Source organism: Ambystoma mexicanum, chromosome 9, assembly GCF_040938575.1.
Source record: "Ambystoma mexicanum isolate Mex_15411 chromosome 9, UKY_AmexF1_1, whole genome shotgun sequence".
NCBI lineage: Eukaryota > Metazoa > Chordata > Amphibia > Caudata > Ambystomatidae > Ambystoma > Ambystoma mexicanum.
The window spans coordinates 591394386-591516281 of NC_090931.1; the positions used below are offsets into that span (position 1 = coordinate 591394386).

At 46.4% G+C, this 121896-nt stretch overlaps 1 protein-coding gene across 1 annotated transcript; it reads left to right on the plus strand.

The window, feature by feature from the left end:
• The first annotated feature begins 55805 nt into the window (after positions 1 to 55805).
• On the plus strand, positions 55806 to 120436 carry CENPV (centromere protein V). The gene is made up of 5 exons (XM_069615213.1): positions 55806 to 57572; positions 79430 to 79528; positions 80506 to 80575; positions 97447 to 97561; positions 118986 to 120436. Exons 1-5 carry the CDS (start codon positions 55945 to 55947, stop codon positions 119108 to 119110), a joined length of 2037 nt encoding a protein of 678 aa, XP_069471314.1. The 5' UTR covers positions 55806 to 55944; the 3' UTR covers positions 119111 to 120436.
• The last annotated feature ends 1460 nt before the right edge of the window (positions 120437 to 121896 follow it).

A 121896-nucleotide genomic window follows, 5' to 3' on the forward strand; every position in this document is an offset into this window, starting at 1 on the left:
AATCTTTGCCTATCTGAATCCAATAACTACATTTGCAAGGATCAGGAGAATGTAAGTATGCAGTCTCCGCAGGTGTCCACGAGAAAGCAAAACAATTGGCACTGTGAGCAGGGTCCTTGTGTTGCTATTAATGCCAAGGTTCCCTGCCAATTTCTTTTGAAGATATGCGATATTGGATTCAGTTAGGCAAATATTTTGGAAAGTGAGTAGTGTGTGGTGAGGTATTGATGGTTGGGGATGTGTAATATCCAGTTGTTAACATGAGCTCCCTATTTAGGAAAAAGGAAGCTCTGCACGCGGAGGCTGTCCTGAGGTAACTATTCCGGTGTGGACCAAGTCTGTATGACAAAGTTGCCCAGACCTGGGCAGGTTTGAGATAGGAATAGGACACCAGTATAGGAGAGGCAAGTCCGGAAGAATTGATGAGTTGTCTACAAAAAGTGCTGGTGGAAAAAGGGAAGGAGTGTTCAGCCCTAGATAGGAGGGGCTGGATCTTGTTACATGCCTTCCGAAAGCTACATCAGCAGAATGTGGAATTACAGGCGAATGTCCTGAAATTAGAAAAATAGCTGGCAGCTGAAAAACAACTGGCATTAATGCAATAGCTCCAGATGAAATTACATCATGATAAAGCAGATAAATATCAGGTGGTAGCTGAGCGTGCTGCTGTGAGAGTGGCTCATTATAAATACAAGAAGAGAAGAGGGAGAGTGAATTCTCGCAAGGTGGCAACTGTGATTGCCACTGCAGGGGTGGACTGGGATCCAGATCACTGGGACAGGGATGTATTCGATAGTACTAGCACTGAGAGTGGTTCAGAACCCGAATCCACACCCAAATTGGAACCTGATCTTGAAGAGGTAGTGGTTAACCCGTTGATACGACGGAGAATGGGTCGTAATCCCAATAATCCCGGAGGAGGGCTAGTAGACATGACCGCACTAGAGGATAATTCACAGTAGGAAATTGGGGAAATCGTCAGCCGGTTAAAGCAAAGGGCAGGAGAACCTTTGTTAACCTGGATGGTCAGGTTACTTGATGGAGGGGCGGCGGGTCTTCACGTAGATGCGACGGACTCTGCTCGGTTTTTACCGTTGACGCAGGAAGTCCAAATTTAAGAAATACTATGGGTAGGCCCCGTGTGGGAGGCTGACGGAGGAGAGTCTCAAATGTCCTTATTGCAAATGGCAGAATGTCTTTATTGCAAATGGCGGCCCAAGGCTGCAATCTCAAGTATCCTATTGCATCAGATTGGCCGACTGAGGAAAATAAATGGTATACGCTGAAAGAGGCTATTCAAAGGGTGAGAGAACATGCTATGAAAGAGGCAATCCATTTTGATGATCCCGAACATATGGGGTTAGTAGCATTCTCTGTTTCAGCTACAAACACTTTTATTCACACCGCCCCTCCGGCATATAAGAATGTTACCATGACTCTACTGGTGGGAATGACAGGTAAAATAACGGATGAGGTGGTAGACGCTATCAGACAACTGGCGGATTTAGAAGAATGGGAAAAGGCTGAGGAAAGACCCCGAGAACGGGAGAGGGAGGGGCGCAGTGAAAGGCGCACTCCTGGCAAGAGGTTTGACAGTCGCGATACGCGCGTGTCTAGAAAGGATATGTTCCTAGTGCTACTGAAAGATGGGGTACCGCAGGGGGATATCGATGGGATTGAGACACGAGAAATGTACCAATTGTACAAAAAGCAAGGTTTAGAAGGAAAGGAGCGCTATAAACAGGTGAAATGACAAGAAGTGCATAAACAAGAGAAAGGGGGAGGATCCGTTTCCATCGCCCCCTGAGAAGGTAGATGATGTGTCTTTGGATACGTCGAAGCAATCTCAGCTGGCGTATGCCGATTTGGGGAAAATGGTGAGTGCAATGGTGGAGATGGAATCCATAAACCTGCACTCAAAATATGAATAGGATGAGGGCAAACTCTGGTAACAAATGCCCAAATTAATATAGACAGACGACCTCATGTAAAAGTAAAACTATTTTGGCAATCAGGAAGCAAACAAGAGGTAAATTCTTTAATTGATACCGGGGCGGAGGCCTCATTGATACATGGGAATCCTTTGAGATTCAAAGGGTAACATTTTACAATAACTGGATTGGAGGGCAAAGAGACCCCTGCTGTACAAACCAACATAGATATGAAAATTGGAAGTTTCAAAAGGGATAGCTATCAAGTATTGGTGGTCCTGATTCCCGAATACATTATTGGATTTGATATTCTGGAAGGATTGACCCTCGGATTAGGAGGTACATTTTATCAGTTTGGGGTCAGTGCGTTCACTTGTACCCCCGTGATTGTGGGTAAATTGAAGATGTCCCCGGTGCAGTTCCAGTAGCCACTAAAACAGTGTCCATGAAACAATATCGGATTCCCGGGGGTCAAAAGGAGATTACAGAAACCATTAAAGGATATGTACAAGCCTGTGGGTTATGACCGGTGACCGCTGCATGGAACAATCGGATTTGGCCTGTCAAAAAAACGGATGGAATCTACAGGATGACAGTTGATTATTGCGAATTGAATAAACATACGCCTCCGCTGATACTGGCAGTTCCGGATGCGGTAACGCTAATTAAAAATGTACAGAAATTTGAGGGAACATGGTACTCGGTGTTAGACTTGGCTAATGCCTTCTTTACCATTCCAATTGCTGAAGAATGTCAGGAGCAGTTTGCATTTTCCAGAATGGAAGGCAGTATACGTTCAAACGTCTTCCAATGGGATATATGCATAGTCCAACCATCTGCCACCGGCTGGTGGCCGAACATTTGGACAAAATTCTGTGCAAACCTGATGTGCAGATCGTACATTATATTGACAATATACTAATCCAGGGGAATGATGAGCATAGCGTCTGAGTACACTTAAATCTTATTATGGATGGTTTAAGGAAGGAAGGATGGCAAATAAATGAGACTAAAACAAAAGGTCCGGCAGAGACTGCAATTTTTCTGGGAAATCAGTGGCACAATGGACATCGCGAGATGGTTCCTAAAGCCAAACAAAAAATCCTTGAGTTTTCCACTCTGAGAACTTAACAAGCCCAGCAGTTTATGGGTTGTTTGGATTTTGGAGACAACACATACCCCATCTGGGGCAAATCCTGTCACCCCTTTACAAAGTAACACGTAAGAAATTCAATTTTGAATGGGGTGAGGAACAGGACAGAGCATTCTAATTAGCTAAGGGCACCATTCAAAAAATGCTACATTTATGGCCAGTGAGGGAAGGTGAGGTTCAGTTAAATGTGTCTGTCTAGAATGCATATGCCAACTGGAGTTTGTGGCAGAAACAGGACAGAAAACGAGTACCTTTAGGGTTTTGGAGTCGCAAGTTACCTGAAGCTGGTGACAGATATATGTTAGGGAGAATTCTCTGTTTAGGCTGAATTTCCTAACCTAGTGAGTCCCCCAGCAGCTTTGCTGGATTTTTGGGGTTTATTTTTTTCTCCTGCCAAGAGTGAGACCCTTTTACCCTCAATCATGGGCATGATTTGAGTGTTTTTCTTTGACTCTAGATGTGTTTAATGGGCTATGGGGTCTTTTGCTCCATAGGGCTTCATGTGTTTTTGTGATGTGTGTTACACAGCACCCTCAGTGCAGTAACACAGGGGTGTCATAGTGACCCCCCAGTATAGACTCCATACCCTGGGACTGACTACTGTCTCCCAGGGCATGTAAAGTCACCATTGACTTTACTAGTCTCAAATTCTGAACAGGACCAGTACAAACCATCATATTGTGGACGTACAGGCCGGGGCAATTCGATTGCCCTGGGGTCTGTTAGTCGAGGGGGCACGTCTCCGTCCCCCCGGATCGAGTTTTGGCTGGTGGCAATGGATACTACTTTTTATATTCGACCGCGAATATATCTCTATGGGATTTCCCATTGTTCGAGGCTACCAACTTTAATTATTTAAATTCCTATAGCCTCGAACATACCGCCGGTTTATTTATTTAATATTAATTCTTCGGTTGGTATTTTTTGCCAGAACTCAGTTCTAAAATGGCGTTTGTGTTCGCTTCTGTGACTCCAACCCAAGGTGAGCCCTTTGTTCCACTTTTTTGGCGGGCTTCTCCACAGAAGCCCTCCAAAGTGGTGCCACTCTGTCTGGGGTACTTAGGATGGGTGGAGGGGGATTTAGGCACCCTGGACTGAGTTGCCTAGGCAACTCAAGTCGCACTCCGTCCTGATTGGCGGCCGGCTCACCACTTAGCATGTTTGAGTGACAGCTAGGCTGAGTGAATGGGGGTTTTCTGCATAAAAGCAGCAGGGCTTTGGGGACTGGAACTTTAGAAGTCGCCACAGGACCTAAGAATCCGACGAGGGAGAAGCTGAGCCGACCTGCTATGGCGACACCACCGGTGGAGCCCTGCTGAACCGTCTCACCACTTTTCCCAACGACAGAGGAGATTTCCAGCCCGGAGAGTCTTCTTCCTTCGACTGGTGGGGATAACCAGTCTGCTTCCTTTTTCGCTTCCTGGAGCATCTCGTGGCCGCCTTGCCTGTGCCAAGCACCCCGGCAACCGGGATACCACGGTTTACCACTACTGCGAATCAAAGGGTAGTACCTTTAACCGGAAAACTCTGCAGCTGGTTTCTTCGCTTTCAGTGCAACGACCTTCATCTTCCCTCCACGTTGAGATCTTCTCTTCTTCTGGACGAAGCCGCGACTTGCACCCGCTGCCAGGAACAACTGCCCCCGCTGGAGGATCCTTTCCACATAAGGTACCGTGTTCCGCCTGGCTTCCCTTGCAACCGACTGTACGGGGTAGATTTAGCCCCTGGCTTTCGACCCTGGGTTAGCCTGGGACACCCTGGCTAAACTTTTCTGAGCCTAACTAAAACCTTTCTGAACTCCCTGCAAGACTTTTTAAGCCGGTTGTCACTGTGTGATCTTGGGTGCATTTGTGTCCTGCCCTCTCCAAGAGTGGGCCCAGCCGATGGACTTTGGCTCACAAGTAACTTTTGACTTTCCTGCCTTGCTTAAGAGTTCCTAAGTATTAGTGTGGTGTATTTTCCTACATTTTGCCTTTTTCCCTCCCTTTTTCGTTAACTTATTGGAGTGCCATCTATAGTTAAGCACTCACCTGTGTCTGGTGTTAACTAAGACTTGTCTCATAAGGAATAAGGGATGTATATATAATAATAGTAACTGTGTTTAAAGTGATTTACAATAATAGTGCTGGAGTGTTTCAATAAGTGTGTTTTTAAATAAATAATTATATACCTTGATACCAAAGCTCTGGTCAGTGTTTGCTTGTGCTATTGTTTCTGAGTGCCTATTGTGTATACTTTACATACTGCCTAACTCTTCTTGAGGGAAGTCTGACTGCTCAGCCACAGCTACCAGGTAAATCTGGGTGGTGCAGACTGCTACCAAGTGGGTTTACTGCCAAAACCTGTAGTCCTAAATCTTTTGCAGTGGTCCCCAAGGGAACTGCACAGGTTTCTGCCTAACAATATACTCCATTTGAAAAGCAACTGTTGGCTTGTAATTGGGCACTAGTGAACACCGAACAAATGACGGTGGGTCATAATGTATTGATCCAGCCAGAAATACCTATTATGCAATGAGTGCTGAGTTCACCTAAAACCCATCGAACATGCTCAAGAGGCAAGGATTATCAAATGGAAATGGTTCATACAAGATCGTGCCAAGACAGGAAAGGGTGGTGTGGCCAAATTACATGAACAAGTGGCAGGTGTTCCGTTAGCTGACTTGGAACCAAGTGAGGAAGAGATAATTGGCGATTCTCCTGTAAAATGGGGAATCCCTTATGGAGAGCTGTCCAGTGAGCAAGTTGAACGTGCCTGGTTCACAGATGGCTCAGCCAAATATCTGGGTGTTGAATGACATTGGAAAGCAGTAGCCTACAATCCAAAATTGAAAAAGGTGATAACCACCTCGGGAAAAGGGAAGAGTAGCCAATTCGCCAAATTATATGCAGTATATCAGGCCTTAAAACAAGAGACTTGGGGCACATATGGAAGAAGCCATAGGGAACTATTTCCCTGAAAATGACAATGGAGAGGTGGACTGGAGGGTGGTGTGGGATGCGGGGAAAGCAGTAATTAGGGGGGAATTCATAGCACAAGCAACGCAATACTATAGGGAGCGAGTCCTTATAACGCGCAAATTGGAAGAAGAGGTTAAAAACGCTGAAAAGCTCCATAAGACCCGTCAGACGCCCAGAGCTTGGCGAGACCTTAAAAAGGCCAGAGCCAAACTAGAAAACCATACCGCAGATAGAACGGCGCAAATACTGCTAAACACGAAACAATCATATTACATACACGGGGGAAAGCGAGCAAATTCTTGGCAGCCAAACTACGCAAACAGAAGGCGCGTAATTATATCACCCGGCTAAGAAATAGTAGAGGGGAACTGCAGACGGGAGAAGAGGATAAACTAGAAACGATGGTCCATTTTCATAAAAAATTGCTGATTAGCGAGAACCTGAATGCAGCAGAACAAGAGTCATATTTGTCAGCCGTAAAATTGCCACAGATATCGGAACAACAAAAAGAAAAATTGGGGGACCCCATCACAATACAGGAAGTGTGTGATGCGATAGCAGCACTACCCAGGGGAAAGGCACCAGGCCCCGACGGACTAGGGAATGGGTTTTACAAAATATTCCAGACACAATTGGCAACCCCCCTCACTTGCCTCTTCAATCTAATCAGGGATAGGGGAGCAGTTTCAAAGGATATGGGACACTCGACCACAATATGACCCCTAAAACCTGGGAAAGACCCAGTAGAATGCACCAGTTACCGCCCCATAGCTCTCCTCAACACAAATGCAAAACTGTATGTGACGATACTGGCGAATCAATTGGCAGCAGTACTGCCCGAGATAATACACGCAGACCAGGCAGGTTTTGTAAGGGGGAGACATACTCAGGATAATGTCCGGCGCGTAATTGACATAATAGACTGGGGGCCAAAAATTCTCGATCGCCGCATTAGATGCCACACGAGCATTCGACAGCATAGACTGGAGGTACCTAAAACTGATATTGGAGGGTTTTGGCTGTGGACCGATATTCACCAAGATGGTTCTAGCAAATTACCAGCATCCATCTACGCAACTAATGGTGAATGGCTACACCTCAGAAAGAATCAATATCCGGAGAGATACTTGGCAGGGGTGCCCTCTATCCCCGCTCATACTTGCCGTGGCAATGGAACCATTTGCCTGCAGAATTAGGGAAGACCCGGGAATTAGAGGGGTGCGCACCGGGGAGATTCAAAACAAGATAGCCCTCTACGCAGATGATATCATGCTTTATATGGCAGACTCAAGACACACATTACCCAGAATAATCAGAGAACTGCAGAAGTTTGAAAAGACATCAGGGTTCACAATAAACTATTCAAAATCCAAAGCGTTGAATATAACCGAAGGTAGTGAGGACATAGCTCTCCTGAAGGAACATTATCCCCTGAAATGGGAAAAACAGTCCCTCGAATACCTAGGAATCCATATTACTAGAACCGTCAAGAATCTGCTCAAGGCAAACATTACACCTCTATGGAAGCGCCTGCAGGAAGACCTGCAGAGATGGGATGCCCAGGAATTGTTCTGGTTTGCTAGAATAGCGGCGATAAAAATGACCTTGCTACCCAAAGTACTGTATGTAGTGAGCTCAACCCCAGTGGACATCCCCCCAAAACAGATCCTAGAACTCCAAAAGGCAGTGTTTAAATTCATCTGGGGAAATAAGAAGCCGAGGATCCAAAAAAGGATCCTGATGCGGCCCACACTACTTGGGGGGCTGGGAGTCCCGGATATGGGGAGATACGTGTTAGCAGCTCAATTAGCACCAGCATTGAAATGGGCGGGTAAAGACCCTCTTCCAGGTTGGGGGAAAATAGAACAGACTGCGACAGATATCCCTTTGAGTAAACTACCATTCCTAAAAACAAAAGCAAGAGACACGAGAGGTATCCTATTAGCAGCCACTAAAACGACCCTACACAGCTGGGATAAGGCTATCCGTAGCAGGGGGGTCAAACTAGGTCTGGGCCCACTATCCCCTATCACGCATAATCCAGATTTCTCACCTGGCTTTCACAAAAGATTCTGGGAAGGCTGGAACGAAGCAGACACATTGTCCCTACAAGATATGTATCAGGACGACGCCCCACTCACATTCGAAGGATGTAAACATAGATTTGGCCTCGTCGAAAACCACAGATTCAAATATATTCAATTGCGTCACTGGATCTCACACCCAGAGGTAAAAAGAGCAGGGTTACGACCCCCGTAGGCCTAGAACTAACAATACGGGAGGGGACACATGAAAAAGGGATCACTAGACTATACAAGCTACTGGATAAGGCGCAAAAAGACGACTCCCTCCAGTACATGAAAGATTGGGAGCGGGACATAGGAGAGGAGATTACGCAGGAAGAATGGAGTCAAATCTGGAGGAGGGCGCACAAATTATCCAAATCCACGGCAATTAAAGAATCGGCATACAAACTATGTTACCGCTGGTACTTACCCCCAAGTAGAATACACAGAATGATCCCCTCGTACCCCCCAGAATGCTGGCGCAGTGTGGAGAAAGAGGAGACATGTTCCATATGTGGTGGTCGTGCCCAAGGAGAAAAATATTCTGGAAAGAAATACTGAGCCTGATCAGGGACATAACGGGCGCAGACCTACCATGGTCCCCGAAAGTCATTCTGCTGGGGGCAGTGGCAGAAGGGAACTATGCAGCCTCAGGAAACAGAGTGGCCCTCATAACCCACCTTCTGGCTGCAGCAAGGAAGACAGTGGCCCAACGATGGAAGACAGTGGAGGGCCCTACAACTCCATGGTGGTGGGTGAAAGTGTGGGGAGTTATGGCAATGGAAAACATCTGCGCCACAGAACCAGGGTCATATCTGAAATTCTTGGCCATATGGGACCCACTCCAGGACTATGTGGGGGAGCGGGAGAATCAATACTTTAAACCCTGGGCTCTTAGAAACATCCATATCAGATAAAGGCAGCAGAAGATATGGCGAGGGGTTGCCTCTTGGAATTGTTCTGGTTACAAACACGGTTTTCATTGGTTCAATTAATAAAAGGAAAAGGGGGGGCTTGTGGGGGGTAGAGGAGGGGAGGGGTGGGGAAAAGTATGAAGACAATACTAGACTCTACAAGAAAGTTCAAGGGGGTTGAATAAAAGGTTCATGTTGATAACAATGTTCTTAACACATGTTGTAACGAAAGCTCAACCATTGTCTTAAGTTAAAAATGAAAATAAAGTTGGTTAAAAAAAAAAACAAGAGATGCCTGGGAGTTGTTACATTTAAAATGACTCATGGTCCATTGCTAATGGCTTGGTGATGTGGTTGCCTATGTGGCAGAAGAATGGTTGGAAAATCCATGCTAAAGAAGTGTGGGGGAAGGAAGTGTGCAAGACATTGTTGAAATGCTAATGCATATCATGTAGATGCACATTGTGCAACGGACCACATAAATATATGAGTGCAATGAGTGGAGTATGAATGAAAATTAGTTATAAAAATGTTTTGTTTTTCTTGAGGCTAGGCCTCAAGGTTTGTAAAAGTCTGCAGGGCTGCAGTGTGTTTATGTAAGGTTACAATATGTTAAGTAGTATGGACTGACACAAATCGCTGATGATGAAGAAATGAAGACTGGAACATCCCTTGTATGGAAAAAGGACATTGTGGGATGGAGCCATGCCCATATTCAGTGACCAAGCCAAGAGTATAAAAGCTCCTGCCTGGCACCAGTTTGGCAGGGGAAAGGAATGGTTGAGGGACAGAAGAGATCGTTCAGGGAGCAGAGTTATTTTCCCCATCCTCATTTCTGTAAAGATTACATTTATTATCCTTGCAAGATAGACTCTTGGCCTTACTTCCTTAGAGGGGTGCATTTATTGTGGAGTGAGTGTGATTTAGGGGCACCCTTATAATTAGGGATACCCCTGTAAATTGGGCTATCCTTGCAGTGGTGACCCTGATGTGATCTCAGTTTTTTGCCCCCGTGCTTTGCAAAGCTCAGGCCAGTCAGCAGGAGTCACGCCCATCTACAGAGACCGGTCCCCCAAATTTAAAAAAAACATGTGTATCCTGAGCGGTTTTAGTAGCAGCCATTTTAAAAGAAATCCTCTCCGCTCACCGTAGCAGGGCATGGCTCCAGAGAGAAAGACGGGCAAGCTGTAACACTCACCTGGTATCCACGGGGACACCACTCGGCCTGTCTGGACCTCTCACGACCTCAAATCCTTCCCCAGAATCTGTTTGGCTGCAGACTGGGCCTGAACCACAGGATTTCCGGATTTAAACTCTGTTGTCTCTGGATGCTTAACCCCCTCTTCCCTCGGGGACCTAACCTTCCCCTATGTCCTCTCCTCACCTTCTTTTCTGGTGTTGTGTGCTCTCCATCCTGCCCTTCGGTGCAGGGGTGCGTTGGTTGATGTGGGCGCTATACAACCTAGTTGCTTCACTGGTGCGGGCCCAATCGGGTCTGACAAGGTAGGTTTGTTGATTCTTATTGAATCGTCCTTTTCTTAGCTCTTGCCCCCTTTATAACGTTCCTCTTCTCCCTTAGGTGTTGGCGAGGCCAGAGATGGTGTACTGCTGCTTAAGGGAGCCGACAACTAAGCGGTGAGTGAAAGCACGATGCGCTGCGCTGTTCGCTTTTTCTTGTGCTGATCAATGTCTCTCTCTCTGTCCCCTACAGGCGCTGCAATCTCCCAGCGTGGCTGCCGGCTGAGAGAATAAGGTGCAGAGAGTAAGCATGATATGCGGCGCCTTCTTGTCCTTTATGTGCTAACCTGTTTTGTCTTTTCCCTTTGCAGGTCGATGGCGTGCTCCGGAGCTGAAGTTACCCCGAGCAGCTTGAGTCCAGGTAAGCGTTTGACTCTTCTTGCTGTTTTCGAGCGAACAGGGATACGAGTATGCTTCCTAAATGTCTTTTCCTTTCGTTCATTTCTTCCAGGATGCGGCGTGCCGAGACGGAGAAGACACTGCCGAAATGCTGCCCACAGAACTGGAGGAGCGATGGATGGAACCAGGATACTCCCCAAGGTAAGTATTCTATTAACGCTGTTCTTGTTCTTGCAGGTGCGCGGATGCGGAGGAAAAGGCGAAGGCCTACAGGAGACCGATTCGAACACAGTGAGTGTCTCGCTGCAAGTGCAGAGTAACGCTAAGCGTGTTCCTCTGCCCAGGCGTGGTTTAAATAGCCTCCAGACATCCCAGGTATCCCTGGGTTGAACCACACCCAAAAAGCTAGACCGCATTGCTCAGTTCATAGAACTGAGTTATGTGGGGGCATCCATATTGCCCACAGTATATTACAGAGTCCAATGCCAAGTTGTCCTCGGAGTTCTGTATCAACCTGGCGCCACAGGCGCCAGGTCTGACTCCAAGTGAGTCTCAGATAAGACGGTGCGGTCCTTAAGGGCCATGTAGGTGATCGAGGCCTGGCTCCAGTATGTTGTCTCAGGGGTTTGGGGGCAGGGATCATGACACCAGCTTCATAACGAAGGGAACTCGAGTGAAACGCGCCCATGTATACTCTTGCAAGTGATAACAACAAGGTGACATGTATGTATGAATGTATGATAGTATGGTGATGTGAATGAACTACAAGGTCAATGGAATAGATTGATTAGGACTTTTGGTGATTTATTAAGGAATAGAATGAATAGGAATTTTTGTTTTTGGTGATGTGTTATGGTAGAAATGGGATAGGATTTCAGGTGATCTGTTAAGGAGTAGATTGGATAGGAGGTGGGTTATGTATTGAAATTGGCCCATATTTCTTTTTTTCGACTTTTTATAATGCAAAAAGGAAGCCTCAGTGTATAAAGACTGAGAGGAAAGGGAGCCCCAGCATATAAAGACTGGGAATTAAGGGTTGCTCAGCCATAACAGGTTGAGAAGGTAGTATCACGCATTATTCTTTTATGACGATAAAAGCAATGGGATCCTCAGCATATTACAAAAGCTGGGAAGGTGGTTTTATAACGATATAAGGGGAAAGAGTAGTGGCTCGGTATAAGGAATGGACCTGGATTTTAGTCAATTATATTTGTATATATTCTCTTGCTGTCTTTTGTGGTAAAAAAGGAAGGAAGGTGAATGAGTCTGGGTGTGGGTGTGTGTGTGGGTGAAGGGTGGAAAAAGTGGGTTGATCTGTATTTTTGTGTAATCAGCAGCGTGTGCAGCATAGCAGCAGGGTCTAAGTGAAGCATTAGGGACGCGGGCAACATTATGGAGGAAGAAGCCCCAATAGAACACATGCATAGGGTCCTGCCACTCTATTGTGACAGAATAAATAAGTACCACAAACAATGGATAGTAGAAACAAAGGAAGGGGGGATGCCCTGCTCCTGGCCAGAGCAGGGCTCTGATAACAGAAAGATACTAGAAAAAATGTCCATCTTTTTAGCAGCAAAATATAAAGGGAAACAAATCCCAAAAAGAAGAGATTCTAGATCTCTGGCGATTATTAGAGGATATGGAAGATCAGCAAGGTGAAGAAAAGATCCATATCTCATAACGCCTAAACCCGCAGTAGGGTATACAAACCCAGTCTATAAGCCTCCAGTGGTAGAGAGAGTGTCAACAGGACTTATCAGGATTAGCAACTAGGGGGGGAACTCAAAAGCTTTTGCACCTCCACCTCCATATAACCCATCCACAAGTGCTGATATGCCTGTATCATCAGTGTATCCAGAGGGTCCACAAGCAGTTATAAACAATGAGTTAAGAGCATTGCGTTAAAGGTTTGTCAGGTTACAAGAACCTGAAGAAGTATCACCAGAAATAAGGTTAACGGTGCAGAAAATAGGGGATTGGAAGTTAGGAGATCTTTTAGATTCAACCCTGGGGCAATAAGAAATGTTTTTGTTGAAAAAGATGATGGGCAGAGGGTAGAACAAACAAGAGAAAATGAAGGGGAAGATCAAGGTGGTAGAAATAATGAAGAGGCAGGGCAAGAAAGAGATCAAGGAGAGGAAGCAGCGAGAAACCCGCCAGATCAGAAGAGTATGAAAAAAGGGGTAGAAAACTAAATAGATATGCAGATGCCAGTTATACATAAAGGAGTAGGGATAACGCAGTATGTGCCATGGCCTCAAATGGACAAAAATATTGTAATTAAAGCCCTCCCCCAGCTTACAGCCGGCACCAGTAAATGGATCTATGAATTTGAAAAACAAACAGCACTGTAGCCATACCACTAGGACACCTTAAGAGTTTACTAGTCGCCATAGGTTGGGATCATGCTGAAGACATATCGGCAAGGCCTGGTTACCCTGGGATATGTCTTGCAGATCATGAACATGATGGAGCAGCCTTTAATGAAGTAAGGGCAAGGGTATGGGATGCCCTACGAAGGATGTACCCAGATACCCCTGACTTACATCATTTAATATAATGTACAATGGGTGATGATGAGGACCCAGTTAGATTTATTCTTAAGTTACAAGAAATGTGGAGAGTTGAGACAGGAAGGCAATGGGTACCATTTTTCTATTTTATCTTAAAGAGGGGATTACTAAAAGAGGTCCGGAAGGCAGTAGATAAAATTGTAGGGATTGAAGCCAAAGGGTGGACGGAGATACAAAGTATAATAGTCTACCATTATAAGAGAAATCAAGGAGCGGGACAGGGGGACAGCCCAGAAGCGGCAAACGGATGAGGCAAAACTAGTGGGAAAGAAACTAAATAAGGTTGTCTTCTAAGCACCAGTGATGGCACCGGTTCAGGGGAAAGGACAGGAGACACTCAACAAATTGTGAATGCCACAATTGCGGCACAATGGGGTAAAGGAGGACAGGCACAATGGGCTGGTGGGACAGTACCCCAACCCACAGTGGCATTATGAAGGAGCTCCAAGGGGAAGAGGAGGATTTCGAGGAGCAAGAGCAGGAGGCTTTGGTGGGATAGGGCCTCGGAGAGGAGGATTGGGAACATCACATTGCTGGTATGGGCCATTTTGCAAGGGAATGCAGGAATAGGCCTGGGATGGGATTTCATTATGGGCCATCACCTCCAGGGCAGGTATTCCAAGGGCCTCAAGGAATGGGACAACAGCAATTTCGGTGAGGGGGTCAAAATTAGTTCCCTTATGGGGCTGACCGGCAAGGGCAAAGTGGGCAACAACTACAGTAGGGTGAAGGAACACAGTTCAACAGGATGACATGGGGAACAGGCGCCCCATTGCAAGGAGTTACAATGGCGGGGGCGGCCCTCTTTTTTCCCCGGGACAAATACATATTCTGATTAGGACAGCCCACAGAGAGCACTCGCGTGTCAAATCCTATATACAACCGCCCACCCTGAAGAGGAGCCCTTGGTGGAGGCGGAAATAGGAAACAGGCAATTTATATGTATGGCAGATTCAGGTGCAACTAAATCATGCATTATGGGGGGAACATTCCATTATCAGGTAAAACTCTTGACACGCAGGGATTCTCTGGGGCTATTTCTACGGTTCCATACACTGAGGAGCTGGATATAAAAGTGGGAGGGAAGGTAGAACGAGCCCCCTTGTTATAGTCAGAGAGTTTCCCCTGTTAACTTGTTGGGTAGGGATCTGCCCAGTAAATTAAATATAACTATATCATTCACAGATGAAGGGGTAGTGTGTTCCACTCCAGGGATGTGTGTAGCTCGAGCAATGGTAGTAATCAATACAATGGCAAGGGAGTCAGTAGTCCGTGGGGTTCCTGTGGTCCCAGACATATTTGTCTATGGTATCAAGGTATTAGCAAAAGCAGTGCCTCAAATTGCAACAAAGTGTTGGCGAGTGCCCACAGATTTTATTTTCCGACCCATGGTGCCACCCGAGATGGTGGCAGGGACAATATTGTCATTAGATTTGCAAGGACTAGTAGAGTAGTGTCAGACAAAAGAGTAGTCCTGGTTGGAACAGACCAGCATGGGTGCGAGTGGCGCACAGTACTACGTGTAGCCCCGACAGTACAATTGAAGGAAATGACTGATGAGGAGTTATTTGAGGACAGTGTGCAAAATGGGGAGATTATTTTCGAAATCTACATCCCCTGTGATAGCATGGTGCATTATAGGAAGGTACAGTGCCCCCTGATGGCAGTGCTGACCCTGTCTTTCTTTTTTGAGGAGGACATGTGATAAGTGTCAGCACAATTATGGACTGTTAATCCACATGATGTTGGGTTACTGAGAGATGTGACCATAGTACAGATTACATTGAAGTCAGGAGCAGAACTCCAGAGGGTGCTGCAGTACCCGTTGTCAAGGGATGCAGAGGAAGGGATAAAAGTCACTATTCAGGCTCTATTAGAGCAATGGATCATTGTGCCATCCACGTCCCTGTGTAATACAGCCATATATCCAGACAAGAAAGAAACGGGGTAGTTGGAGGATGATCCAGGATCTATGTCCTCTTAATGACGTGGTGCAGAAGGAGTTTCAGGTAGTTCCAAATCCAGCGACAATCCTATGTAGCATTCCCAAGACAGCAACATATTTCACAGTAGTGGATTTGAAGAATGCGTTCTTCTCAATCCCACTTCACCCTGGTTCATGGATCTCATTGCATGTATGTATGGTCAATGGCACTTTGAGCACACGAGATTGCCTCAATGGTACTGTGAAAGTCCAAGTATTTTCAATAGAGTACTGCATGCTGACTTGGGAAATATTCAGGGGCTTAGCACAATTATCCAGTATGTGGATGATCTGTTGGTATGTAGTGAAAATAAACAACAGTGTAGAAGGGATTATGTTGCATTATTGCAATTGCTGGCTCACAAAGGGTACAAGGCAGATAAAAAAAGCTTCAATACTGCCAACAGGAGGTACTATACTTGGGACAACTTATTTCTGCAAATGGGGAAAAAATGTTTCCAGATAGGGCGGAGACAGTACGCGCCACCCCTAGGCCCAGTAGTGTCAAGGAAATGCAGCAGTTTTTGGGCTTTTGTAATTATTGTAGGGCATGGATCCTAGACTATGCAGTCTACACAAGGCCCCTGTTACAAAGTCTCTGGGAAGGACAGAGGTCTTAAAAGTAAATTGGAATGGAAGGACAAAATGAATAGACAATTTGAGGACTTAAGATAAACTATTTGCACGGCCCCTGTTTTAGCTACTCCGGATTATGCACAGGAGTTTTATTTATTTTCACACTCTGATGAACGACTCATGCATTGACGGAAGGAGACCTACTATATGTTGATGGGTCATCAATAATTGACCAGAAGACGGGACAGAGGCACACATGGGCGGCAGTGGTGTGCAGTAATGGGGGGAGAAATAGTGACCATCCCTATAGAAAGCGAGACCACAGTTCCATACACAGCATTGCCCATGTTACAACTGGACGAGTATTACCTGGGGAACTGATCAGCCCCACGTTTCAAGGTCCTTATGAGGTGGTGTTCTGTACTCCTGTCGCCGTCCGTGTGAAGGAGTTAAGAGATTGGGTGCATTTCTTGGATGTCCGAAGAGCACTTGAGACAAGGCAAAGCTCAATCAACGTAGTAATAAGTAAATAAAGGATCCATGCCAGGGTGGTGTGCAGTGGCACATGCCTGATTTTTTTTTTCTTTCATTTCTCTTTTCATTTTTTATTGTTCTTTTATTTTTTATCTTTTTTCAATTTTCTGAAGGTCTAGAACCCAGTCGGCCCTCGTAGGAACAGGGTCTCGCTCCCCCTCTCTCTCTCCCTCCCTCCCTTTCTCTCTCTCTTTCTCCCTCTTTCTCTCTTTCTTTCTCTTTCTTGATAGCCTTTTTTCTCCTCTCCAGGAATAAGAAGGATGCGTGAATGACGTGCTCAAACCTCTCTGTTATGTAGGGATAAAGTTAAGATAAATGTTATTTGTTCTAGGAATTATGCAGTATATCTTTTTAGTATTCTATTGTTTTGTATGACACTGGTTGTGGTTGTTGGAGTGGATGAAGGTATGTCTGTTATATGGGGTGGCCATATAAAGGGGGGGAAGGACAGTTGGAAAATAATGCTAGTATGAATATGTCTATAAAAAAGAATTACAAAATGTCTCACTTTTTGCCGGCCACCGCTACAAGTTTTCTTAGGCGAATGAAACAGGAAGTACGAAGGACGCATGATCCATATAAGGGGTTGGGCTTTGATGTCATTTCTGATCCTCCAATAGCTGGTACTCTGATATGCACACTGCAGGAAGGAATGTAATCAATGAAAGCTGTTACATGTGTGCACTTATCCTGCACGCATCAGGGGCTCCTAAGTTTTTAGTTCCATATCCAGTCCCAATTACAGAGGCACAATGCCTGCTACAACTTGCACTATGCAGAATAAAGGACACATTCTAGGCACGCGGCATGCAGTTGAGCATTGATCTAGACCCAGCGTTGTGCAATGTCAACACGAAATCCCGCCAGTGTCTACAAGTACCATATTTTTCCTTTTACTTGGGAGGTTACTCATATGTCAATGACAAATGGCAGGGCACCACATTGACGTGCCTGGAAGATGGACTGATCGAGTACAGCAAAGAGACAATAGCCTGAGTAGAGACAAAGTGTGCACAAATATAGTCCCAATACATCAGACGGCTGACATGGATTGCAACAATGGAGAAGCCAGTGTGAATACATAGAGACATAGACTATGAACTTTGTTTTAGCAATGAAGGAACAGTTCATGTTGGTGCAAACACACAGTGCAAGCACACTCTTGTGATCCCTGATATGATGAAAGGTAAGGCAGCAGTGATGGATTACTACTGGTTTTGTGGCCGACAAGCCTACTTGCACCTCCCACCCTCTTGGGAGGGGCAAGTGTTCACTGGCCACCCTGCACTCAGTGCTACTAGTAATCCCGGAAGAACACCTGAAGGGAGAAGACATGCCTGTCGAGGTGCTAACAGCTACTCCAGGACCTAAAGAAGCAGAAAGAAACTTGCAGATCACACATGAATTTGGTATGCTGCCAGAAAACGGACGATTTTAACAGCGGGGAAGAAACAAGAGATCAAACTGTCTCAAAGTACTCCTCCACACGGCTCAGAGGAATACCCGACGGTGATGAGTATCGACTTTTTAGCTCAGCAAAGACTTTTTTTTCATCTTTTTTGGCTCCTGGGGTACAAGCAGCTGCTATAGCTAAGTGGGTTCAGATCGTCCGATGGGAGCTATTCCAGTTGGCCAATGACACTGAGAATGGGTTAAACGCCATCAAAGTAGAGCTCCGTGCATTGAGATTCATGACAATGCACAACCGCTATATGCTGGATTTGCTAGCAGCCACAGAAGGAGGAGTGTGCAAAAAGTTGGGAAGCAGCTGCTGCACTTTTATATCCCCCGAGTATGCTGAGAATGGGTCACTATCCCACGTCATCCAGGCTGTGCACAATCTAGTTGTTCAAATGAAGAAAGAAGGTTCAGAACACGGATTGGCTATTGCTTGCCTTTGATTGGGTCCCGTCATAGCTGGGGGTAGCAGTAAAAATACTGGTGCCTGTTATCTTATTTATTCATTTAATGTGATTTAGTTTACATAATAAACTTTACACATAAAATATAAAAAGAAAAAAAATAACAATATCCATAAAACAAGAAAAAAGTGAAACATGAGAAAAGAGAACACAATAATTTCATTGTGTTCATAGTGTAACAATAAATAAGGTAAAAATAAAAACTCATATTTCCCAGATTCCACAATACCTATCTAAACCAAGTAGACAAGCAAACAATTAAAAATTCAAAATAGCAATTACAGTCTCTAGTAACATACGAGGATTCCCTTTGGTTCCTTTACTAATGCAGATCGCACTTTGTCCTATTCAGTGGAATTAGATATTTTTCAATTAGTTCTGCTAAGATAAATATACTTATATGGGGTATTTTTGAACGGCTCCTATCCGGCATAGCGCAAGCGCTTACTATTAGTTAAAATACCAATTTCTGATAATGATATGCCCAACTTTGCTTCTATCTGCAACCAAATGTTGTATAAGGCAGTCAACAAATGGATACTGCTAGTGTTAGTACAGTAAAGCCAGAATTACATCTCCCCAATGGTTTCCCAATTATGCACATACATATCAACATAATATTTAATTATATTGGACATTGTGTGACACCTGGTCAACAGATGCTTAGCTGTCTCTGGGATTTCCTGCTCTTTACACAGGCGCCAGAACCGTTGTTCTAAGGGGTTCTTTTCTACAATACCTGTCACAGTCTAAGTGGGGAGCTGCTCCGTTCTAAATAGAAGAATGAAGCGTCTAAGCCTTTTAGAGGGACATATGTTCAAGTATTCCTGTGGCTTCTTAAAATAATAGAGTCTATGTTTTACAAATTGATATTTTTTTTACTTATTGAGATGGTCAAAGTTCTCCAACCAGTCCCATAGGTCAATACGCTTCCCCAATGCATTTTGCATTTGGTCTGAGAAGCTCCCTCCCCTACCTGACCAGCATATATCCACAATCATTTTTTCCTTGGAACCTTTCAGGAAGCAGGTACTATTTATTTTAGACATTTCCTGATACACCGCTGTTAATAATGGATTTTTTATTCCACAGCTCTTCTTAAGGTAGAGACCTGCCTTCTTCTTCAGAACTATGGCTTTTAGGGATATCAGCCCTAGCTCCAGCCTTATGAGGGTCATCGGTATACAGGCCAGTAAACATACGATCCTCCACCAGAATTTCCCATCGACCTGAAGCCATTTCAGATCTGATTGCAATAGGGCTTCTAGGCCATAAGTTATCATAGGGAAAAATACAAGGAGTTCCCCACCTTGTAAAACCTCCCTGCTTGATGGTAAAGTTATGGATTCTGTTATCATATTTTTAATTGGGTCTCCAATGTTGTGTCACTGTAATTTCTAATAGTGCAAAGATGATGCTATCATTTGGGGAATCTAAAACACCTTGCCATACAATAAACAGCGAAACTCAAACTCATATTTCTGAGGTTGTAGATAGGGTGGAGATGGGTTTGTTACTGTAGAAGTAACGAAAGGGGGAATGTTGGGACGAAGCTAGCAACTTCCTTAATTCCCAAGTGCTTTAGAATTAGGCAAGACTTCTTTTTACTGTTTCTAGGCACTACAAGAGACCAGGGTGGAGGAGAAGCACTGAGAAAGCTTTTTTCATGCAAATATAATCACACACACACAGACATGGGCGGGCACTAAAAGAAGGCAGTTATTATTTAAATATAAGGTGCAAATAACTATTATTGAATACATTTGTAAATGTTAACTCCTATTTAGTTTTTCTCAAAGCATGATAGAACCAGGCTTTCTGCCAAAAGGAATGTGGCCTGCGCTAAAAATGGATCGCAGGGCTCATGCAGTGTTGCATCACTGAGGCTAGCTCTAGCAGAGCAGCACGTAACTTAGCAGCTGTCTGCTGTCTATCAAAAGCCCATGCATGCTAAAAGGAGATTTTAACATACTCAATGCACACAACGCAGAATTATGAAAAACCAGGTTTAAAAGAAAGTACGTGCCCACAGAAAAATATGAGTACAATGAGTGGAGTAAGAATGAAAATTAGTTATAGAAATGTTTCGTTTTTCTTGGTGCTAGGTCTCAAGGTTTGTAAAGGTCTGCATGGCTGCAGTGTGGTGTGTCTATGTAAGGTGACAATATGTTAAGTAGTCTGGCCTGACAGAAATCTCTCATGATGAAGAAAGTAAGACTGGAGTATCCCTTGTATGGAAGGACGGACAGTGTGGGATGGAGCCATGCCCATATCCAGTGACCAAGCCAAGAGGATAAAAGCTCCTGCCTGGCACCAGTTTGGCAGGAGAAAGGAAAGGTTTAAGGACAGAAGAGATCGTTCAGGGAGCAGAGTTATTTGCCCCATCCTATTTTCTGTAAAAATTAAATTTGTTATCCTTGCAAGATGGACTCTTGGCCTTACCTCCCTAGCTGGGTGCATTCATTCTGGTGTGAGCGTGATTTAGCGGCACCCTTATAATTGGGGATACCCCTGTAAGTTGGGCTACCCTTACAATGGGCCGCATAATAGATCTAATTGGAGTGCTGGCTATAAGTCAGAGCACTGCACAAAGTTTAATACGATGGACACCCTTGCAAATAATTGTTTTTGAATTACTAATGTTGCCAAACTAACAAAAGGAGCAAGAGAGCCCAAGATCTCGAACCAATAAAGTGACCCACTGGCTTCGCCATAAGAGAGCCTGTCTGTCAGCTATTCAAGAAGATGTTGATAGAGTGTGTAGACTACAAGATCTGTCAAACCCAGCAACAGATATGATCTAACAAGCAAAGAGCTGGTTAATGGTCTCCTTGTCATGGATCCAAGGCGTTTCCCTCCAGAAGAACTGCAGGTGACCACCCTCAGATACATTGCAGCTTTACAGTCTCAGATACTAATTGACTATGAAAAGAATCTCAAGGCTCCCATTCATGTGTCCTGCAGCATCAGACTGACACTTTGGAATACATGCCGACTCTGTTTTACCTGGCACGGAAACTCTGCTCACTAGTACAGCCTTTTCAACATTTTTCATAGTATCTTGGAACATAGTCGATATCCAAAACAAATTGGAAGGAAAAGACTGGCACTCTTATCTAGAACAATATCAGATTATCTATTTCCAAGAGACATGGACAGTTGAACGTTTCCATAAAATGGGTTATGCCAGTTTCTTTGTACCTGCTAAACAAAGTCGCAAAGTCGTCCTAGCAGTGGCTTTCTGGCATGGATTGACATCAAGTTAAATGCTCATATAGATACAAACCTAAATGATCTGATGTGTTTTATGATTAGTTTTCATACTGGTAAAAGTATACTCTAGTTTAATATTTAATATTTATGTACAGACTAATGGTACGGCAGAGCAATCTCTTGTATTAAAGCTTGAAGCACTTATGAATAGTTGCACCATTGATCAGGCATTTTGCCTCTTCCTGATTATAAGTAAATATGGGATTTGTAAAAAGTTACTTTTTGACTTTCATAGGTTTCAAAACTGTATTTGACTCCATTCATCCTATCCAAAGACTTTATGAGGGAAATAAAACAGTTGTCAGATTCGGGGCAGGGTGGTGTTATGAATCTAGTGAGATCATCACTGAATCCCTGGTGTTGGCCTCCTCTCATGCTGCCAGGGAAATGCAGATCCTGACCCTGGGGGTGGTATTACGAGGGAGGACCACATGGGAGGGGGACTCATATCCGGGACAATTGGTGCCCTCTTTTACTGAAGACTCCCCTGTTCTCCCTAAAACATTGATGGCATATTGTCAAACAGAACCTGTTATGCAACCCATTGGGGACTTCAAGATCCAGCATTCTTGTGTTACTGGGCTGCGGAAGATGTGATCAGAGTTGGGATGGATACAAAGTGCCAATGGCCAGATTGAGCGGTCTAGTTGTAAAGGAAAACACCTGAATGGGACATTTAAATTGAGAAATGAACTGCAGCTGAAGAGAGGTGTGAACGGTGTAGCTGAAGCAGACTGGAGTGTTGGGTTCGCTGTGAAAGCAGCAGGAAGCCCAGCAGATGCTGATGCGAGAAGGGAAGCCGTATGCAGTGCAGAGTGTACGCAGCTGGAAGCGGTATTGGAGAGCAAAGGCCAGCTGAAGGCGAGACGTGCTCCCAGTTCAGCGAGCGATGCTGCAGTGTGGGAGGAGAAGCAGAGACTCACCGTAGCGGTTGGAGCATCTGAGAAGGAAGAGGCAGTTTGCTTAAATTACGTGGATGTAGTCAGCAGAGCAGACAGGACATGGTTGGTCTGCGCCTCAGCTAACTAAGAAGCAGAGACGCCAAACTAAACCGGTGGGTTAGCCTAAACCCAAAGATGACTGTATTCAAGGGAAGATCATATTGGGAAGAAATGACTTTTGTGTTGAAATAAATAGGATTTTGTTGAATCAGAACATTTTCACAAGTGTTCCTGTATTGAGCCAGGGGAAGGGAACGCAACCCTGGTCACAAGGAGTACTCTTCAAAGCTTATAGGTTTTTGCACGGTGGTGTTGAATTGAAGACATCCAAACCTTCCTTGTATAATTTTGTTGTTAGGTTCAGAGACTTTTTGGACACTAGGTGTGAGGGTCAGAGACTTATTGTGACACTAGTTTATTTTTTGTTTAGTTTTAGTTTGCTAGGCAGGGACATCCTTGTTAGATTAGGGAAAGATAGGCGTTTGCCTCACCCCTTTTTATTTAATAAAATGGCAACTTTTGAGAAAACTATACTTTTGTGTCCATCTCGCATCTCTGACCCCTCACAGTGGGGAAAGAACACGTGCTTTCCCGGTGTCTGGTGGGTACATCTACTTTTTCTGATTTCTATTGACGATTTGGTGCTTAAAAGTTCTGAATACAGTGATAGATGCCCCTCAGATTGCTAAAAGAAACATTGGTATCTTGTCATATGCAGATGGTGCTGTTTTAATTTTAAAAAAGCAAAGCTGGGTTTGCAACAAAAGGTCGCTATTGTGCTAGACTTCTGTACACTACCTGTACACTACCTAATGGGCGCATGTGTTGTAGCATATCCCAGGTATGAATTAATGGGACAAGGAGGAGGCCACAAGTAATGAAGATCACTACAAGAACTAATGGGCGCGCTCTAGTCTTTTCGATGATTCTATTGGTCAGCTGCCATTCAAAAGCAGAGAGGGAAGAGAATGATGGTGCCTTCGTTTTCGGCTCGGCATGGGCCAGGAGCCTGGCAAAGTATGAAGCCAGAAGTAATCGGGATGACACTTTTTTAAGCCAACTATATCCTGTCTGGCAAAGACCAGTATGTGTTAACTTTATATTTTTTAAAAGACAGTCATGCAATTACATTCCTTTTATAATGCATAATTGCAGTATTGATACCGTAAAACACTCCAGTGTCTCCATGCATTACAGTAAGGTTTAGTATATCTAAATCTCAGTGCCACCTAGATTTAATTTGATTGGGGATGATGCATCATACAGACTAGTGAACACTTTGGAAAATGTACATGATTACACAGCCAAATACTTTTGATGGCAAACCTAGTTCTGTGACCTACTGGTTTCATGCATCTGCAACTGGTGCTCAACCAATGAGCTGAACCATACTCCTGTACATTCTCTCTTATCACCCTGTTGCTTTATACCAGCTACCCTAAAAGTGAGATGGCCACAAACTACAATTTTCCACCTAGTTTGTCCAGTTCTCTGCCTGCTACACCATCCACTCTGTTCAGTTTCTTTCTTTGCTTCCTCTTACATAATTAATACACAACACTACTAGATATGTACACAAAGTAGCGATCATCCACAGATCTGCTGCAATACCATTGTTATGCTTTCCAGAAACGTGTAAAAACCTCAGAATTACTGACCCTATTACACGGAATGAAAGTTATTGGACTCAGGAAGACAATGATACACACTTAGACCATTAGTTAGAATATGATTGGCTCTTTACAGGCCCTTTATTCATACTCCATAAACATACATAAAGCAGTAAAGTAAATGCAACTTATTACACATAGAAATATAGATATAGACTTATAACAAATACATTACCGTTAGTGCAGCTCTAGAGAGCACCTTCCTCTCGACCACAGCAACACCACCCAGTCACAAGGCAGGTTGGCAGAGAGATCAAAAGAACTAATGGAGTTTGAAGCGAAGTGTCCTCCCTCTCAGCGAGATTTCCTTCCCGGGATTCCAACCACCTTGGCGGATTCCACCTCTCTTCTTATGGATTAAAAGTCCCTGCCCTCCATAGGTTACTGACTGCCCCCGGCCGGAGTGACAGTCAGCAAGTATTAGAGGTAAGAGTGGAAAAATCCAGACAGTGGAAAAAAACAGTTTTTCTCTCGTTCCCAGCACCCCTTATCAGTGCACCTGCACATCTCTGCCTCCCTTCTCAACTTGTCCTTGAACGAGCAATGCAAAACTATCCTATGCAATGAACTCATCTACTTCACACTAAAATATTGCAAACGCTGCAAAATACAAGTCTGACTTCTAACTGAGCTCACGGTAAACATAGACTTTCATTGTGGTTTGGAAGTGAATGTCCAAATGGCCGCGCACCAGCACCATGTTTTAACTCCTTTTTGCTCATGCACTACACATTGGACATTCAGCTACCATATCCCAATGAAACAAAGAGGGTTTCATAAACCGACGATACATCCCTAATAAATTGGGAATACAGGAAATAAAACAACAAATAACCAAAATCAAAATAACCATAAAAATGCAAACAAAAACAACGCATTGCATCAGGAATCCATGAAAATACATGATCCCACCAGCTCCGGTTCTGATCCTGAGTAATTTGGGAAATTAGGTCATTCAAATTACATATGTTTCTCAATAGAACGGGAATGGTCACTTAAATCAAAAGCAAATAATCAACAGCAGCTCTGTTTTGCAAAATACCCTTCCTAAAATTTCTGGTGTCCAAAAGTAATTCTGTCAAAGCTTGAGAGGTCTCATTAAGACCCTTAAGCACTAAACATGCTAACCTAATTAAAGATTTATAACCACCACCAGCCAAGCCACATACACCCATCAAAGAAAATGCAAGTGCGAAAATCTTCAGGTTCAGACAACAAATGCACATTAGAATCACAATCTGGTCAAAGGCCAACATGACCAACAGAATTACGTTTAGCTCGATGAATCGGAGGCTGTAAAGGAAACATCATGAGACCGAGCCGCATTAAAGCACAAGGTCCACCAGAAATGTTAGCAGGAATGTAGGTGTAAGTAATGTTCCCAAAGAAAAATGGCCAGCCCGTCGGAAGTTTCACATGTCGAAAATGGCTGGCAGCAATTGCAGTAAAATGACACATCATCTATTTCGAAACATAGTACATGCACTATCAGCTCGCGCACATAAGTGTTTTTGAAAATCAGTTCTATGCTTCCCATTAGTTAAGTTTTCAATTGCAGGCCTTTGCCAATGTGCTGAGGATCACAAGACATTGTATAGCACACATCAGCTGGAGCAACGTCGTAGGTGACAATATGAGTCATATTTATCCATTTGCAATCCGTTTCATGACAGAATGAACAGTACTCGTAAACGGAAAAAGAACTCCTCACATCCGAATCCTCAACCAATGAATCATTATGTAGTACTCCAAAAATGTGCTTTAGCACAGTTGCCGGTGTCAGCACGGCCACAAGACACATGGAAATCAAATTCGAAGCATCATGAACATCAGTCAAGCAACAGTGCGAAATGTTCAGCACTCGACGGGCTAGAAAAGCCCACATGTTCTCAGACTGTGAGACAATAGAAGAAGAACTTTATTGCAGAAAAGAAACTGTTGTCGCAGAGGAAGGCAGAGCATCATGCCTATGTCCACAAGGTCTCCTCAAAGAATTCCGGTATCCCGCTGTCGCACTGGCCCTGGGCAACACAACGACATCAAGGCTGTCATTCGTCGTCCAGTTTACCGTTGTCGAGTGCACAATGGAAACACTTGCCACTCTTCTTTGCATGTCCCTAGACCCTCCCGAACAGACTCCACACAAACCCACCATCGCACCAGCCGCACACAGGGTCTGAAAAAAACAAGAATTCTGAAAAAACAAGATATCAGCGTTGTACATCATTCACGTAGGTAACATTTGTCAGCAGGATGATGACTCCTTTTTCTTTTCCCTGGTTCCTTGACTGGAACAACCTGATCCTCACCTGCTGCTTTATCTGTGGCACGTTCGCAACACTCACAACATTCTCACCGTTATTCCGCCCACCAGCCCACATGAGAGACGATTAACAATGAAATAAGTAACCCAGGGTAGAACACGCCCACCACTAAGTAAATCACTGCCACGCTTAACCTGCATCGCTCACTCAGAGAAGCTCTCAACACTAGCAATCTCCCACAACTAAGGTATCCCCAAATCTAGGTACAGCAAATCTTCAATTTCTGTTACACTACGGAATCCTGGTGTAGCCTCCTCCCTTATTAATTATATGATGAGGCCAACTGCATTTTGAGAGCTAGGCTTGTTGCACACTATACAGGACTTCCAAATATAGGTGTAGCCTCCATCTTTGTTTACTGTAAGATCAATCCAGCTGCATTGTTATACATTGGCCTCTCTCCTACTATACAGGATTCTCAGATCTAGGTGTAGCCTCTGTCTTTGTTTACCATATGCCTAAACCAAATGCACTGTGAAACATAAGCCTTTCTCCCACTATACAGGATTCTCAAATCTAGGTGTAGCCTCCATCTCTGTTTAATATATGCGGATACTGCTACAGTATGAAAGCTAGGCTCATTGGTATAGGAATCTGAATTCTAGACCTGGACATATATTGCCCCAACCCAGCAATCTCACAGCCTACGGTACGTATATCTTCACACCGCTAGTGTGGACACAGGCCGCAGGCACGGCCAGGCATCCATGCATGATAGAATATGACTAGGCCAAGCACCTTCGGTCTAGTGCACACATAGGTGTCCAGACTAAAACACCAGACGTACCTCAACACCTCTGCCACTAGCATACAGCGACCACTGCCCAAAAAGAAACCGGTATAGCTGGCCTCACATAGACTCTCTCAACAATAGCAATCTATCTCTAACCCTTAACAGCACCCACCCTGACCTCGCTTGGGCTGGTTAGTCGAGCCTTGCCAGCCACCCAAGTCCTAGAACGGCAAACATGCACACATTCATCTCCTAAGCTAAACTCCCTAGAATTTCCAACCACATCGACTACGGTGACCAAGGGCTTTCAACCGAGGAAAAAGCGCATTGAGGCCTCACAAGTGGGGAAAGAGCGCTATATAAATAACCACATATACAATACAATACATATGCTGGAACCAGCGGCCCACTAGGGTTCTTGACCCAAACTTTTGCCCGATGAGCCAAAACCTCTGTCCCCACTGTGGATGGCTCTCCTTTTTTCACCATTGACATTTTCACAGGAACATCAATTAGCTGGGCCACTCTGTCGGCTTTTTGTATTGGCAACATTTTGTCTCGCCTTAATCTCACCTTGGTAGTCGGCATCTACAATACCTCCCAACACCTGGATCCCTTTCAATGCTAATCCAGATCTAGGGGCAATCAATCCCATATGCTCCGATGGGATTCATACTCCAATTCCAGTGTCAATAACAACAATCCCCTAGATTCCAGTCTGATCTCTTCATTAGCATGCAAAGCTACCCCTGCTGATGCTGGTGTTGCTCGATAAGGAGCTAAAGCCCCAGGCAGTATCTCCCAATACAGCAAAGTTTCTACTGCAATGTTTGGTTTCATTTGCAAAGCTGGCATTAACATACGCATCAATGGCGTTTCATGATTGGCAATCACCTGTTCACAATTTGTACCGCATCAGAAATGCGTTCATGCCATCTTTTCATATTGCCCTCTCCAGTTTTCGAACTGTTCTTTCAACAATTCATTCATTCTCTCAATCAACCCTGAAGCCTCGGGATGATGCGGGACATGAAATATCCTGACAATACTCCTGAATCAATTTACCTTTAAATGCGATCCATTGTCGCTCTGAATCTGTCAGGGTACACCATAGTATACTGCCACTTGATCTAACACTTGATCTAACAATGTAATGGTGTTCAATTGCGTAGCTCTTTTGCATGGTAACACCATCAAGTATCCTGAATATGTGTCCACAATAGAACACGCATGCTGACATCCTTTGCTAGTTGGCATTGGACCAATGTAATGAATTTGCCAAATTTGTCCTGCCAATTTACCTTGCTTCAATGTGCCCTCAACTACATGCGGAATAGATCTATGTTTCTGATGCTGACACATCGGACATTGCAAAATCACTGTTTTCACTATCTCTAAGGAAACACTAATTCCTCAATCTTGTGCCCACCTAATAGTAGCTTTTTCTCCAAGATGCCCACTCTTTTGGTGTGCCCACTTTGCAAGCCCTTCCAGATCATCTTCCTCAGCCCTCGCATCCACAGACGAAATCTTGGCATGTTCATCTGCAACAGAATTGAACCAACGTTCCAATGAATCTGTTGCACAATGTGCGTCTACATGATACAGGGTCCCTTTACTGTACACTAATATTTATACAATATCTTGCCACAGTTTTTTTACCCCTAATTCTTTTGGATGAATCTTCCACCCATTTTTCTGCCATGTTGGCAGCCAAAATGCTAGTCCATTGGCCACAGATCATCTTGTACACATGACATTGACCAGGCGCTTCTTGCTTTAATGCCCGACACACTGCATTCAGTTTTGCTAACTGACTGCTCTTTCCCTTTCCTGATGTTGTCAGAATTCTCTTCGTTTTAGGATTTTATGACCCTGCCTTCCAGTATCGCTCAGTCCCTACATATCTAGCTGAACCATCAGTGAACCAAGCATGTTCAGTTTGTTCACTCGTCAATTCCCCATATGGTACTGCCCATTTCACGGGAGGCTCACAGATCTCTGTTCCTTCCTGTGACTCCCCATTTCATGGGAGACTCACAGATCTCTGCCACTTCCTGTGATACAAAATCTACAAGCGGTACAACAGCCACTTGCTTATGTAATTTCACAATTCCACGGTACCCTGATTTGGCACGATCTTGAATGTACCATTTCCATTTAATGATGCTGGCTCATGAGCATGTCCTATTCTATGTGTCTTAGGAAAGCTCAGTACCCATTACATAATCGGAATTTCTGGTCCGATCAATACATCATGACCCACTGTCATTTGTTCAGTATCCACCAGAGCCCGATAGCATGCCAATAGCTGATTTTCAAACGGAGTGTATCGGTCACCAGCTTCGGGTAACTTACGACTCCAGAACCCTAAAGGCACACCTTTCCTGTCCTGTTTTTGCCACAAACTCCAATTGGCGTTAATTCTCATGTACACACACATTTAATTCGACTTCCCCTGCCCTCAACGGCCACAAGTCCAGCACTCTCTGTATGGTGTCTTTCGCTAATTGAAATGCCTTCTCTTGCTCATCACCCCATTCAATGTCAAAGTACTTTCGTGTCTCTTTGTAGATGGGGGCCAAAATCTGTCCCAAATGCGGTATATGCTGTCTCCAAAACCCAAACAACCCTATGAATTGCTGAGCTTGTTTATTATTCACAGGTTTAGTGAACTCAAGAATCTTTTGTTTAGCTTTCGGCATCATCTCACAATGCCCATTATGCCACCTAATTCGTAGAAAGGTCATGGTCTCCGCTGGACCCTGAATTTTAGTCTGATTAATTTCCCATCCTTCCTTTCTTAATCCTTCAATGATTACCGCTAAGTGCGTCCGCACACTTTGCTAATCTTTTCCTTGTATCAAAATGTCATCCATATAGTGTGAAATCTATACATCAGGTCTACACGGTATCTTGTCTAAATTCTCGGCCGCCAGCTGGTGACATATAGTCGTACTGTGCACGTATCCCATAGGCAAACGTTGAACCGTATATTGCCGTCCATTCCACGAAAATGCAAACTGCTCTTGACACTCGCCAAATCTATCACCGCATACAAAGTCCCTATAAACTATTGTACGTTCTCAATCAGAGTAACAGCATCCAGGACCGCGGGTATTAACGGAGGAGTGTACTTATTCAACTTGCGATAATCCACAGTCATTCTGTAACTTCCATCTGGCTTCTTAACCGGCCAGACCGGATTATTCCAAGCCGTAGTCACAGGACGTGACATGCCTGCTTCAACATATCCCTTGATAGTTTTTGAGATTTCCTTATGCCCCCCAGGAATACAATATTGTTTCATCGACACACGTTTCATGGCCAAAGGAACCTGCAATGGGGGCATCTTCAATTTTCCAACACTGACGGGTGTACACGTCAATGCACTCACCTCAAACTGATAAGTCTTACCTCCTAGTTCTAAAGTCAATCCCTCCAATATATCAAAGCTAATAATATATTCGGTATAGGAACAATTAACACTTGATATTTTTGTCTTTTCAACCTACCAATTCTCATGTCAACTTTTGTTTGAACTGCAGGTGTCTCTTTCCCTCCTAGTCCGGTAATGGTAAAATGTCTGCCATCAAATCTCAAAGGATTACCATGAATCAATGAGGCCTCCGCCCCGGTTTCTATCAAAGCTCGAAACTCTTGCGTATTCCCTGATCGCCAAAACAGTTTTACATTCACATAAGGCCGTCTGTCTACCTTAATCCAGGCAGACGCTATCAGAGTTTGACCACAATCGTATTCGTATTTTGAATGCGTGTATTTGGATTCTGTCTCCAACATCGCACTCACCAATTTTTCGCAAATCAGCATAAGTCGGCTGATATGGTGAAGGTGTCCAGATGGATCCCTCATCCATCTCCTCTTCAGGTGGCGCAGAAGGGGAATTATCCCCAAGAAGCTTGTTTACATCCTGCCTTTTCACTTGTTTGTACTGCTCTTTCCCTTCAAGCCCTTGCTTTTTATACAGCTGGTACATTTCTCAAGTTTCAATTCCATCAATCTCTTCCCACGGCACTCCATCTTTTGGTAGCGCCAGGAACATGTCCTTTCTCGACACACGAGAATCCCTACTGTCTGACCTCTTTCCCGGCGTCCGTCTGTCACTTCTCCCCCTCTCTCTCTCAGGGTTTTTCTTCAATTTTTTCCCATTCCCCCAAATCTCCAAACTGTCGTATTGCATCTACTACTTCATCTGTTAATTTACCTGTCATCCCCACCAGCAAGGTCATGATTACATTTTTATAAGCCGGTGGAGAAGTTTGAATTATTGTATTGCAGGCTGAAACCGATAATGCCACCACCCCCATATGTTCTGGATCATCAATATGGATGGCTTCTTTCATAGCATGCTCCCTAAGTCTTTGGATTGCCTCTCTTAACGTATACCACCTCTTTTCCTCACTCTGCCAATCTGACTTAATCAGATATTTGAAGTGACACCCTTGAGCAGCTAACTTTAACAAAGGAAGTGTGGTATCTCTCCCCTGGGCACCAGGAGGCGTCCCCGCAAGCAATACCTCCTGAATATTGGGTTCCTGAGTCAATGGCAGGAATCGTGGGGAATCTGTCGAATCTACAAGACTCTCTCAACAATAGCAATCTATCTCTAACCCTTAACAGCACCCACCCATGTGTCTGACCTCTCTTGGGCTGCTTAGTCGAGCCTTGCCGCACCTCCATCAAATAACCAGACTATCCATGATAACAGAGACTCACCAGTCCTCTGTTTCAATCGGTTGATAATTTCCCCAACCTCTTAGAATAATCCTCCAACATTGTTAAATCTACTAGACCACCCCCCAGATTTTGCGGATGCGGTCCGACTCTTCTATGTGTAAGCGGTTTAGCGGTCACCGCCTTTCTGTCAGGCTCTAGGTTAGACAGTGTTTCCCTGTCTGAACCACTCTCTGAACTAGTGCTGTCAAATACGTTCCTGTCCCACTGGTCGGGATCCCAATCGACCCCTGCAGAGGCATTCACTGTTGCCACCTTGCAGGTATTCACTCTCCCTCTTCTCTTTCGATATTTATATCGAGCCACTCTTACCGCAGCTCGCTCGGCCACTGCCTGGGATTTATCATCTCACCTGTTTTATCATGATACAATTTCATCTGAAGTTGCTGCATTTTAGCGCAATCTGTTTCTTGGCAACCAACTCCTTTTCTAACATCAAGACATTCGCCTGCAATTCCACATTCTGCTGATGCATCTTTCTAAAGGCATACAGCAAAATCCAACCTCTTCTGCCCAAAGCTCAGCACTCTTTTCCCTTCTCTACAAGAACTTGTTGCAAGCAAGCCGGCACCTCGGCCAGACTCTCCTCTCCTTTCTCGTACCCCATGGCTCGCTCAAACCTGCGCCACGCGCTCAAGTCTGTGCGAGTTTGTCATATGGACTTTTTGTCCACCCTAGGATCATAGCTTCAGGACAGTCTCCGCCTGTGCAGTTTACCTTTTCCCTAAATAAGGAACTCATTGTTTCAATGGATTTTTCAAGTCCCCTAACAAAACTCAAAAACAATCACACAGTTCACAAACACAAAACTCAAGTAATTGCCTTTCTGTGTCCAAGCTTCAGATTTGTTTGAGTTCTTGGAATCACTTACATCACAAGAACCCTGTTCACAGCGCCACTATGTTCTGTTTTCCAAACATGTGTAAAAACCTCAGAATCACTCACCCTATTACACGGAATGAAAGTTCTTGGACTCAGGAAGGCAATGATACACACTTAGACCATTAGTTAGAATATAATTGGCTCTTTACATGCTCTTTATTCCTACTCCTTAAACGATATAAAGCAGTAAAGTAAATGCAATTTGTTACACACACACACATATATATATATATATATATAGATATAGACTTATTACAAATACATCACCGTTAGTGATGCTGTAGAGAACACCTTCATCTCGACCACGGCAACACCACCCAGTCCCAAGTCAGGTAGGCAGAGAGATAACATCTACTAACAGGGTCTGCAGTGGAGCATCCTCGGGATTCCAACTACCATGGCGGATTCCACCTCTCTTCTTATGGGGTCAAAGACCCCACCCTCCATAGGTTACCGACTGCCCCCAGCCGGAGTGACAGACAGCAAGTATTAGAGGTAAGAGTGGAAAAATCCAGACAGTGGAAAAAAACAGTTTGTCTCTCATGCTCTTGTTCCCAGCACCCCTTATCAGTGCACCTCCACATCTTTGCCTCCCTTCTCAGCTCATCATTGAACGAGCAATGCAAAACTATCCTACGCAGTGAGCTCATCTACTTCACACTCAAATATCGCAAACGCTGCAAAATACAAGTCTGCCGTCTAACTAAGCTTGCGGTAAACGTAGGCTTTCATTGCTGTTTCAATTGAATATCCCAAATGGCTGCGCACCGGCACCATGTTTTAGCTCTTTTTTGCTCACGCACTACAACCATCCACTGTATTTAGCCTCCAGAGTTCCCTTTGCTCTATGATTAGGATTGCATTGCATAACAGCACAAACATGAGAGGTGGCCAAACTGTTTTAGAGCATTTTATTGTATCTATTTGTACCCATTCATGGAGCTAACCCTTTACAGACACTCATCCAGGGCATGCAGACTCTACTCACCCACTCCCATTGTCGAGTAGATATTATGAAAGGTGAGTACCACATGCGGGGGACGTTTGAAACCTTTATTTAATATTTACTTTGTTTGCAGTAAATGTCAAATAAAGGTTTCACTGTGCATGGCTGGCCTTTGGGTGGCAGCAGTGTGCAAACAACGTGGGTTTTTGGTGGCTTGCACCATTTTACAGAAAGCTCATTTACATTTATCATCTGTTACCACGGGTCGAGTGCATTTCTCTTGTCAAGTAGGTGAACTAAGTTACTTGACCTGCTGGTCTAGCAGAATTTTAAAATATTTGCGAGGCCTGACTCTTTCACTAATGTCTTACTTTAGCAGTATACAAAAATGCTGTATTGGTACTTGCGTTAGGTCTTTGGTACAAACAACTTCTGGTGACATTAAAAATATTAATATACCTAATCAAATGGGTTTGCTTGCTAATCAAGAAAATTGTAATTAGCAAACTCTGCTAATCAATTTTTTAAAACTAGTGTATGCCTTGTATATTACTGCATCCAAGATCAAACGGAGAAATGGCTAAGACCAGCGACGGCCACCGTTGCAGAAATCACTGAGAAGATACAGCTTCAGCAATTCGTGGACGCCCTTCCTGCCCCGACACAAAGATGGGTGAGACAGCATCATCGCCCAACTCTTTCTGAGGCTATCAATATAGGAACCGCCTATCAAATAGCCAGTTTCATATGGAATACAGGAGCCAGGGATTACACCAAAGAGACTACCCACAAGACTGCTGTTGCCCATTGGCCCTCTGCAGAACAGAAGGCGCTCAGAGCTGACCCATGAAGCACCCTCTTACCTCCAGTTTCTAGGCAATAGTAGTGCTTGGACTGTGGTGAATAGGGCCACATAGCCCAGTTTTACCCTTGAAGAAGCAAAGTAGAGCCGATGGAAGTGAGAACCATTCAAACCCAAGAATACCGAAGGAGAGGTGATCCATACACTGTAGAGGTGACCGTAGATGGAAGATCCATTCAGGCTATACTGGATAGCAGAAGTCAGCAGACGGCCACCACACCTGAAGTAAGTGGCGTTAAGATATGTAACACACCTCCTATACCGATTAAGTGTGTTCATGGTGATGTAAGGTCCAAGCCTTCCGGAATCATCAAGTTGGGTATTAATACCATAAATATTGACCTTGGGCCGCCATAATGCCTTCCTTTCCATCTCCTGTTCTTGGATCGGACATGTTGACTTTCTGAGACTGTTTTAAGGAGGAGGAAGAGCTAAGTAAGCCGACTTTTTCACAAACCGAGATACAGAGCCCCCCATTGTGACAAAGAAAAACTCACCAGGAAATCAGAGCTGAGAAAAGAAAATGGAATAGCAGAAGACTGATTATGTGTGTCACAGACTGGAAGGCTAGACTAAGCTGAAACATCCTTCTGGGCAGAAAGCCAGACTGATTCAACCTTACAAAGAGGTGGTTAGCCAGAAGGAACCAAGTGAAGAAACAGGCCCATGGTTCAAGGAGAAAAAGGGGCTCTTCTATCGGATAAGTAGAGATGAGGAGCAGAAGGGTAATTATTCGTCCCAACGGCTTATCGACAATTGGTAATGAGGTTGATTTTATTGGCCAGGCATTTATCGAGAGATCTCCACGTATTGCCAGGAGAGTCCTGTGTGTCAGAAGACCCGTCTGTATGTTCCTCCTAAATCCCCACTACATGGATGACGCAGATATCAGTACCATATCAGTGCATCGGAATGGACATTGTTGGATCTCTCTCTGGTGCCTTTCATTAGCCGTAAAATACGAGTTGGCCTATTCCACCACAGAAAAGGAGTGCTTGGCAATAAAATGGGCTGTGGAGTCCCTCTGCTTCTATCTTCTGGCCCAGATATTTTCTATATTCACTGACCATGCACCCCTGCAGGGGTTAGCTATCCAGAAACAGTTGAACCACAGAGTCTTGCGATGGCCTTACGTTACAGCCTTTTACATTTCAGACACTACACATACTGGCCAAGTTTCAAGTGGTTGCAGATTATTTGTCTCATGCCTCTGATCTGTCCGAACTGCTGGATCCTTCCGGGTGGGTTTGTGGGAGTGTGTCCCAATGGCAGTGGGCAGACTGCAGAGAATTACCTGCAACCTTGGAAAACAGGACAGAGACTGGGCCAAGGACGTGTGCAGGGCCGCAGGAACAGAATCTAGCCTTGGCTCTGCTCCCTCTGACACAAACTTTGTAGTGGGTCTGTTGACAGCTGCAGAGGAGCCTTCCAACTGTGTGCTGCTGTGTCTGAACCAAGTGGGTTTTGCGCCCAGATGAAAATGTACAATGTGCAAATTCTTAACATATTTTCCAAAGGCCTTGCAACCCGACACTTTAAACTTCTTGAACACCGCTCCCCTACAATACAGAGAGCGCAGAGCGTAACCGCTCGAGGGAACGCAGGAGCACCCCCAGAGATCCTTAGTTGTAAAAAGGCTGGCAGGGGTATATGGCAGCCATGGGTGACGGGATCAAGCCAGGAGGGGGGGCTGACTATGTACTAAGTAATGAAGCACTCTCTTGTGCTCCCTCTTCTCAAGAAACCCTCTGCCGACCCCTCCTGTCCGGCTAACTATCGCCCGATCTCCATCACTTTTTTCCTGGGCAAACTCCTGGAAAAGCTGGCCATCTCCCAGCTTAATCTTCACGCTGAATCTGTTGGTTGTCTCCATGACCATCAGTCTGGCTTCAGAGCAGCCAGAGGCAAGGAAACTGCTCTCCTGAACATCTGTGAAGACCTGCTCTCAAACCTTGATGCTAATCTCCCCTTTGTCCTCATCTTACTCAACCTCTGTTCTGCCTTGGACACAGTCAACCATGCCATCCTGCTCAACCAGCTCTGTGATAACCTTGGTATCACTGATCAGGCTCTGGCCTGGCTGACTTCTTTCCTCTCTGACCGACCCTTTCAGGTCCAACTTGGGCCCTTCCTCTCTTCTGTCTCTCTCTCTGTCTGTGGTGTTCCCCACGGGGCCAACCTTTCTCCCTGGTTGTTCAACCAATACCTGGCACCTCTCGCCCACTGCATTGCTGCTCTATGCTCCAGCTTTCAGTGCTATGCGGATGACAGCTCGCTTTCAGGCTCCCCTCTACCGCCTCTTCTCCTTCTCTCCTCCTGGATTGTCTGTCTGCAATCCAGGAGTGGTGTGCCGCCAGTGATCTCTGCCTGAATGCCAGTAAAATGTAGATCCTCCTAATCTGCACCCCTGCAACTTCTTTTCCTGCCACTCTCTGGCCGGCCTCCCTTGGCCCTCTTCCTGCTCCCACCTGCGAGGCTAAGAACCTCAGGGTCATCTTCGACTCCACACTCTCCTTCTCTCCTCACATCTCTGATGTCTCTAAGAAGGCAAACTACCAACTGCACCTCCTCAGAGGTACTCTCCCTTTTCTCACCTTCCCCCAGAAGCTCTCTGTCTCCACAGCTCTGGTTCTCTCTAGGCTGGACTACTGCAACACCCTCTTTTTGAATCGGCCTGCCTCTACTCTCTGTCCTCTACAACTCATCCAGAACAGGACTGCGAGACTTGTACTTGGCCTCAAGCCCAGGGATTGTATCTCTCCAGCCCTGAAATCTCCCCATTGGCTCTCAGTGGCTGCAGGGATCAAGTTCAAGACCCTTTGCATTGTCCACAAGGCCTTCTGGGGCCTGGGACCGCAAAACCTCCAACTCCCTCTTTGGAAATATCTTCCTAATTGAGCTCTTCGCTCCTCCACCTCCAACTCCTTGAGGGTCAGGTGCTACTCCAAGCAACGAGTTGGGGGCAGATCTCTCTCTTCGGCTGGCTCCTCTCTCTGGAACAGCCTTCCTGCCTCTCTGAAACTTGAGCAGAACCATCTCCGATTCCAGAAGCATGTCTAGACGTTCCTCTTTGCTTCTGCCTTCTCTCTTCCTCTTCCCTGCTGATCTCCTGTCTGGCTCTGCACTGGTCACCTCGCTACCCTCTGAAATTCTGGCCCAGGGCCCTGACTGCCCAGTTTTACACCTGCAATGCCTCCTGGCATCCCTTGCACTTGGGTCTGTATCTGCAGCCCTACAGTCCCCTTACCTGCACTTATTAGACACTCGCTGTCTGCACATAACCCTTGCACTGCCACCTGCTGGCTGCACTACTTTGTTTTGATCCTGTGTCCTGCACTTGCCCTTCCTCCCCTTCCCCTGGCACTTTTCCCCTCCCGCTCCCCTGCACTTGCATGATCGCAATGCCACTAGGCCTAGTAAGATCGTTGTCCTTGTTCTCTCTTTGTTTCTCCTCCCTTGCCTCGTCGCGCCCTGAAACACTTGTGTATAGGTGCGTTATAAATGCCATATTTCAGATCATATCGTGAACCTGGACTCCTCTCTAATACTGATTGCCACTGTTGTGAGCATGCGCTATAAAGCAAAGCAAACAGGATACACAGTGTAATTCTGTTTCTTGCAGGACACAGACGGCGATACGTAGGAGAGAGTATTTCATTGGGCTTACTAAGGCCTTACTCTGATGCTGGAAATGCATTGGAGGGACAGGGCCTCCATATCCTTGTCCTTTATTGCTTTATCATGTGTGTTCCACGCAGGAGTTCATGTGGGACTCCTGGCGGTGTGGCTCTTCCTCTTTTTGGTTTGATATACAGACCCCTAGGATACCCTTATGGCACCCATGGGTGGGCATACAACCCTGTACTCCTAGTGTATGTTTTTGGGCACCTGGGTGTGGCCCACAGAACAGGGTATGGCTGGTTGCAGCTCCATGCTGAATTTGACAGGTGCTCTGAGTATCCTCCATTTTGGGATACCCAGGCCCTGCCATTGGAATCAGTTGATTCCTGATAGGAAACAAGATGGCCCCTATGGCCTCTTGCTTTCTATTGCCTGTAACCATGTATTCCTGAAGTCCCGGGAAGCCCTGGCTCTGTCCCTTCCCCCTGACTGGCTGTTGGATGGAAGTTCCATATATGTGTCATGGTCATGAAGTCTGGGGCACAGGCATGCAGGGGTTGCATGCACAGGAGACCTGGGTGGACAATGTCCTGGCGCCTTTGGCACCAGGCTCATGAACAAAAGTAAACAAGAACATTCATTTAACACCAAAAAGCTTTTATTATGGACATAGCACTTCAGATGCATTAACCTTGAACATTCCATCCATTAAGCAGGATGCATTAAACTTGAACATTCCATCCATTAAGCAGCCCCAAGTGTATTCTTGGGTGTGGCTGCTAATGGATTGCCTTTGCACGTGCGCACTCTCTAGGAGTGGCAGGGTGTGGCTGGTAAGCCGGCCCTAATGGGCGTGCCCACGATCTCAGCTATAATATAAACTGCCCCGATTCTCAAGACAGACGCTTTGCGTTATTCTGCACTTGCAAGCAGCGTAAAGCTCACCGTCGCCTGAGGTCAGACTTACCGTTGAAGATCCTGCTTCCTGGACATCCTGCGTCCTGCCAGCATACTTACCAACTGGGGGAAGCTGTTCTTACCTGTACATCTCTTCGGCGAACCAAGTATTCATCTTTACACTTTCCGGGACACCGAAATCTTCATCTTGGTACTACAGCACGACACGCTCCATCGTCGACAGCAGCGCCTGCAAGGAAAAACAGAAGACAAGGTTACACATCGAAAAAACAGTCAGTTTAAGGTTGCGCTCCGCCATAATTCACGCTTTTCCTTAAACCATCACTTACCTGCTGTCGAACATTACGGTAGCATCCATCTTGAATCCGGCCGCGTCTCACAGCAGCATTGAGGCCGCATTTCCATCTAAGGGAAGAAAACAGAAGAGAGACATTATTGCGTGCATAAATAGGAGCAACATATAAAGACATTAAACAGAACAAACAGCATCACAAGAGCTCAAGAAAGACTTACCAATCATAAGGAGAAGCATAGTTGCAGCTGGACTGGACTAATCCTTATCAGGGATCAGTAAAGGAACTAGATCCCATTCGACGCACCTCTGCCAGAAGTAGCACGACGGAGAGCTTATCTTCCATAATTCACAAGTGAGCTTTATGGGCCGGCGTATGTTCACAGAAACCGTACTTTGGGGTGAAGGGTTCGAGAGGTACAACAATCACAGATTGAGGCACTCACACACTCTTATCTCCACGCAGGAGCAGTATCACCACGTACCACCGCTCACAGCTTTTCTACTGAGGGAGAGGCCTGAAGGGGGCGATTCAAGTTCAGGGAGGGCTGCAACCGTGCCCCAATGCCTCCGCAGAGACCAGGTGAGCGTAACAATATGGTATTGTGGGGAAGTCTGGGCCAGACCTGCTGGAGCCTTCCCACTGACTGTATGTTGTGGGTACGCCCGTGGGGTGGGATCTGGTTGAATGGAGTGTGTGACGAATACGCATTTCTTGTTATGGGTGTCTAGTATCTGCTGTTTGACACAATGGGCCTCATTACACGGTAGGCGGTAAGGGTTAACGGTCACCGGTAATGGTACCGGAGACCGTTAACCCTTACCGCCTTACTACGAGGTCCCTTAGCAGGTTGGAGAATTTAACGCCTGCTTTTTGCAGGTGTTGAAAACCAACTCGCTTAGGGACCTTGGTGCTAATTACGGCACCGCAAATTTGCGGTACCGTAATTAGCACCTTCCCCATTCCCATTATGCCCTATGGGGCAAAAATAGGAATGGGGAAGGGCAATGGGGGAAGGGGTAATTACCGCCCCACCAACCTTGGAATAGGGCGGTAATTCCCCTTTCCACCAAGGCGGTGCCGGTATTTTACCGGCATGGACCAAGGTGCTATTAGCACCTTGGTCCACCGCCTACCGTGTAATGAGGCCCAATGACTGAGACAGCCCTGCCCGAAACTGGTATGAATGCAGTGTGGAGTGCTGAATGGCAGAGTGCTCGAATCCACATTCGTGTTGTGAGTGTCTGGATGGAGAAGAATGGCCTGAATGCACTGTGAGGCCGATTGGCTGCCTGGCTGCATGAATTCCCTTCTGAATGATTGGGTGCCTGATTGTGACCCAGCAGAGTGAATGGGAGATCAACAGTATATCTGGGGCCTCTCACTGATGGAAATCGTTCAGAAGTTGAAGTTGATACTTGATGCTGAACCTTGAAGCCCAGTGGAAGAAGAAGAATTGCTGCTGCTGTCCTTCGCCAATCTGAAAGCTGCTGTGCCTTCAAGGAACTGATCCAAGAGAGGACCTGGCTAGGAGACCTCTTCCCGAGCTACGAGGCACCACCATGCACCAGATGATATTTGCCAAAGCTCCCTGGACGTCAGACCCTCGAAAGGCTGCCGACCATAGACGGGAACCGCTGTAGAATCACGAAGCGAAGCGCCCGGACATTGAAGTCCATCACCGCCGACGACCACTGTCGACGACCGGAGCCGTAGTGCTCCTTTGCCTAAGACATTTGATTCAATTACTCCCTTGCTCATCACCGTCGACCGCTTTTGTCCTGCCGGAGAAAGTCAAGGCCGCCGACAACTGAGGAGAATCCGTCGGTGAGTTTGCCACCACCCGAAGACCACAGAGATGCCAACGACCCGGCGCCCTTGCTGGGCCAAAGTTCTTCATTAACTCTCTGCGGCAACAAACACTTGTCGTCGAGGTGCACCGCACGCCTCAGCATGCAGGAAGTTTTCGACCGATCATCAATGAGCACCGCAAGAACCGAAGCTGCTGCCGCAACGACAGTGTTCACCCTTTTTCTTCACCGACTCTCGACGGCCCGTGGCTCCTGCCTTAAAGGGAGTGCACGCAAGAAGGGCCCGTCAGCGACTCATCGAAGAACTCTACAAAACCAGGTACTTTGGGGTTGTGGAACCTTTTAGAGGGAATCAAGACTATATTAAACTTAATTGGACTGGGCTTGTCAATACACTTTATTTACAGGTTGCCCAGGTGGGGGGATCCGCACACAGAACTGTGTCTAGTTGGTAGGGACCCAGTCTTCTGCCATTGCTTGATTTAACTTGCTTTCTTTCTGCAATCTAGTTTTGTTTCATCTTATAATCTGATTTGTATGCCCTATGAAATGTTAGCAATTGATGCATTTCAAAGGAATCGATAGTTAAGAGTGGTACCACGTAGTTCTGTATATATTTGCCATTATAGTATTGCCAGAGTACAAAGTGTGTGATTGTGATTGTGCATATAACCTTGAACCATATGTATATAAAGACTGTGTTTTCACTAACATAATGTGTGGACATTCCTTTGTGGGTGCTTGGGGACTACACTGTACTTAAGAACCAGCCTGCATCAACTCTTGAGAGCTTAAGCCTTGATTGCTCGTCCAAGATACCAAATAGAGAATCTTGGCTGGGGTGCTCTGTGCATCTACTCTGCCATATAGAGAGCAAGAGTACAGATATACCCCTCCAGTCTTTGCACTTACCTGATACACCGTGATGAAATGAGTGAAACCATATTAGTCTCAGAATAGCGTAACCTTAACTTAAGCATAACTGACTTCCTGTTTGCCTGACATTAAAGGTCTTGGTCATCCAACGCTGCCTCTGGTGCTGACTCCCACAGGAACCTACAGCAATTGAGAGGAAAACCAGCACAGCTTGGGAGAGAGAACCAGGCTACTCTTCCTTGTCACTGTACCTTGGAGCCAGGGCTGCTCATAAAGGGTTGGGTAGTGTCAGCACAGCTTGGGAGAGAGAATCAGGCTAATCTTCCTTGTTACAGTATCTGGGAGCTTGGCCTGCTCACTAAAGGTCTGGGGCCCTCAAGACGGCTTGGAAAAAGGTGTCCAGGCCATCCTTCCTTGTTGCCGGGCCTGGAAGTCAGGCCTGCCAACTAAAGACAAGGACCTATCTGGACCATTGAAGACACAGACAATATTGGATAAAGTTGGAAAGACTCCAGGGAAAGGGAATGAGTCTTGTGGAACTTTTACTTGCTTTTCTACACCCCTTTGGAACTTTTGTTTTGAACTACAAAGCTGGGCTATAGGCGGATAGCCAAGAAACATTTCCCTTTTCACCTTATGTTGAGTTTAGCTTGCGGGAAATAGATTAGGATTTGGACACTGGACGTGAACTTTACTTTGGACATTCTGACACAGTTTCATTAGTTAGTTTTGTTGTGCAAGGGAATCTCCTCTTAGAGGTAGGATTAGTAAAGATTTCCGCCACCCCATCCCCATGTCTGTTATTAAAAAGTCTTTGCCAATCAATACGCCACCTGTGTGTTCGAGCCTTACTCCGACACCCTCACATTACCCATGAGCACTCCCACAGTACCTTTGTTTTTGGAAGTTGGGCTGATGTCTGTGAAATTGATTGCATAATGTAAACCACATTTTTTTATTTTTAATGTATTGGTTGCGCTTGTATAAAATAGGAAAATGAAGTCACTATAAAGAGATCTTATTGAATGTAATACTCTTCCTGGGGATAAATCATGGACCTGGTACCGCCACATATATACTGTTCTGACCAGGATAGATTCTGTTCACTTACTTGATACAAATATTACAATTACTGGTGGAATATACAGGGATATTAAAAATAAGCTCGACACGTTAAGGACATCAGCACACTGCACGGGGGAACTAGCCAATCAGGTGGCTAGAAATGCAGGCTGAAACCTACAATCTCAGCTCGTGTTCGAATTCGACTGAAGGATGATTCCCCTGCCTGCCACCTTCCCCCCACTCTCCGTCCCCTTATTTTTTTCTGTGACCATTTTTAACCTCTCTCCACAACCCCACTGACCTGTGTGTTGCGGCGGCACAGGCCACTGCAGAAGCTTCCCACCTTCTCCGGCCACTATCAAAAGGGAAGAGGGTCTCCGTATGGAGCCCTGCCTTTCCTTTCCATGGCGGCCATCTTAGCACAGTATTTTCAGTCATTGAGCAGGATGCGCGATGCCCCAGAAGCTCACTGTCTCCAGAGCCCTGGTTCTCTCTAGGCTTGACTATTACAACAGCCTCTTTCTCAATCTACCTAACTCTACCCTCTGCAACTCATCCAAAACCGGACTGGAAGACTTATCCTTGGTCTCAAGCCCAAGGACCGCATGCTTCCACTGGCTTCCAGTGGCTGCAAGGAACAAGTTAATGACCGTCTGCATCGGCCACAATTCTTTTTGGGACCGGCCCTCACTATCTCCAATGCTCTCTTCCTAAGTACCTTCCTTCCAGAGCCCTCCGCTCGTCTACTTCCAATTCTCTGCGGGTGAGTCGCTTCTCCAAGCAGAGACTGGGTGGTAGATCTCTTTCCTCTTCAGGTGCCTCTCTCTGGAATGGCCTCCCTGCCACTCTCCCCCTTCAGCCGGGCCTCCTTATCTACCGGAAGCTCCTCAAGAGTTTCCTTTCTACTTTTTTCTTAGCACCCCTGGTTACCGCTTTGGTAACTGTTAAGATGGATTTCTGAACTCTGACCTGGTGGGCAGAGGTTCAGAAGGCCAGCCTAGTTTCGTGGAACAGGGTAACCTTCTGGACAAGCCAGACCAATCAAGGTAGCATTGGCGGCAGTCAAGACTAGGTCTCAGGAGGGGTGAGGGTGACGGAAAGACCTCAAGGAGCACACAGAGTAAAGGACACTTACAAATCACTCCCAGTCAGGTGTATATATATTAAAAATACAAATACATTTACTCAAGCGCTTTGAGTTACAACACACAGTAATTATTAACAGTAATACCTTTAAAGCAATACAATCCTACTACAATACATATATACAATCCCAAGTGGCCTAAGGGGTTAAAAGCACAGAATGGGCCCACAACCTGCAAGGGAAGGAAACAAGCAGTGCAAATTAACTTTAGGCAGTTCTGCAAAGTTCAATACCTACCTGAAAGGCAGTCCAGTCCCTAAGGTGAGAGGAGCCTAATGCTCAAATGTACTTTCAGGTGCTAGTGCACGCGATAGCGCAGAAGAGCGGAAACTCTCTCTTGTAGGGTCTGTAGCAGTTCAGGAAGGTGGGTGAGGTGATGCAGGGTAAGTTCCCATTATTCCTGGAGGGTCTCCCGAAAAGGGCAGAACAGGTTCCAGGAGTTGGGAATGGTTCGAAAGCTCAGGCTATCTGTGGAAAGGAGAGTGGCCCTCAGGGGACAGCCGTGCGTAAAAATGGGTGGATGTGCTAGGGGCCACCGGTAAGGGTTGCAAGTACTCACCGACCCCAGGCACACTCCGGACCAAACTTCGGCAGTTAAGTCCACTTCGGTTGCAGGTTCAACTGCAGCAGTTGTGCGGCTCTGCGGCTTTCAGCAGCGAAGTTACAGCCTTGATTGCCAAACGGGACAGTGGCAATTTCTCCATTCTTTCCTGGTGGATAGATAAGGCCAGTTTCGCTGTAGCAGGCTTCAGGGCACAGAGGGGCACAGCAGCAAGGCACCTGCGAAGTTGGTCACCACGGCTGGACGACATGTAAATTGTGTACTCCGGTTCGGGTGCTCTCTCTTTATGCCGGACCTGGGAATGCCAAGTGTATGGAATTCGGTGTGAGAGTGCCGTGAACACAGAGCTTGCGATGTCCCAAGTTTCAAGGGTCCCTCGAAACAGTGGCGGTGTCAGAGCAAAGGTCCTGTGCAAGCTGGTCAGTCCACTGGTTGGCCCAGGGACACTTCTGAGAATGCTTACTTGCAGGGTTTGATGAAGGTGCCGAGAATAGTTGGTCCCACTATTCTAATGGGTCGAAGCTTCTTCGCAGACCTTCTAGTTCGATCAGATGCAGAGGGGTCCAGCCGGACAACATTTCGGTTGTCTGTTTTGCTTTTATAATTTGGGATCACAGCTGGTTTAGGAGTAAGTTGAGGCTGAGTGGGGCACCTGCAGAGCACTAGTCATTTTGCCACAGGCAGTCTTCAACACACTGACATAAAAACTGTGAGAATCTGGGAAGTACAAATGTTACCCCATCATGCAATACTTTCTATACTATTCACCATTATTCTAGCCAAAAATTATCCATTATGCTGGTTTTCATATTCTTTGAACTACAAAGATGAAACAAAAACTATGTGTAAACAAACAGTGTTGCAAAGTAAATCTTAATGTAAACTATACTAAAAATAATCCTCCCTTGTAGAACTTCAAATTTTAATAAAGGTATATGACTATTGCAACTCATTTTGTTGCTCCGTGGCCACAGAACCTATACAGATGTTTGCTGTGTTGGCACACATTCCTGAACAGACAGGAACACTGTCACTGATAAAACACTCCAGACTGGCAGTTTTTATTTGCTTCAGCACTTCATTCTATTGCCTATTTGTAGCTAAACTAAATGCTCCTTATTCTGAAACCAATACTGTAATTCATTAATATAGGACTTCCCAATATTTGGGCTTTTTATATCAAAGAATATTCATTACAGAAGCAAGAGCAAGTTGCGGTTATCTACTACCTTCTTATGCAAAGTTACCAAACATTTAGCTTAAGATTCTCGAATTTCACTTGATATAACTATGATATTTACTATTTCATACTCTCGTATGTTTCCACGTATCTAGTTTTACTTAAGATCTTTTGTATTCTTGTCCAATGTAGAGTCAGATGATAGGTGTATGAATATCATTTCCCTTAAGATAGCGCAGCCAATGGGCAAATTGAACAGTTATACAAAGAGATGTAAGATAGTTCTACAGTAACTTGAATTTTCCATCTGAATCTCTATTTTGATAAATTGGTCTTGAAATTTGGCAGACAAAAAAACATTGGTCAGAGAGAAATAAGTAAATGTGTTAGATTTGTTTTAAAAAGCGGAAGGAAGGGTGGCAGCTAATAGGGGAGGAGCAAGGGTATATGATGGGTTAACCCTTTCACTAGCCACTGTAAAAGATAAAATAACATTTTTTGAAAATCTGTGTGTAAATAAGTAGAATTTACCAAAGGCAGCCTCTTCAGAAATATGCAATGATGCAGAACTAGCTAGTTTTAAGGGTCTCGCCCAGTTAATTTGTATTATCAAAATCAGTCAGTCAAAAGGGTACTAACACATGAGGCACTACTCTAAGGCACATTGCGCAACACCTCTGCCATATCAATGCAGCTATCCGCTGCGATAAAAATCTGGTCTAGCTGCACTCATAATGTCTCTCCTGCTCTCGCATACTTCCCAAACTACCTCTCCGCACCCATCCACATGCCAGCTTGACATGGTGGGCTAGCATGGACTTGGCCACCCCTTCCTACCCTTATATTGGCTAAAATGCACACACGCATTCTAAACCTCCCTGGCGACTTTCCCATGCGTGGATTCTTTTCCCCCGAGGGTGTTCAACCTATGGCGTGTTGGGACCAATGGTCAAAGGTATGATACAAATGACAATTAAGATTGACCATGCTTACAGCGCAGGGTAGTCTTGATTCTATTAAAGACAAGGATGCAAGCATTATGCTTTGCTTTCTTTAATTCTGCAACTCACAGCATTTAAAATCTTAAACTTTGAACTGAACACCATTTAGTTTTGGTTTGCTTCATCTCTCAAATCAAACGAAAAGGGGAAAACAGTTCAAGGGTTTAGGGCTTTTGAAGAACTACAAATCCCCATAAGTCTCTAGTCCAAGGTAGTTCTGGAGCGCTCTGTGTCCACCTATCCGAGCCAAGGCATTCCTATGTGTAGCTTCCTGCCTGTGTCCCTTCGTCTTTCTTTCGATAACGACCTTCCTGCCTCAAATCTGCAACAAAACAACTTCTTAACCCTTAACAGAACTGCTCTTTCCTTTCATGGGAGGGCAACGGCCCGCCAATGAACTTCTAGAGCAGAAGGCTTCTCCGAATAGCATTCCTTTTGCTCCTTTTCTTGCTTCGTAGGAAGCGAGGTCACTAAGGTTACTGTCGATTTTGAGCAGCACCCCTCTTCTTCTCTCTGAGAAAGTGCAGTTGGCGTTGCCTAGGAGGCAAACTAAGTGCTGAGCCCAGCTACCGAGTACTTGTGCATCTACCGGGATTCTGGTGTCTTTTGCTCTCTCGGCTAGGTCCATTATCTTCGCTAGACGGCCTGCTTGGTCTAGCAGCTTGTCTTGGCAACCCCTCCAAGCGCGATCGATTCCTTTGCAAATGTCCCTGTCTTTATGACGAAGGCCACCATCTTGCGGTCTAGATCGGGGGTGTCCGTTACTTTCCCGGGTTCGGGTCTTGGGCACTCTGCTCCCATTCAGGAGAGAACTTCCCTATCCAAAGGCGTTCTAATGTGTTGGGAAATGTAGAGAGCTACTCTGGCCGACGGCAACCACTCTGTGGACTTGGGATGTAGGATAGTTTCTGTGTCGTACATGTCACCTGTATTGTCGTCTTCTAGCTCTGGGTCTTCCAGGGCTGGGTCGTTAGAGTGGGGGTTTGTGGGGATTACTTCCTCTTCAACGTCCCCTTCATCGTCTTGTGACTAGCCAGCGTATATATCCCCTAAATCAGTCACCCCTGGGGTAGGGGGGTCGTGGGTGTGGCACTGTCGACTTCAGAAAAAACGCTTCCTTGAGCCTGCTGACAGGGTCGACCACCACTTGAGGCCCTGTGTTGCCCACTTCCTTCTGGCTCGGGGGTGAAGGGGTCGAAGAGGGCGACCTCTTCCGAGCTTTCTTACACCCCTCTTGGTCAACCCCTGTAGCAGGATGTCTGGCTGATGGTCCCTCATCTGGGCTGTCCACCCGTCTTTTCCTGGAAGTTCCTTGCTCTCCTTTCTGCTTGGCTAGCAATGCTTGAAGGCATTCTAAGAACCGTGTGAGTGGTTGCAATCCTTGGGACACAGCTATAGAAATGGAGTCTCCTAGGACTCTTCTTTTGAAACTGAGGTACAGGTCTTTGTCTTCCCCTGTGGGTTCATCTGTCCACTCCTCCTCGCTCCATTCTGGGGAGATGCTCTGATATGCCATTGTGCACTTGTGCTCTTGTTACAGTGTGCCTGGGTTGCTTGGACAATGCAAACTGCTCAAAGTCCATCAGCGAGTGCACAATTCGTTTTATATTATTATTTTTTTTGTTGTTGGTTGCCGTGCTCCTATTGTCCACTTCTCCTCAGCACGCGGGTTCTACTGCAATCGTCTGCCTGACTCCCAGCAACTGACCGATTGATCGGCGTGTTAGAGGAAGTCCGGGGAAGTGGGGGGAGTTGGACCACCGGTGCTGGGAGTGACATGGCACGTTAATGCGTGCCCGGGTCCTAGCTTCCTCGGATGCTAAGAGGGTGGGACCGGTTGCCTAGTGTGAGCATGTTCGCTCGCGGACCCGACCTACTGTAACACTATACGCCTCGCGGTGATAAAAGGTACGCTTGTAAATCGTAGTAATTTCAGCGCGTGCAGTGGCTTTGCGCCAATGGCTTATGCGATAAAAACAGCGTATTAAGCTATAGTTACACGCATTTAAGAATGCTTGAAAGGTTAAATATGAGTAAATAAACCATCATAAAATACATCACAGTATTAATGTGAGGAAAACATCACACTAAACAACTGCATTAATATAATACGAACGGAGCAATTCAAGTAACTTATCTTGTGAGCTGCAGCTAAAAGAAAGAGGAAGGGGCCTAGGCAGGAAGCAACACATCGGAAGGCCTGGGCTCTGATAGGTGGACGCAGAGGGTTCCAAAACTACCTTCCTTGGACTAGAGACTTATGGGGATTTGTAGTTCTTCAAAAGCCCTAAAACCTTGAACTGTTTTCCCCCTTTTCCTTTGATTTGAGAGATGAAGCAAACCAAAACTAAATGGTGTTCAGTTCAAAATGTAAGATTTGAAATGCTGTGAGTTGCAGAATTAAAGAAAGTAAAGCATAATGCTTGCCTCCTGTCTTGACATAGAATTACATCACATATGTCTTAAATACATATAAGATTGCAAGTCAAACATCTATTGAGGCCTTTTGGGAAAAGAGTTAAGCTTGTTGGTCAAAATGCAACCCGTTATGAGTCTTGCATTTATGTGGCTACCGCTGGCTGGTATTTTCACAGATTCCAAGACAATGGGCCTCATTACGAGGTAGGTGGTAAGGGATTACCGGCACTGGTAAGGGCACCGGTGCCGGTAATCCCTTACCACCCTATTCCGAGGTCCCTTAGTAGGTCCCTTCCTCAACGCCTGGTTTTACCAGGCGTTATGGACGGGACCCGTTAAGGGACTTTAGAGCTAATAAGCTCCATCCCCATTCCCATTGAGCCCTGTGGGGGCTCGAATGGGGATGGGGAATGGGTCCCAGAATGGGGATTTACCGGGTCCTCCAAGGTTGGAATGACCCGGTAAGTCCCTATTTCGGGAACCAGGACCCGGAATGCGGTAAGGGGGTAGCCATGGTGCTAACAGCACCATGGCTACCTCCTACCTCGTAATGAGGCCCAATCACTTATAGTTACAACAATGTGTGTATATCGTCCCAGAGCTTTAGAGTACTACTGTGGATTTATGGTCCTTGGTACAGATGTTCGATAGAACAGAAAACCTTTGCTATGGCTTTCCCCACATAGTAAATTCTACATGGACAGTACAAGCCACAGTAAACGCTCTTAATTGTACATATAGGGCCTCATTACGACCCTGGCGGAACGGGTTAAACGGCGCAGTAAAAGGCTGCGGCGCCGTTCAACCCGTTCCGCCACATTACGAGGTCCCCTCGCGGGACACGTTAAGCACGCCTGGGAAAACCAGGCGTGCATACCGGGCTCCGCGAGGGGATGAGGGAGCAAACAACGGGCCATCTCGTAATGGCCCGTTGTTTACTCCCTCTCCCATTCCCATTCAGCCCTATGGGGGCTGAAATGGGAATGGGGATGAACCGTGTCCGTGTCCTCGAGTGAGGAATTACCGGGCCATCCGAACTCGGAATGGTCCGGTAAGTCCTCATTCCGAGGACACGGACACGGATGCGATTTTGCCGGCAGCCATGCCGCCAATAGCGGCATGGCTACCGGCATACCTCGTAATGAGGCCCATAGTGTACTGAATATAAGGGAAATAAAGTCTCTCTAAGAATTTATAAAGAGACTGAAAACCTTTTTGTTCTAACTTTGATTCACTGCTGTTCTTTATCTGGAAACTCTTTCTTGAGGAGCTTTTGGTTGAGGGCTGAGAAAACCCTGGCTTGTAGACCCTGGTTACATTGATTAAATACTAAAGGTTTAAAATATATTTAGGAATTTCTTCTCAAAAGTGCAAGGATGAATGATTTTTCGGGATATCTTGGGATGGATGTCAGCATGTTGGCTGGGTCTCAACCAAGCCAAGACAGAAATCATGTTTATTCCACCATCTCAGACCATCTACAAGAGCTTCCTATGTGTATTGTATTAGATGAAGTGGTTTGTACTGTGAAAATCCTTGATCATGCACAATCTCTTGCTATCGCCTTTGATTCCTCTTTGTACTTTGTTTCCCATTTTGGAAATTTGTAGAGCTATGCACGTTATTACTGATGATCCTGAGACAAATTAAGCCCCTAATTTTAGAAGATAACTGTGCCACTACAGCCTGTGCTACAAAAGAGGCATAGTTGCATCACTGAAACAGTCTCTTTGCAGGGCTAACAAAGCAGTCCATTAGACGACTTCAAATCCTACAAAAGGTTTATGCTTGCGACGTTACAAACTCCTAACGGTCAAATTCCTATGTCCCTTATCTTGCAACAGCTACATTGGCTTCCCATTTCTGCAAGTATTAAGTTTAAACCCCTGACTCTTAATCACAAAACCCTTTATGGTAAATCCCCAGAATATTTTTTAAAAAAGATTTGTTTGCCGTAATGCTACCAGACCACTTGGAACTACCAAAGACAAGCGCATTGAGGATCCAAGATACAAAAATAGATGCATAACAGTTCTAAAAAGATTCAATGCTGAAAAGGGTACTAGAATGTCCAAAAGTTCTTGAACTTGTGAAAGGTTTGCTGTAAACGATACACAAAATTTAAAACGTACCCTTTCCAGCATCAAACTGTGGAACAGTTTCCCTCTGAACATTAGAGAAACAAGATCTCTATATGAATTCATGAAAAAGGTGAAAACGGTTCTGACTTATTCCACTAACGTCCAGTCCCTGTCTGTTGTATGATATTTGAGTGCTGTGAAACCCAAGGGTAGTAACGCCAGTCCGATCAAACGTAAACATTCAAAATAATTACATTATTACAGCTTGAACTGTTTAAGTATGGAAATGTTCTCATCTTTGGTTTACTTAAGAATGTTAAATGTTGATGGTATTTGTACCGTGCACCGGCACCAACGGAATTGGTCCCCAGGCGATAAGGCAGATCTGCAAACGAGATGGCGGGCGGTTAGTAAGGTGAAGAGGGAGTAGGATAGTGAGAACAGTGGTGTCCTGTTGGCAGCTTCAGTTCGGTTTACACTGTACGCTATGCTTTGGTGCAAGTATTGGATCGATGTCACTCCTCGTGTGCTGTTGGTGCAGCTTATGTGTTGTTTGTTTGTTGTTGTGGTGAAGTGCGTGCGGCTTGCTGTGTGAGAGGTGGTTGTGTGGGTTATTGTGTGAGTTAAATATGCAGGCATGTTGAGGTTTTTTAGTTAGTGGGTTATATGTCTTGCAGCTGACCTTCGCACTTAGGCTAAATGCCTAGATTTGAGAATCCAGTATGGTGCGGGAGCTCTCAAAATACACTGGGTTTCACCATACAATTGACAAAGATGTTTGCCACATCTAGATTTGATTGTCCTGCAAAGTGGTGGGGAGGCCTAGGTTTCATAATACGTTGCGTTTCACCATAGAGTAGACAAAGATGGAGGCTATACCTAGGTTTGGGAGTCTTGTATAGTGGGAGAAAGGCCTAGGTTCCACAATAAGTGGGTTTCGAAATATAATAGAAAGTGATGGAGGCGGCACCTACATTTGAGAGTCATGTGGAGTAGGAGAGGGGCCTAGGTTTCATAATACATAACGTTTCAGTAAACAATAGACTGAGGTGGAGGCTACACCTAGATTTGAGAGTCATGTGAAGTAGGAGAGCAGCCTAGGTTTCATAATTCATAACGTTTCAGTAAATAATAGACTGAGGTGGAGGCTATACCTAGGTTTGAGGGTCCTGTAGACTGGATGTGACGCAGGCTAACGTTCGCAATTCTAACTAAATGTGGCACTTGCTATCATTCTCAATTCTATCAAAGCGTGGTACTTGCTGACATTCACAAATCTATCTAGGTGTGACGCATGGCAACATTTACAGTCTTGTCTAGATGCGACGCAAGTTTATGTGCAAAATTCTATCCAAGCGTGGCACTTGCCAACATTAATAATTCTATCTAAGTGTAACACTTGCTAACATTCAGAATTCTGTCTGGATGCGATGCAGGTTAATGTTCACAATTCTATCCAGGCGTGGCACTTGCTAACATTCACAAATCTATCTAGATGCGACACAAGGCAGCATTTACAGTCTTGTATGGACGCGACGCAGGTTAATGTTCACAATGTTATCTAAGTGTGGCATTTGCTAACATTTACAATTATATCTAAGTGTAGCACTTGCTAACATTCACAGGTCTATCTATGTGTGGCATTTGCTCACATTCACAGTTCTATCTATGTGTGGCATTTGCAAACATTCACACTTCTATCTATGTGTGGCATTTGCGAACATTCACACTTCTATCTATGTGTGGCATTTGCTAACATTCACACTTCTATCTATGTGTGGCATTTGCGAACATTCACAGTTCTATCTATGTGTGGCATTTGCTAACATTCACACTTCTATCTATGTGTGGCATTTGATAACATTCACAGTTCTATCTAAGTGTAGCATTTGCTAACATTTACAATTATATCTAAGTGTAGCACTTGCTAACATTCACAGTTCTATCTATGTGTGGCATTTGCTAACATTCACACTTCTATCTAAGTGTGGCATTTGCTAACATTTACAATTATATCTAAGTGTAGCACTTGCTAACATTCACAATTCTATCTATGTGTGGCATTTGCTAACATTCACACTTCTGTCTATGTGTGGCATTTGCTAACATACAGAATTATGTCTGGATGTGACGCAGGCTAATGCTCACAATTCTGTTTAAGTGTGCCATTTGCTAACATTCACAATTCTATCTATTCTAAGAATACGTTTTTAAGGTTCAGTAAAGCCTATTGCTGCCATGGAGTAAGCTGGCAGTGAAGAAAATACTCTTAACTTGAGGCCTTTTGGGCAGAGAAACTGTCAGCCGTTTGCCTAACGGCATGAATTAAATGACTGACGTGCAATGTTATATCTATATGGCACATATCTAGGTCTACTTGCATGAATGGCAGATTTTTTAATGTGCAGATAATGTGGTCTTGTGAGTCCTGCAATTGTTTTCAACTTTTTGTACAACTGTTCATTTTGTCTTAATGCAAGTAGGTGTTGGGCCTGTTATTTTTATGATAGAAATTGCTGACAAATGGGAAGTAGAAATAAGTGTTGAATAGTGTCACTGGTGTTTTGAGCTATGTACCTACACAGAAAGCATTTAGGATTTGTGTTCATGGAGCAACCTTGTAGGTTTCAATGTAGCCACATACCTGTATTAAAACTTGTATTCTTTATAACTAAGGGAGGATTGTTTTCAGTGTAGAGAAGATGCAAATATATACGTATATGTTATCTTTATTAATATCCTAGGACTGTGGTAGTCCTAGATTACCATCATGATGTTTAGTCGTACTGGGTGCTGTCTAAAGAGCCACTGCATAACCAGGATATCACTTTCTGGCTGCCCAGTTTCTCATGGTTTCTGTGGGTTGGAGACTGACGCTCTTATTTGATGCATTGTACGGGTCTGTATATTAAAGTTACATGGCCGTGCTCTCAGACACACTAATTGTGAATGTTCTTTTCTTAATATCAGTCTTGTGAAGAACTTAAACAGTCATAATGGAGTAGAGAGGGCGTATGCCTGAGTAATCGGTGCACACTGGCGTACTTGTTTGAAAGTCGTTGAGGCTATGATTGATTAATGGTGAAGAATTTGAGGTTTATACTAAATTTGTTTAGAATGGAAGATACATTGAAGTTTGAAATGATACATAAATAAAACTTGTTGATTGGAATAGAATGCATATTGTGGCTTTTTGAAAAGAATTGCTTCTGTTGGTGGATTTGCAGTGCATTCAGGGGGAGCACTACTGTTTGGCACTTGCTCATAAATATCAAGTGTACATTCAACCAGTCTTATTACCACCTTAATATTTTGCGCAGCTCAAATCAATACCTGCTTATTTCTGGTATATGTACGTTAGTTTAACGATTTTAGACAACCTTGACAAAATGTGAATGGTTTTATCACTATTTTAGCACACACCTACTCAAAAAATGTGACTTTTATTCCACCTTCATTAAATATGCATAAATACCGGAGTTATATGTAGAAGGGATCGAGTTTGTGGCAGAAAAGGCAGATTTAGGTTTTCCACATAAGGAAGCTTCGAAAATAAGATATCTATATTAAAAAAAGCTGCGATTAATTGTGATCAAGGGAGCTGTGACAAGTGTGGCACAAAAGGATACGTGTTTCATATGAAGGCAAAGTAAGATGGACGCTGCGGTGCCGCACGATGACATGGCGGAGCCCATCGCTCAGCCCAGTGCACCGCGGAGGGGCCAAAACTAAGGGGGGGGGGGCTGAACACATTGGCGTTTTGGTTTCAACATAATTGTGGATCATGAAGAGGACATAGTGGGAGTTTGTACGAAATTAATATTAAATAGAGAGTTCGTTAAATTGTGCGCTCCTCAAAAGGAGATGGAGAGCAGTAGCTCTCGGGCGCCCCTGGTGGATCCGCAACCGCGAAAAGGGAAAAGGGGAGGGAGGGGTATAACATATCACACTCGGGCAGGTGATGGAGAGCCAGTAGCTAGCTGCTAGAAGTCGGGAGGGGGGGTCGCCATTTTCAACTGTAGCCAGGGAAGAAAGAAAATCTAGAGACAAAGCGCCGACTAGCGGAGAGGGACCCAGGCGGCGCTGTCACCCTAGCAGAGAGCGACGGCGGGACAAGCATGGCGAAGGCGAAGAAGGCAGCGCGGAGCGGAAAGAGCGGGGGCGCGGTCCCGGGGGTGGCCGCGAAGAGGGGCCGGCGCGGGGACGCTGGAGTAGTGCCCAAGAGCCCTCTGATCAGCCCGGGCAAGGCGACTCCAAATAAGACCCCCACCCCAAATAGAAAGGTCGAACCGTCCCCGCAGGCGGCCAAAACCCGACTGCCTCCAAAAGTGCGGGCACCACCTATTAAGTCCCAACCGTCCCCTGTTAAGCCCCAGTCCCCTTCACCAAAGCTGAAGGCTCCTCTGCCGAAGCTCAAGTCTACCCCCGCGAAGCTCAAATCTACACCGGTGAAGCAAAAGCCCACCCCGGTGAAGCAGAAGCCCACCCCGGTGAAGCAGACGCCCACTCCGGTGAAGAAGACGCCCACTCCGGTGAAGAAGCCCACTCCGGTGAAGAAAAAGCCAACTCCGGCGAAGAAAAAGCCCCCCCAGGCGAAACAAAAGCCCGCTCTTCCGAAGCCCCAGAGCCCCGCACCGAAGCCCCAGAACCCCCCACCGAAACCACAGAGCCCCCCACCGAAGCCCCAGACTCCGCCGGCCAAGCCAAAGTCTCCCGCGCCAGCGAAGTCCAGGCTGCCCTTTGCTAAGTCCCGTCCGCCTCCCAAGGTCCGCTCACCACTGCCACAGACGCCCCCATCTGCAAAGGCTCGCTCACCGCCTCCCGCCAAACCCCAATCTCCCCCGGCAGTAAAGTCCCGGCCAGCACCCCCGACCAGGTCTCCCCCTCCGGTAAAACCTCAGTCCCCGCCACCAGTCAAGTCACGGCCGCCCCCTCCGCCTGCGAAGTCCCCTCCACCGCCTCCCGTGAAGCCCCAGTCTCCTCCGCCAGTTAAGTCCAAGTTGGCCCCAACTGTTAAGTCCCGACCGCCGCCAACACCTCCGACACCTCCACCCCAGAAGAAGTCTCGGACACCCCCGCCACGGCCCCCTCTTCAAGCTCGCACCCCGCCTCAGCCTCGCGCCCCCGCAGCCCGCTCCCGTTCACCCCTGAAAACTCCCACCGCGCGCTCCCGGTCCCCACAACAACCCCGCAAGCCCCCTGCAGCCCGTTCCCGCAGCCCTCTGAGGGCTCCGGTGGCCCGGGCTCCCTCCCCTGCGCAGCCTCGTAAGTCCCTCGCTGCCCGGTCCCGCTCCCCACAGAAGCCCCCCACGGGACGTGCCCGCTCTCCTCCTCAGCCCCGGAAGTCTCTTGCGATTCGGTCCCGATCGCCACCGAAGACACCGTCAGCCAGATCTCGGTCACCCCCACCTGCCCGCAAGGTCCCCGCTGCAAGATCCCAATCTCCCCCCGCCGCCCGTAAGCTCCCAGCGCCTCGATCCCTGGCCCCTTCTGCCCGCTCGCTGTCACCTCCACAGATCAGGAAAGCCCCTGCCGCCCAGTCACCCCAGCCGGCTCGGAAAGCTCCCCCGACTCGCTCTCCTTCACCACCGCCGGGTCGAAAGGCCCCTGCCGCCCCGCAGCCAGCAGCCCCTCCAAAGGGCTCGTCGCTGCTGGATCTGGGCACACAGCGAGATCGCTGGCACAACTTCCAGAAGCAGCAGAAACTGAGCCCTGAAGCAGCCGCCAAGCTCCTGCTGGACGCCTAGTGAGTATGGGAGGGAGTAGAGGACTGCACCTGCTGACTTGTCCCCACCTCTGTTTAACTTAACGGCCCCTACCAGCTGCACAGTTATTCTTCCCTTCCGCCATGCCCAGACTACTTGCTTGTATGTGCCATTTGCTCAACATTCTTATGTTCCCTGCCCAGTGCAATAGTTTGTGTCGCCTTTGATGAAAGTGATACTTTGCGTCCCCATGTACAGTTAGCTAACATCCCCTATCGAGCATGACACCTCATCAATCACTTGTGTTGATGGCTAGCTCACCTTTAGTCATAGGTGCTTATGGCTGGAAGTCCAGCCTGACCTCTTAACCTACACTGGATACTTGCTGCGAAAAAACTAATAGTGGGCCATGTGCCATCCTTGTAGACATGCCAGAGTTTGCTCCCTGGGTTGGACACCATTTACTTGGACGTGCCCATTTGTCTTGGGTTTTCCTTTTGAGCTCCCACAATTCTCACTGTAAAGCTTCATTTTTCTCTAAACGTTTCACTTGACGCCATCACTGCTCTGGTCGATTTCTGAGGCTGCGCTCCACCATTTCGTGTGTACATTGTTATTGGCTTTGCTTGTTAGCTTCCAAACTTACTGTTGATTCTCCCCCTTGGCCCCCTTTCTCATTGACTCCATGGTGGGTTTCCTGGATGTCTTCTGTTCACCATATGTTGTGATGTTCTTTCACTTGAACCTGTTGGTATACGACGCGTGCTCCCTTCATCTTTTGGTCCCATTTGTATGGGTGTTTATATTGAAACATGTATCGAAGGGACCCAGCTACTGTATTTACCATCCTGGTGCACATAATATTGCCCTGTCCCACTGTTAGTTGTGTGCTCCGAGACCACCTTCTGCTGCCTGGTCAAGTCTGGTTAACGTGCTGCATGCGGTGTTTTGTTTACGAGTTTTTTTTTTGTTTAATAGCATGACCATTAAGAGAGAACGAGGAGGAGTGGGGACGGTAAAGAAGGGGTTTGTATTTACACTTGACCTCCAGGGTTGGATTGGCACCTCGGCCTTCCAGCCCGTGGCCGGGTCGAAATCGTCCCTGGGGAGTGGGGGCCGGTTTCTGGCCATGCCTGGGCCGGTTTGGACCCCCCCCCCCCCAAAAATGTGAAAACAAATTTTTGGGGAAAATATATATATATATATATTTGAGAAAAAAAAACCTGCAGCAGCATAATTCATCAAAGCAAGGTAACGCACAATACCTTGCTATGATGATTTATTTGCATGCATGATGTGTGCATCATAAATTATGATACATGCATCATTCACATGCTGTTGTAGCATGCAAAGTTGAGGGGCTGGGGCTGCCGCCGGCCAGCGGCTGTCACTGTGCCGCCGCTCCAGGGGGGCAGGGGCCCCCTGGAGTTGCTGTGCTGTTGTATTAGTGATAAATATGTATAGTGAGATTAGTGACAAACAACCAATTTTAGAGTAGAATAAGCATCAATTTCGGACTATGTATTTTGCCTTTCGCACGTTGCAGTAATAGCATGTTTTTTTCTGCTGTTGTCTCTGTTACAATCATCACAAGACATTCGATCTCGGTGTCCTCGGTCACTTGACAAAATCCTTGTGTCTAAAAGCTTCTGTTGAGTATACAAATATTTGACCATGGCACATCAAGTGGCCATTGACTTCATTGTGCCACAATGAATGCTTGTCGTAATGTGTCTATTTTTCCCATCTCCCTGGCATGCTGTTCCGGGTGTTTGTTTGCATGTATGAGGTAACGAGGACTCAGAGTATGGGATGTCCCATGAGTGTGCTGATTTCCCTATTTTGTCAACCTTTAAAGCCTGAAAGTAGATGCGTGTAGGCTTGACATGCGGCCGACTTTGCACCAGACCTGCAGATGAACTTACCTGGTCTGCTGTTAAATCTCAGTTACCCGTTTAATGGTATCCACTACAGAATATGAATAATTGCTCATTTTACTATAGCCGATATGATAGCTCAGTGGGTTGAGCGCTCGCTCCTGCGATGTGTGTGTGATCTGCAGATTTCGAATCCTAGCAAGGCTATCTCAGCCTTTCATCCTTCTTAGGTCGATAAATGAGTACCAGCACAGGTTGGGTGATATTGTATGCATATTTGTTCTATAAAAAAAAGTTTAAGTGGAAGTGCTATACAATAGCATTTTATCATTTGGCCTTGGACGTCTGCTTGCATTCACAGTAATTTGACAATATGGATCTATACACACATATATTAATGATACATATGGTGATCCATTCTTGCATGAAATGTATATCACATTAGTGAAATCATAACCATATTTTTCGCAGTGTGCTTAGAAAAAATGCTATTTGGTGCCGCTTCGTGTTTTGTGAAGGGGTGAAAGGCTTCCCGGGATGGCACTTTGGGGTGGGGTAAAACGACATCACTTCCAGTGATGTCATCCAAGGCCAAGGGTCGTGATGCGAGGGGTGGGCCATTTTATTTGGGTGTCCTGGCCTATTTCTTGTCCCAGTCCGATCCTGTTGACCTCGCACCTTCTCCGGCTATTCCCACCTGCTCCGTGCTGTCTTTAGTACCGGAAACCCCCGGGGGATGCTTTCATCGCTGGCTTCCACCTGTCTGTTCTGCCTGCTCAGGCCCGAAGCCCTGTAGCTCGGGAATTCTGGTGTATGGCGTCTTCTTATCGCGAATTCGTTGTATGGTGAGCATAGTTTCTTTACAGGAGTGGCTTTTTGGGCAAATGTGAAACACCAAACGTGTTTCAGTAAAGAAATCTGTAGGTCGATTGTGTTTCGACATAATCTACCCATTCATGTGGACAGTCCAGAAGGGGGCAGACATCGATTCTGGAGTCCCCTTTGAACACCATAAATTGCCAGCAGCATACTGTTATTCTGAAGTAGCTTGCAGCTGCACAGGATGACCCAAAACAGCCGTGCAAACCCACTCGTGGACTAGTGACTTGCGAAGGGGCATATGTCCTCTTTAAACCCAGCAACCAGAAATATGAAATCGCGTAAAATGTTATAGTCTAGGCGAGATCTTACGTTGATATATAGCTGTTTTTTGGCGAACGTTCTTATTCAAAGTGTTTACAGTAGTAGCTAATCAGACAGAGCAAATAAAAAAAAAACTCCCAACCAACAAAAGAGTAAAATATTATTATTTTGTAAAGTATCCTCGGTTTGTTCTATTAATGGGATCTAGCATCCTCGCTGGGTCGAGGTGGCTACTACAAACCCTACTCACCCCGCTCTGACAACACCCAAGATTGCTACATAAGCACCCATAAAAAAAACGCCTGCTTACTGACCACACCTGGCGGCGTCCTAGCGCGTAACATGTCACCAGGGAACACATTGTTTCGCGCCCTCTTTGAAGTTCTTAGATAGCAATTCGGCATTTTTCTTTGCCAGGAAGGGATTCAAACGTTGTGTGATTTGCACCTACCAGCCACTAGGTGCACACTGTCCTCTATGGTGTACTCGCGCCCTTCCATACTAAATAAACATCCAGCTTTTCATGAAGCAACCTACCATGGGGGTAGATGCCCCCCTGCCCCCCATCCTGTGAATTGGCACGGTTTACCTTTGAGTGTACATGTTACGATTTCTTAAAAATAGAGTAATGTGCGCTATTTCCAGCGGAAGTTTTTTGCCGAGAAAAGGAAACACTTCAAAATGGCTCTCTGCTGTTGCAGGCATTTCGCAAGGCACACCAGTGCCACTTCGTGAATTTGTATAGCAACGGCGGCGGGACTTGAATGTCGCCGGCCAATGGGCTTTCGTTCGTTCGTGCCAGGTAATTACCATATGGGGCTTCACTATGGTTACCGAGCACAATGAACCCTCTCGATGCCATGCTCCGTCTCGCGCAGATGCTAATTATCAAGTCTTTCTGTAGGCGTTATCCCCGTCCCAAAACGTATATATTAGAATCCTCTAGGGCATGCACGCAAAGATGCCGTGCGTGTGCAAACTCACGGCCTTTGTCTTGCTGCCAAGTCTGCTTGGCAGCTGAAACCAAATACGGGGAAGCGGAATATTTGAAATGTGATATTTCTGCCTACGGACGACCATTCCCACTTATCACCAATGGGGAACAGGGGCTGGGGCTCCCTCCGTGGCAAACGGGCACTCTTGCTGGCTGCAGGGACGGGGAGGTAGTGAGGGGCTCGAGTTTGCCCACATGCTTGAGGAATCCTGAGGCACAACTGGAGACCGCTTATTTAGGCCGCTAGGGGATACAATGGGGCAAGGCTTCTACGGTTGTCTTTAAAGTGATGTTCTATATACTCTCCGGTGTCTTGTATGGCCCCTACATTGGAAGGGGGAACACTTCCTCATCACCCATTATGGGGTGGCTTTCGTCCCTTCCCACACACAGGCGCGCTTCTCAGCGTCGTTCTAAACCACAAAGCAGTGCCCCGTTCCTGGCCTTTCATATATTTCACTAGTCGATATATTTACCTGCAGAACCAAGAGTATTACAAGAACACAAAGACCAATATGCTGTGCGGCGAAGGCAATCAGATTCCCAACAAGAGCTCTGATTGGGCGGATGTGTTTCTAGTTGAACCAAAACAATGCCATCAACTTCCACAAGAAGCACAGTTTCTGCTAAGATAAATGCCAAGGGAGAGCAAAAAGCGCATTGTGGGGCATATTTCTGCGTTCCCTGTCTGTTGTGCGCCAAAAATCTTGTGTTCATGTGTATTGCTGGATGACCAATCAGGTCAACGGCACTACAAACATCTAGGCGGGAACTACATCATTCACCACACATCTCGCCGATTTGAACGCAGCCTAGCCGTTGGAAGGGGTGCGTTATAAACCGGTCATACCCCTCCCCCGCCAGCATCCTCTGGTTACCAAACAAAGGAGGGGGCTCTAGTCAACGTAGCTTCCCCTGTTTACTTTCGAGACAAAGAGGGCCCCTCTTTGTTTCGAAAGTAAAGGCAGCTTCCGTGTTAGAAAAATGTGAGTAGGATAAGGACACGTTTTCCTTTTTCTGCTGGGTTGGAGCGAGGACCCCGGACGAGGAATCGTGCTCTTTTCATGGGTGTAGCTTAATTTTTGTGCAAGACTTCTTGTACCAAAGCGTGTCCTTTCATTGCGTCGTTTTACAAAGGTGGGTTCCGGAGGCTGTACACGGGCATCTTTGCTTTTGGGATGACGCCACGCGGAATACAGTACACCTTCCGCCAGATGTTTCATGTTTCCCGTTTGCGCGTTTTTTAACTTCTTGGCAGACATCCGTGAGCTCCAATAATGTGTCTGTCCAATTTATTTATTTAAAAAAAGGATCAAACGCTCGTTGTACACGTGTTTGTGCTCGAATGTACTTCTTTTTAATATACCGACTCCTAGAACAATGTTTGAGCTTGGCGTCGTTCTTCGTATGGTTCCGCATGAATAGCAGGGGGTTGCGGGGGGGGGGCTTCTTGATGAGGATTATTTTCTGATTAAGGCACAGTCAACTTATTCGGCTAATCAGTTGTAAACCAATTAGAAGCACGAATTGTTTGAAATGGAGATCGAGTGTGTTTGACAGGCCATGTGGAAAATCTGTTTTCAGTGTCGGGCTGTTGAAAGTGCGCAAACACATGGCATGTCAAGACATTTTACCACTGAGGGGATGCATTTCGGAAACGACAAGCAGCAGTAACGTGGGGGAATGGGTCAAACCCCTGCGCATACAGTATTCTCTATGCTTTTTTTTTTTTTGCAAACGTCCTTTTGTATTGTGCGTCGAGAGCGGGATTTCCTTATCAGGAGCACGGGAGTTATTGGTGTGTTGGTTTGACTGAGATGAAATAAGCGAGTTGAGAAAGATGTCGCATGTAATAAAGACAGTGAAGTGCCGAATGTGTGCCTGACAAGGTCCGGCCGCTTGTTCTTCTTGCTGATAGACTTTTATCCATCAGCAGGGATTTTGGATACCGAGGCTTGAGCCTCATTACTCCATCTTCTCGGGTTGAGAATGTAGTCGTGGGTTTGTATTCTTCTTGGTCTGTGTGGTCTTGTCACAGTAGGGCTGGTTTCACAGGGTCTTCACAGTACTCCTGACCCCTCAACCACCACACCTACCGCTAAGAAGCAGCTATTACACGAATACCGCACAAGCTGCACACATACATGGTGCCCACACGCACCTTTGACTCTCTCTACTCCCTCTACTGATCTGAACTTCGGTTCCCAAGGGCGTTCAACCTACCAGCGCCTTCAGACCATACCAATGGTATATAAGGCGCTATATAAATGCAAAATAACAATAACAATAACAGTGATGAGCCGCGGGTAGCGGTCGAAGGGGTTTGCAGTGGTGGCAGGGAGTCTTCTGATCAGAGGGTTCGGGTTCTGATCCAGTCCTTGGCAGAAGTTCTTACTCAGCTTCGCTAGATGTTCGTCCAACATCTCGATGTCCAGGTCTCTGTGAAGGTCAGCTATCCTTGTGAAGATTGGAGCTCCAGACGATAACCGCTGGGCCTTGTTCTGGACTATCTGAAGACTCTTCCGGTGTCGCTCATGGCAGGACAAGGTCTGACTCGTGTGGTCCTTTTATTGGTTATTTAAAAAAAAAGACAACGACTGGGTGGGGGTGGCATCTGAAAAGCACTAATCGGCCTTTAGCTAGCGTGGATGCTCTTGTTGTGTGAGGCCACGGGTGGGGGGGTGGAGTTTTGGGAGCATTCTCGGATTTTTTTTGGGAAACCCAGTCCCATTTCTCGTCCCATTCTCGGTTTGGTGATGTGTGCGGGTGGGTCTGTGAAATGCTTGTCTAATGGGGTCGGGTATGAAAGGTCTAGGGCGCCTGTGGCAGCACCACTCTCTTCGGTGTATGGCCGTATGTTGCTGCCTGCCAGAGGGCATGCACCTACACGATCAGAGGTTAGTTTGGCATAGGTGTGCATGGTAGTCTGCTGTGGGTTTGTCTGTGTGCTGTGGTGCAAGTCTGAAGGGTAAATTGAGGGGTCCTCGTAGTCGTGTGTGGGGGTAAGGGGGTGGAATGGGGTTGGAAACCTGATGGACCCCCCCCCATCTGGATTTCCCTTCTTCTGGCCTCTGCGGGCAACGCACATTTTCACTTTCTCATTCAGCCTTTGTATTTCTTTAAAGAAGAAGCATATTTGACAAGTGACCCAAATAATGGGCTTAGTGGTGATATATGCAAATGTGCTTTCCTGATCATGATAAACAATTGAGATGGGAGTAGTAATACCAAGTTAGCCCTCTCGACAGTGGCAAAGTTTGTGATTGGGTACATCAATATGGTGCTATGGATATACCTGATCTTGGGGCCACAGAAGACAGGAGGAGACAGTTAATTTGCTTCGGGAATGTTGCAGTGGTCCTTAAAAGGAGTCTACCGATATGCCAGATGTGCCAGCTCGCCATACCACTGTCAAGTGGTCCTTTTAACTGGTGGTGAGGGCCTGAACTGCGTTCAAGGCCAGGGACAGACATTTCGGCAGCTATTTATCTCCTACTTGTAGTAAATAAGAGCATGTTTCACTTGACACGAAGAGGTTCCAATGGCTACTTTTGGCTCCCTAGGCTGGCTGATGCCATACAAACATTCATAGGTGACATTATTTGTGTTTTTGTTTGTGCGTGGTATAAATATCCTTTAACATTATCACCACCGAAGTAGTCCCCTCGCACTCTGGCATATCTGAAAGATAAGACAGTGGGGATGGGTTAGTCGGGTATAGTGGGGGGAAAGTAAGTGAGAGTTGTGATGTTCTGTTGACCGCTTCAGTTCGTTTAACACCTTTCGCTGAGCATGCGTGCGGTTTCCGAATGGGTAGAGTCCCATATGCTGTTGTGTGTGACTATGTGTAGTTTGTCTTATTGCAGTGACGTGCGTGCAGAACGCTGTGCAGAGATGTGGTTGTTTGTTTAGTGTTTTAGAGATGTGTGCAGAGAATTGCGTTTTTTTAGTGGTCCTTTCTTGCCTTTTTGCGTCGTACTTCAATGTTGAGTGTCTCTTTATTTATTTTTTTGCATTTTTAAAGCGCTCACACAGCCCGGGGGCATCGAGGCGCTGTCACAGCAATATGACTTAGTTGCATGTTTATAACGCGCTTAATACCCAGCGGTTTCTAAGCATGGACACAGGGATCGAACCTGTGTTGTTTCGGTTCGTCTTGTTTCCAAGGCAAGCACGTTGCCGCTGAGCTATCCTCCCAGTACTGCTCCTGCCTGTGTTATGTACTTGCCTTCCATGGCTGGTAGTTCGACGGGTTCTGTGCATAGTGGTGACATGACTCTGTGATTGTCTGGTGGTCTGAAGGTGTGAGGGCCTACCTCCACCATTGGGTCGAGGTGGGTTTGGGTTGAGGTGTTTGCTCTTAGGTAGTTAAAGGGGTGTAGCTGTCATCGCCACCCGGAGCTTGTGATGGGATCCCTCCCTCCTATGCTGGTCCTGGGTGCTAGTTGTGCGTTGTTTCTCCCTTTTCTGCAACCAAGGTGTCTGACCCTATGGCGATGCTTAATGTGGGGCTAAGGCTTGGGGGTGGGTAGATCCAAAATAAATGTTCCTGAGGTGGTGAAAAATATTCCAGAAGGCTTCTCACAGCTTTTACAGTTAAGTACGGTACTCATTCTATCTTTTAGAACAGCTTTTTAAGTTAACGGTTAAAAGGGAATGGAATAAGTCAAAGTTCTTCACACACTTTTAGAATGGAGGAGATGGGGGCATCTGTAAGTATTGCGAGTACTCACCACCCCAAATCCACTTTTCCCAAGTAGCTTAGCAGGTTGACTGGGATTCGGTAGAGGTAGGTTTTCCCACCGTTGGATCCAGTAGAAGATGCCCAGGAGCTGAGTGCAGCCCTTTTTGACAAAGAAATGCAGCAGGCACCGATGCAGGCCTCCTTCAGGACACTCTACTAGGCATAGGGGAGCCGGGTACAGCAACAGTCACCGTACAGGTGGCAGCAGGAACCCCGCTAGTTGCAAACAAAGACAGCCTTACAGGACAGGATCCCTTGATGCTGGGAAGCTGAGACTTGGCAGGAAGGTGACTTGTAGGACTAGCTGTCGACCACAGAAGTTCCAGGCGAAAACACAGAATGCTAGCGCTGGTCGGTCCACTGGGTGGTTCAGGGACAATTCCGAAGGCTCAAAGTGGCAGGAATGTGAGAAGTCACTGAGACTGGTTGATTCCCGCCAGTCCAAGGGTCGACGCACAGATGAGAGCCTTATCGGATCTAGTAGCCAAGCAGGGATTCACTGGGACAGTTGTAGGAAAGGTCGCCAGGCCTCTTCAGGAGTCGTCCATGGGTCTTCAGTCGGCTGCATAGCTACCCGGGATACTTGGCTCTGCTGCTGATCTACTGGAATCGCTGCAGGACTCCTTATCCTCCATTCAGGCAGGTGATCCAACTCAGCCCTCCAATAGCAGGGATCTGCACCACTCCCACCAGGGATCACTGTGGGTTTGATGCATGCCCGACTTACTGGCCCTAGTTTGTGGATTGGGACTAGACAGTAAAACCCACTTCATGGGTCCAGACACACATGGCATGCACTAGCTCGCAGAAGCTTTTCAATGCAAATGTATGACCATATTGGGGATTTCCTGACCTGAGAGGGCAGGAAGAAGGCCAAGAAACAATATGGCCAAAGGACAAGCGAAAAACCTAGTGGCTTGGCCATTTTAGGTCACAAGCCACGTTTAGTAGAGAGATGCAGTAAACGCGAAGGTGCACACTAAAAATACTGCCAAACTTGCTACCAGCTAGTCCATAGGCACATATAAAAGTAACAAAAAAATCCCCTGTGTAAAAGTCTAGGGTGATACAAAAGTAGCCCCATGCGCTGCATTGTGAGATGCTGTGTGCACTGTAAGAAATGTTGCCAAAACAGGTAACCAGTAAAAGACAAAGGGGAAACATAGCTCCCAGTTACCTGAAATTCCTTGTGCAAACTGCTAGATGCAAACTCTCTGCAAGTTGGATGCTTCTCTAAACATGCAGGGGGGGGGTATATCTTCGGCTGGATCCTCCCTCTGGAATGGCCTTCCTGCCCATCTCTGTCTTGAGCCGGATCTCTTTTAAATTCAAGAAGATTCTCAAGACCTTCCTTTTCTCCTCCTAATTCCTGCCCCCCCCTCCCCTGCTAGTTCCACCTGCTACTATCCCTGGTTGTACCCTTCATGAGCCTTAATGGGGCCAGACCGTCCTCCGATCATTCTCACCTTCCCCGACCAGCCTACCAAGGCCAGACCACCCCCCCTCGCACTAGCTATCCCCCTAACTTTCCCTGAGCACTTCCCTCTGGGGCCTCTTAGCACTTGCCCAGTCCCTTGCCCCAACCCCCCATGCACCACTTCCTCCTCCCTCTCCCTGCACTTGCACAATCCGAATGTCGGAGGGCCTAGTAGGACTGTTTTTTTACTGTTATCTTCTCCCCTGTACACCCCCCCCTTTTTTTATTTATTTGTCTTTTGGCACCTGGAAACAATTTCTGATGTATAGGCGCCATACAGATGCTCTATAAATAAATAACTAAAAAGCCCCCTACATGCAGATTTATATAAACTCCCTTTGTATATTCCTCAGTGTGCATGTCCAATGAATATTTCTGCTTTAATGTGCGTTTTCGGGACAAGCCCATTCTTCGCATATGCATTAAAAACCTCCCTGAATCTCGGTTTCTGTGCACTTCGAATCACTCCCATGTGTGAATCGTGTTCATATTTCATTTGGCCGTTTCAGCATTTCATCAACGTGGAACTCTAATATAATATGTATCTGCTTTAAACAAAAAGTAACACTTAAGTAGCATATCCCGTCCATAATTAACTACACTGGATACATATGAAATTGCAATATCGTACTCAGTTTGCTGCATCCCCACTCACAAATATGGCACCCGCAACATAAACCACTCTTGATCATGGGGACCGTTCCTGACCACCCCAACAGGTTTGAGAAATTACTGTCTCTCTTCAAGGATCTTCATTGCCTTTTTTATATGAATATTAAAAATGGCACACTACCATGGTTATTGTCACTTGCTGGATCATTTCTTGCGCATTTCCACAATCCAGTATCCAATCAGCCTTCCTTTCCAACGCGGCCACATACTCGTGTGATTAGAGTAACATCAACATCTGCGGCTGTTTGAAAACCTTTTTGCAACATGTTCTATAACATAAGATAAGATCTATACATGTTCTGGTTATTTTCTTACTGACCAGGTGTTGAATTGAGTCACTTGTGTTTCACCTTTTGAAGCGGTCTACTTGATCCCACTTTGAACTTTTCCACTCTCCCTCTGTTTCTTATCTGTACGATGTACCACAGGCTTTGGTTCCTGCCCTCAGCATGTCGGAGCAATTTCAAATGTCACTTGTATCATTTGCCGTTCTCAGAAGCTTACGTGTACTGCTTGTATTTGTTACCAGAGCCCCAACGTTTTGTGATCGGCTGTCGTTTTTTTAAACTTTCACTAACAAAGGCTTCTTCAGTGGCTGTCCATGTTTGGCTATATGACAGTGTCGCATCTATAGGAATCCGGGGGCGGATTATACATTATAAACGACAGTTCAGTGCCCCTTAATTTAGCAGGACTCAAGGGCAGGTTCCATGTAAGACAGCCTGGTCAGTGCTGGATCAAAAGTGTTGTTGGGGCATAAGCTCAGTACAGGTTACTAACTTGGTCTAAATCTGCCATAATTCCCCCAACATTCCAAAGGATCCAACACCAGAATGTATTTTGAGCTGCTGAAAAATCTCACTTGGGCGCCAGAACTCATGTGGTCCCTCTGTTTGATGCAGAGTCTGCTTCAGTATCTAATCCAGAGCTGTATCTATCTTGTTCCCAGTGGAAGTATGACAACGTAGGTTTCACTTAATTTAACGTACACGAATAGCCCTTTCCACCACAGTCTGTCTGAACTGTTGGCGCATTTATGAAGTTAATCACCCTGCACCCATCTAAGATAACATTTAAATGTTCCACAGGGTTTTACCAACAAGATACTTCAGCACCATTTGGGTTTGTGCATCATGGAAAGGAAGAAGGTGTTCTTTTGGAAATGTGGCTGTAATACATAGGAGGCCCCACTGGGCACAGCACCTCTGTAAAACCGGATATGGCCTCCGACTGCTCCGTCTCTCCAGGATGTAGTGATTTTGGCTATTTCACAAACACAAAGATTCATGCATCTCTGTATCTTTAGTGTGTAGGGAAACGAGGGAAATGTCATCATCCTTACTGCATAGTGAGCAGAAGTTTCCATTGAAGGAGACCATGCCAATGGTAACTGTCTTCTGAGGTCATTGAGAAGGTGAGCCTTCACTCAACACCTAACTTTCAGCCTTCTATCCCAACCAGTACCAGCATTTCTCAACACGAGCACCCATTTTACACCTCATATTACTCTACCCCTTATGCATTGCAAGTATCCACACACGCACTCAACTTGACCATCACACCATATACTGACCAACTTGCCAGCTGCCTCCCCGTGATTACGCACGTGCAGGAAGATGTCTGTAGACCTCATTTGACAAGAAGGAGCTCTTATGTTATGTTATTTTGCATTTATATAGCCATTATATACCATTGGTATGGTCTGAAGGCGCTGGTAGGTTGAACGCCCTTGGGAACCGAAGTTCAGATCAGTAGAGGGAGTCAAAGGTGCGTGTGAGCACTGGGTATGTGTGCAGCTTGTGCAGTATTCGTGTAATAGCTGCTTCTTAGCGGTAGGTTTGGTGGTTGAGAGATCAGCAGTATGTGTTCGTTCTGGCAGGATTTATTCAGACCAAATGTGGCTGCGTTAGGCCTGAGGAGAACTCCTGGCCGGGGGGTGTGTAGCCAGCAGTGTTTACTTAGAATGATGTGGAGTGTGCAGCGGATGTTGGTATGAGAACAGTTATACCGAATGGTGTCATAGTATCTCTGTGTTCTAGTTGAGTGATGGTGTAAAGGAGAGTAAGCGTGGTGGTGTGATATGATGGGTTATAAGTTCTTTCAAACGTTCTCTGCATTCTAAACCATACTACATACGTCACGCAATTCTATGCGCTCCAGTCCGTTCCATGTACTCCTATCCGCTTCATGCACCCCAGTCTGCTCCACACATTCCGGTCCGCTCGATGCACTCATGCACTCCAGACCGCCACGCGTGCTCCAGTCTGTCCCATATACTCCAGTCTGCCCCGCGCATGCCCTCTTGTCTGCCCCGCGCATGCCCTCTTGTCTGCCCCGCGCATGCCCTCTTGTCTGCCCCACGCATGCCCTCTTGTCTGCCCCGCGCATGCCCTCTTGTCTGCCCCGCGCATGCACTCCTGTCTGCCCCGCGCATGCACTCCTGTCTGCCCCGCGCAAGCACTCCTGTCTGCCCCATGCTCTACGTATTCAGCAGCTCTACGTACTCAACCATTCTACGCAGTCATCAGTACTGGGTGCAATCTGCGCTCGTTCGTTCTACGTACTTATCCTATCTACGCAACTCGTCCGCTCTACGCAACACGTCCGTTCGCTCCAGGCACTCGTTCGCTCCAGGTGCTCATCCACTTTATGCCCTCATACGTACTATGCATTCACTTGTTTTGTTCACTCACCCGCTCTACGCACCCATCCCCTCTACGCACTCATCCCCTCTATGTATCCCTTTTTTCATATGCACTCGTCTGTTCTATATATTTGCCGGCCCTACCCACTAGTCTGTTCTATGCAGTCCTCCATTCTACACATTCTTCCGCTTAGCTCATCCATCCCGCTCCGCTCATCCATCCGTTCCCCGCACTCTGCATGCATTCCGCACTCATCCGTTCTACAAGCTTGTCCGTTCTACGCACTCACCTGGTCTGTGTAACTCAACCGCTCTAGGTGTTTGTCCGCTTTATCCGCTCGCATGCACTACACCTTCTTCTGCTCTATGCATTCACCCACCCTACGCAATCCCCTGCTCCTTGCACTCACCCACTCCCCAAACTCAACGACTCCCCGCGCGCATCTGCTCTCCACACTCATCCGCTCTATACATTCGCCAGATCTGCACATTCATCTGCTCCAGCGATCTACACACTCTCCGCACTTCCATACTTGTCCACTGTCCACACTCATGCGCTCTACATACTTATCCGCTCTACATACTCATCTGTTCTACGCACTCATCCGGGTTACACTCACCCGTTCTGCGCATTCATCTGTTCTACGCACTCCTGCGTTCTACTCGCTTCTCTGTGTTTACGCACTCATCCGCTCTACACGCTCGTCCGCTTTACACACCCAGCCGCTCTACACACTCATCCGCTCAACATGTTCATCCATTCTATACACTCATCCGGTCTATATACTCATTCGATTTACACGCTCATTCGAACTATATAGTCATCTGTTCTTCCATTCATGCATTCTTCCACTCAACGCATTCATCTGTTCCACACGCTTCATCCATTCTAGCTATTTCATCCATGCCATTCACTTCGTTCACTCCTCATGCATTATGTCCATTTCAGGAGTTTAAATCTCTTTACAGTTTCCGTATGATTTATTCTTATTAACCACTTCACTGCTTTGATCTACTTGTTTAATTTTGTTTGTCCTTCTAGTTTATATTAGGGGTTATTAGCTGTCAATTTCTCGCATCAGGTAGTTTGTTGGATTGGTGCCATTGAGATGCTGTTAGTCTGTTTTGGTTAGTTTGGTACGGAGCCAGGTTTTCAGCGGTTTGCAGAAAGACGTTAAATCCTCAGTTAGGCGGATGTGGGGTGGGAGTGAGTTCCATAGCGTGGGGGCTAAGGCTGAGAATGATGATCTGCCTAACCTGACTGAGTTTGTCTTCGGTATGACTAGGAGGCCGGCTGAGAGCGATCTTAGGGAGGGTGCGTGTGGGGTGATAGGGTTTTAGCTTGTCTTGAAGATATTGAGGTCTGGTTTTATGCATTGCTCGATGGGAGATGCATAAGGTTTTGAAAGTCACCCTTCGGGCTACTGGAAGCCAGTGCAGCGTTTTAAGGGCTGGGGAGATGTGGTCTCTTGGGCCAAGCGCAAGTAGCATTTTGGCTTCTGCGTTTTGTGCCCTTTGGAGTTTATTCAGTTGGTACGCGTGGACTCCGAGGTATAGGGGGTTTGCGTAGTCCAGTCTTGATATAACGATTGATTGGACCGCGGAGAGTCTGTTGGGAAAGGAGAGATATGGAAAGATGCGCCTAAGGGTTTTAAGGTGGTAGTGGCAGGACTTTGAGACGTTGTTGACTTGGCGCGAGAGTGTTAGGTCAGAGTCATGGGTGCATCCAAGATTTTTCACTTAGTTGGAGGGGGTCGGTGAGTTGCCCATGGCGGATGGCCAGGGTAGTGGGTGCGGAAGAAGTTCGGAGTTGCCACATACCATGATTTCCGTTTTGGAGGGGTTTAACAAGAGGTGGCTTTGGGTCATCCAGAGTTCTATGTCAAGGAGGTAGGAGGCCAGGTCAGGTCGGGAGTTGGGTTTTGAGTTCAGGAGTTTTAGAATTAGTTGAGTGTCGTCAGCGTAGTTGTAACACAGGATGTTGTGTGAACAAATTATTGGTGGGAGGGTGATCAAGTAGAGATTGAACAGGAGGGCGGATAGGCATGCTCCTTGTGGGACTCCCGTGTCGACTGGTCGGGTTTGGGAGGTATAGGTGGAGAGTATCGTGATTTGGTACTTATCTTTGAGGAATTAAGCTATCCATTTAAGAGCAGTTCCACGAATTCCTAGGGAGTGGATGCGGTCTAGGAGGATTGAGTGATTGATTGTGTGAAAGGCAGCAGATAGGTCAAGAAGGATTAGTGCGGCGCATCCCACGGGGTCTGCCGTCATTTTAAGGTCGTCCCAGATTGAGGTTAGGGTGGTTTCAGTTCCGTGATGGGCTCTGAAACCTGATTGGGCGGGGTCTAGGAGATTGTTGGCTTCGACAAGGGCATTTAGTTGGGAGTAGGCAGTTCGATGAGTTTGGCAAGGAACCTGGTGTTTGAGATGGGGCGGTAGTTTTTGGGCCCGAGAGGGTAGAGGGAAGGTTTTTTAATTAGAGGTTTTGACATGCACCGTTTTGAATGCGTCGGGAAAGATACCAGAGGAAAGGGAGGCATTTATGATGGATTTTGCGTGTTCTCCTGAACAGGCATCACCCTGCAACACACATCCGAGGACGACGGAAAGCTCAGGGGCAGCGCGTTTGTCTTGGAAGCAAGACAACGCAGCGCAACACAAGTACGTATCCCGATTCCCACTCTTAGGAGCCATTCGTTGGTATTAAGCGTGTTATGAAAGAAAAATTATACAAAAATAATTATAATAACCACATTTTTTAATACGTAGATGCTTACCCACACCTGAGCATGGTTTCTGTGACACAACTTGCAACACCTTTTACCAAAAGCTACCTTAATCCACTCCTGCTAGTCCACTACACACCCCACCTCTCTCATGAGACCCAAAGCAAACATAAACTATGCAAATGGCGAAAAAGTGCTATGTAAGCCCCAGTAACATAATTACTTCTTAAGTAACTTTATTTTGAGGCCCGGTTTTAACATGTCCAGATGCAGACCTCCAATATGCAACTCATTCCACCTGCTCTTATTTGGCTCCACTTGTTCTGAGGCAGACTTGCTCTCCCTTGCCACTTCCGAGGCAAGTTTGTAATCTGATCTGAGGTACAGTCAACACATTCAAGTTTGGCTCGTACTACAAGACTAGGCTCTTCTGTTTCATCTTGGATAATATGATGGCTAAAGTAAGACCAAACATGCCTCATTTCCCATCCCACTCCTCTAAATACAGAACTTCCAGAGCCATTTCTTTTACTTGATGGCAATCAAAAGCCCTGGAATTCTGCTAGTTGTGCTTACGCTAGCTAAAGAAATTTGCCATATACAATAGGAAAATTCACACGCTCCAATCTCAGCCATTTTCATTGTCTTCTCGTCACCAAGGCGGCGTGGCAGAACGTGTCCATGCTCCTTTACTAGGCCAATGCAGTTCTGTGTTTTAAAGGATTTTTGAAAATCTGCAGTTTGGTCGACCTGAATGTGACCAGTTTAATTTTTTTTCTCATGGGAGGGTCCACCCTCCCCTCTATTTCCATACACATATAGATGTCTGTGTAATTGGTCGATTTGACCAAAAGTGCACGACCAAACTAGACTTTGAAAAGAAAGTCTTTTAATACACGGGATACTGGCCAACTCTGGATCTGTTCTTGTTGGCTAATCACACGATGTATTCAGCCCTGTCAGATGTCACCTAAGATCTACCATGGGACTGGTATTCCAATTTGTGGGACATGCTTACGGAGGACAAACTTACAGCTTTCACATTCTATACAGCTTCATGCATGTGGATAACTATGCCAAAGACATACATTGAGAATGCAGACACCCTACAGTCCTAGGTCCGACTCTATTATGTTTCTTGGGAGGATGAGGAGGGCGGTCCTGATTTTCTTGTTAGATGGGAAGGAGCGTTTATCACTGATTACCAGCTCACTGAATGTATTTTTTTGGGCTCTGCAGGTAAATGCCTCTTTGTTATCTCTATTAGGCGTCCTTGCAGGCCTCTTTCTCTTCATTATACGACACGTGAAAATCCCTTTAGGGGTTTTGAGGCTTTGCAAATGGCATACATTGACAAAAAGGGCCCAATAGAGGAGAACGCTTTAGAAGCCTGAGGTTATTCACTGGTGGACTTCAATGACCAAACGAAGCAGACTTCTTTCTGGTGACAGTTTGTTTTGGAATATGCCAATCTGTTCCTGTTAACATCAAATCCCTCTCCTGACAGTGTTTGGCTGGATTTTCCAACCCACGGATAGGTCACCGCTCCTTCAGTAGATCTTTGATTCATGGAAAGGGTTGCTGATGCCATCCTTGTTCTTTTCCCCACAACCATTGGTAAGCTTGGGAGTTCCATCCCTCAGTCCCCAATGTCGGACGATTCAATTGGCTCCATCTTGGACAGGCAGTTTTTGGTTCTTGATCAGCAGGACTTACTGGTTTTCCTCATCTTTTGCTCTCCTGCTTTGAGGGAGAAGGAGCAAGCCCTCTGTCTCAGTAACAGGGATATGGGCTTCTCCCCATCACCTAGTCGCTGCGCTTGGGTGCCATGTTACTGGCAAGCTGGCCTAGCTTCATTTTGGGGCCACTAAAAGGGAATCTAGTTATCCTATAGGGCACCGTGAAGTGCTTTTCTGGATAGCCATATGAAATAAAGTGTCACAGACCCATGGCATGGTCTTTGAATTATGCATCTGCCATAGGCAGATATATCCTATCCCAAGTGGGCCGTTTTGCAGATCCTATTTGTCAGCCATTAAAAGCTATACAGTTCTGATTTAAAGCTTTAGGAAGTTCTTAAGTCACTTTCTTTTGTTAGGAAGCACCGTGTTCTGGAAGCTATTTGAACTCGTGATTATCAAATGAATTGAACTGGTGACTAAGTGTTGAACACCCCACCCCGCCAATGGTTGCTGCTCTGTCCTCAGCGGCAGAATGATCTTTGAATGCCCTGGCGGCTTCTGCTTTATTTCCATCACACAAATGGCATGAGTCCTATGACAACTTCATCACCTATGATGGTCCTCTATTGTGCATGCTGCACGTGTGTTCCCTGACTACTTCTTCCTTCTCAAAGTGATAGAAAATCCTAAAGTTCGTGAAAGGAGTGCGCCTTCTTTTTTCAATGTTTGGTGCTTTAACTAGAGCCAACATTTATCTTTGGAAACCTCAACTCCAATAAAGGTAAGGTACTTCCGGACAGAACCTGCATCACAAATCTCAATCATCTGGATGTTTTGGTTTAGGTTTGTCAAACAGCCATCCTAGTATTCATTTCCTGAATTCCCCAGCACTTGCACCTCCATACTGTCAAAACTGGCTGTTTTAGACCGCAATACCCTCTGCAACCCCATGATCTTTACCTGAGGGATCATGGTGCATTTAAAAGCATTTACCATTACCTTAATTCTAGCTACAATACCCAACAGGAAGGCTTTAAACACACTTTGAACCCATCATGCAAGCTTATATACCCCTATGAGTACTGTTTAAAGTGCAAAGAACCACTGAAAGAACACTAGGAGGCATACATCACCCAGTATAGTGTCGGTACTATCACCCTGTGAACCTGCCTGTACAATTCCCTGAGTATACCCCTTTTCTTCTCCTACCACACACTATCCCATGCAAGGTGTGGTCCTCGTTATGCATGTACTATTGACAAGGCTCTGTGCTGAGACCATTATGGTGGTAGTTGGCGCAGCAGAAATGACCATTTACTTGTATTATAATGTTATGATTCTCACACACACGCCCCTTGTTTGCAAGTGTTAGGGGGAATTCTCGTTTATGTGCTAATTCCCTTCAACCTTAGAGACCCCCAGCTCTTTTGCTGGATTTAAGGACTTTTTAATTTGAACCCTTGAGGGAGTGAACCCTTTTTCTCACTCTCTCGTGTGTTTTGACCTGATTTGGATTATGTGTTTCCTTTGTTTTTGGAGTCTCACAGACTCCATAGGCATCTAACTTTTGTATGGTGAGACACGGCACCTCCAGTGCAGTGTCACAGAGAAGCCTTACCTTTTCTTCTGTGGGCTACTGTTCCAAGAATAGTAAAGTGAAATTGACTTTACTTACCTTTTTCTCTTTGTAGGTCCAGCACACCCCATCTTATGTGGAGTGCTTAGGAGTTACCTAGTAGCCCCTTATCCTACTCGCTCATGTAACATTTTTTATGTTACCGTCACTACTTAAAATGGCTGGTGGTATGGTTTAATTTTCCTACCATTGTGCTTTTCTTCCGCAGTGTGAATCCTCAGCTGCAGTATAGCACCTATGGGTGACCATTTTGTCAAAATGGCCCTGGTCTTCTTTTTTCGCCATTTTCTGTTTGTGAGGTCTTTCTCGGGTTTTACTCTGCGCGCCAAGCCAGGTTTCAGCCCTTTGTTCATTTTGCCTTTGGCGGGCCTCAGTACTGAAACCCGCCTCTGGCTCCAGTGTGCCTGGAAGGGCAGGAAGTGAGGGAGGTTTTTACGAAACTCCCCTGTCCCTTGTCTTTAGGAATGCCTGAATGCAGCCAGTTCTGATTGTCTGGCTGGCTGTCCTTTCAGGACATTCACCCTGCTGTTTGAGTGACAGCTAGGCTGTGCATGAATGGGAGAAACCTGCTTAAAGGGCGAGGGTTTTGAGACTAGAGAAAAGAGTCGACCACTGGGAAGAACACCCAACGAAAAAAACATGAATTAAGCTTGCTGTATCCTCCTGGACCTTTGAATTGCCTGGTGAAGCCCTGATGCTGTGCTGAAACTCCTTTTTCTGATCGACAAGAGAAGCTCCGGAAGGGACGACTTCTTCCCTTGGGCTAGTGGGACCAACTAACCCCGATACGAACTCCACTAGACCATCTTCCCCGACTAGCTGTACTTCTTTGCTGCTGCAGGAACCGAGTGCCAGAGGTAGAGAAATCCGTAGTCTAGTGAAACATCTGCAATCCGGCCAGAAGCTCCAGGAGTCTAAGGACCTCCAGAAAGCAGGATGACCCGAGCTCGAGTCCCCTCACCAGAGTGCAGGACTCTAGGAGTAAAGGAAGCCCATCCGGTATCCAAGATCCACAGTGGTGCTGTTTACCACGCGCTGAAACTGCAAAGTGCCGCTGATCGCAGGAGTCCTCCAGATGTCCTCCCTGTCCCCACAACTGAGGCTCAGGAACCCAGCATCTGCATCGCTGCAACCCGACAGAAGCTTTCTGGACCACTCTTCTTCTAACTAGAGGTACTGCTCAGACTTGGGGTACTTACCTCAAGTGTCTTTAGCTTTGCTCTTGTCAGTTGGGACTTGCAGTAGCTATTTTTGTTGGCGTTGATTCTACTTTCCACAAGTCTAACAAGCTTGTGACCTTACTGTGATTTTCTACAAAGACTCTCTAACTTTGTGCAAGACTTTTTCTCTTGGCAGTGCCTCAGCTCCATAGACTGTTCCAATAGACTTTGGCTGTCCGGCTGCCTGCAGATTCTTGTAGTCCATTGACTTTGAGATTTTCTGTCCCTCAGAGGTGATAACTTGGTTTTAAACTATTATTGCTGGGAAAGGTTTTGTCTAGACTTCATTGGAAGATTTAAGCATACTTGCATGCCCTTAGTACCTGTTTAACCCTTTTCCTTCCTTTAACCTTTCCTTTCTGCAAACCTCAGAATCTGCAAAGTGCACTGGTGATATATGAATGCCATTACTGTCCTTGTGGATGAAGTCACCTCCGGGTGTAGGAAGTGTGTACAAAGCATCTCTAAAGCTTTTGCTGATTCTGGAAAAGTATTTTAAAGTATATGTGTTGCATATATTGCCCTTTTTAAAGAATGCTTATTTAAAAACTGATGTTAATTATTTATAACTGAATCCTTGAGTGTAAGTGTTACTTGGATACTTGTATGTATTTGTGAAAGTCATTGCTATAGCTCTACAGCTCACATTTACCCCTCTTGAGATAAGCCTGGCCGTTCAGTCCCACTACCAAGAGAACAAGTGTTGTGTAGTCTCCCACAGGGTTATTACATCATTTCTTGCCTAACAGTAAGCACCCACAGGCATGCATTCATTCAAAGCTGGGGTCTGCTTCAATACCCTTGCATGGCCACATAGCCATGGATAGCCTTCTGGTATACTCCGTGTATTCTGAAATAGTTTGTGAATCGGTTTGCCAAACCCTTTGTAGACATTCAGTGCCTTAAGTGGATGTCTAATCTTTGTAAATTATAATACTTAAAATTCTCCCAAGAGTCTAGAGTAAGGGGACTGGTGACGATCAGTTTATGATTTACCATGTTGTCCCTTATAGTGAACCAACAGTGAATGTATATTGGTTTTTCCTCATTTCTGTTTTCGTTTTCTTTTTCTACATCTAGTGAATATAAAGGCCTTGTTAAACACAATGGCGGTTGCCACTGTGGAGCAGTGCGTTTTGAAGTTTGGGCATCAACTGATCTTCACGTCTTTGACTGCAAGTGAGTATTGTTGATCTCTTGGTTTCATTGTTATGCTGATTCTTTTCCATTCTCTAATTCTACGAAGCTGATCGGGTGGCCAGGGTCAAAGGAACTCATCAGGCTGGTAATCCACATCTCAGTAGTCCCATCAACCCAATGTTCCCCAGCTGGTTTACGAATGTGTACATTTTCAGTGCATAGACGCGGAAAACCTCAATCTCACTTTGCCCTTTGACTGTCATTTTTGTAGTCAAATAAAACATCTCATTCAAGGTGCAATCGAACCCTTTTCAGAAGCCAAAGTTGTCTTCTGTTTTAGCAATTGACCTTCAAGCTGGTGCTGCGGGCCTCATTACGAGGCGGGCGGTAAGGGATTAGCGGCACCGGTAAGGGCACCGGTGCCGGTAATCCATTACCGCCCTACTACGAGTTCCCTTTGCGGGTCCTCCCTTAACGCCTGGTTTTTCCAGGTGTTAAGGACGGGACCCGCAAAGGGACTCTGGAGCTAATAATGGTACTGCAACTTGCGGTACCGTTATTAGCACCTTCCCCATTCCCATTGAGCCCTGTGGGGGGCTCAAATGGGAATGGGGAAGGGCCCTGGTGAATGGGGAATTATTGGTCCCGCCAACCTTGGAATGGACCGGTAATTGCTCCATTCACCAGGGCGGAGTCGGAACGAGTCTGGAGGCAGCCATGGTGCTAAGGGCGCCATGGCTACCTCCAACCTCGTAATGAGGCCCTTTAGTGTTAGTTTTTTTTGTCCGATAATGAGGGGAAACGGAAGTAACTTTGTAATGGCATGGAAAAAGGGAAAGAAGGTGTATCTATTCCGGCTGCACTGTGTGTGTGCTTGATACTCATTTCATCTCTCACCAAAAAGATTTCTATGCGGGAAGGATCTACTGCATTTTTCATTTGTATTCAGCTGCCTCTTTATCGTGGCACTTTATATGTGGTGGCTTGCAATTTACTTCTTGTTTTGCAAATTGCAGCTGCAGCATTTGCGTTAAGAAACAGAACCGTCACTTCATTGTTCCTGCTTCCCGCTTCAAGCTTCTCAAGGTAGGACGGCAACTGCTATCCAGTTTGTTTTGCGCTGTACCTATGTGCACAAACTTTAGTCTCCCAAACCTCAAGCCTTGACATGATTTTCAGTAGAATACCTTCATGTGCAAATTTGGTTTAATTGCTTCTGTGTCCATCCAGTATTTTTTCTTTTGTCCTGCTCTCCCTGCTTTTTAGTTTGCGCTATTAGCCGCGACTACTGCATTAGAGCACAGATGTGGAGGAATGGCATATGGGGGGGGACACACAGCCTGTAGGTGTTTGGTTATGTTCCCACCCATTCACTACTTCCTATGGCCATTCGCACCCAATTCCTGCCCCTCCCTGCCCAAAACAACCTCCTCGCCGGAACCCTTTGAGCATGCTTTAATCAAGCCGTACCCAAACCTTGCACTCTTAAGTGCCTGCCAGTGTATTTTCAGAGCAATCTCACTTAATTGGAGTTGTAAACCCGCTACTGGTGTAATAAAAATGTCTTACGAGGTCCGTCTTCAGCCACTCGATTTATAAGCATTCCGAGTGTCCACCACTGTAGTCTTGTTAAAAACAAGCATTGGCAAAGCCAGCAGTTTTTACTTGTGTATGTATTTGCCAGGCACTGCTATTAGATGCCCAGGTACCCACATCATTTTGCACCTGCTACCATCCATGGCCAGTTAATACCAATAATGCTCTGCCTGGCAAGAACCTTTCCCATGTCTACACGAAAGTCCTACTGTTGGCTTTGCCAATGCTTGTTTTAATTGTTTTGGAAGTCCTACAGGGCAGGGTTATGAAAGCGTTGTCAGAGGATCTCGCATTAAGAACTTCTCAAGCGGTCTGTGCGCAACATGCCACAGCATTCTAGGACTTAGCCCACCCATGCCCCACATACTGTGCTCACCCACGCCTCTTTTCTACAGACAGTAAGTAACCATCTTCTCCAACCTGCTTCTCCTTTTTCCTGTAATGTCGGAGTGGATCGCTAAGTGAACAAACGAGAATTCTATATTTAAATTTAAAATATTGATTGCAAAGCTGAAAATGGGTTACAATGTTACACTCCTTTTCACGGTGTTGGTCGCTCAGTCTCTAGGTTCCCATCACTACTTCTTCGTTCAGGACTTTGGTCATTGCAGACTTTAGGGTTTACGTCTGCCTCCTCCGACCTAAAAGAAGGTTTATTTCACAAGTTTCTCAGGCTTCTTCAGCCATCAGGATGCAGGGTTGATGTGGCACTCCAGCAATCTAAGTGGCATTTTTCTTTCACTTCAATCACTCTTTTACAGGAGACTCGCCTTCCAGTGTCACCCTAAGCTCTTTTGCATGGGTGCTCCTTAAGGCTCACAAGGTTCAGCAGCTCTCCAGTGGCTTCCCAAACTCTTGAGCTGCTGACCCTGTCTGGCTTTTTATAGACAAAGATCATTCCCTCTCCCATTTCCTCTTTATGGTGGTCAGATAGCACAGCGAGTAGAGCGCTTGCTTTGACATCCGTGCAGTGTTTGCCGATGCAGGTTCGAATCCCGGCAGGGCCAAACACAGCCTTTCATCCTTCCGAAGTCAATAAATTAGCACCACACACCGTGGGTGCAGCGCTCGGATGCCTGAGGGTTTGTAGCGCTAAATATAAATGTTAAAGGTATTTGTACCGCGCACCGTCACCAACGGAGTTGGTCCCCAGGCGCTCTGGCGGATCTGCCAACGAGAAGGTGGGATGGGTTAGTAGGTGAAGCGGGAGTAGGATAGTGAGAGGAGTGGTGTTCTATTGGCAGCTTCAACTCGGTATACACCGGGTGCTGAACATTGGTGCGAGTATCAGATCAGTGTCAGTCCTCGTGTGCTGTTGATGTGGCTTATGTGTTGTTGCAGTGTTGTGAAGTGTGTGTGGGTTTTTGAGTGAGATAAGTCTGCAGAAATGTGTTAATGGGTTGTATGAAGTTTAACATGCTAACATTCAGAAATCTGTCCGAGTGTGGCGCTCGCTAATCCTCCCAATCTCATCAGGGTGGGCGAAGGGGATACCCCTGACAGGGTTTTAGGTTTGTGTGAAGCGCTTCCTGTGCTGTTCTAGCGCGCTCTGTAAGTGTTCTAATTGCTCCTCACCGTTCTATTCTAGCGAGCTCTGTAGGAGTTCTAATGCTGATGGATTGATTAGTGTGGGTTGGGTGTCTGTTTCTCCTCTGTTGTGGTCTCCTCTCGCAAACTTTCTATCTAAATGTGCCTGCTGGGGGTTTGGATACGGTACGGCCGGGAGGCAGTAGATGAGTAGTTTAAGGGCTTTCGTCTCGGTCTGAGTATGTGGTCAGTCTATGGTGACCTCCTTTTGTGGCTATTTCCCATGATACCTTATGGTCTGTTGTGGGGTCCGTTCTTTGGGTTCTTTGTATGTCCATTTTGGGAGTGACCGAGGTTGGTTTTATTTTCATCGTTGTTTAACGGGGTGGGCATTCTAGTGCGTCGCTGTTGTAGTGACGCTATGAAGAGCCATGATTTGAGTTGTTTCCTGAATGCTAGGTGGTTTGTTGTGTTCCGTATATTCTTAGGTAGGTCATTCCAGGTTTTCGGTGCCTGGTGAGAGAAAGAGGATCCTCCGAGTTTTGTTCTGTTATAGGGTTTTGGTTCCAGGCGGATGTCGGTGCTTGATCTTAGTGTTCTTGTTGGTAGGCGTAGTTTATCGCTTAGGAATTCTGTGCCTTGTTTGTGTATTGCTCTGTGGGTGATGCACATGGACATGAACTTTATTTGCTGTTTTAATGGTAGCCAGTGTAGTATCTTTAGCACAGGTGTGATGTGTTCTCTTCTGGGTAGCTTGAGGAGGAGCCTGGCTGCCTCATTTTGTATGCATTGTAGTTGTTTTAGAAGTGGTTCGGGCATGCCCAGGTATGGGCTACTGGCGTAATCTACACTGGATATGATCAGAGCGATGATGGTAAGTGTTTTGTTGGCGAACAACAGGAACGTTAGGATCCTTTTTGCTGCTCGCAGGAGGAAGAAACATTTCTTGAGTAGAGCGTTTACTTGTGGCTCTAGAGTGAGGTTGTTATCCTTCAGGACCCCTAGGTTTTTTATAGTTGATGATGGTGCTGGTGTGGTGCCGAGCTCTCTTAGCCAGGGGATGTAGCTGATGTCTCCTCCCTTTTTTGAAACGATCATTATCTCTGTTTTGCCTGGGTTGATTTTGAAGTGTTGAGATTCATCCAGTTGAATATATCACGAAGGCAATTCTCTAGTGTAGTGAAACATATTATTTACCCTACCACTCACTTTAGTTTCCTATTTGGTTCAGTGCTGCCCTGGGGCTTCATTTATTTCAGCAGTGGACAAGGGAAGAGATTACTAAGCGGTTTCATTTATCTCCTCATCAGTGTGCATGCACTTGGCTACTCTCCCTCTTCACAAAGCCTGACTGGGTCTGTGAGGCATGTACCTTCTTCGCAGAATATATGGGTTGCTATGGCGTTGGCTCACTTCATTCTGTTACGCATGTAGAGTGGGGTTTTGTTGGTATGGTCACCACGTTATTGTACTTTTGTTGGTAGAGGCAATTAGTCGCAGGAGCTACTTGTGGTGTTCACTCGACTACTTTTTGTAGGGTAGCGTAACTTTTTAGTTTTTCAATATCTTGTTTTAAAATTATTTTTAACAATAAATTCTGTGCTTATTACTGAGCATGTCTCATTCCTGGGTAGGAACTTTCACCAGGGAGCTTTTGCATATTCTGTGCCAGAAAAGCACAGAAGATGTACCAACACAACTCATGTCTACGAAGTATAATTTTGTCACATGATAAAGGCTATTTTTGCCTCTATAAGGGGGGGGGGATCAGCTATTGCGCACAGTATCTAAATTGATAATGCTGTTCACACTGGTGCAGTGGTCACCAAGATCCTCAACTGCACATTTAGGAGGTGCTCATTCACTCACTTGATCAACTTGAATGTTTTGCCTAGACAAAGGAACCTTATTAAAGAGTGGAATCCTCCTGCAAGGGATCCTTGTCTGATTCATAAGCCCTGAAATAAATGATCAATTAAACATATTAAATCCAGAACAGAATTTAGTTTTAAATTCAAATATCAAGAGGATACGGACACTGTTTTATGTTATTTGTATATCGACCAAGTGCCATTGTTATGGATTCGAGGCATAGCATGGCAGAGAGCCCTTCGGAAGACCGGTGTTTGGGCACACATGAAAATAAAAAGAGCGTTACACTGCATGTAAATAGTAATCGGAATCGGGTGCCTATTCAATTACTAGCAGAGATGACTACTAGTTTGCAAGATTATAAAGATCATGCAGAGCATTGTGTTCAGGCGCAGAGATGACTGCTATGTCAGTGACAGCCAGGCCGAATGTTTCGTGGGTCTCGGCTGTATATGGGTTGCTGCGCAAAAAGGGGGATTGGGTAGCATAAATAGTTTATCAATCTGTGAGGTAACTGTCTACAGTTGAGGGCACTGCTATACTTTACATGCAGAACACATTCACAATTGTCAGATATGTAAAGGATGCATTCAACACATGTCCAAGATACATTCAAAGCATGTTCTCTTGTCGGTACCATTGGTTTATTGCTGTACAAATGTTTTATATTGGATACAAACGTGATGGTGATAATGTATAGCCATCTGGTGAGAAACATATCACCTGAGCCCTTTGACATCACCAAGACTATCAGTGCTCTAGAGAAAAACCACTCGCTCCCCACTCCACCAGAGTCCCTTAATATCCATTTCCCTGGCCGGAGGAATCCTGTCTGCCTGACCTTGAGCTAGTGGGAATTCTAGTGCAGTATTATGTTCCTGTTGGGACCCTGCAACCCCACTTACAAGCCTAACGCTAAAGCACATTGAGATCATGAAATCAACATGCACACTTGGCAGTCGCATCCGCCACACTTTGGGTGGACCCTCGGGTATACTTTGTAGACAAATCGGTTTCATAAGAAGGTACATATAAATGACAACATATCAGCAGGAATAAGACGGTAACTCTATCCCGATATCTTACTGAAACCTATGGTATGAAGACCATCTGTTACTTACAAATCAACACATAAATGAGGTTATATGTGTGAAGAGCAAATCCGTCTAAAGCCTCATTTATTATGTAGGTACATCAAAGTTTGTGTTGTACCAACCGTGACAGTTTTCTGTTTAAGCAGTCTTCTGAGATGTAGTGCCTTAATAGTGGATATAAAGGACTTCTTGTAATTTAAATACCATAAGAGTGTGTCCTTGCATCTGTTCTGCAGCATGGGCTCTGGCATGGATTAACATGCTCATGAATATTCCCCGCCGCCAGGCTGGGAATCCTCAGTAAGAAAAGAAAGCAGTCTTGCTTGAAAACTGCCTTTCTCTAATTTTCCAATCACTGGAGACTGGGTAATACTGCACCCATCCTATGACGACCATCTCCCTGAATCCCGCCCCAGCAGCTCTATTCATATTTTTACCACACATTTCGGTGCAGGGAGTCCTTGTGAGTTTCTCTTTGAGCTATTTTTTTTTTCTCCATGATTGTTGTTTTTCGACAGAAACAATTTCCTATTTTTGTCTTTAATCTCTCATCTGCTGACTCGTAGTCAGTAGCGGTAGACGGTGAAGATCGACAACTACACAGTCAGATCTTCATGTCGAGTATTGGAAGGCCTAGTGAGGCCTACTTCGCGCCTCACGATGTTGGAGGAAGGCAAGGGGCGTCTATTCAAGCTCTGCTCCTGGTGTGGTTTGAGGAACAGCCTCTTTCTAAATCTGCCTGCCTCTAATCTCTGACCTCTGCAACTCATCCAGAACAGGACAGCGAGACTTGCCCTTGGCCTCAAGCCCAGGGATCGTATCTCTCCAGGTCTGAAATATCTGCACTGGCTCCCAGTGGCTGCTCCCAGTGGCTGCAAGGATTAAGTTCAAAACCCTATGCATTGTCCACAAGGCCTTCTGGGGCACAGGGTCTCAATACCTTCAACTCTCTCTTCCTAAATATCTTCCTTCTCGAGCTCTTCGTTCATCCGCCTGCAACTCCCTCAGGGTCAGTCGCTTCTCCAAGCAACAAGTTGGTGGTATATCTTTCTTCGGCTGGGGCCTCCCTCTGGAACAGCCTCCCTTAAACTTGAGGAAGGAGCCACAAGAGGGCACTGAGATGTGCTGACTTCTCTTAGTCAGTCTCCACCTTGGGGCGCCTAAATTTGCTACCTGAGCTCCCCCCAGCCAGTTGATAGCGGACCCAGGCCCCCCACTATGGCTTGCTGACACCCCCAAGCACCAGCTGTGCATGTCTCCGGCGCCCGGAGGTGCCGTTATCCCTGAGAAAGGTGGCGAGCAGGGCCTGAGAGGAGGCGAGCAGGGCCTGAGAGGAGGCTGTTCCCGCCGAAGAGCTCTGTGGCAGGCTCTCCTGTGCGTCGGTGGAAGAGAGGCAGCGGTTTGGACTGCAGCTCTGGCATTCAAGCCCAACAGTTTTTTGGAGAGCCTCGCTGTATACAAAGTCCTGAGGCGGCACAGGGATTTCGTCGGGGGAGCCCGTGCCAGCACGCAGACCCCGGCAGCTTCGCTTGGTGGAAGGAGCGAGTGTGGGTCCGGAGCCTGATCCCCCCCTCTTGGCAGCAGTTGTAAGGGCACCCACGCAAGCATGGGGGAGGATGGGGGGTGCTGCCTAGCTCCCCAGCTTGCAGGTGTCCGCTTCGGAAGTGGTGACCTGCAGAGGATTGAGCATCTGCAAGCAGCTGGTGTCTCCGGCTCATCCCGCGAGCCGCCCGCAGCTTCCCTGGGGTCCTGTGGATAAGAGGAGCGCAGACTGGGGTTCGTGGGAGGCCCGGGCAGCTGCAGGATTGGTCAAGTGCCTGCTTCGCGCTGCATTGCCTGGTATTTCGGGGCCTCTGCGCTGGAGTGGGAAGCTCGCAGAGCGCTACCTGGCGAGTGTGTGGTCTCGGGTGCCTGGAGTGATGGCCTGCTGTCTCTTACACACCATTACTCCCCACCTTGGATGCTGAGGCGCTGCATCTGCCTTCCAAAATTGTGGATCCGCATTTGTACACTGTGAGGTGGTGGGCTGACTGGGCGCACTCGGGTTGGTCCTCATCCTGAAGAGAGGCGGTGTTGAGTGGCGGGGGAGTGGGCCCAGTGAGGCGAAGTAGGTGTGGGTCGGAGTGGTTTTTATGTCTCGGGAGAGCTGAAGTCTTCCCAGTGTTACTGTAGCGGCCTGGCTGAGAGCCCACTCCCCCGAGCTGTGTCCCCTTCTATGGCTTTATGCTGTGCTTCATGGGGGGCCTAATGTAGAGACCCTCCCTGTTCTGCTTCCTGAGGAGTGGGGAGCTGGCTCAGAGTTCTAGGTGAAGGAGGATCCTCGAGTTCTTCAGCTCCCTCCTCTGGATGTTTTGCCGTGAGTGACCTCTCCTGATCCCACCGACAGTCTACTCTGCAGGATCCTGTCAGCTCCTTCGCAGCACTGGTGGGGGAGTCTGCTGCACCGTGTCCTCCCGCCTTAGTGTCTTATTGGTGAACCGGAGGGTGGACCCTCGAGGTTCTTGCATCGTGCTTGAGCCGCCAAAGGAATTTGACAAGTTATGAGTGACGAAGGGCGCCCGGAGGTCTACCTGAGCTGCCGGTCTACCTGTGCCTGACCGACCTGCCGTTCCTCAGGGTCATCTTCTCCAGTTTGGATGGACTGGTCCCAGTCCTTAGAGAAGTTTCGGCGCTCCCCTGAGCAGGAGGGGGAAAGGGGCAATATGCAGCCTGCGACCCAGTCAGAATCTCTGGAGGCGCAATCAATGAGTCGGTCCATGGCAGTGCTGCTTGAAGAGATACGAGGCTTTAGAGCGGACATTAGTAGAAGACTACTCCCTCAACAAGAAGGTAGATGCTGTTGATGATCGGGTCCAAGCCTTGGAGGCCAATCAAACCTCAACTGACCTCTATGAAACTCAGTTTGACATGCGCCTGGCAGAGTTAGAGAGACGGGAGGAGAAGGTCACCCTCAAATTGGATGACCTGGAAAAAAGAGGGCAGCGCTCTAATCTAAGATTTCTTGGCATTCCGGAGCGCGAAGGGGAGACGCAGGCGGACATCATGAGATCAGTCAAAGCTATCATAAACTCATTATTTGACGGAGGCAACAACAGTGATCCAACCATCGACAGAGCGGGAGGACATACCGGTGGTCCTAGATCAGTCCTTGCGAAATTCCACTATTACGCCAAGAAGGCCAAAATTTTGGAGCTGGCGTGCAAAAAAGGCCCCATCGACTGGGAGAGCTCTAAAATAACGATCTATCAGGATCTCTCGGCGCTCACTCTCGCACGCCGGAGGCTCTGTGGCCCCTTAACGAAATGGCTGCAGTCCAAGGGAGTGCGATGCAGATGGGGCCACCCATTTTCTCTTTCATTTGAGGTCGAAGGCTATAAATACTCCCTTGTTACGGAAGCTGACATACAGAGAATGACTGGTGAACTTTTGGGTGACTCTGCCTTAGCTCCTGGCAAAGAAGGTGGGAATGAAGAAGGATCTGGCCACCAGAATTCCCCCAATTTGTGGAAAGGCATCGTGTCCGCGGCCACAGGAAATTTAGGAAAAGTGATTCCTCCGTCCCCGAGAGAGCCGGCATCTTAGCCTGTTGGGGAATCTTGTTTTTGATGTAGTGGCCTAAGAGGTTCCTGGGACCTGAGGAGCCGGGCAGGAGGTCCTAGGAGTCCTTGGGTCATTTTGTGGGTCTGGAGGCGCTCAGAAGGATTGTATTTATTTTTTTTTCTTTCATGTAGCAGGCAGCCCTGGTGGAGGCAGCCAATGGTGGCCTGGTGTTGCAGCTGTTAGATGGCGCTGTTAAGCCAGGCGCTCGGGGAAGGGGGAGGTGAGGGGTTCTTGGGGTGTCTTCTCATGGGGTTACAGGGGCGTTCATGTTTTTTTACGGTTTGGAGTGTTTGTTACTTTCTTAGTAAGTTATGCTGTGGGGATCCATTGGAGAGCAAGTCGAGAGTGCTTTTGTTGGAAAGTTTGAAATTACGGGGGCCAACTCCTAGACTTTACTCATATGGCTGAACGCAATCATCCGCTGGCACTGGGTTTGTTAAATACGCGAGGTCGCAACTCTCCTTATAAAAGGTCTTTGGTGGTGAAGGAGTTTAATAGGCTGAAACTTGACGTTCTATTCCTCCAAGAAACCCACTGAGTGAAGTAAGTAGAACCCGCATTTCAGGCACGCTCAATACAAAAAGTCTTTCATGCCGCCTCCCAGGTCAAGAGGAGAGGTGTGGCGATAGTGATCTCCCAGAATGTCAATTTTTCTCTTCAAGCCCAGTCTAATGATCCAGAAGGTTGTTATTTAATGGTTAAGGGGGAGTGTAGAGGTTCCAGGGTTACCTTGATCTCCGTATACGCTCCAAATGAGTCCCAGGACCGTTTTTGGTCGGACCTGAAGCTCAAAATTATGACCTTTACCGAGGGTGCGTTAGTGGTCGGGGGGGGACTTTAATATGGTTCTAGACCAGTCGTCTGACAGGTTAACCAACCGTCCGGTTTCAGACTCCCAGTTGCAGAGGCGCCTTGCGGCCTCTTTCCAGAGCACCAACGACGAACTAGGGCTCAGAGACTCCCACTCTGCACAAGAAGGGCGAGAACCGTTATTCACATTTTGCTCGAAACCCCACTCGTCATTTTCTAGGATTGACTACATCCTTGTGAATAAGGGGCTTTACGACAGGATCTCGGAAGTGCTGGTGGAGGTGACACCGTGGACTGACCATGACATGGTGTATTGCTCTCCTCTGAAAAGTGCACGGAACTACCATAAATCACCAATGCAATTATAGAGCAAATACTTCAACCCAAAAACAGACACAATAATTCACAGCCACGCACACTTTAGAAGATAATCAGCTCTTTACGGCTATTTATTCAAAGCTTACAGGTACATAGAAATAACTCATACAACTAACATGGACATAGATCACAGAAAACATAAAGAAGTCAAAGAAAGAATACATCACTGTGGGCGTAACTTAACAAAACTTCATCTCGCCAGAAGCGGCTGAAAGACCCCGATAACAGCCAGGGATAAGCACAAAGACCTCAGTCGGAGGGGGGACGCCTCGGTCCGACACTCCTGTGGGCTGGTGTGCTCTCAGCCTGGCTGTTATCGGGGTCTTTCAGCCGCTTCTGCCGAGATGAAGTTTTGTTAAGTTACGCCCACTGTGATGTATTCTTTCTTTGAATTCTTTGTTTTCTTTGATCTATGTCCATGTTAGTTGTATGAGTTATTTCTATGTACCTGTAAGCTTTGAATAAATAGCCATAAAGAGCTGATTATCTTCTAAAGTGTGCGTGGCTGTGAATTATTGTGTCTGTTTTTGGGTTGAAGTATTTGCTCCATAATTGCATTGGTGATTTATGGTAGTTCCGTGCACTTTTCAGAGGAGAGCAGTGCACATGGTAAGGGTTCAGTTGGGGATTCCCCTTGTAGCTGCAGGGCCCAAGCGGTGGACCTGTAACGATCTCCTGCTGAAAGACAAGGAATTAGCTCAGTCTATCCTGGCATCCATAGAGGAATTTTTGAGTTTAATGACAGCGGGCAGGTGGACCTGGAGGGGGTGTGGGAGGCCTTCAAGGCTACGATCAGGGGTGTTCTTATAGGGCTGGGGGCGTCGAGGAGGCGAGAGAGGGGTGGAGAGGAAAAGCTCCTCAGGGAAAAAATCAAGGCTACTCAGCCGGGGGCAAACTGAGGTCCCAGATGTTTCCAGGGAAGTGGGCTGAGCTTCAACAATTTAAGGCTAAACTTGCATCTCTCCTGGTGGGACAAACCGAAAGGAAGTTTTCCTTTCTTAAGCAAAAATATATGGAAAAGGGTGAAATGACCGACAAGCCCCTAGCATGGAGACTTTGCGAGCTCAGGAAGAGTAGGCGATTGGACGCGCTTTCCTTTCCAGATGGTGAGTGCTGTCGAGATGACCCGGATATAGCAGACGAGTTCCACAGATATTACGAATGCCTGTACAAAGCTGAATATGTAGGAGATGGGTCGGATATAGACAATTTCCTGGAGGCGTTGCCAATCCCTTCCCTTCCCCCAGAGAAAGCCACCCTGCTGGAGAATCCAATTTCACCCCAGGAGGTAATGGACACTATTGGTGCAATGAAGTCAGGCAGTACTCCGGGGGAGGATGGTTTCACAATCTTCTTCTATAAAGTATTTCCCAACGCCCTGGCCCCTTTTCTGGCCAGACTGTTTAATGGCGTTCTATACTCGGGCCGTCTCCCTCCATCTATGCTTTCGGCCTGTATTGTAGTAATTCCTAAGCAAGGGAAGGACCCGAGAAGATGTCAGTCATACTGTCCCATCTCCTTGCTTAATACAGGTGTTAAGATACTGGCCAAGCTCTTGACGAATAGGTTAGCTCTTCATCTCCCGTCTCTGGTACATGGTGATCAAGTAGGTTTTGTCCCGGGGAGACAAGGAAGCGACAATATCAGGAAGACGCCTGGTTTGATGCACGAGGCTGCTCTAAAAGGGGAGGAGGCTTATCTGCTGTCTCTGGACTCGGAAAAGGCCTTTGACCGAGTCGAGTGGGCCCATTTGAGCAAGGTTCTAGCAAAAATGGCGTTGGGTCAAAAATTATGTAAGTGGATTGCAACCTTGTACAATGGTCCGGTGGCCAGTGTCGCGGTTAATGGGGTGACCTCAGCTCCATTCTCCCTCTCCCGAGGAACTCGGCAAGGCTGTCCGATCTCGCCCCTTCTTTATGCATTGGCGATGGAACCCCTAGCCATAGCGGTAAGAGAACATCGAGGGATTGCAGGGGCCTGGTGTGGCGTTCTCGACTTCAAACTTTTGCTTTTTGCAGATGACCTCCTGGTTTATGTGACCAACCTTCGGCAATCGCTCCCGAACCTTTTAGATCTGATTTACGCCTTGGACTCTTTTTCCGGGTTGAAAATTAACCTACCAAAATCAGTGTATGATGCCTATGGGCACTGCAGATTTGGAGGGGGGGGGGGACTCCTGGGAGGGTATCAGAATTGAGCGGGAGGCTACACCTTACTTAGGTGTGTTGATCCCGAGGGATCTGACCCGTCTCTTTGAAGTTAATTTCCCCCCCCGTTCTTGCGAGAATTGTTGCGGATCTCTGGCGCTGGTCTCCTTTGACGCTTTCTTGGTTCGGCCGCATGGTGTCTGTCAAGATGAATGTTCTTCCTCGTCTGCTTTACTTGTTCTCCACTCTTCAATTTACTATTCCGGATACATTTTTTAAAGCTCTCCAATCGGAGGTGGTTCACTTTATTTGGAAGGGAAAGAAGCAGAGGGTTGGTCACGACACCTTAACTCTCCCTCGCTCGTATGGGGGCTTCGGCCTGCTTGATTTCCGTCGTTACTATAAAGCGGCCCAGTTAAGGATGTTCCTGGAGCATTCGAGAGACGAGTTGAGGACCTATTTGTATATTGAAGATGTTCACGTACACCCCAGAAAAGTTAGGGATCTCCTTTGGGCTGTGGGCAGCCCCCTTCCGAAGGCAGCAAAAGCACACCCCACTTTATCGGTGTTGTGGTCACTGTGGACGAAAAGCAGGGGAAATGCCACCCTCTCTTCCTGGCCCTCCCCCCTGTCCTCAGTGTGGGCACCCCCTTTTGATTTGGGCAAGAGGAATTTTCGGGGAACTCAGGAATGGCCAGACTGGGGACTGGAGCGAGCAGCTCAACTGTTTCGGCAGGGAGTATTCATGGACTATGATAGTTTGGTGGAATCTCTGGGTGCAGCTTCGATCTCTATTTTTGACTACATGCGAGTGAAGGGTATTATGACTGACCCCCAGTGGGTAGGCGACCTGACCCGATCCCCCACTCCGCTGGAATGAGTGATACTGGAATCCAAAAGTAGGAAGGGCTCTCTTTCGAAAATGCAAAGTGCTTTGATTACAGCTGATGTAGATTCCAGACAGAACTTCAAGAAACAGTGGGAGAGATGGGTGGAGGGTGAAATAGATGCGTCTACTTGGGCAGCCATCTTCAAGGCACTTTTCTCTGGAACCCTGTACATGGCGGCAATGGAACATAATTTTAAGACGCTTCATGCATGGCACCTTTCTCCAGAGAGACTTGCTAGAATATATTCAGGATCTTCTCCACTCTGCGCGAGGGACTGGTCAGCGTGGGTCCTGGTTCCACCTCTGGTGGGGTTGTCCCGCTGCTCAGCTGTTCTGGACGGAACTCCTGAGTTGGATTAAGGAGATTACTGGAGCCATCCTGCCCCTGCGGCCCTTGGTTGTCCCCTTTGGTGTTCCGGTCTCGGATGCGGAAGAATCAGCCTTGCCGCAAGTGATCCAAGCCATGCTGCGTGCGGGGAGACTAGCCCTGGCCCAAAGGTGGAGGGCCTCTGTGATGCCTTCTAAAGCTGACTGGTTAGCAAAACTTTGGGTGATCCTCACGTATGAAAAACTCTCAGCCCTCACCCATGACACCATGAACTCCTTTTTGCAAGACTGGATGGTAGTTCTGCTTCACAAAGATTGTGAATCTGAGAAACCTCTATCTGTTAATATGCGGTGTGCTTCCTATTTCCTTATTGGTCTTCCTTTATTTTTGTGATGCAAACCTGATTCGTCAGTTTTGACTGTCTACTTGGTCCCGGCTCTATGTGATATCTGTCTCTCCATTGTCCCCCTGGTTTTGCTTTGGTAGGTGCGAGGGGTGGGTGAGGGGTGGTTGGGTGGGGGTTGGGTTGGGAGTTCTTGAACGTTGTTTCCTATTGATGTTTTACAGTCATGTCTTGTTTTTGGAAAATGGTAAATGCTTAATAAAAATTCATGAGGGAAAAAAAAAGACTTCAGGAGAACCATCTCCGGTTCCGGAAGCACCTCAAAACCTTTCTCTTTGCTTCTGCTTTTTCTCCTCCTCTCCCCTGCTGACATCCTGGCTGCATCCGGATCTGCACTGGATTACCTGGACACCCTCTGATCCTGGCCCATGTCTCCCCGATCCCCCAACCAGTCTCACACACCTGCACTGCCTGCCTGGCAACCCCTGCACTTGTTTCTGTATCCCTACAGTCCCCCTACCAGCACTTGACACCTGATGTCTGCACTTGCCCTTCCACTTGCTGGCTGTTACATTTACTTATTGTTATCTATTCCCATGTACTGCACTGTCCCTTTCCCCCATCCCACTCACTTGCGCGATCTAAATGACACCTGGTCTAGTAGGATTGTTGTCTGTCCTCCCTTTGTTCCCCCTGCCTTGCCTCGTCACTCCTTGAAACACTTGTGTATAGGCGCGTTATAAATGCCATATCATATCTACATGGAGGACAGGCACACAAGGTGCCTCTTTTGTCTGCCTCCCGACCATGCTGAAAACCGATGCAACATCTGCCGAAGTTTCCGAGCTAAGACTGAGAGAGACTGTTACCAACGGTTGGTAGTGTGGTAGTGTGGCTGAAGGAAAACTGGGCCTCTGGCTTGGCCTCTGGGCACCCTCAGGCAGATCCAATCGACCTCTGCGGTGGTCTCCCTCAGGTAAGAGGTCGAGATTGGCCGAGGATGTATCCCAGCAGGGTGTCCGTAAGGCCAATCGTCAGGCTGCTGAGCCAACGGGAGATGCTGCGGGTCCTAGTTCGGCGCACATGCGCTCTGTCACCATGCCCATCCATGGTAAGCTTGCCGGTAAGCTTGCCGGTGGGTGCTGTATCATATGTGAGACCTTCGAAACATGGTCCTTCGTCAAAGGATAAACCGAAAAAGCATTCCCGTAAGGAGGCCACATCCAGGTCTTCGTCGACGGCTAAGACTTCATTGGCAGCGATGCTGCAGAGGCCCTCATCAACGATGCCTTCAACCACGACTTCAGTAAGCAGGCCCACGTCGGCTGTAGCCCTATTCTGTTGTAAGTTGAACAGGAGCTCAGCTAGCGCTGCGTGACTGACCTCCCTTGCTCAGCTGTGGCAGAGCAGCTCCGTGGGGCGGGCTGAAATCCGCCATTAATGACAGGCAGCCTGATGACAGCAAGTCGGTGTGCGTAACATGCTAATGAGTGGCACGCCACACGCCAGCCAGCAGCAGCCCAGTACTTAAGGCAACGTGGCGCTCCCCCTGCCTTTGTCCGTTATCGCGCGCAGCACAGTATTATAGTATATACACGCATAGCTTATTTAAGTCTTACCTCCAAGTGGGACTTCAGTAAAACTCACCTAACAGGCATATGCTTGAAAACTATACTCTTTAGTATAATCACATTAAATACAATATCAACCAGGTGGCGCTTCCATGAGGAGGCTGAGACAAAGGACTTTGTGGTGTGCAATATAGGCATAAAGTCACAATTTTTAGTATTATTTATAAAGCAGCCATATAGTGTTTTTTTTTTTTTTTTTTTTGGATCTATTATTTTTTTTTTCAAATGAAGAATGTGGTGAACTAAATTACTCTTCGGGACTGGCAGTGAAATTAAAGGTTGTCCAGGATTTCACTTTGGTGTAGCATTTTGGGTAATGGCCTGCGTAATTTCCAAGCTAAATTGTACATTGCTGTACACCTTATTTGTGAATATTTTGTTATAATCACATTTAAGAGACTTGCACATGCAACGAAATTAATTAAGGTCATCTGCCTGTTACACAGTCATTTCTCTTGTTTTTGAAGATGTGAATAACACAACATTTCTACAGAAATATCCAACAAGACAGTTAAAAGAATTGGGTTTTTTGTGATTCCACTTTAAAGTTGCATTGAAAGCTTACAGATATGCTAGATAAGTAGAGCTGTGTGCATCTTGTCACGTGCAAACGCTCCGCGAGGCCCCCCCACCCCTTTGATGGCGAAGCCTTGGGCAGTTTGCCTCCTCTGCCACCCTCCTGATGGCCCTGGTTGGTTTACCTTTGCAACATTAAGTGGCAGGGTGCTAGTCTGCTGGCGTGGGGTGTCTTCATGTGTACTTTGAATTGGTAATTGGTGGTAAAGCCTTATCATTGGAGGAGCAAACTGAGAGCCAAAACCTAAGAGGGTATTGATTTCCGGTCTTGCTTGACTTCCCTGTTAGTACCATATCCAAACAACATTGTTCTAAACAACACTGTTCTTTCCAAATCCAACTGCCTACAGCTAACTCCACTTCCCTCTCAGTTATATGCCAAATCCCAGTTAGTTTATGGACATAGTTTTTTGTTTCCATAGTGAGTCTCTAGAAGCATTTTTATTGATTCGTTTGATTCATACGCACGATTTAAATAACGGCAGCAAAATACTATGGGCCTCATTAGGACCCAGGCGTTAAGGGGTTTACGGCGCCGTAAACGGCGCCGACCCTTAACACCTGATTACAAGGTTCCCTTTGCGGGATGGCTTTTAACAGCTGCTTTTTGCAGCCGTTAAAAGCCATGCCGCAAAGGGACCTTGGCGATAATTACGGCACCGTAATTTACGGTGCCGTAATTATCGCCTTTCCCCATTCCCATTATGCCCTATGGGGCAAAAATGGGAATGGGGAAGGGACCATGGCGGAATTGCAACCTTAGCGGCATGGACCATGGTGCTAATAGCACCATGGTCCTCCGCCAAGGTTGTAATGAGGGCCTATAAGGAGTTCCCCCAACTTCGGTAACCTAATGAATGTGATAAAAACAAGGTAATTGATCATCACCGCTGCCTTGTGGAAGTGTCTACCATTGTAAGATAATTTCTTACAACAGTCGGGTAGCAAACATTACTTTACACTACTCTTATGAGGTCCAGATGGTGAATGCAAACTTTTCTAACTTAACCAAATGTATGACTGGCATTTTGTTGACAACCAGTGCTATCTGGCTGTTCAAGCTTAAGAATGAAACAGTAAAACATTCTCTAGAACTGTCAAAACGTATGATATTGTGTAAACCATACTGCATGTTCCAGTTCAATTTTCTTTATTTTTTTTTATAGGGTGCTGATAATTTAACAACATACACATTCAACACTCACCGAGCCCGGCACACTTTTTGTAAGACTTGTGGAGTGCAGAGTTTCTACACACCTCGCTCGAACCCTGATGGATATGGTAAGTACAGGAGGACTACAATCTTTGGCATTGTAGGTTGTAAAGAACCATGTATCCTGTATATGAACCTTCTCATAATGTCTCAGTCCTCTTTTCAGACTGCCGAGAGATCAGTTGGTAGTTCAACCATCTTTCCTTCCTGTGTGAAAGACTGCAGCATTTTTTTTCTTGAAATATTCACTTTTATTACAGCGTGCATATTTGTGTAGCGTTTAGAAACCAGAAACTTATCACAAGACTTTAAAATACACACTGAAATTCTACATTTGGCGAAATAATGCATTAGATTAGCAAGCCTTTGAAAAAAAGCAAGTAAAAATAAAAAAAATCCAGGGATATTCTATAATAGGTACTCCCCATCTTACTATGTGAATGGGTGCCCTGCTAAGGACTGGGTTGGTTTTGCTGCTACCAAATGTGCCTCCCAGGAAGTAGGAGCACCCGATGCCGGCAACATTTTCTTGGAAAGCAGGTAGCTTTCTTACCTGCTGGAGGACTCTCACAGTTTTTTGGAAGTCGTCTCATTTTAAGGATTAGATCTGGCCATGCTGGCTGGACCCTGTGTCATATGCTTATCTCTGGTTTCCCCATTGGTCCTTATTCAGTTTTATTGAGCTATAGAATCACTTAAATAGACCAACACTGTTATAAGTATGTCTTGCAGCATATGTAACTTTCTTCTATTATGAATGGATACAGTTACACTACCACTATTACTTTTAACAACACAGTTCAGGGCTAGTAAAGTAACTCCTATACATTTCAGAGGGGCTTTCAGCTACTCATGGACAAGCAAGAACCTAGTTAACTATTTTAGAAGTGCGCTAAAGCAATTCGGGGAAAGCACAACCCAATTACAGTTGTAGATTAGCAGCAGCTATTCAAGGTCAGTATAACCTATTGGTATATACACCTTTACATTATTACTAATACAGGAATAGATCATTTCACCAAGGATACTTTTCAGAAGTGTAGGATACAATTCTAAGGTAACTAGGAACTCTAGCAGACTATTAAGAAAGGCAATTAGCAGTTCAATTTAAGTATGTGCCCATATATTTTTCAGAGGGGCAAAATGCAACTCTAAGACTCCAAGACTGTTTTAGGCAGGTCGTCAGTGACAGAACCCATGGCATTATCGTCTAAGTCCCAGTCTTGTGCTACTGAGAAAGCGATGGAGTAGTCAATATCCTTTGCTGCTCCTTCTGTATCGGACGATGATAGCTGGCCTTCTTCCCGCTCTACACAGAGATTTTCTTGGCCGTTCAGGTGACTGTGGCGGTGCTGGAGATGCTCTTCCAGCCACCGATGATTTTCAAAGCTGCTTAAAAGGAGACTGCGACCTCCTAGGGGACTTCGATGGTACTTCAAGAGACTGATCTTGGCCTGGATGTAGGTGACTTTGTTCTAGACCTTGGTCCTTGTGGTGAAGAGGGCGAAAGGAAGGCACAGGCACTTGCCTTGCTATTAGTGGTTGCAGTGTTTGTAGTGCGGGCAGCCACGTATCTCATTGTGCCACCAGGGTCTGTAGAGAGCTTTCAGACCTGTAGCAACAATAGAATCTGCGGGTTTATACCTAGCCAACAGTGGCACGGTCCTATTAGTGGTTGTGATGGGACTCCAGGCTTTGTAAGCGGTTGACAGTGCGAGTCTGACTCCATCTTTTGAGAACACAGGGGAATACCCATGTTCAAAGTTGGAATTCATTTGATGCTCTAGGATTTGATCCAGCATAATTTCAGAAACTGGTGACAAAGAGGGTGACCTCAGCTTCCTGGGAAGATGCTCAAAGATGCTCCGCCAGCTTCTTGTGTTTGTTTTATTGGTGTAGGCACCCGTCCTGGCTGTGAGATTGTTTTTTGTGTGCCATTTGTAGTGTGCTTGTCCTTTCGTAGGTGGTCTTCTGCCATCCTCGGTGGGGAAGGTCATCGTTGAAGGTTTGAAGGCTCCATAGTGTCTGTGAAGGCAGGAAGTGATTGAGGAGTCCAAAACTCTGCAGCCCTTTGGCTTCTGGTGTGCTTGAGCAAAACACGTTCCCACTGGGGTGCTGGCTGTCCTGATTAGACAGCCATCCCACCCTTTCCATAAACTGCAGGGAGAGTTTGCAGAAGTTGTGTGTGTATAACTGTCCTATTCTGGAAGCTGAAGACAAGTCGACCACTGGAGCTGAATGCGAGGAGGAAGATGAAGAGAAGACTTGTATAGCCGATTGCAGTGAGCAGAGATGCCTGCTGTGTGACCAGAGCCTTTTCTTGCCCTTTCTTCCATGTGACCTGGGAGTCCCAAAGACGACTCCTAGCCAGAGACTGTTGGAACCCTTCAGTCTTGAGATAACCTGCAAAACGAGCCATCCCACGACGTGCAGTGACCTTTCTGGGCTGCAAACCGCCAATACTATAGGACCTCAAGCCTGAGTGGTGTGCCACATCTTCCGAATTGCTATGCTTGCTGAAACTTTAGTGGACTATACCTAGAACTCCAGAGAGACGATTTGAATCCTTGAAGTCCCCTCATCAGAGTGCAGGACCAGAATAGCAAGGAGAATCCGACCAGCGACAACTGTCCTTCATCTAGTACGTATAAAACGGCACCAGATTCACAGAGCCGCGTCATGCATAGAAGCATCCTTTGTTAGGAGCCTTTTCTGTCACCTGCTACTGCAAGTTCCCATCCAGTGTCCGTTGTTTCGTCACCACGACCAAGAATCCAGAGACCGGGTCCTGTGCTGCTGCATCATGAAGGCATCCATCTGCAAGCTCTTCTTCACTGGTGAGGTAGTGTATAGGCTTGGGCAGTACTTACATAAAGTCTTGTGTCGCTCCTGTGTGGCTGATTCATGTGGTTGGGAGTTCGCCCATACCGTTCGCCCAAGCCTAATGCCGGAATGCATCTAGGAAGCCTTCTACGAAGTCCCTGAACACTTTCTAGTAAAATTGTTGCAAAGTACTTGATTGTTAAAGGTGAAACGGAATAAGTTACAACGGGTTACTAAGTTATTTACTTTTGAATTGTGTTCCACTTTTCTAGAAAGTAATTAGTTGGTATTTCTTTATTATTCCTGCAACTGAATAAGTGTTAAAGTCTAACAATAGGGTTTGCTCGCCTTGAATAGCTGCTGCCATTCTAAAAGTGTAACATTGGGGTTTGCTTAACCTGAACTGCTTAGTGCCTTTCTAAAACAGTTTTACAGAGTTCTCACTTATCCTAGAGTTGCATTCTGCCCCTCTGAAAAGTATACACAGGTCTTTACTGACCTTAGAATGGCGTTCCCCTCTTCTGAAGTATCATTGGTATAATTGACTATTCCTGTACTAGAAATAGTGTTAGAGTTTATGACCAATAAGATTTTACTTGCCTTGAATAGCTTGATTGCCATTCTAAATGTGTTTCCTGAGTAGCTTGCTTGCCCTCTGAAAGGTATGAGTTATTTGCTTACCTTTGAACAGTGTTCTGAAAAGTAATCTGAGTGTAACTTTATCCATTCTGAAAGAAGTTGCAAAGTGTTTATTTGTAACAGTGTTGTATGCTTGGAACAGTGTTGGTATAACTAGAGTATTCCTGAAACAGAATAACACTGTAGGTTATTACCAATAGGGTCTGCTTACATTACCTTGAGTCATTCTAAAAGTCTAAATAATGTGGTTTTACTTCCCATGAATTTCATCCTGCCATTCTAAATGTGTATCACTAGCTTTTACTCACCTTGAACTGCATATTGCTTTTCTAAATAATCATTGTACTTTGGTTTGCATACCATAAGTATTGTGTTGGTTTTATGTTTGTTTATGCATGATAATAGTACTTAGCTTTCTAAAGAATTCTCTTTTGTCCTGTGTGTGTATATATAAAAGTAACCATCATTTTTACAATACATCAGTGTTTCTTTGGACCATATGTATGGTACAATGTCTTTGTACCCATCTACAGCCTTCAAATGGATTTTGTCCTCCAACGTATTCCACATCTTTCACAGCAGTGTACTTTGTACATTTTTCGGCACAGGGTGTCCTGCGTCAGTGGCGTTGGGTCAATGTCCCTCGAAGGTCTCAGTGGAGGCCGACGTCACCGCATGTTATAAATAGGACGCACAGCACCCGTAGCCTAAGATCTGTTTTTTCTGCAAACGTGTTTGCTTCAGAGACTCGGCGCACCTTGTGTATTCCTCGTGAATATGTCTTCTTCTTTAAGAGTTGCCAGGACTGCAAGTCTGAGATGTTGATTACGAACCCGCATCCCATTTGTTTGTGGTGTCTGGGTGAGAGTCATGCCACCGAAGAGTGTTCCAAATGCCAGTTGCTGACTGCTAAGGCCTTGAGGGAGCGTAAGGGGAAGTTACAGGTAGGTAGGGATTGCAAACCCAGTAAGTCCTGTAAAGCTGCTAAGGGGAGGTCCACCGACGATTCGAGGGGGCGACTCTCCTCGTCGGAAGGAGTCCCGGGGATCTCGGTCCCGGAGTGGTTCCCGCCATTCGTCCCCCTTGGAGGATGGCGCCGCGAGGAAAGTGGCTTGTCCTACAAAGTCCTCCACTCCGTAGGAATGGGCAGCCTTCAGGGAGCAGATGTTGGCGATTTTTCAATCCCAGGGCACCGTTCCGTCAGCGCCTTTGGAAGAAGCCAGCAGGGAACGGTCTTGGCTCGTGCATCTTCGGGCTCGGGTCCTCGGCGCGATTCTCAACGGAAACCTTCGAGGTCCCATTCGAACAAGGTTCAGGTTGATCGCCAGAGACGTGCTTCAAGGTCTCGGTCTTCGTTCCCGGCGAGACCGTGGAAATCTGGTATGGGCTCGAGGTCGGCATCGACTCAGCCGGCACCATGTCCGTCGCATACGGATGCCAAAGCTTTGCCTTCACACCAGCCCTCGGCGACGCCGAAGCAGTCGATGCCTTCGAGGCCTTTTGGCCGGAATATGCAGATGGAGGTCCCTGGTACTGTGGATCCTCCAAGGAAGACTACTTCCAACTCTGTGAAGCCTGTTAAGGATTCCAGACCCTCTTCTGTCTTCTCCCTCTGGATGATATCTATGAGGATGAGGAGAGGTCAGATTTGGAATTTGACCCTGTTGAGCCTGATGTGGCTCCTGTCTTTTCCAGGGACAGTCAGTTGGAAGAGTTATGTCAATCGCTTCATGATGCCAGTGGCTTGGACACTTCTCCTGCAGTGGAGTTTGGCAGTCCTGAGCCTGGGGCTCATGCTTAGTCAAGGTTTTGTTCAGGATGACTTAACTGATATTTTGGATCAAGGTCCGTCCTCTGACCCGGTGTTACCTTTTCATTTGACGTTGCAGAAAGGGTGGCGGCTGCTTGGCAGACACCGGAATCTCTTCCGGCGGTTAACAAATAGTTGACTGAAAAATACCACCCTTCCAGTAGCGACCCCAGCTACCTTTCCTCTCACCCCACTCCCGCGAGTTTGGTGGTTCAGGTGGCTACAGCCACCTCGAGGCAGGTGGCGTACCCTACCATCCCTCCTGATAGGGACGACAAACGCTTCGATGGTTGGGCATGCAAGGTGTTTTCTGCGTGGAGTATGGCGCTGAAGTCAGCCAACTCCACTTGTGGCTTAGCAAGATTTTCACACACACTGAGGGATTGAGTTTCTCTAGCAGCTGAGCATATTCCCAAAGGGGAAGAAAGGGATGGGTTCCTTGCTCTCGTGCCAGTGGGCAAGGATGCCATGTGTTAATCCCTTCAGTCGTGATTGGACACAGCCGATTTGTTAGCTGGTCCATGGCTGCGAGCACCGTTATACGCAGATTTGCGTGGTTGTGGAAGTCTGGTTTTGCTCTGGATGTGCAAGCCCTTCTTTTGAACATGCCCTTTGATGGCGCGCATTTGTTTGGCAGCAAGGCTGACGAGAGCCTTGAGAGGTTGCAGACCTCAAAAGCTGTGGCTAAATCTTTGAGTGCAGCTGTGTGTCAACCTCTGCCTTTTCGTCCTAGGGGACAGTAGTGGAGGGGAGGTTCCTTTTAGTTACTACTCCTCTTTTGGTAGGACAAAAGGAGCCGCCAGTCAAAGGGGCCAGCGAAAAAGTACCCGTGGTGGTCGAGGAAATGGAGGTGCCAAAGCCGCTCAGGCAGCTGCCTCTTTCCCTTCAGGCGCTGCCGCAGCTGCTCCAAAACAGTCATGAGGCCATGTTCCATTGTTCGCCGGTTGGGGGCAGACTGTCTCAGCATCTCAAAGAATGGTGAGCTTTTACTTTGGCTACGTGGGTTCTGGATACAATAGCCCACAGCTACTTCGTTCCCTTCCTAAAGTGACCTCACGACAATCCACCGGGGAATCTCTCTTTGAAGCTTCCAGATCCGCTCCTTGTGCAGGAAATCTTGACACTCCTGAAGAAAGGCGCTATAGAACTGGTGCCTGTAGCGGAGAGAAGCAAGGGATGGTATTCACGATATTTTTTGATTCCAAAGAAAGACGGGAGATTGAGACCCATCTTGGACTTGCGTTGGTTGAACAAACTTCTCAGGAAGGACAAGTTCAAGATGGTCACTCTTGTTCTCAGGTCCTCCAGGCCCTTCGACTTCAGGATTGGTTGGTGTCTCTGGACCTACAGGATGCTTACATTCATGTGCCGATTCATCCAAAGCACAAAGTACCTGAGGTTTGCGGCTAGCAGCTCACACTTTTCAGTTTCGGGTCCTGCCATTCGGATTGACCTGCGCCCGAGGGTCTTCCCCAAGCTTATGGTGGTGGTGGCAGCCTGTCTCAGGCGAGGGGGGAATTCACGTCTACCCCTACCTGGACGACTGGCTGATCCTGCGCGATCTCCTGAGCAAGCGACGGATCATCTTGGCTCACCTGCCCTCCACAAGCTGGGTTTTCTCCCTCAATTTCAAGAAGTCGCATCTGACACCTTCCCAACAGCTCCAGTACATCGGGGCTGTGTTGGACACATCCTTGGAAGTGCTTGCCTCCCAAGGTGAGGGCTCATCACATTGTGCAGAAGTTGGACAAGTTTCAACATGCCCAGCGTCTCCTGGCTTTCGAATTCTTAAGGTTGCTCAGCCTCACAGGATCCTGCATTTTTCTAGTGCCAGAGGCCAGACTGAGGATGAGATCCCTGCAGTGGGTCCTCGAGATGCAGCGGTCACAATTCTCAGGCAAGATGTTAGATCCCGTTCAGATTCCACTCTCTCTCGCAGGATCTTCTGTGGTGGGCCAATGAGGGGAACCTGATGAAGGGGGAGCCGTTTTGGCAACCGTGGCCGGAGGTGACTGTAGTGACGTACGCTTCCCTCACAGGATAGGGAGCTCATGCTGACGATTTGACCGCCAGCGGTCGTTGGTCTCTGTCAGAGTCTAAACTCCACATCATCCTGAGGGCCATCAGGCTGGCCCTGAAGGCTTTTCTGCCCGTTGTGCAGAGAGGCGATGCAGCTCTGGTTCTGGGCAATCCAGCAGGGTATATCACTCTCGGCAGTTCATCTGGCTGAAGACGAGAATGCGGCGGCTGACGCTCTGAGCAGGCAGAGCATGGTCTCTCACGAGTGGGAGTTGGCTCAGGAAGTCCTTCTGGAGATCTTCACCCTTTGGGGAACTCCACAAGTGGATCTCTTCACGACCAGTGCCAACCGGAAGTGCGGGAGAGTCTGCTCATGGGAATTTCCTCCAAGAGGAGCCTTAGGAGACGCATTTGTTGTGGATTGGTCATTCCCACTTCTGTATGCATTTCTGCCGGTCCCTGTCATTCCTCAAGTGTTAAGGAGGTTGTGGAGGTTCAGAGCCCACATGATCCTCATTGCTCCAGATTGGGCCAGGAGAGCGTTGGACCCGGACTTTCTAGAAATTTCCATCTGCCCTCCACGGTGACTTCCCTATCGAGAGGATCTTCTCTCGGGGGCGGGGTGGTTGTCGGGTTCTCCATCCAGTGGTCAAGACTCTCAACCATCACGCTTGGTATCTGAAAGGTTGAGATCTAAGGATTGGGACTTTGCGGATGACGTGATGGAGGTGTTGCTTTCGGCCAGGCGGCTGGCAACCAAATCCATGTACTGTTGCCGTTGGCTTAAGTTTTGCGACTACTGGTGCGGAGGACAAGATGTTGATCCTTTTCTGTGTTCCATTCCATTGGTTCTGTCTTTCTTGCTTTCTTTGGCCCACAGGGGCCTTCAAGTAGGTACCATTAAAGGTTACCTGGTGGCGCTGTCTATCTTCAAGCACTCATCTGAAGAATGTTCTTATTTTAAGATTCCTTTGATTTCCCAATTTCTTAAAGGGCTTCCTAATGTGTTACCGCCGTCCCCGTTTCAGGTGCCGGTTTGGGATCTGAATTTGGTCTTGAAATTCCTGATGGGTGCTCCATTTGAACCTTTGCACTCTTGTCCTTTGACGGTTTTCTTTCAAGACGTTGTTCTTGGTTGCGGTTACATCCGCTCGCAGAGTGAGTGAATTGCAGACACTTTCATCTAATCCGCCCTTTACTGTGTTCCACACGGATAGGGTTGTACTGAGGGTACGTCCTTCCTTTCTACCTAAGGTAGTGTCTGAGTTTAATTTAAGCCAGAAAGTGGTACTTCCTTCTTTCTATCCGCCTCCTCATCCTGGTAAGGGAGAGGAGCGACTCCATAGGTTGGACCTTAGGAGAGCTCTGAGCTTTTATATTTCTAGGATGTACAGGGTCAGAGTGGACGATGAACTCTTTGTGGGATATGCTGGACACTGATTGGGCCAGGCTGTTACCAAACAGACCTTGTCCAGGTGGATTGCCCTCCTCGCCATTACTGAATGTTACAGATTGGCAGGCAAGGACCCTCCTGAAGTGTTGCAAGCTCATTTCACTAGGGGCGTGGCTACTTCCACAGCACTGCAGTGGAGAGTTCCTATTAGGAATATTTGTGACACAGCGACATGGGCTTCTATCCACACCTTTGTCAAACATTACTCCCTGGATACGCTCCATGGTCAAGATATGGCCTTTGGTAAGGCGGTTCTTTATTCTGCCATCTGATTGGGTATTCTACATTCTTTTCCCTCCTCCATTTTCTGGTACTGTTTTGGGAGTCTGTCAAAGATGTGGAATACGTTGGAGGACACAATCCATTCGAAAAAAGTTACTTACAAACTGGTAACGTTCTTTCGACTGGATGTTCCTCCAACGTATTCCACATCGTCCTCCCAGCCTGCCCCCCTGGAGAATTTCCTATGCTATTGCAGCTTACGTTCCCTCAAGGCTGTGTGCGGTCAAGCAGGCATTGTGTATGAGCATGTCACACGTTATGGAGGAAAAAACATAAACTGAGTCTACGGGTGCTATGCGTCCTATTTATAACATCAGGTGATGTCGGCCTCGACGCAGGCCTTCGAGGGACATCGACCCGACGCCATCGACGCAGGACGCTCTCTGCCGAAAAATTTCCGAAGTACACAGCAGTGGATATTACATGTCAAAGATGTGGAAAACGTTGGAGGAACATCCAGTCGAAAGAACATTACCAGTTGGTAAGTAACTTGTTCTTCTCTCTCCCGTAGGGTAAGTCTGACTGATGTGTTCACACTACCAGCAGAACAGGTGTATAATAAGAGTTGGAGTTTACTGTATTGCCCATGGTATAGTTTTATGAAGCCCCTTGGTGGACTTAAGATAAACTGTCCTATCAACTTGCGTTACTCAGTAGCCTGCACGCACGTAAAAACACAAATGGGAGGCAACCTCCAAAATCGTCTCATGTCATGGCAGGAAGTGACAACAGATGTTTCGGTTCTAGATATTATTCGACTGGGTCATGTTCTAGAGTTCGGCAAAGCGTTACCACGGGTGCCCCCAGACATGCACCAACGGCCCCATCTGCACATCCTACAGGACGAAGTCAGAAAAATTCTGTCTAACAGGCCATACAAAGAGTGCCAGTGACGCAAAGGAGTCTACTCCTGCTTCTTTGTCATAAACGCCAGACGGAAGATGGAGGCCTATATTATATCTACCTACCCCGAACAAGTCCAGAGGCAAACAAATGTTCAAAAAGATCATATTACCAGATTGTCATCAAGGCGGTCCAACCAGGAGACTTCCTTGCATTGCTAGACCAACAGTATGTGTATTTTCATGTCCCTGTACACAAGTACCACAGAAAGTTCCTAAGATTTGTTGTAGGGAACCACCACTATCAGTTCAGGCTACTACCGTTTGGGCTATGGTCTGCACTGAGAATTTTCGAAGTGCCTTGCACCAGTGGCAGCTTTCCAGGGGAGCATGGGGCTTTCTCATATACACCCATAACTCGACGATTGGTTAATAAGAGGAGACACAAAACGGGAAGCATCTCGCCCCTACATAACACAATTTGATTTTGAATTGATATTGCACAAATTCATAAGAACCAAGCAGCAAGCTGCATCTAGGCGCAGATTTTAACAATCTATGTAATGCAATACAATACAGGCATTTTAGATTTATACAAACAGGTATGTTTTCAATTTCTTCCTAAAGACAGCCAGGGACTGAGTCTCTCTAATGTGTGATGGAAGTTAGTTCCAGGCCCGTGGGCCGGGCACCGAAAAGCGTCTGTCACCCCAACAAGTGGTTTTAGAAGGTGGGATCAACAGAAAACCTTGGTCCGTGGATCGCAAACAGCGTGTAGGGGTTATAGATCTTAATCTTTTATGTTAGTACGCTGACGTGCTTGATATTCTCTATCAATTACACCAAGTCCTGTGTAGTGCCCTTCAATAATATAGTCCTGTTGGGTACAGAGTTCTCTACCACGGCCTCGCTTGTCCGGCCATCACAGGAGAGAACGTAGTCCATTCCTTGAATACTTACCCGGACTAAAAGGCATTTGTTTGGTCAGAAAGCAAAGTGCATGCAGCTGTTACGAACCAGGTTGTGCATGAGACCATTGCAGGAATTCCTAGCGGACAGATGGTCTCAAGTACGCGGAACGTGCAACGACGAGCTGCAATTCACAACTCTTCTAGAACACCAGCTACGTTGGTGAGCAATCCTTCACCAAGTAACAAAGGACCAGCCCCTCCAAGAAGTCTCACTTCAACACACCCTAGTAAAGGACGCGTCCCTGACTGGATGGGGCACGCACTTGGGCGAGTTGTGTCTGAAGGGGCAGTGGACAGACGAAGAAGCAAAGTTGCATATAAATATCCCGACGTTAAGAGCCATAGCCCAAGCGCTACGATCCTTTAAACCAGTACTGAAAGAATCTGTGCTAAGGCTATTAACTGGCAATACCACCTCAATATACCATGTAAGGTGGTACCTGGAGTCGGAAGAAGCACAAACACTGTGGCACTGGGCAAACAATCACACCCAGCTACAGGACTTTCACCTACCAGGGACGCAGAATACAATTGCAGATCATAAAAGCAGGGCATCAGACCAATATCACAAATGGCAGTTGTCTGACGAACAGCTAACTAACAAGGGTGTTCAAACAATGGGGCACACCCGCAATAGACTTCTTTGCAACTCTGAATAACACAAAATGTTGCAGCTTCGCCTGCAGGTACCCATAAAAGGGCTCACTGGGGGCTAGGGGACGGGTTCATGCTCTCCTGGTAGGGAATGTTTGGAAACGCCTCACCCCCCACCCCCATATCCCAGTGATACGCAGAGTGATCGAAATGATGGCAATGTATCCATGCAGAATCTTTCTGGCATGGTACTCAGATCTCCTACACTTAGCAGAGGACCATCCGATTCCGCTGGAGAAGGCTCCAGACTTGTCGCAGAAGAACGGCCAAGTCCTGCACCACAAACCGCGGTCCCTGAACCTCAAAACATGGCTCATAATTTGTCGAATTTGGGCACATAGAATTGCACACATATGCAGACTAATCTTGCATGCAGCAAGAGCAGTATCAACTAATAGGTCTTAAAGCTACAAATGGGTCCACGTCTGTACATGGTATGTCCATAACTGAACCTGCTGCAAATAACGCTGCAATGTCTGTTGCCCTACCTCCTCAAGCTGGCAAAGGAGTATCTGTCACATTCACCAACAAAAATACATCTAGCAACAATCTCAAGGTTTGTAGTCGTCAGTTATATAGCACCATTTTCTCATTTGTATGGCCTTGATGAGCTTTGTGGCTGCCCTCCGGGACTTAAGTCCAGGTATGGGACATTTAAGAATTTATTTTCAGATGCGTGTGTGCGTTCTGCCACGTTAGGACTTGGGAGGCTGCCTGGGCCCCAGTAAGCAACCCAGATGTCCGCCACGTGGGGGGGGCTGCTGTCGGCGGTTACGATCGAGTGCTAGAGCAGGAGACTCAATGTGTGACCGGCTAGACTGAATTTTTGCATAGGTTGTCGCTGTAAACTAATAGCTGAGATGTTATGTTGAGGCACTTCAGGGGTTTCAGTGCGGACGACTATGCAAGCTGCTAGACCGGATTAGACCGTCAAATTGTAGAGTGCATGGATGGGAAGCAGTGCCTGCAGCATGTGTCCACAGACAGGGTGTGATTTATAGATTTGGACAGGTTTTAGCTTTGGTGTTGTTTCTTCGGTCTCTCAGGCGATTAGCATACTACCGTTGGGAAGGACCTGGGTAGTGGCATTCTTTGAGGGCGATGGGCAAGTGTGCCGATTCCCCAAAATAAAGTTGAGTAGGATGAAAAGTATCCCCTTCTCCTTGGAAACAGTAGTTATTACAAGGAAAATAAAAACGGTAGCTCAAAGAGTTCCCAGCAACAATGCACAGAAGGTGCTGTGTGCTGCAATAATAAAGTGCCTTAAAAAGTGGAGGAATTTCAAGATGCTGCATGCGTGGCACCTTTCACCTGAGAGAATTGCCAAAATGTAATCTGGGTCCTCTCCGCTCTGCCCGGCAGGTTGTGGTCAACGAGGGTCCTGGTTCCACCTTTGGTGGGGATGTCCTTCTGTCCAGTTTTTTTGGTCTGAACTCCTGAGCTGGTTTAAGGAGATTACGGGGGCTGACCTACCCTTGCGGCCCCTTGTGCTTCTCTTTGGTGTTCTGGCCTCGGATGAGGGAGATGAAACTTTGTCACGTGTGTTCAGGCCATGTTGCAGGCGGGGAGGCTTGCCTTGGTCCAGAAGTGGAAATGCTCTGTGATGCCTTCTAAAGCTGACTGGTTAGCAAAACTCTCGGTGATCTTTACGTATGAGAAACTCTCTGCGATTACTCACGACACCATGAACTCATTTTTGCAAGACTGGATGGTGGTTCTGCTTCATGAAGATTGTGAATCAATGAGACTTTGAACTATGAGATTTTTCATTAGCCTTTAATATTTGTGATGCCACCTATGTTGTCACTGGCCGTCCTTTGTTTTTATGATTTGAGCCCGTTGCGACAGTATTGATTGTATATTTGGTCCCGATTTTGTGAGATGCCTTTCTCTCCTTAGTTCCTCTGGGTATGGTTTGGGTTGAGAGGGGGGAGGGGATGGGGTGGAGTCTGGTTTGGGGGTTCCTTGACTTTGATTCCTTTCAATGTTCTTTACGGGGGCTTGTTTTTTGAAAACTATAAAATCTTAATAAAAATTCATGTGAAGAAAAAAAAAGTGGTGGAAAGCAGAACTCCAAAAGGAAACCACCAAAAGGGTTTAACAAGATTCCCAGAGGTAGAGTCAAAGACTGAGGGCCTCATTACAAGTTAGGCGGTGGACCAAGGTGCTATTAGCATCTTGGTCCATGCCGGTAAATTACCGGCAGCGAATTTGTAGAAAGGGGAATTACTGCCTAATTCTGAGGTTGTGAAGGCGGTAATTCCGCCTTCGTCCATTGCCCTTCCCCATTCCCATTTTTGCCCCATAGGGCTCTATGGGAATGGGGAAGGCGCTAATTACGGTACCGCAAATTGCGGTACCGTAATTAGCACCTTGGTCCCTTTGCGGCTTGGTTTTAACGCCTGCAAAAAGCAGGCGTTAAAGTCTCCAACCCGCAAAGGGACCTCGTAGTAAGGCGGTAAGGGTTTACCGGTACTGGTAAAATACTGGTACCGGTAAACCCTTACCGTTTACCGTGGAAAAAGGGTCCCACTCACTCAGGTAAACTGCAAAAAGTGCTGGGGGACTCACAAGTCGGGAGAATATTACACAAAAATGATATTCTTCCCAACACATCTTCAATAAATATCTCTGAACACAAGATAGATTTGTTTCACTCACTGAGAGCTTGGGGAATGGAGAAGTTCCCTCTTGATCTCCTCAGGACCCGAGCCCTGTGAGGTGTAATCCCACACTTCACTGTGTTCAAGAAAAGCTTTGATGGTTGAGTGCCTCAACTGACTGGACTGTCCCAAAAAGTGTTGGCTACTCATACATTCATTACCCATATAATTGGTTTCTTGTTCACCAAAATATCCAAAGCAGAGTCTGCTGAAACTGCACCCATATTTCATTCAGAACCTTCAGAAATCCCATTTGAAGATATTCTGAAACATAAAATCAATTATGAATTTGAGGTAACAGAAGGGGTTTGCTCTAATCTTTAACACACTTGCTAAGCACATGGCGTTTTAATGTGAAGTCACTTGGATACGTCCCTTTTAAATTGACCTCTTGTAGTGTGGTCATCCTGAATTTGTGTTGCTTTACATACTGGTTTGCTGTCCCTGAGGTTTAAGATTGGTGTATTGATTTTGTCTTTCTTGACTACTACAAATTAAAGAGAATAAATGCCCACGTTAACTAGGGCTGTGGGAATGACACACTAGCGTTATTTATAAGCAGAGTCTAGACTTCCTTCTGTAGCAGTTCTCAGTGATCGTGTGGCATTCTACTCTCTTACACAGGTAGGGGCACACAGTTTCTGTATCAGTTCTATACAGTACCCTTGGACTACTGTTTCTAACATCCACTGATCTGATTTGATTTCCCCCTGTGCCCCTGCCACCCCATGTGTGGGTGAATGCTGGGATACATGCTATTGAGAAGCATGGAGGGGACCCAGATCTTTGAGTCACTGTTGTGAGGGAGACTATGCTCCTCATGAGGTTGGTTCTCGCCCCCTTGGTTTACCTCTGTGTGGGGCTAGGGTGTAGAGTAGGAGTATTGCTGTGGCTTCGCTGAATTTCGATGCAAAAAATCCAGTCAAAAGTAAAAGGTCCAATTACTTTCGACCAAGTATGCTAATACCTTTAATGGAGGATTAATTTTTACCATTATTCATACACCACAACCTTTAAGATGTTTATCCATCTCAGGCACTTGCCTGTCTCTAAATGTTGGCAGATTAAATCAATGGCAGGCTAATCTGGTACCCGGTTAGGGGCATTCTTACTTTTTAGCTATAGTGAACACTCAAAAAGGAAAGCTTTTTCTCACCTCAGTGTACAATTCTTGCAATTCAAGGCCATCAATATTTAACTAATGCTCTTGTCCCGTGCGGGCAAAATCAGATCCGTTGGCTTCCTAAATTCACATTAGGCCTTTCTAGTAAGCCTGAAAATCAGACCTTTTGTTGTCAATTATAACCAGATTTCATAATTCCAATTGAAGGAGATGCGGATTTCACCTTAGTTTTTACAGTTCATAATTTGGTGGAACCAGGAGGAAAATTCCTAAAGGGCTTCTTTGTAATCCCTCATATTTCTCAGATTAGTGCCACACCCTTTGGATTGTCCGTCTTCTCATTTAAATGTTCTAATACCCAAAACCTCCCTCCTAGACTGAACAAATTACATAACAATACACTTGTGTAAACTCTAAGAGGTGGGGAAACCTGACCACATTTGCTTTGATAGCTGGGTCATAACAGCTCATCCCTTTTGTACTGTCCAAAAGTAACACTGGATAGTAGGCTCCAAACGATCTATGTAGCACGTGCTCAGTCACACAGTATCTGAGAAAAACTGTAAATGCAATTTTGATTGTTCCATGCCCCCCTTGCTAGGACTTGACCTGCTTCCCTTGTTGAATTTTCAGTTTGCATTAAATAATGTATAGGATTTCCCTGTAGGACAATCCTGTGTACCAGGGGAGCACTACACTGGCAATGGCTGCACTATAAATGCCCATTGCGTTAAATAACATTTCACTCAGAAAGCAAATGAGAACTTGAGGACATGTGATATGTCCACCTTTATTCTTCTAGCCCCAAACTGGCTCTTACAGTTTTTGGTTTTCAGATTGTCTCTAGGGATAATGTGCACCCTCACAGAACTTCTGTAATTGCGCAGACGTCCTAAAACACAATTAAATGGAAGCTGCCTGGAGCAATGCTAGTGGTTACAATTAATTAATAGCTTACCACTCCTCATGTTTTGGTTTCTATCCCTAAACATCAGGGCATGGTTCAAAATAACTTGGCTTACCCATCCGTATGTCTGAGAACAATCTAGCCATTTTGTGTGATGCTAGGAAAGTCTGTAGGCGTTACAAGTTCATCACACCGACCTGGCTGACACCCACCTCCACCCACATCCTAGATGTCCTTGTCCCTAATGGGTACAGCATCCAAAATAGAGACCGGCCGAACAAGACAGACAGAGGCCTCGCAGTCATCTACAAGACGTTGTGACCTTGCACCAAACTTAACGTCGACAACACAGGCTCCTTCAAAGTCTTCTACTGCCACTTCCAGCTCTCCCCGACGGACTGCCACCTTCCATCTCATCTACAAACCACCCAAACCCAACACCGCCTTTGTCTGAGACTTCACCTACCTGGTCACCACCTTGACCCTCACGCATACCAACATCTTCCTAGGTGACTTCAACCTCCCAGGCAACAACGCCACCAAACCGATGAAGGAAGCTCTCCTCTTATTTCTGGACAAAAGGGTCAAGCACTGCGTCAACCCACTACCCGATCCTGCCATACCACACTCAATGGACAAATCCACCGCCATCACACCTTCATCAACAAAATCAGCAAGATTCATCCATCACATGGACAACAGCTCTGCATCCACAGACCCACCTCACGTCCCTCCTCTCGAAATCTGGACAACATTGAAGACCCTCTCTACAGCGGACATGGTAGAAACCCTGGCCGTCCGCAAATCCACATTGTATACAGACGACATTTTCCCAGCATCCATCCTCAAGACCCTCCCTACAGAAGCTCTCCTCAACAGCTCCCTAACTCAAGGCACCTTTCAAGGCATCTTTCTATCGACCCTAAAGAGAGGACAAATCCTCCCTCTACTAAAGAAACCCACTCTTGAGCCCGACAACCTAGGTAACTATCGCTGCATCATCCATCTTCCCTTGCCAGGTAAGATGAGCGAGAAAGCTGTAGCCATGCAACTGCAGCAACACCTCGACACCAACAATCACTGACAAACCTACCAATTTGCATTCAGAACCAGATGCAGCACAGACGGCATCCATACAGCAGGTTGATGCCCTCAACAACCTTGACGACTGCCACCCGTGCCTCCTCATTCTACTCAACCTCTTGGCAGCTTTTGACACAGCAGACCGCCAGGGGTTCACAGATAGCCTACATTGGTGCATGGGGATGAGCGACCTTGTCCTACGCTGGTTCAAGTCGTACCTCGCCAACCGCCAGCAGTTTGTTCAGATGGACTCCTCGAGTGCCAATGCTACCAGTGACCTGTGGAGTCCCACCTGGTTCCATCCTCTCCCTAGTGTTCTTCCATCTATACATGCAGCCGCTGGGAGCCTGCCTAGCCACACACAACATCCACATGTACCAAATGCCGACGACACACAGCAATACCTCAAGAGCGACTCCATCAAGGACATCCACAGGCTTAAAACATGTCTCTTGCTGATCCAATCTTGGATGTCCTAGCCAAATTCCTACTCCTCTCCAACACCGAACACCCAGACATACAAACCTGGCTATCAACCTTGAACTCTGAGGGCTTCACACCAGAGTTCCCCATCTGCGCCAAGTCCCTCAGGTTCCACATCGACAAACACCTCTCCTTCAAGACACACATAGCTAAGTAAATTCTTGGTTTCCTGTGGAAAGTCCAGCCCTTCCAAGCTCCGGACAGGTTTAGATCCACCATTGAAGCACTGGTCCTCTACCACCCGGATGGGGGCAATGCCCTCCTCGAAGGTCACCCGTCGTCCTCCCTTGTGCCCCAGTGTCCTACACGTGGCTGCACGCCTCACCAAGGGTCTATGCAGGTACAACCACATCACCCCGGCCCTCATCGTCCTTCACTGGCTTCCACTGTGTGCACAAATAGCCTTCAAGTCTTGCTGCATCTATAAGGCAGTCTCCCTCAAGTCACCCAGCTACCTTGTGGAGAAACTCAGCATCTGCGGTGGACAGCGCACCACCAGAAACCAGAACGTGTGCAAACTTGAAAAACACGACTGCAAAAAAGAAAGGATCAGAAAACAAGCCTTCTCTGCCTATGCCCAAGACTATGGAACCTCCTCCCCGTCAGCATCAGACTCACTCCTAAAATTCAGAAATTAACTCGAGTCTCTCCTTCTCAACACCTAGGCCATCTCGTCGGCCCCTCTCCGTCGCCCTGTACAGCTGTACCCCTCTATATCCTACCGCCCGCTGTATATCTGTTCTGTTGAATACCTCTGTAAAGCGCTCTGTCGCTTCCTGAAGCTAGCTCTGTGCTCAATAAATAGCATAATTAATAATAAGTTCAAATGGTTATAATGAATCCCATTTTTACTTCACTTTCTTCTTCTTTATACATTGGGTCATATTCTAGCTTCTCTTCAGTGCCTTCAAAAATGTGCCTCTGCTACTGGAGCTTAACTTAACAAATCGGAAGAAACTATTTTCAAAACTAGGTAGTTTAATTTCATTTGTACAGGTTTCCTTCATTCGGTCATCTATTCCAACAGCAGCCATACCATCTGAATTGGGTATTTTTTAAAAACTTATTTGCACACTTGGAATCACTTGTCACATTACAGCAAAATATCAGCAACAGCAGAGGGGATCGCACAGGGGGGACATGAGGGTTGCAGGGGATAGGGTTCAGGGGAGTTGCCAGGTCTTGACATAGTTTGTAATAATTATAGTCTTAGTGGGGCCCATATGTCCTTGGGCCGGGAGCTGAGCTGTTGCATATGGATCCATTGTTCCTCCCTGTCATTTGGCCACACCACATCATTCAACCATTGACCCTTTTTAGGGGCTTGTGTGTTTCTCCACCGACCGTAGGAGAAAACAACATTTTGCCAACAAACACAACTTCACAAATGTACTCGTACGCATATCGTCTCTGATAGCATTTCACATACATCTTTACAAAAGGGGGTTAACATGGGGCAATCACAGATCATGTGGCGATATCTAGCGTTTGGGGATCTGCAGCACGAGCATGCCCCAGTCCCCTCATTAGAGAATAGATAAAGCCGGCTCAGAGTGTAGTGGTACCGGTGCAGCACTTTTGATTGGATCAATCTGAATCGTGAGTTATACGACACCCTAGGTGTGTGAGAGCACATGTCACTCCAGATGTCATTGCTAATCTCAAGTTGGAGGTTCAATGCACACTAATCGCGTGCCTTACAAGGGGAGGTGTCGGAGCGGGCCTGGACCAGTTGATAGAGGGTTGACACACGGCTACGGCTGTCATGTGCGGATAGGACACACCCAAAGAGTGAGTCACCGTCTGGTGGGCCACAGCTTCTTCCATGATTTCCGCAGGCCAGCTTAGTGCAGCCACTGCGAGGATCGCCTCAAGCCTGGTATCTCGACGGCTTGATTGAAGTTACTCTCTGGGTATAACAAACCCACCGTGTGATATCCGTGTTGTATCCAGATTTTCTGGAAACCTGTGTCTGAATGTGGCAGTGAGGCAACCCAATTCCAAAGGGGAAGGTTTTCATGAGTATTCGGGACACCCACCTCTGCCTGAGTATTTATTGGTCAGCATACATCGTACATAGAGGGAAACCGGGTGTGACTGCTCCGATGCACAGAAGAGACAGTTCTGTGAAGCGAACTGTGTATGTGGGATCCAATTCCAGTTCTTGAAGCAGCATAATGTCTAGGAGTGTTTGTCCCACCTAGCTTTCTGATGCATGCGTTGCCGGTCAATTGAGAAGAAGGGGAGAGCTATGACTTGATACAAATAAAATTAAAGGAAAGATGGCCTTCATTGTTGTGCCATATTTTAACGTAAAAGTTTACTGGACCCAGAAACTTAGGGTCGAGACTATCTTTAGTCTAATCTTGGCATTCTGCACAATATTAAAGATGGAAATTCGGTCGCCTACAGGCAATGTGGTGGCCAAGTACAGCTGAAGGTGGAACTGGGGGCTGTCCTCAGAAGCAATCAACTCTATGGGGGTCATTATAGGTTTGCCAGTATCCCGCTGGAAGTTCCGGCAAACCTACTGCTCCGCCGCCTGATATCCCGGTATTACTGAGATATTACAGGCCGCGGAAAGGGCTTTAAATTCCCATTCCATGGTGTCCCAGAGGACTCAATGGGCCTCATTACAACTAGTGCGGAATGGGTTTAACGGCGCCGGTAATGGTGCCAGCGCCATTTAAGCCACTCCGCACTATTACGAGGTCCCCTCGCGGGACCCGCTCTGGACGTCTGGTTTATCCAGACGTCCATATCGGGTCCCGCGAGGGGACCAGGGAGCTAACGGGCCCGTTCGTAATGGGCCCGTTGTTAGCTCCCTCCCCATTCTCATTGAGCCCTATGGGGGCTCGAATGGGAATGGGGAAGGACCGGGCCCGGGTTCCCTGAAGGAGGAAATACCGGGCCCTCCATACTCGGAATGGCCCGGTATTTCCCCATTCATGGAACCCGGACACGATTCTGGAGGCAGCCATGCCCTTTGTAAGGGCATGGCTACCTCCAAAGTCGTAATGAGGCCCAATGTAGGGGATTGCAGGAATTACCAGCACCAGTATTTCCTGGATTTTCTTTTTCTTTTATTTTTTTTGGGCCTGTGAGGGTCCCATTTTTCTCCAGCCCTTGGTTGTAGGTAAATGCGACCCCCGCTGGCACACTTGTATTTTCCCAGTGCAGTTAAAGTGCTGGTAACGGATTTACCAGCATTTTTACTGCACTGTGAACATTGTAATGACCCCCCCTATGCTCTGCAAGGCTTGCTTTTGTAGTGAGAGTGGTATTTCCTAGCTCCCCGAGACTGAACGCCCTAACCCGTGCAGGGCACGTGAATTATGAACTGAAGATCTGCTTTTTCCACACAAATGACTGTGCACTTTTAAACCAAAATGTGGTGTTTCACTGTATTAAGGAACATTTAAAGTTAGTTTAAGTGGAGCATCCAGCAAAGGTTTGGAAGTGCTGTAGAGCATATCTCAAAATGTGGACTCTCTATTAGCCATTGGCTAGTGATAATTGATTCTTGGTGAGGTAAGAAATTGTGTGTGGTGTCTATGTGGGGAACTGAGTGGGAGAGTGACGTTTTTGCTAGGCTAGTAGCTTGCAGCTTAAGACCTTTAACCCCCCTGTACAGGTTCTGGTGGTATAACAGAATTGAAAAACTGATCAAAATGCATGTGTATTTCTGTAAGTGAACAATTCCTTGCAATGAGCCTCGTCTTTCCTTTGTCAATTTTCAGGTATAGCACCACATTGCCTGGATGAAGGGTCAGCCCGCAGCATTGAGATGGAGCCAATCAATGGGAAGGAGTGGGAGAAAGCTATAAAGGAACACAAAACCATCCGCAGCATGTCTCAGTGCTGAAGCCTCGTTACAAATCCACGTCTGCAGCTCACCATTCCCTTTTCCTCTTCCTTTTTAGCGTTAGGTAGAGCACATTTTTTAAAAATAAGCCTGTTCTCTCCTGCGACCTTCATGCCCTTCTCGCCATTGGTAGTAGACGAGTTGACAAGTCTCTTGTCTTTTTAACGTTGTTGATGCAGTGAGCGGCACAACACACCATTTTATTCTGTACAGTAACTGTTCCCCTCTGTGTAGGAAGTGACCAGATTTGTTTTATCAAGAAATGTTAGGCCTTTCCAAGAATGTAAAATCCATAATATGTGGATTCTTAAGAATGTAAACTATCTGCAATATGTAGATTCTTAAGAATGTAAAATCCACAACACATGAGATCCCTAATACAAATTCCACAGGATTGAGAATATAAAGTCTGCAGTAATAACCTCGCAGTTCAGGGAATTCTTAATGCAAGGTCCACAGTACAGGGGATTGTTAAGAATGTTTTATCTGCAGATCTGCAGTACTGAGTTTCTTAAGAATGTAAATTCTCTAGAATGTACAATTTGTCATAGGTTGCTTTAGTTTACCTACACATTTTAGATACCTACACAGATGCATTCAGATCATGATTGAGACATATTTTTTTACTCTTTGTGCAGGAGTCGAGTTCACTTGGCGCCAGTTTTTTTTTAAAGCAAACTTTGTAACTTTTTAAATGCCGTATGACACTCTGAGGAAGTGTTCTTACATTTTTTTCAAGATTTTGATACATAAACAAAACGTCCTGGGGCTTGACAGTTGAAGTTCAGCTTTGGTTCTCATTTTATATATATTTATCTTAACTTCCCACCATATGGCTGTGAAATCGTAATGAACCTCCAGTTTGGCTATTGTTTGTTAGAGTTCTGGTGTTCTCACCAAAATATGTTTTGCCTGGATTTAACTATTGCCTACTAGAAAATCCATAAACGGAAAATAAATTGCTCTTTCCAAAGTTAATAGCAATGCCCTAAATTGTGAATTGTATTATGTATTAACTTTTATCATTGTAAAATGTTTCTATTACTATGTTCAAACTCAGTTGCTCTGTTTAGCGATCCAAAGTTAATATCCTTGGAACGTAGGCTTCGGATACTGTGGTACCAGTGCTATGACATGCACATACTAGATAGGCAGTCATTGCTGCAAACCAGTTTGCAAAACCTTCAGGGAATAGCCACAATAGTCTCTGTGTAAGCAGTACTTATAAAGCATACACAAATTGTACTGTACTTGATGTAGTATATTTTTGTAATTAAATGGTTACAAAATTACACCCATTATAAAAGTAAATTTTTTAATGAAAAACATGTATACTGTTGTTACTTATGGATGGCAGACCAACATTTGGAAACTAAATTGTCTGTTTTGTTCTTGGAAATCAAATTAGCACAACCCTTCGATATGGGTACATGATGATTTTTTCTGTCGGTCTCAAAAATGTGCCACGTCATTCAAGAACAGGAGCATGTTCTCCGCTAGATGGTATTGTCACTATATATAGACCATCACTCAAACATGATTTTCCTATGCCACTTAAATATGGTGGTTGGATTACCCAATTATAGAGTTCCACATGAAATCCAAGTTCAGAAGGATGCGATTGTGACCAGGTTATTTAAACCTCAAAGGTTTTTTATAATTCCTATTAAATTGTACTCCCTAAATGTTGGTAGGAAAAGAAACAAAAAGCTTCCATCGCCCGTTTCCAAGTTACCCACTAATGGGGCTGGAGCTGAGAAGAGCAGCTGCGGCTGCTAACCCTGGCATGCACCTAATGGGCATAGAGGGGTTTGTCAGGCAAGCCATTCCATTAAAGTATGGGAGAATTCCGGTGATTATTGAATAGCGTTTCTTCATAAAAAATTGTCTAAATATTGTTTTTTTTTAAATAGTTTTGAAAAGAGCATAAATGTTTTAGTATGTATTGTGCCCAGGCAGAAGTTTAGTATTGTCGTACATTCACATGCCCATACATAATTTACTTTTAAACACTTAAAATAAAAAATAAAAAATCTTCTCTCTAAGCATGACAGTGGTCAAATGTTCAAGCCACTCCGATTTATAGACATGTATATAAAAATAGGAACGTTTACCATTTGAGACTGTTCCTGATCAAAAAGTTATACATTCATGCAGTCTCTTGCTCAAAAGGATTAGCTGTGCTAATGATGTTTGATGTTAGTACAAACCTCCTTACGGTGTGGTACAGATTGCTACCATGGCACGCAACATGTACACATGTTTTGGATAGTCCAGTGTAAATTGTAGACAGCTGCAGTGTGATCTCCCCAGTTTAACTTATTGTTTTTGTATGCTTATTTCGAGCAATTCACCCATAGGCCTCAGTGCGCACACATTAAGACAAACTGACAATACAAACAAGAAAAGATCCATCAGCAAAAAAACAGAGCATCATAATAGTACTACAGCTATAAATCAATCATTAGAGTTCGTGTCTTTATTGCCTTCTTAATGTTGAGCACATCAGCCATAGATTAGGCGCACACACACATTGAAGCTTGTTCCACCATTGTTTTTTAATTTAAAACTGGGAAGATGGAGCGTGTCCTCTACATTAGATCTCAGTGATCTGCATACGGGCACCTCATGTAGGCACCCAGTAAGATAGCTTAGGGCTTTCCCAGCTCGACACTTAAGTGTGCACATTTTATTTGCAATTCTGTGATGAGCCGGAAACCAGTGAAATGTTCATCTAGCCTCCGTAACATGATCTATCCTGCCCAGTCAACAACCAACTCTTACTG

Excerpts from the sequence above, each read along its gene's own strand:
- CENPV (XM_069615213.1), top strand. The coding sequence starts at position 55,945 with ATGGCGAAGGCGAAGAAGGCAGCGCGGAGCGGAAAGAGCGGGGGCGCG. Across the intron at positions 80,576-97,446 it reads CCCGCTTCAAGCTTCTCAAG|GGTGCTGATAATTTAACAAC; the intron begins GTAGGACGGCAA and ends TTTTTTTTATAG. Across the intron at positions 97,562-118,985 it reads CTCGAACCCTGATGGATATG|GTATAGCACCACATTGCCTG; the intron begins GTAAGTACAGGA and ends GTCAATTTTCAG.